The sequence below is a fragment of the Lynx canadensis genome, chromosome D1, assembly GCF_007474595.2.
Source record: "Lynx canadensis isolate LIC74 chromosome D1, mLynCan4.pri.v2, whole genome shotgun sequence".
Taxonomy (NCBI): Eukaryota; Metazoa; Chordata; class Mammalia; order Carnivora; family Felidae; genus Lynx; species Lynx canadensis.
Window position 1 is genome coordinate 8,399,904 of NC_044312.2, and position 144,179 is coordinate 8,544,082.

Below are 144,179 nucleotides of genomic sequence, written 5' to 3' on the forward strand. Positions count from 1 at the left end.
GGAATTTAAGACGCAGGCTTCCTATACCACTTTCCAAATGGGTAGCAGGGAACGCCAAGTGCATAAGGGGTGGAGAAGGGAACATTTGAATCCGGCCACAAGCTCTAGGGATGTTGCAAAAATCTATGTGCCTCAAGGACTGAGCAGCCAGGCTCTAGAGGCCCCAGCAGAAGCTAGGGGAGGGTCATCACAGCTTGCTTCCTCAGCTCCTAAGGAGACGGGGGCAGGTGTATGTCCTAACTGACCATCTCTCAGGGCTGTTTGTCCATCTCAACATGCAGCAGCATCGCCACACCGCCTTCGGAGCCTTCTCTGCTAACCTGGGGGGGCAAGCATGACTTCCCGCCATCAGCGTGGTCGGGGTCCACAGCCACCCTTGCCACCGCCCGGTGACTCTGCCCACACGACCCTCCGAGCCCCAGCGTCCCTGAGGCTCACCATCCCAAGGAAAAGCATGCATCCTGACATTGGCTCTTTCTGACTGTGAGAAGATTGCAGTTCAAAGCAACACGTGGGCAAGGAAGCAAAGTAACAGCAGGACAGGCGGGTGGAGGGAACCAGAAGCTCCTGTGGGTGAATTCCATTTTTCCCACCTGCAAACAGGGACCGGCGATCTGATCTGGTGAGTGTCCAGCTCCTCTCTGGCTTAGAGCACAGCAGGGCTCACTCCTGCCGGGTGGAGGGGAGGTACTGGGGTACAACGGGACATGCACGAACTTTGCAGCCCGATCTGAGAGCCCATCGCCACACGGACGACCTTGGGCAGTCAAGTCCTTCGTGGTGAAGTTCAGCCACTTCCTCTATTGAATAAAAGGAATATTTTTACCCAGCTTCCAGGAGCACCAGGGTAATAAAACAGCCGTGCAGAACGTCCAGCATCAGAACCTGTGACATAATGGCGCCTCGCCCCCCTGCCTTTCCTTCCTTCCCTCACACCACACAGCGGTTCCCAAGCTCTCCATTCAGCCCACTTTCTAGATGTCAGGTTCATCACCGCCTGCCCAAACCCTGCGTGGACTCAGGCTTCTGGGAACCACCGCCTACTCGGCCTCCATCAAACCCCTCTCCCTTCCACTCTGTAGCTCGAGTTAACCTAACAAAACGCTTCCTAGAAGCCTTTGGCTGCCCACCTCCAGCTCATCCCCCCCCCAACACACACACACCGCCTGCATGACGAAGACAGATGCCTCATTACAACATGCGGAGCCCCCCGATCACGGTGACCTCCGGATCCATCACCCGCCCCTGCACCCATCACAGACCCTGGACCTCCAACCCCGCCCACGCTGGGCACGGTCCTCGCTCTCAACCCTCCAGGTTCCAGCACCTGCTGCCCCACTTTACCAGCACAAACAGAATACCCGGCTCCACATAAAGGCCAACCCCTACCTACAGCTTTCTCCAGCCTTTCTGACAGGAGGGAGGCTCATACCCTTTGAGCGCAGCCCGCTGTTGGGGTCCTGGGGCCGGCCTTAGAGGAGCTACCGGCTCACCGTCTATCTCCCTCTGTCCGAAGCTTGTGTGCCACAAGAGCAGTGGCTGTGTCGGATTCCGTTTTTCTCTTTGACTGACTCATTCATTCATTCACCAATCGCTAAAGTAGCTGCTGCTGAAGAAGAAACTACACGGAGAGAACTGACGATGACCACCACCTCCTTCACGTTCAAGGCTACGCGTTAGCTAGCAGGTTACTTGGCTCCTGCCCTTCAGGAGGTCATAGTCCAAAGAGAACAGAGGAAACAGCGCGGGATGCTTGCAACCTGTGATAGTGCTCTGGGAAGACAGGACATTTTCATAGAGACAGTGACCTTGAACCCGGCTCCCAGAGGGTGATTGCTGTATGGGGGCAGGAAACATAAAAGTCAGAAGAAACCACACAGAGAGGCAAGGGGGTGTGACAGAGAGCCTTCTGGGGACAGTGGCCTTAGATGGCTACATTACTGCGTGCATGGGCGGGGGGCAAGCTGGGAGACCCAAAGAGGCCAGGCTGCAGACATCCCTATTGAGCGGCTCGGAATTGGGGCCTTTGAAGCATCACAAACAGGGGCTGCAGCAGCCTGAGCAAGCAACAGACTTCATCCTTGGCCAGCACAGCGTTCTTGTTTCACTGCTGTCCGAACACCCGTGGCCCGGGGTGTGTTCTCTCCGACGCGGCCCCACCGCGGGGCTGCCTCCTCGAGAATTTGGGCGTGGGGTCCCTGCACACAGACAGTACAAGGGCCACTGAAAATACTGGAGATTTTTAAACAACATCTAAATGGTAGAACACAATTTTGAGGAGGTGGATAAATCCAGAAGAGGGTCAGCAATGGGGCACCTGCCTGCTTGTCCCTCCCCGTGAGCACGTAAACAAGACCAGTTCAGTGGGCAGAAGAGGGGCCCGTGTGAGGGACACGCCTCTGAGGTCAAATGAAACCCGACTTTCAACGGGGGGGAAGCTGGGCGAGGGTTTCGCCACATGGCCATCCAGGACACGTCACATCCTGTACCCGTCACAGAGGGCCAGCCAGTGCCACTGCCCTGGCCTGTAAATAGCCTGTACGACATTAAGGCGCCTTCTTCCCAGTCCTCCTCTTGCCCCGGCCAGCCCCACTCTCCACAGAGCAGCAACCGGAATACTCTCTCAGAGTCATGACAAAGGTCGGTCTGTCCCGTGCTGAAAACCCTCCAGTGGGTTCGCAGATCCGGATAGGACACATTACCCATCAGGCCTCACTCCCCTGCTCCACGTGAAAGCCGTCCAGCTGCAAAATTTGAGGCCAGATGCGTGGCTCTGCCTGGCGGTCAAGTTCTCTCTATTCTGTGTGCCAGGAAAGCTGGACCACAACCTGCTCCCCAAACACGGCCAAAGGCTCCCCTACTCGCTCCTGCCGCCGCCCCTGCTGCAGAGAATCTTCCCCCACTCCCAGCGCAGGGCTGAGACTGATCCCACCAGGAGTGTCCCTTGTGGACGTCACCTCTTCCGTCACCTCTGCCACCTACAGTGTTACCCTGCTCCCCCCGCCCCCCACAGCAACAAACAGCACCATCGTCACCCTTGGGAGGCCGTGTTTCTCTGTGGAAATCCAACCCCTACCCCGGCCTTCTGACAGCTTCCCAAGGACTGTGCTCCCTCCTCCCCTCCCAGGGCACTCCTGTCCATCATTACCCTCAACGCGCTTTTAGCCCTCCTGGTCCCCTCCCTCACTTCTTCAGGTCTTTACTCAAGTGTCACCCTCTCAGAGAAGCCTTCTTGACCAGCAGTTTTAAAACTGTAATTCCGAAGACGGAGGGTCCAAGATGGCAACTCAGGACACCCCGAACGCGCCTCCTTCACGGACACACCACATCTTCCCCAAATCCACACCTGCATACAGAGCAGTCTCTCCTGAAGAACCACTGAGGGCTGAATGAACAGCTCCTGTGCGACAGAGGACAAAGGGACCACAGAGAGAAAAGTGGGAGAGACGGACCCCACCCTGGTGTTGCCAACTGCGGCAGGACTAAGGAACCTGGAGCAGATCTGTCTGCCCGGTGGCGAGAGAGGAAAAAAACCCGCCAGTGTGGCAGGATTCTTGCACAGAGGGACGGGACACTGAGGTCTTTCTATCCAGGAAGCAGCTTTATTCGTGCCAGCATCGGCTCAGTGGGTTCATACCCCGAAAACTGAGCCCCCAGCGTGGTGAGGTGTAGCCTTTTATAAATTTTCTACTTCTTGGTCTCGCATACATGGTAATACACAGACACAAGGTCTGATTGGGTGGCCTCATGTTACAGGGTCTTGAGGAACGTCACGTACAGACGGACAGCGTCGTGAAGAAAGTCATGTTCAGTCAGAGAGCCAGGTTGCGTTCTCTTATCTTGAGGGGTTTTTTTCTCACCACATTCCTTAGGTAGGGGACTCTATCACAACACTGGATTTTTTCTAATCATTCATTTAAAAATTTTTTTAAATGTCTCTTTATTTATTTATTTTTGAGAGAGAGAGACTGAGCTGAGAAGGGGCAAAGAGAGGAGGAGAGAAAGAGAAGCCCAAGCAGGCTCTGCACTGTCAGCACAGAGCCCAACTAGGAGCTCAACCTCATGAAACCTGAGATCATGACCTGAGCGGACATCAAGTGTCAGACACTTAACCAACTGAGCCACCCAGGCGCCCCCCCAAAAAAGCTGCAGTTTATAAAAGGAACCAGGGGTCGATCATCTGCCAAATGGCAAGGGGGCTGCTGGGACGAGGTCCAGCGTGGGGTGAGCTGGTGGGTAAAACAGGTGATGTTCCCCTCCACTTTGATGGCAAGGTCCTAGTGCCCTGGCTGGCCTGCCACCACGCCCAACGCTGGGGCCCTAACCTACCCAGCCCCGGCCCCATACCCACACCTGTCCAAGCTCCAGCTTTCCCATCACAGTGGTCCCAGTGGGGCCAACACTGGGACACCCCCACCTCTCCCCTGGCCCATGCCTGTGAGCTATTCCATCAGGCAGCCAAACCCAACAGGCACACATGGTCTACACAGGCGATGTCCCTACATAAGGCCATTCCTGAACGGCTAGAACCAACTATTCCACCTAATTCATAGCAACAAACACACAAAGTCAGAGTGAGGACACAAAGGAATATGCTCTAAATGAAAGAATAAGACAAAAACTTCAGAGAAAGAGCTAAACAAAACAGACATAAGCAATAGGCCCAATAAAGAGTTCAAAGTAATGATCCAAGTCGATTCTACACAAAGCAACCTACATATTCAGTGCATTACCTATCAAAGTAACACCAGCATTCTTCACAGGGCTAGAACAAACAATCCTAAAATTTGTATGGAACCAGAAAAGACCCCGAATAGCCAAAGCAATCCTGAAAAAGAAAACCAAAGCTGGAGGCATCACAATCCCAGACTTTAGCTTTTATTACAAAGCTGTAATCATCAAGACAGTATGGTACTGGCACAAAAACAGACACTCATATCAATGGAACAGAACAGAGAACCCAGAAACGGGCCCACAAAAATATGGCCAACTTATCTTTGACAAAGTAAGAAAGAGTATCCAATGGGAAAAAGACAGTCTCTTTAACAAATGGTGCTGGGAGAACTGGACAGCAACATGTACAAGAATGAAACTAGACCACTTTCCTACACCATTCACAAAAATAAACTCGAAATGGATGAAAGACCTGAACATGAGAGAGGAAACCATCAAAACCCTAGAGGAGAAAGCAGGCAACTACCTCTTTGATCTTGGCCACAGCAATTTCTTACTCGACATATCTCCAAAGGCAAGGGAATTAAAAGCAAAAATGAACTATTGGGACCTCATCAAGATAAAAGCTTCTGCACAGCAAAGGAAACAATCAACAAAACTCAAAGGCAACTGATGGAATGGGAAAAGTATTTGCAAATGACATATTGGATAAAGGGCTGGTATCCAAAATCCATAAAGAACTCACCAAACTCCACAGCCAAAAAACAAATAATCCAGGGAAGAAATGGGCAGAAACCATGAATAGACACTTTTCTAAAGAAGACATCCAGATGGCCAACAGACACATGACACAACGCTCAATGCCACTCATCATCAGGGAAATACAAATCAAAACCACACTGAGAGATACCACCTCACGCCAGTCAGAGTGGCTAACATTAACAACTCAGGCAACAACAGATGTTGGTGAGGATGCGGAGAAACAGGAACTCTTTTGCACTGCTGGTGGGAATTCAAACTGGTGCAGCCACTCTGGAAAACAGTGTGGAGGCGACTCAAAAAATTAAAAATAGAACTACCCTACGACCCAGCAATAGCACCACTAGGAATTAACCCATGGGATACAGGAGTGCTTATGCACAGGGGCACTTGTACCCCAATGTTTATAGCAGCACTTTCAACAATAGCCAAATTATGGACAGAGACTAAATGTCCATCAACTGAAGAATGGATCAAGAAGATGTTATTTATATATACAATGGAATACTACTTGGCATTGAGAAAGAATGAAATCCTGCCATTTGCAGCAACATGGATGGTACTGGAAGGTATTATGCTGAGTGAAGTAAATCAGAGAAAGACAGATATCCTATGTTTTCACTCATATATGGATCTTGAGAAACCTAACAGAAGACCATGGGGGAAGGGAAGGGGAAAAAAATAGTTACAAACAGAGAGGAAGGGAGGCAAACCATAAGAGACTCTTAAATGCAGAGAACAAACTGAGGGTTGATGGGGGGTGGGGGAGAGGGGAAAGTGGGTGACGGGCATTGAGGAGAAAACTTGTTGGGATGAGCACTGGATGTTGTATGGAAGCCAATTTGACAATAAATTTTATTTGTAAAAAAAAGTTAAAAATAGAATTACCCTATGACCCAGCAATTGCACTACTAGGTATTTATCCAAGGGATACAGGTGTGCTGTTTCAAAGGAGCACATGCACCCCAATATTTATAGCAGCACTATTGGCAATAATCCAAGTATGGAAAGAGCCCAAATGTCCATCTATGGATGAATGGATAAAGAAGATGTGGTATATATATACAATGGAGTATTACTCGGCAATCAAAAAGAATGAAATCTTGCCATTTGCAACTACGTGGATGGAACTGGAGGGTATTATGCTAAGTGAAATTAGTCAGAGAAAGACAAAAATTTATGACTTATATGAGAACTTTAAGAGACAAAACAGATGAACAGAAGGGAAAGGAAGCAAAACTGATATAACAACAGGGAGAGGGACAAAACATAAGAGACTCTTAAATACAGAGAACAAACTGAGGGTTGCTGGAAGGGTTGTGGGAGGGGGGATGGGCTAAGTAGATAAGGGGCATCAGGGAGGACACTCGTTGGGATGCACAATGGGTGTTAGACATAGGGAATGAATCACTGGAATCTACTCCAGAAATCATTATAGCACTATACACTAACTAATTTGGATGTAAATTTTAAAAAAGAAGAGAAAAAAATAAACAAAAGTATCCTCCAATACTAGTGTAATTTATTGAGTACTTAATAATATAGTGTTAAAAAAAAACTGAAGGAGACTTTCCCAGACAAAAAGTTAAAAGGAGTTTAACACCATTATACCAGAAAAAAAAAAAAAAAAAAAAAAACTGTTAAAGGAACCTCGTTAAGTGGAAAGAAAAGGTCAGAATTGGAAGAAAATTATTTTTAAAAATTTCATGAAGAAAAACAAACTGATAGTAAAGATAGCAGGTCAATTATTTATAAAACAAGTATGAAGGCTAAAGGACCAAATCAATTATATCTAAAAAACTGGTTATAGGACTTACAAAATAAAAAGATGTAAAATATGACAACATATATATATATAATGTGGAGGGGATAAAAATGGAGTTCTGCCAGAATGTTTTTGAACTTTAGTAATTATCAATTTCATATAGACTACAACATACTTAGGATGTTATATATGAGCCTCACAGTGACCTCAAAACAAAAATCTATAGAAGATGTACAAAATATAAAAAGAAAGAGACTTAAGCATTAACACTAAAGAAACTCATCAATTACGAGAGCAAGAAAAACAGAACCACCAGAAAGCAATGAACAAAATGGCAGTAAGTAAATACCTACCAGCAATAAGTTTAAGCAGTTTCAATGTTCCAATGAGAAGACGTATGGTAACAGAATGAATTTTTCGAAAAAGACCTAAATAGGGGCACCTAGGTGGTTTAGTTGGTTGAGCAGCGGACTCTTGATTTCAGCTTAGATCGTGACCTATTAGTCGTGAGGGCAAGCTGTGCATCTGTCTCTGCACAGAGCATGGAGCCTGCTTGGGATTCTCCCTCCCTCTCTCTCTGCCACTCCCCTGCTCACGCACATGTGATCTCCCTCTCAAAACAAACATTAAAATTGTCTACAAAATTATAAAGACCCATCTATATACTGCTTCTAAGAGATTCACTTCAGACCTGTATGTTCAGAAACACACAGACTGAAAGTTAACAGATGGAGTAAGATATTCCATGCAAACGGAAGGGGAAAAGGACTGGGGTAGGAATACTTACATCAGACAAAATAGATTTTAAAATGTAGTGTGTAACGAGCGACAATGAAGAACATCACACAATGATAATCAATCCAACAACAGTATATAACAATTATAAATACAAATCCACCCAATATTAAAGCAAATTTAAATGCCTAAGAAAATATCATACAAAAATGTGAAACCGACAGTAATCCAATAAAAGTAGGGGACTTTAACAACTCACTCACATCAATGGATAGAACATTCAGGAAGAAAACCAAGTGGTAAACAGTATCCTTGTGCTGAAAGGTAACAATCTGCAACCAAGAATCCTCTATCCATGAAGACTATCATTCAGAATAGAGGGAGAGAAAAAGAGTTTGCCAAACAAAAACTAAAGGAGCTTGTGACCAATAAACCAGCCCCACAAGAAATACTAAAGGGGACTTGCTGAGTAGAAAGGAAAGACCACAAGTGAGAGTATGATAAGTAAGAAACAAAAAAGCAGTCAAGGTAAGTATTTCTGTTAAAAAAAAAAAATCAGTCAGGGAATTCTCAAAACGAAAGGATGTAAAATATGACACCATATAAAACCCAAACCAGAGGTGGTATACAGAATGGCTTCAAACTTAAGCGACCATCAACTTCATATACACTGCTATATGCAGATGTTATATACAAACCTAACGGTCACCATAAATCAAAAACCACTGATAGATACGCAAAGAATAAAGAGAAAGGAATCCAAGCATATCGCTAAAGAAAGCCAGCCAACTATGGAAGAGAGCATGAGAAGGATCAGAGAAAAACTACAAAGGCAACCCCAAAACAAGTAACCCACAATTACTCTGAGTGTAAATCAACTACATGCTCCCATCAAAAGACATAGGGTGAAAGAGCAAAAAAATTAAGATCCATCCATATGCTGCCTACAACAAACTCATTTCAGACATAAAGACACTTGCAGATGTTAAGTAAGGGGATAAAGAAACATTTATCATGCAAATAGAGGTCACGGAGTTCTCCAAGTCCTGTATGGTGGTCTTTGGCCTTTGTTTCCCTCTTTTTTTTTTTCTGCTTCCTTATTCTCCATAATTTTACATCCATTGTAGCATCCATTGAAGACTGCATCTCGGTTACAGCAGTTTTAAATTTTGGCCTGACTAGATTTTATTTATTTTATCTCTACAGAAAGGGATTCTCTGGTGTCTTCTATGCTTTTTTCAACCCTAGCTAGTATTCTTATTATCGTGGTTCTAAATTCTAGTTCTAATTCTCTATCTGTGTTAAGTCCCTTGCTGTCATTTCTTCCTGTTTTTTCCTTTGGGGTGAATTCCTTCATTTTGTCCTTTTGAAGGAAGAAAAGGGTGGCTCAGTCGGTTCAACATCCAATTTTAGCTCAGGTCATGATCTCACGGTCCCCGAGTTCGAGCCCCCGTCAGTCTCTGTGTTGACAGCTCAGAACCTGGAGCCTTCTTTGAATTCTGTGTGTCCCTCTCTCTCTGCCTCTGCCCTGCCCGTGCTCTCTCTTACAAATAAACATTAATAAAATTAAAAATTAAAAACAAAAATCAGCTAAAGGGAGCTAGATCCTAGGTGTGTTTCAGTCTGCTTCTTGAAAGAAATTTGATACAAGAGAGGGAACAAAAACGAGAGAAAAACAAGATAAGAAAAAACTTAAAAATTAAAAGAAATTTATAGAATAAGGTGAAGTAAACAAATTTTTAAGAAAAATAAAGTAAAAAAAGAAAAATAAATTTTTCTCTTTCTGGTGAGCTTTGTGGCTCAAGTCGTGCAGATTGCTGCATTGATCCTCAGGTCAGTTTCCTAGGTTTTCAGAATGGTTTGGTGCTGATCCATCGGCGTTTCAGGGACAAGACAAGGTCAGGGTCTCCGTGCAGCTCTGCCATCTCAACTCCTCAGGAACAGTGGCTTTGAATGAAACCCTGGACCAGATGGGCTTAGCAGATATATCCAGAATAGTACATCCTCAACCAGTAGAATACGCACCCTCTGCAACATTCCCAGAAAAAATCACGTATTAGGCCACAAAACAAGCCTGAACAAATTCAAGAAGATCAAAGCCATACCCCCGCATCTTTTCTTACCACAAGGCTATGAAACTAGAAGGCAACCACCAGAACTCTGGAAAGACCACAGATATACGGAGGTTAAATGACATGCTACTAAGCAATGAATGGGTCAACCAAGAAATCCAAGAAGAAATTAAAAAGTACGTGGAAACAAAAATGAAAACCACAATGGTCTAAAAGCTTCCAGAAGCAGCCAAAGTGTTTCTAAGAGGGAAGCAAATAGTTAATATAAGCCTAACACAAGAAGCGAGAATTTTTTTTAAAAACCTAACCTTACACTGAAAAGGAACTGGGGGGGGGGGGGGGGGCGGGGACAAGAAACAAAACCCAAAAGCAGGAGGAGGAGGAAATAATAAAGATTGGAGCAAAAATAAATAACATAGAAACTTAAATAGCAATAGAATAGATCCGTGAAATCAGAAGCTGGTTAAAAAAAAAAAAGAAAGAAATCAATAAAACTGGGGCACCTGGATGGCTCAGGTGGCTCAGCCCTGAATCAGGGAAAAAAAGAAAATTTGAACAGGTTTATTACAAGCAAGGAGAATTAATCAGGAATCAAAAAGCTCCCAACAAGCAGTCCAGGACCAGACAGCTTCACAGGCTAATTCTACCAAACATTCAAAGAAGTCTTAACACCTGTTCTTCTCAAACAATTTTTAAAAATACAAGGAAATTGGAGCGCCTGGGTGGCTCAGTTGGTTAGGCGTCCGACTGCAGCTCAGGTCATGATCTCACAGTCTGAGTTCAAGCCCCGTGTCGGGCTCTGTGCTGACAGCTCAGAGCCTGGAGCCTGCTTCGGATTCTGTGTCTCCCTCTCTCTCAGCCCCTCCCCTGCTCATGCGGTCTCTCTCTGTCTCAAAAATAAATAAAACCATTTAATAAAATTTTTTAAATACAAGGAAAAATTCTAAACTCATTCTATGAGGCCAGTATCACCCTGATACCAAAACCAGATAAAGACACCACAAAAAAAGAGAACTACAGGCCAAGATCTCTGATGAACATGGATGCAAAACTCCTCAAAAAAATACTAGAAAACTGAATCCAACAATGCATTTAAAAAAATCATTCACTAAGATTAACTGGGATTTATTTCTGGGATCCAAGAATGTTTCAATATTTGCAAGGCAATCAATGTGATACATCACATCAATCAGAAAATGGATAAAAAAAAACAAATGATCATTTCAATAGATGAAGAAAAAGCATTTGACCAAATACAACATCCATTCCTGATAAAAACCCTCAAGAAAGTAGGTTTAGAGGAAATATACCTCAAGATAATCAAGTCCATGTAGGAAAAACCCACAGCGAACACTCTATTCAATGGGAGAGAAATAGAGTTCTCCCCCAAGGTCAGGAAGAAGACAAGCATGTCTCCTCTCACCAATTTTATTCAGCCTAGTACTGGAAGTCCTGGCCGTGGCAGTCAGACAACAAAGGGCATCCACGCTGGTAAGGAAGAAGTAAAACTTCCACTTTTTGCAGACGACATGATACTAAATAGAGAAAACCCACAAGACTCCACCGAAGAACTACTTGAACTGACAAATGCATTTAGGAAACCCCAAAGATATAAAAGCAAATGTGCAGAAATCTGTTGCATTTCTATACAGTAATAATGAAACAACAGAAAGAGGAATTAAAAAACAAACCCATTTGCAATTCCACCGGAAGTAATAACATACTTAGGAATAAACTTAACCCAAGAGGCGAAAGACTGGCACTCTGAAAACTATAAAACATTGATGAAAGAAAGTGAAGGGAACACACAGAAAAAATAGCAAGATATTCCATGCTCATGGATTATAAGAACAAATTTTGTTAATCTGTCTGTATTACCCAAAGCCATCTACACATTTTATGCAATCCCTATCAAAATACCAACAGCATTTTTCACAGAGCTAGAACAAACAATCCTAAAACGTATATGGAACCACAAAAGACCCTGAATAATCAAAGCACTTTTGAAAAAGAATAGCGAGGCTGGAGGCATCACAGTTCCAGACTGTTATATTACAAAGCTTTAGGAATTTAAACAGTATGGTACTGGCACAAAAATAGACACAAAGATCAATAGAACGGAAGAGGGGGCGCCTGGGTGGCGCAGTCGGTTAAGCGTCCGACTTCAGCCAGGTCACGATCTCGCGGTCCCTGAGTTCGAGCCCCGCGTCAGGCTCTGGGCTGATGGCTCAGAGCCTGGAGCCTGTTTCCGATTCTGTGTCTCCCTCTCTCTCTGCCCCTTCCCCGTTCATGCTCTGTCTCTCTCTGTCCCAAAAATAAATAAACGTTGAAAAAAAAAAAAAGAACGGAAGAGAAAACCCAGAAATAAACCCACAACTATCTGCTCAATTTATCTTTGACAGAGCAGGAAAGTATATCCGATGGGAAAAAGACAGTCTTTTCAATAAATGGTGCTGGGGAAACCTGGACAACTACATGCCAAAGAATTAAACTGGACCACTTTCTTACACCATACACAAAAATAAACTCAAAATACAGACCTAAATGTGAGGCCTGAAACAATAAAAATCTTCGAAGAGAGCACAAGCTGTCATCTCTGACATCAGCCATAGCAATAGTTCTCTAGATATTTCTCCTGAGGCAAGAGAAATAAAAGCAAAAATAAACTATTTTAACTGTACCAAAATAAAAAGCTTCTGTATTGCAAAGGAAACAATCAACAAAATTAAAAGGCAACCTACGAAACAGCAGAAGATATATGTAAATGACTTACCTAATAAAGGGCTAATATCCAAAATATGTAAAGAACTTATACAAATCAACACCAAAAATAAACCCCCAAATAATCCAATTTTAAAATGGGCAGAAGGGGTGCCTGGGTGTCTCGGTCAGTTAAACGTCTAACTTCGGCTCAGGTCACATCTCACTCTTCCTGAGTTCAAGCCCAGCATTGGGCTCTGTGCTGACAGCTTGGAGCCTGGAGCCTGCTTCCAAATATCCTCCCTCTCTCTCTGCCCCTTCCTCACTCATGCTCTCTCTCTCTCCCTCAAAATAAATAAACACTGGAAAAAAATTTGTAATGGGCAGAAGACATGAACAAATATTTCTCCAAAGAATACATCCAGGTGGCCAAAAGACACATGAAAAGATGTTCAACGTCACTCATCCTCAGAGAAATGCAAATCAAAACCACAATGAGGCATCACCTTACACCAGAAGAACAACTAAAATCAAATCACAAGAAACAAGCGTTGGCAGGATGTGGGGAAAAAGGAACCCTCTTGCGCTGTTGGTGGGAACGCAAACTGATACAGCAATTTTGGAAAACAGTATGGAGTTTCCTCAAAAAGTTAGGGGGTGCCTGGATGGCTCAAGTGGTTAAGCATCTGACTCTTGATTTCAGCTCAGATCATGATCTCATGGTTGGTGAGAGACGTTTGATAATTAGAAGTAATTGGTTTTAAAATTTGGTGCCTATCATCATTGTTGCAATTCGTTATCAACTTATGTTTTGAATTTCATTACTGAAATATGTAAATGGTGTCCTATAGCTTCATGACAGAACTTGTAATGAGCTATTCTGGACGATTCCACTAGATGAAACTAGAGATAGAAAATAAAAAATAAAGTGAACTTGAGACATTGGCACAGGGCATATTTGGATAGGTCTAATTAATCTTCTCTAATAAAGTTTTCTGGTTGCAGAAATTAAAATGTCCACCAGTAGTGCAAGAATTATCACTACCCGACCTCAGGAGATACTATATAAATCTACAGTATCACGAGTGTGGTACTTTTGACAGGGTCCACAGACAGGTTAACGGAATAGGGTTTGAAAGTTCAGAAATAGACTCAAATAGAACGTGGGAAATATTTTTAATTGATACATTTGTCTTGATTATACAATGAAATAATATTTGGGCCACTGAATTAAATAAAATATTTAAATTTTAAGAAGAAAACAGTAGGGGCATCTGACTTCGGCTCAGGTCATGACCTCCCCATTCATGGGTTCGAGCCCCACATGGGCTCTGTGCTGACAGCTCAGAGTCTGGAGCCTGCTTCAGATTCTGTGTCCTAGCTCTCTGCCCGTCCCCACTCATGCTCTGTCTGCCTGTGTCTAAATGAGAAAGAAAAGAAAAGAAAAAGAAAAGAAAAGAAAAGAAAAGAAAAGAAAAGAAAAGAAAAGAAAAGAAAGAAAAGAAAAGAAAAGAAAAGAAAAGAAAAGAAAAGAAAAGAAAAGAAAAGAAAGAAAAGAAAGAAAAGGAAAAGAAAAGAAGAAAAGAAAGAAAAGGAAAAGAAAAGAAAAAAGAAAGAAAAGAAAGAGAAAAGAAAGAAAAGAAAGAAAGAAAAGGAAGAAAGAACAAACAAGGGGCATCTGGGTGGCTCAATTGGTTAAATGTCTGACTTTGGCTCAGGTCATGATCTCCTGGTTTGTGAGTTCGAGCCCTTGGTCAGGCTCTGTGCTAACAGTTCACAGCCTAGAGCCTGCTTGGGATTCTGTGTCTCCCCCTTTCTGCCCTTCCCCTGCTTGCACTCTGCGCCCCTCTCCCTCTCTCTCTCTCTCTCTCTCTCTCTCTCTCTCTCTCAGAAGTGAATAAACATTTAAAATTTTTTTAAAAAAGAAAACAGGATCTTTGAATGATCCATTAGATAAGATGGAATTAACCATGAAAACACAACAGAATACACATTGTTTTCAAGTATACATGGAACATTCTCCAATACAGGTCACATGTGAGATCATAAAGCAAGTCTCAATAAATGTAACAAGACAGAGATCATAGCATGCATCTTTTCAAACCTCAAGTGTGAAAGCTAGTAATCAGTTACAAGGAAAAAAAATAAAAACCATCATGGGCAAATGACAACCTAGTCAACAACCCATAGGACAATGATAAATTCATCAAGAAATCAAAAAACACATGAAAACAAATGAAAATGAAAACACAATGACCCAAAATTTTGCAGTCACACCAAAAGCAGTTCTAAGAGGGAAATTAAAGTGATACAAGTAGACATCAAGAACAAAAAAAAAAAAATCACAAAATTGTTTTTAGTATTACAAGTAAATGAATTAGAAAAAGAAAGAAATCCCATTAGTAGAAAAACTAACAAACCTCAGAGTTGAAATAAATGAAGGAAGAGACTGAGAAAAAAAAAAAATCAATAAAACCAAAGCTGATTATTTGAAAAGGTAAATAGATCGATAAACCTAAAGCCAGACTCATGGAAAAAAAAAAAAAATCAATAAAATCAGAAATAAAATAGCAAAAGTAATACATGACACCACAGAAACCATTAGAAGAAACTAAAAAAAAAAAAAAGTATGCTAAAATATTCAGTAACAAAAAGCAAACAAATTACAAAAATAAAATCTTCAAAAAAATAAAAAATGGGGGGCACTTGGGTATCTCAGTTGGTTAAGCATCCAACTCTTAACTTTGGCTCAGGTCATGATGTCACAGTTTGTGAGTTCAAGCCCCACATCGGGCTCCGCGCTGACAGCTCAGAGCCTGCTTAGGATTCTCTCTCTCCTTCTCTCTCTGCTCCTCCCCTACTCACTTGCTCTCTTTCTTTCTCTCAAAAAAAAAAAAAAAAGGAAAATCTGAATAGAAAAATAATGAAATTGAATAGGTAATGAAAGACCTCAACAAATAAAAGCCCAGGACACATGGATTAAAAAGTGATTCCAATGAGAGATTCAAGAAGCATTATTTTCTATTATCAAGCTATTCCCAAAATTAGGGGGGAAAAAAGATTCCAAACACATTCTTAAAAAAAAATTACCTGGAGACCAACACCAAAGACATTTACAATGAAAGAAACTATAGGCAAATAAGCCAGATAAACATATGCAAAAACCTCCACAAAATAGCAGCGAACTATGTTCAGAAACATATTAAAGTCATCATTCAAGACAAACAACTTGAACTTACTCTGAGAAACACAAGGGTGATATTAAAAACTAAACAATATACCACATTAACAAAATGAAGGATAAAAATCAGGTGAATGTCTCAACAGATGCAAAAAACCAACGGTAACACTCATGTAAGTTGATCGTGAAAACTCTCCAAAAAGTGGGTTTTGAGCAAACATACCTCAGCGTCATAAAATGAACATGTGATAAACACACAGCTGACATCATACTCGAGGGTGAAAACCAGAGAACAAGAAGGCAATCTTCGCTTTCACCACTTTGACCCGGGGTGTATTCCAAGCCCCAGCCACAGCAGTCCCGCGAGGAGAAGGAAAGAGAGGCATCCAAATTGTTGACGAGGAAGCAAAACCACCACTGTTGGCAGACGACATGATACTCTGCCTAGAAAACCCTGAGGACTCCTCCGAAAGGACCATTAGAAGATGTGCATTCAAGAACGTGGCAGGATGCAAAAGTCACAGACAGAAATCTCTTGCGTTTCTATACACCAATCACCATGTGACAGACACATGAAACAATTTCATGTCCACTGCAACCAAGAGAACAAAATACCTAGGCATCACCTCAGCCGAGACGGTCCAAGACCTGCACTCCACAATCTAGGAAACACAGATGAAGGACACTGACGATGACACAAACGCAAAGATATTCCATGCTTACGGAATGGAAGAATATTGTTCCAAGATCCCTCCTACCAAAAGCAACCTACAGATCCAAGCCATCCCTATTAAAACACCAGTCATATTTGTTACAGAACAAGTGATCCTAAAATGCCTGTGGAACCACAAGAGACCCCAGAGAGCCAATGCAACCTTGAGAAAGAAGAACAAAGCTAGAGATGTCACAGTCCCAGATTTCAAGGTTTGCTGCAAAGCTACAGTAATCAAAACAGGATGTGACTGGGACAAAAAGGGACACGTACATCAAGGGAACAGAAACCAGAGCCCCAAAATAAACCCACACTCAGGGTCAATTACCCTATGATAAAGGGGGCAAGAACATACAATGGGGAAAGAGGCTCTTCAATAAATGGTGCTTGGAAAACTGGAGAGTTATGTGCAAAGAAAGGAAATAGGACCGCTCTCTCACATCATGCACAGAAATAAGCCTACTATGGATTGAAGACCTAAATGTCGGACCTGAAACCCTAACACTCCTAGAAGAAAACACAGGCAGTGATCTCTTGGACACTGGCCCAGCAACATTTTCCTAGACATATTGCCTCAGGCAAAATAAAAATAAACACTAAAGCAAAAGTAAGTAATTGGGACTACACCAAGATAGAAAGCTTTCGCACAGTGAAGGAAGTCACCAATCAAACGAAAACGCATCCTACTGAATGGGAGAAGCTTGCCAATGACACATCCCATGAGGACCTAATATCCAAAATTTCTATCAAGGACTAATACCAACCAATGAATAAACGTCTGATGGAAAATCGGGCAGATGGCCTGAGCACACAGTTTTCCAAAGAAGACTCACGAAAAGATGCTCGACATCACTCATTAGCAGGGAAATGCAATAGAAAAGTACAAGGTGTCAGAATGGCTAGTGTCTACAGTGGAAGAATTAACGAGTGTTGGCCCAGAACCACAGTGCCCTGGGGGTGGGAACACCAACTGGTGGAGTCACCAGGGAAAATAGCATGGAGATTCCTCAAAGAATTAAACACTGAAATCCTACATCATGCAGTAACTTTACTAATGTGTATTTACCAAACATAAAAATACAAATTCACAATTATATATGTATCATTCTATGTTAACTGTATCATTATTTACATTTCACAGTTACGGAAGCAGTCTGTGATCACTGATAAATAGTTAAAAAGCAGTGATAGATGGATCGTGGAATAGTACTCAGCCACGAAGAAGGTTATGTTCTTGCCTTTTTCCACAACATACATGGACCCAGAGGGTATTAGGCTAAGCGGAATTGGTCACCCAGAAATAGACAAATGCCAGAAGAGGACACGTATGTGTGGAATCTAAACAACGAAACAAACCAACGCAAATCGACTTCTCAACACAGAAAACAAACCATAGTTGCTAGGCCAGGGGTGTTACGATGGGATTAACCAAATAGGCGAGGGGGATGAAGAGGTTCATACTTTCAGCTGTAAAAGTAAGCGCGCCATGCAAAGCACCCTAGGGAACATCTTCGGCACATTGTAACATTTCATACTGACAGATGGTAACTACCCCGCATCATGTCTAGGACTGTGGAGTCACTGCATTGCACCCCAGAAGCACGTACAACCTGGGAGGTGAGCTCCACTTCAGTAATAAGTGTCCCAGCAATTGTGTTACCAGTAGTCCCCGGGCGACCCGATTCTCCAGAGCAATTATCACCGTCTGACTTAACATGTGCCTTGTTTATTGCCCGTCTCCCTGTCCTGGAATAGAGACTCCGCGGAGGCAGCGGCTTCATCTATTTGATGCTCAGTGGATACATGACGAACCAACAAGCCCCTCTGTTGCCACATTCCAGGCGTCACCTTAAAACGTGTCTAGAGGTGGCCGAGGTCCCGGCTACACACACCTGCACACACTGGGGGGCTGGGTCCTAACTCTCCTCAAAAGCCACGCGCTCCTGGAGCCCCCACCACCTCATCCTCGGGGAACAAGAGCGCACGGCCCAGAGGGGACTGGGCCAAAGAGCCTCAGGCCTTGGCTAGCATGGGGCCCTCGTGTTCTGATGTACGAATGAGGAGGTGTCCCCAGAGATGACAACGGGCACAGTCAGGATCCCGACGGGGTAGGGAGGGCAGGGAAAGGCAGACGTCCCGGGCCGGGTGACCACACACTCAGGTGGCGCTCAGCAGGGCGGTCCACAGCAGCCGCGGCCTAGAGAAAGAGGCGGCTCTTGCTCCCGGAGATTTTTAGTCACCTCGGGCTCAGCACACACCCTAGAGTCAGCTCTTCACATGTGGGTCCAAGCGCTCCGTCTTAGCGCGGCCCCTGCACTCTCTGCCCCTCCTAGAAATTTCCGTCCGGGGAGGTTAACCAAGGTGCCCGAAGCCACCCAGCGCAAAGCGATCGAGTCGGCCCTCGCGCGGAGCTCGTTTCAGGCCCCAGAGGCCCAGCCTGCCGCGAGGCCAGGGGCGAGGAGGGGCTCACAGCCGCTGAGGTTGGCGGCCCTTCCTTCGGTCTCGCCACCGCCCCGGAACCAACGGCACCGCAGAAGCACGCGAGGCGCGGGGGGCCGGCGCGCCCGTGGGCGGGCGAGGAGCTGCCGGGGGAAGAACCCCGAGAACCCCACTCCCCCGCGGCTGCCGGGGCGCCGGCGCTCGCCGCTCAGGCCCCCCTCCTTCCTGGCCGCCGCCCCCACGGCCCGTCCGCTCCTGCAGGTCGCCGGGCCCCCTCGAGGGCCAGGGCTTAGGCCTTAGGCCGGCTGCGGCCACGGTGCTCGGTGCCGTCTCCCCACGCAGACGCGGCGTGGGGGGCAGTGGCGCAACCCCTGCGCACGAGGGGCGCCGTGGGCAGTGGGGTTCCCAGTCCCGCCACCACGGACACGGCGGGGGGAGGGGGGACGGGACGCCCGGTGCCCCGCGCCCTGCAGGATGCTTGCTGGCATCTGCTTCCTGCCCACGAGACACCAGTGCCCGACAGACCCCAGGTCCTAAGACTGGAAGATGTGCCCCCACCATGTCAAAGTCCCTGGGGCGGCAGCGGCGGGGGGTCAGAATCCCCCTGGTGGAGAAGCAGTGCTGTACCGAGTATAAACGCTGGAGGAGAAGGCCGAGGAAAGGGAGCCCGGGAGTGCCCCAGGGCACAGGGGGACACAGTCTGGTCCTAAGAATGAGGCGTGCCTGGGCCCCTGGGTGGCTCAGTGAATGAAGCCGGTGACTGCGGCTCAGGTCACGATCTCACGGTTCGTGGGTTCGAGCCCCGCATCGGGCTCCGTGCTGACAGCTCGGAGCCTGGAGCCCGCTTTTGGTTCTGGGTCCCCCTCTCTCTCGGCCCCTCCCCCGCTCCCTCAATTTGTGTCTCTGAAAAATGAACAAACATGAAAGAAAGAGAAGGAAAGTCACTAGTTCTGACCAGTGAGACAGGACAAGAGTGTCATTCCTGGTCCCCGAGGTGGTGCAAAGCCCGTGCTGGCTTTTCCAGTCTCTGTCCCCCTGTGACGGCACCTGAGAAACCACACGTTCTGTGTGGCACAGGGACAGCAGGTCCCCCCCGGAACTGTGAGGAACAGAACAGCCCAAACGCCCGCAGAGCAAGGGGTGAGCCCCTGAGGTGTGGTCGGGGTCCATGCCAGGGCCTCGCCGCTCTGACTCACAGAAATGGGCAGAAGGGAGAAGGGAAAACCCTTCTGACGGGGTGGGGTGGGGGGCCTGAAGGAAGGAGGGAAGTCTGGCTGCTGGCGGCCGACCAGGAGGCTGGCTGTGCTGGAAGGGCCGTACTGTGTGGGCGAGCAGGCACCCGCAGGGCACAGAGGGAGGCCAGCCGCCCCGCAAGGCAACGGGACAGGTTGGGGGAAAGCGATTTTTCAGAATCCTCCCCCGTGAGGACTGGGGGCAGCACTCACCTGCAGGAGGGTCTAGGAGCTGAGAAAAACCGGGAGACCGTGGGGACACGCGTTCTGCTTCTGGGCTGGCGTTCCTTCCCCTGGTGGGTCCAGGGTGTGAAGGTGCCTCACACTGTCCACGAACACGCCAGTGCCGGTACCTCGTGTCAGGCCGCGGGGTTTTCTGAAACCAGCCCCCGCCTCGCCCAGGGGCCCAGTCCCCCGTCCGTGTGCGCGGGTGCCCTAACGAGGTTGCGTCGAGGGCAGCCAAGCGCGCAGGTGTCTCCGATTCTGTTTCGGACCCGGCGTTTCGGGGCCGATTTGGGGCCGGCATTGATCCGACTCGTGTTCCGCGTGGAACAGAAGTGAGTCTAATTCGTAAGGGTCTGTCGCTCCCCAAGGCCGCGGCTCCAGGAGGCGGTGGGTGTCTGCAGCTGCTCACCCGGACCAGAGAAGCTTCGCTGGCCTCGGCCTAGCCGAGGACGCGCCGCTGACTCAGCCGGCCTTGCCAACGTGAACATGCAGTTGGGGAGAATGTGGGGGCCAGTCAACGGGTCTCCTTCTCCCCGCGTCCGGAGACACGGTCCCCAGCCCAGCAGCCACGGGCAGCCTCAGCTGGGAATTTTCTAGAGACACAAACGCTCCAGCCGCACGCCTCGCCCTGAATCAGAAACCCTGGGAGCGGAGCCGAGCGGGTGTTTTAACAAACCCTCCAGGTGACTCCAATGGCTGTTCGGGTGACAACGCGCACGTGTGGGGGCCCACCTGCCTCTAGCGGGAGGAGGAGCGGGCCGCACCCGGTGCCTCCAGCAGACAGCCAGGTCCCCACGGGCGGTCCCCACGGGCCAAGGCGAGGCGAGCCCTGGGCACCGCCCCCTCTGCACACTCACCAGCCCGGCAACCGCTCCCACCTGCTCAGAAAGGGGGCGGGTGGGGCAGGGGCAGGGGTGTGGTGCGAAGAGCGTCTCCTGGAAGCTGGAGGAGGGAGGCGCCCCCACCCGTGTGTTCCTTCACACGTGCTGCTGTGGGTGATTAGTGACCGGAAGTGACCAGCTTTTTCCCTTTTGAATTTTTTTTTTTTTTTTTTACTGTTTATTTTTGAGAGACACAGAGACAGACAGTGCAAGCAGGGGAGGGGCAGAGAGAGACAGAGATCCGAGGCTGGCTCCAGGCTCCAAGCTGTCAGCACAGAGCCCCACGTGGGGCTCTAACCCACAGACTACGAACCCCGAGATCATGACCTGAGCTGAAGACAGACGCTTAACCCACTGAGCCACCCCACTCCCCAGCTTTTCTCTCTTTTGGTTGCTACGCCCCTGTCGTTTTGCCTGATGGGGACTGAAGTCGCTTTCCAAGGTCAAGGGGAGCACTTCTGGTGGGGTGGCTTCTTGGTCTGAGGCTTCAGCTTCTCACTCGTCTGTCCCAATTCAGGGTCAGTTTAGCCTTTCTGTCCTCTGCAAAAGACAGCTCGAGGGGCGCCTGGGTGGCTCAGTCGGTTAAGCGGCCAACTTCGGCTCAGGTCACGATCTCTCGGTCCGTGAGTTCGAGCCCCGTGTCGGGCTCTGGGCTGACAGCTCAGAGCCTGGAGCCTGTTTCAGATTCTGTGTCTCCCTCTCTCTGACCCTCCCCTGTTCATGCTCTGTCTCTCCCTGTCTCAAAAATAAATAAAACGTTAAAAAAAAATAAAAAAAAAAAAGACAGCTCGAGAAGGGACCCAGCCGATGGCACGTGGAAAGTGAGAGCTGAGTCCCTCTTTCCTCCCCGTTGGAGAGGCGGTGCTTTGACTCGCCGTTGCCTTAATGCAGTTGTCCCTCTCTGGATGTAAGCCACCTTCCTAACTCTCCTGCCTCTCCGTTGCCCATTTTTGCCCTCTCGTGACCTTTCGTGGCTGCACTGAAGGTTGGCTACTCCCTTCCCTTGGCCAGAGGAGGAGAGACTCAAAGAACAGAAAGGATCCCGGAAATCATTCCGTCCCAACACCTCATCTCCCAGCAGGCCCATCAGAGGCACAGAGCGGGGGAGAAACATCCGGGCCCTGACTCCCAGTCGGAGGCAGAGACGGACCGGTGCCCAGGTTTAAGACCACAGGTGAAGACCACTTCTCCATCCTCCACAGCTCCATAAACAAGCTTACGCGGCCGTGTCTATAATTGGGCTTATCTGTTATGACACCGTCGCCAGAAGCAAATGATAATTTGTCACCTATCTGTTTAGATAAGGTCCCCCCATATCACCAGCCATGGCTAGCCCGTGGGTGGAAAATGTCTGTGTGGGAGTACCGCGGGGAGTTTGAGGTGAAGGTTGCCAGAAGGTGAATTCACAGACCCGGCACCTTCCTGGTTATGAATCAGTGGCTCGAAGGGCTCGACCACGTGATTTCCTCGGGGCCTCCAGTCTACGCTGCTCTAATACGTAAAAAGCAGTCTTGAGGGGCGCCTGGGTGGCTCCGTCGGTTGGGTGACCGATCCTGGATTTCGGCTCAGGTCATGATCTCACGGTGGGTGAGTTGGAGCCCTGCACGGAGCTCTGGGCTGACAGCATGGAGCCTGCTTGGGATTCTCTGTCCCTCCCTCCGTCTCTGCCCCTGCCCCGCTCGCTTGCACTCTCTTTCTCTCCGTCTCAGAAGAAACACACACTTTTTACGGAGCCGTCTTTCAAACGCTGGCATGGGACACCCGACTTCCAGATCTACTACGTCCCGGGGGCGGAAAACTTGTGCGCCAACTTCCTCTTCCAATCGAGGAGGAGCCTGAGAGACAGCAACCTGATGAGAAACCACAACAAAGTGTGTGATTCTCTTTTCAGTTGCAAAAATGCCTGATAACCAAAGGTTTCAAGCGAATTATGAGACCAGTTTGGGAACAAATCCTCCTTGGCATGAGACCGACGGCAGGATCCCCGCCAAATCGAAAGGTTATTTGCTTAGGGGTCTGTCCCCGTTAGGAGGACATTTGCTTAAACGGCTCGACTCCTTACCCTTGAAGCACATCGGGGACACGTGGAAAATTCAGCATCATGTTGGCGTATTTTGCCTTTTTTTTTTTTTTTTTCTGGAAATCTTTAAGAGGTAACTGTGGCTGCGGGTGCCCGCCGGGTGATTGTAACACATTTCGTTCTTGGAGGACTTCAGAGCCACTGTTAAAATGGCTCAGAAGGCACACTGTCACCCAATCCTCTGAGCTTCAGCCCTGGGACATTTGAGCCACCCCAGAGTGTCAGACATAGTGCCCCTTGGTGAATTAATAATGCCGCGTCACATCCCAGCTCTGCCCCCACACTCCTCAGGCTTCTTTCGCCTAACACTGGCCAACTCCAAACTGACGCTCTGTGAAATCGCGGAGGACGAGGACGGGGCAGGCGGGTCGTGCCGGTCAGCAGGGCAATTCCTTGAGAACCCGCTATTTATACACTGCCTACCGCGAGGATGCAGAATCAGGCCCCCCAGGCTGATGTTAGAATATGTTTATTGCTACATTTATATACAATTATACAAACAGCCCAGACAGGAGAGGGAATGTAGCATCGATTTCTCCAGACTCCACAGATGTGCACAAGTAAACGGAGCGGTATGCCACGACGTTTGCTCTCAGTTCGAAGCCAAAAATAAGTCACATACGTTTTGTGAAAAAGTGGAAAATTCTAGGAAATGCTCTCCATATATCCCTCCTTACAAGCTAGACATGCAGAAAAAAAAAAAAAGTGGGTTCTCAGAAGCCGATGCCTTCAGGCATCTCTTGAGGGGGCGGTGCCTTGAAGACAGGACGAGGCGGATGCTTGGGGCCCAGGGCGCAATGCACAAATTCCCAAGTCCCGGCCCAGCTTCTTAAGGTCTGTCCCTAGGAAAGGCGACCAGGAGAGGGTCGGAGGGAGACAGAACAGCGAGCGAGGGAAAACCAACAGTAAACTGAGCCGTGAAGAGAACCATCGGCGAAAGAGCCCTTGGTGGGGGGAATTCTTGTCCATCCGGTTCCAGCTGAGGTTCAGGGTTCGGGGGGGACAGACACATTCAGAACATCAGGCACGGCTTGGTATGTCCTCATCCTACAGCTCGCCGTGTGTCAGATGCCAGGGACCTGCACGAAGACAGGGAGGGAACAGGAAAGTCAGGAGAGAAAGGACGGGGCTACACCTGCATATTGGCATCGCAGAGCTGGTGAGGCCTCGGACCTGGACCTCCTCCCACATTTCATAGGGGACACTTAGCCACGGTGGAGTGTGCTGCTGAATTATGGGGGGTGGGGGTGGGGGTGGAGCGCTCCTGAAGCCTTGCGGTGAATACAGGCTGTTCTGGGACGACCAGAAGGCAGGTGGCTCCGACCGCAGCCCCGCTACCGTTCCCATCTCAGAGGGAATCTAACGGAGCGGATCTCGCCACGTTCAGACCCAGGGCTGCGAGGGGCGGGTCTGAGACCGCTCGTGTCACAGGTACGAACACCTTCGTGACGTGAGTCACGGGAGAGCAAGAGGAGCAGGCTGGGGGTGGGGTGGGGGGGGGCAGGTGTGCCCAAGGGGTGAGCTCACATTCCCTGCACCAGCTCTGCCTTCCACACCTCAGGCCACCTCCCCCTCGAGGCTCCGGCATGAGGGTCTTCAGATCGGGTCTCAGCCAGCCTCCCAGGCCACAGTCAACCTAGCCCCTCAGACAAAGGACAAGGCCTGGAGGGTGAGAGCAAGAAGTCTGGGAGTCCGGGGCGCCTGGGTGGCGCAGTCGGTTAAGCGTCCGACTTCAGCCAGGTCACGATCTCGCGGTCCGTGAGTTCGAGCCCCGCGTCGGGCTCCGGGCTGATGGCTCGGAGCCTGGAGCCTGTTTCCGATTCTGTGTCTCCCTCTCACTCTGCCCCTCCCCCGTTCATGCTCTGTCTCTCTCTGTCCCAAAAATAAATAAACATTGAAAAAAAAAAATTTAAAAAAAAAAGAAGTCTGGGAGTCCGGACACCCCAGACCGCCAGAGGCTTTGGGGAGCGATGGGCAATTTGGCCCCCTGGCACCTGTGTCCATGGGGCCTCTGTCCCTGAAGAAACCGGCCAGTTCTCACTTGTCTGTGACTGTGACTTGTACGTGAACCTCTGATTCCTCCTCCCCGTAACGCCACGGGCTGGCCACAACAAAGACCGCGTGAGATTTCTGCTGGGACGCCCTAAGGACAGCAGCAGAAGGAGCAGAAGACCACTCGCGAGTCCCTATCCCTTCTCCTGGGTCCACGACATCAGCCACAGAGGCCCCGGCACTTTTCCAAGGCCACCAACTCTGTGACATTTCAAGCTGAAGGATGTGGCGATTGCCAACTCCCTTGATCCTTTAATAAATTCATCTCGGGATAATTCAGAACTCTGTCATTTGATCTTGACTTTCCCGGTGACTCATGCAGAAACCTTCTCTTCCTGCTTCTGACGACAAGAGCACACAGTTAAACTCGCTCAAAGGATTTGCTCAAAAAAAAGCAAAAATGTTAACGGATGACAACCGGTGAGGGGACAGTCGCAAATCATCAGGTACATCTTAACTTGGGGGGCTTTTGCCCATCGGCAAACAAGATGGAAAGACTTACGTAAGTCCCTGCACTGGAGGCAACGGTTTAAAGAGGAGTAGCCAGGAAGAGAACTGTCTGTGGCTTCCGCTAGGACGTAAGAGCATGTGCGAAGTTGGGATTTTAGCTCAAATCCCAGGAATCAGGAATAGGACTAACTGGGACTCTATGAATTTACAAGCACCTACACCACTTTCAAAACAATGATGCATGTGCCACAAGCCTTTCAAGTGGACGTTGAAACACTGGAAACATTTGGGTGATGTCACAGAACGTCCGAGCTTCTTGGACGACCTTAAACTCATTTTGAAGCAATCCAAAATCCTAGGCCAAGGAAGCACATCATTTGTAAAAATTCTGGACCTGGGTCGAACTTATATGACCATTTTTTAAATCTCATTTAAAAAAAAATCTAGGGGCGCCTGGGTGGCTCAGTCGGTTGAGTGTCCGACTTCGGCCCAGGTCATGATCTCGCGGTTTGTGAGTTCGAGCCCCGCGTCGGGCTCTGTGCTGACAGCCCGGAGCCTGGAGCCTGCTTCGGATTCTGTGTCTCCCTCTCTCTCTGCTCCTCCCCCGCTCGTGCTCTGTCTCTCTCACTCTCAAAAATAAATAAATGTTAAAAAAAAATTAAGAAAAAAAAAAAAAGAAATGGGAAGGGTCTTAACAGTCTCCGCCAAAGAAATTAAAGAATTTTAAAACAACCTGTCTCAAGGTAACCGTGTTGGTCAAGGACTTTTAAATGTTTCCAAATTGAGATCATTGCAGAACACGAACCTGGCTGATGAACCGATTCTGGATCTCTTCTATTCATTATGTATGGACAGCCCTTCATTTTTCAGTATTTCTGAATTCCCAGCAGCACACGGCATCATCTGCGTGAGCTTGCGCTGCAATACTCACTCCACATCACAAAAGAGAACAGTCTAAAGCAGCCTGTTCCATCAGCGCACATAGGTTACGGACAAAGTCTCATCTTATCCAACGTCAAAACTGTTAAATTGGAGGAAGATGTGCTTGACTGGCAAAGAGCCCAAGAGATGCAAACAAGGGAGAAAGAACCTTCAGGGCGTGGAACTAGATGGTGTAATGGTGACCTCCTTTGGGGATTCACTCCACTAGATTAATGGTTCCAGGCTGTGGGTGAACAGATTTGGGTCTTATGGGGTCCAGCCAAGGGGCGGGCATGGCAGGTGTCATGGAAAGGTGGGCTGGCCCTGGCCATGGCCGCCATTTGTACTTACCTAGCGAGGGAGGGAGCCTTCTTCCTGTTACATCTGCTTTATACTGCTTTGACAAGAACGCATCTGGAACAGTGCATACAGTTTGGGTCCCCACCTTTCAAAAGAGACATCAGGGGTTAGGAAGCACTTAGCAAAAGAACCCAGAAGGAAGTCAAATAGTACAGAATGACAAAAGCACCCTTGTCACCCCGGATTGGGCAGGGCCTCCTGGGCAACCAAAGTGCCAAAGCAATCTTCTTCCTAATTTTTAACTTTTTTTTTTTTCCAATCCAGTCTTGAATCTCCACTATTACAATGTGGAAATAAGAATCAGGTGACATCTCCCTTTCACATGGATGCTAGAATTCTAATGGTTGTAGCAACTCCACACAAATAAATCGGTTTCACGAGAATAATGGATCCCAAAGTGTTAAAATAACACTGATCAGATTTTATATTTGATTTGAGGTTCTCTAGTGATTAATCTAGGCACTATTAAAGTGTCCTCTGGCCACGAAGCAGACTCACAGACCTCCTTTGAAATCAATATGTCTTTGAAGAAGCAAATTCTCAACAGACTGTGCCTGCCTGCCAGAAAACCGGGGTGGATTAAGACAAACGAGAAATAAAAACCTCTTCTGTGTCCATGTTGGCACTGCAGAGGTTAAAGAGATCGGTTCCAGCCCTACTTCCTCTGGTCTGTCTCCTGCAGCTGACTCACCTTCCATTCTCAGGGATAGCCCTTAGAGACACCAAAAATGAAGTCACAGTAAATTCTACAGAGACATCACGAAACCAGCCCAGCTTATCCACGCCCCGAGTTCTCGGACTGGGGAGAACACTGCTCACAGTATGTTCTATGCTGTGGTTCAAGCAGGTAGAAGTGTAGTTACTGGCAATCTCTATCTTATACATCAGTCATGTACCGGAAGGGCATCTGTGGTGAGCTCTTTCCCATGGACAGCACGATATCAGTGGTAGTTGTTTCCAGGGAGTTTAAGCCACAATGAAAAACTGAGGCTTTGTAGTCAAATACAATAGACATCCCTTATTTGTCAAAGCTAGTAATAAAGGAACACAGAAACCATGAAACTTATTAAAAGTCTTAAAATTTTTTCTGTAATACTTGAGCTTGAGGTTAAACTGGGCAGGATTAATTAGGTGATTAAGGAGTACCTGGAACCTGGGAACATTTCAAAGGGAACTTGAAGTGTTTTCAAGGACTCTGAAGGTTAGCGGGGCTGGTACTTGATTGTCTCAGATTTCATTAAAAGATACGTCCTGTATTTTTCCCCTTAGTTCCCAGCACTACTTTTACCATGGTTAACCACAACGGAGGTAGATTTATACTCATAAAAGAACGAAAGGAGAGACTGGAAGGAAGGAAAAGAAGAAAACAAAGGAAGGAAAAAAAGAATGATTTGCATGAGTATATTGAGGAAATTTGGAAGTGAAAGAATGACAGGGGAGTAAATGGGATAAATGTAAGGTACAAGGAAGAAACAGAATTAGATTAAATGACAGGTGTCAGTGATAACAGAAGAAACCACCCATACATTTCCCTAAAAAGTAACAAAAGAGGGGCACCTGGGTGTCTCAGTCGGTTAAGCATCTGACTTCAGGTCAGGTCATGATCTGCTGGTTTGTTAGTGTGAGCCCCGCGTGGGGCTCTGTGCTGACAGCTCAGAGCCTGGAGCCTGTTTTGGATTCTGCGTCTTCCTCTCTCCCTGCCCCTCCCCCGCTCATAAGCGCTCTCTCTCGCTCGCTCGCTCTCTCTCTCTCTCTCTCTCTCTCTCTCTCTCTCAAGAATAAACATTTAAAGAATTGCTTTAATAAAATTAAAAAATTAAAAGAGATCAAGTCAGAAATTTCTAAATTTGCCACCAGGTGGCGCCATGACATTAAAATAACTTGGTTGAACACCCAACCCTTGAAGCGGGTGGGTCTACTATAGAGGGGCAGGTATCCACAGTACAGGGAGTTCAGGATTTGTGGAGCGCCAAGTCATGGGTTAGGACATAGATCAGATCAAGTTACCTCAGGACGGCAAACTTGGTTTTACAGTAGAAAATCTACCTAATTCAGTACGTTAAAAAAAAAAAAAAGTACACGAACGTATTATCGCCATATACATTTGCATTTGATAAATTCTAAGCCTTATCTTTATTAAAAAAGAAAATCTAGCAAAATAGACGTATGTATATAAAAGGAAGTTTCATTAACTCAATAAAGGGCATGAACCAAAACCTAGGGCCAACACGTAGTGGCAAATGTTAGAGCTGTTGGAAGCATTCCTCTTAAATCAGAAATTCCAGTGATGTCCAACATGGTACTGAAATTTTCAGTTAAGTCAACACAGTAACGTAAGAAAAGTAAATGTTATACAGATTGAGAAGACAGATTGAGAACTGCCATTATTTGCAGGTGAGTATGTAGAAAGCCTAAAAGATTTCACAGATTATTAGAAACAACAAGAATAAGCAAGGTCCCTGCACATAGGGTCAGCAAACAAAAATCAATTTCATTTCTATATACCAGCCACAAAGAGTTTTAAAATGTAACTTTTAAAAGTTAGTGAAAATTAAGTTGCTTAGTAATAAATCCAGCAAAAGATACACAGGACCTTAAAGCAAAAATTTAAATTTTGGTGGAAGGCATTAAGGATGATACCAATAAATGGAGAAATATATTCATGACTAGGGATGCTAAATATTGTACAGATGTAATTTCTTCCCAAATTAATCTAATTAATTATTATTAATACATTTCCAAACAAACGCTTTTATCCTCATTTATTTCCTTATTTAAGAGAGAGACAAAGTGCAAGCAGAGGAGAAAGCAGATGGCGGGACAGAGAGAGAATCTTAAGCAGGCTTCACGCTGACCATGGATCGATCCCATGACCCTAGGATCATGACCTGAGTGGAAATCAGAGTCAGATGCTCAACAGACTGAGCCCCTGCCCCTCCCATACAATTTAAATGACATTTTTTAATTTTTCTAATGTTTATGTTATTTGAGAGAGAGAGAGAAATAATGTGAGATGGGGAGGGGCAGAGAGAGAGGGAGACACAGAATCAGAAGCAGGCTCCAGGCTCTGAGCTGACAGCACAGAGCCCAGTGCAGGGCTTGAACTCATGAACTGTGAGATCATGACATGAGCCAAAGTCGGATGCTTAACAACGGAGCCACCTAGATGCCCCCAATTTAAATGAATTCTAATATTTATGTAGTAGAAAGGATATCTGGCTGGTTCGGTTGAATATGTGACTCTTGATCTCAGGGTTCTCAATTCAAGCTCATGTTGGGGGTAGAGATTACTTAAAAAAATAATAATAAAATTTATGTAGAATTTATGTAAAATTTATGTAAAATTATGTAGAAAAGGCCAAAAAAAAAAACCCCAAAAACAAAGGACCAAACCTAGTCAGGAGTTTATTATTAAAGCAAGGTGGAGAAAAAAGAAAGAAAGCTCTGTCAGAAATTAAGACTCATTATAAAACTAAGACTATAATTAAAACAGAATGCTATTGACACAGGGATAGACAGACTGACCAATGGAAGAGAACAGAGACTGTACATGTGAATCCTTAATACAGGTAAGAAGTGGCAATGCCTCAATGGGAGAGGGATGGAGTATTAACATACCGGTCATCCGGATAGAAAAAAAAAATGGATCCATACTTCATCCCATACCCAAAGTTACTTCTAGCTGGATTAAAGACTCAAGTGTAAAAATAACCAAATGCTTAGAAGAAAATTTAAAAACTCAAAACTTTTAGAGACGATATAGGGGAATACCTTCATGACCTCAAGGAAAAGAAGAATTTCTTAAACAAGACGCGTGCACAAAAATTGCCACAGATCACAAGGAGGAAGATTTATAAATTAAGCTACAATAAAATTTAAATTCGTATCCATCAAAAACTCATAAAAATGTGAAAAGATGAGGTAAAATTTGGAAGGAGATAACTGTAAAACAGTTAAGTATCAAAAGATTAAGGGCCAAAATACAAAGAAATTCTGTGAAGCAATTACATCGAGATAAAGAAGCTAATAGAAAACAAGCAAAAAAAAAAAATTCACTTCAAGGAAGAGGAAACGTGAAAGGCGCATAAATATAAGAAAGATTCTCAATTATAGGGGCACCTGGGTGGCTCGGTGGGTTAAGCATCCGACTTTGGCTCAGGTCATGATCTCATGCTTTGTAATTTTGAGCCCCACATCAGGCTCTGGGCTGACAGCTCGGAGGCTGGAGCCCGCTTCCGATTCCGTGTGTGTGTGCATGTGTGCGTGTGTGTGTGTCTGCCCCTCCCCCGCTTGTATTGTCTCTCAGAAATAAATAAAACATTAAAAAATTTTTAAAAAAGATTCTCAATTATATTAGTAATCAAGAACATGCAAATTAAAAACACAGTAAGATACCTATCAAACAGGCAGAAGTTTAAAAATTCTGGTAAGGGGCGCCTGGGTGGCGCAGTCGGTTAAGCGTCCGACTTCAGCCAGGTCACGATCTCGCGGTCCGTGAGTTCGAGCCCCGCGTCGGGCTCTGGGCTGATGGCTCAGAGCCTGGAGCCTGTTTCCGATTCTGTGTCTCCCTCTCTCTCTGCCCCTCCCCCGTTCATGCTCTGTCTCTCTCTGTCCCAAAAATAAATAAACATTGAAAAAAAAAAAAATTAAAAAAATAAATAAATAAATAAAAATTCTGGTAATATCACATGTGGTAAAGATGTGAATGTATCTTTACTTTGAAAAGTAATTTAATGGCTACATAAACTGAATAATTGCCTCCCAACTAGGTCTCCGCCACCGAGATACTACTGCTTACATTCACTAGAGACATGTCCAACAAGATCTATGGCTATGTTGTCTGTAAAATAAAAAATATTAGAAGACAAATGTCCACCGTCAGGGGAATGGATAAATGGTAGAGTATTCAAGTGAATGTACTCACAGCAGCAAGAATGAATGAACCACTACTATATTAGTCAAAATGCATGTGTGTGTGTGTGTGTGTGTGTGTGTGTGTGTGTGTGTGTGTTAAAACTATCTAAAGTTCATATGCATGCAACGCTAGACATCATATAAACTAGGTATCATATTGCTTGTGGACACAAACACAGTAAAACCCACAGGGAAGTATGATGTAATAGGGGAAGGCCTCGGAATGTCAAAGTTACCGTCGATGTACTATTTTTTAAACCAATACATGAGTATCTATTTTATATATATATATATATATATATATATATATATATATATATACAGATCCTTTAACAACACAGGTTTGAACCCAAGCGCATAAATCCACTTACATGTGGATTTTTGTGAACATATTCACAGTACAGTACTATGAATGTATTTCTCTTATGGTTTTCTTAACAGTTTCTTCTCTCTGGCTAATTTTATTGTAAGAACACAGTAGGTATACATATAAGACAAAATATGTGCTAATCAACTGTTTATGTTATTGGTAAGGCTTCCACTTAACAGTAGGCTATGAGTAGTTAAGTTTGGGGGAGTCAGAAGTTACATGCAGATTTTTGAGCAGGTGGCTGGCATCCCAGGCCCTCATGTTGTATAAGGGTCAAGTGTATAATAATACATAACATGTTTTAGTAATAATTTAATAATATAGATAACAAGAATGTATACATTCCTTTTTATTTCCCCTAGGCACATTTCTTTCCCTAACACTGTTGTAAAACATTCTCTAGTTGTTATGTGTTTAAAACCATCAGAAATTAATGGAGGAAACATACTACAACAGAGAGAAAAGCTATAGATTTTGGTTCCAGTTATCTTTGGTCTTTGAACCATTAGGGCTTGGAAGTTCTCAAAGAAAGCATCCAGGGAGAAAAGTCAATAGTCACCCTGAGGACAGTGAAGAGAAGCATTGGCATTATTGCCATGGTGACAGACACTCTCACCGAAAAGTCAGGGCTTCTCACAAGGGCTGTCCGAAGAGTTCAGCCTCCTCTGTTAAGAAGGCAAGTTCATGGAACCCGTATATACTCATTGAATCAACAACCTGGGGAGGAGGACCTGTAATCTGCATTTAAAACAAACTCTCCAGGTGATGCTGATGCTAGTTTGAGAACCACTGCTCAAAGTGCTTCCCGTGTATAGAACAAAACAAAACAATACCTTTCATTTCAGCAAAATGAGACCCCTCCATGATCAAAAAAAATTCTAGACAGTCAGGAAAACCACACCACTGGCCTGCGGGAGAACATGCATGTTTTTCCAGCCCTTGAATTCAGGGGTCAGCAAACCATGGCTCATGGACCAAATCCAAACCCAGCTCCCCACCTGTTTTTGTAGAGGCCATGATTTAACGTACATTTTTTTCAAGAAGAATATTTCATGATATAAAAAAAATTAAATGAAATTCAGATTACAGGGTCCATACATAAAGTTTTACTGGAAGACATCCTTGCTCATTCATTTATACACACCTATAGCTCCTCTTGTGCTACAATAGCAGAATTGTGTAGTTGTGATAGACATTATCTGGCCTACAAAGGCAAAAATATTTAATACGTGGACCTGGACAGAGAATTTTCCACTTCTGCTTTTGTCCAATGATTAGCATCTACCAACATAAAAGCAAACTATAGGCAATCATAGTGATAGCTTTTAAAAATGCAATTTTCAGGGTGCCTGGGTGGCTCAGTTAGTTAAGCATCTGACTCTTGGTATCACTTTGGGTCATGATGCGGTTGGTGAGTTCAAGCCCCACATCAGGCTCTGTGCTAACAGCCTGCTTGGAATTCTCTCTCCCTCTCCCTGCCCCTACCCTACTCATGCTCTCTCTCCCTCTCTCTCTCCCTCTCTCTCTCTCTCAAAATGAATAAATTGAAAAAAAATTAATACAATTTTCATTTTAATACTGTAGGCAAAAAATCTAATAGCTTTAAGAATCATAAGGAAAGTTAAATCAGATCCATTTTTAGCTACAAAGTATATCAAATAACCCACATAGAGCATCTGGAAAATGCTACTAATTATGCTCCTTTCTCTCTTCAAATATTCTAATAAGTGACAAAGAAGTGACTGATGAATTTTAATGAAACACTCTATCACACTGAGTTCTGAAAACTAATTTAGCAACCTCCTCCTCCAGACACTGACTCAGGTGGTTAACCTCAATGTAAGCCCGTCTTGAATGCTACGCAGACTTCCTTCCTCAGGCCTCACACTGTGGCGGCCTTCCTCTCTTCTCTGGTCTGCAGCTCTCAAGGCAAGAGCCTTCTTCCCTCTGATACCCAAGCTCTTGAGTTGTCTTCCAGACTGAGTTTACTTCCTTTCACCAAAGACCTGCTCGCAGAGTTCCTGAAATATTTTATTCAACGTCTACTGCATGGCTGAGAAAGCCTATTTCTATCCATATTCATTTTCACTTCTCGAATTCATTTTCCTCTGGGTGTCTGAGATCCCTCGAGCATAAGCCCTCCCTTTGATTTCTAAGGCTTTGACACTCAATAAAAGGAAAAGGTTGCTTGCTCACCCCCACAAAAGTAAATCATGTATTTCAACTTTAAGTGATATTCACCTAATTTTGAAAAAGAAGCACTAAGCTCTCAGCAGTCTGGTGGAACCAGCCTGTGCAAAACAAGTGAACAAAGAAGTCTGGTCTTCAAATTTGTGGGGTCTGACCTTCAGGTTACTGTTATTCCATGTTCACCTTAATATGCAAAGCATTCTGGGGTGCCTGTCGGTGAAGCGTCCGACTTCGGCTCAGGTCATGATCTCATGGTTTGTGAGTTCAAGCCCTGAGTCGGGCTCTGTGCTGACAGCTCGGAGCCTAGAGCCTGCTTGCGATTCTGTGTCTTCCTCTGTCTCTGCCCTCCCCCTGCTCATGTTCTGTCTCTCTAAAAAATAAACATTAAACATTTTTTTTTAAATATAGAAAGCATTCTTCTTTGGCCTTTAAATTAGTGGATACATTCACTTTGAGTTACTCAAGACAGGAAAATCCGCCAAAGGGCACTGTCCTATAAACATATCTCGGTTGGAAAAGTAGTTAGTGTTTTGTAGTAAAAAGGATCTGGGTGGGCTTCCGATTCAAAGAAAACCAAACCCAGATGCAAACTATGCCACCCCTGTGCCTTGGGGTAGGTTACTCAACTGTAAAATGGAATAAGGCACCTACCTTCAGGGACACCTGTGGCATTTAGGACATCCTTGTGTGGATGAGGAAAAGGACCCTCTCCTCCAGGCGATGCCGCCCTGTGTGGCCCCAGGGGCGTGTGCTTGTTGAGTTGTGGTTCACCCTGAATTTACACGTCTGTCCCCACGCTTCTGGCCCTGGACTTTGGTGAGCTCCTTGTGATCTGTTCCTTCCCACCTTCATCTCACACACCTCTGTCCTCGGGGGTCGCTCAGCTCTGGAGATGTATGGCCCTCCTTTCTGTTTCTTGAACAAATTAAGCCCTTTCTTGCCTCCTAATTTTGCATATGCTGTTCCCTCTACCTGGAATGCTTTCAAGAGAAGTCTGTAAATTGGTGCCCAGCAGGCCACTTTGGACAAGCAGATAACGTCCTTGGGTTTACAAAGCATTTCCTAAAATGTTTGAAATAGCTGGCATGTAGACTTTAGGAGCTTTTCACATAAACTTGACATTTCAACTGAAGTGTCTCAAGCATTACTCTTCGAATGTCCTTTTTAAAAAAGCTGTTTTCTGGCTTTTCTTGGAAAGCCAGAAGGTACAGCAACAGAGGGCCTGTTGCATCTGAAAAGCCGCTATGCTCATCAGAGCACAAGACTCCTGTTTATGCACAGCCGCCTTGGGGCCAGGGCACTCGGGGGTCCCTCTGGCGCTTGCATTCACATCCAGATTTAAATAAGGAAGAGGGGGAACCAGGCTTCTCTTGTTTCAGGAGGCAACTTACGTGCCACCTTGTATGGAGACTTTCTGACCTTCCAAGCCCCCATTACCACCTCCATATTTTCCCCAACTCAGTCCTGTGTTCCTTTCATCACATTAAGTTGATACAAATGTGCTGCTTTTATAGGTCAAAGATGCTTGGATAACGCCAATTTCACATAATTTAATTGAATGCAATTCACAACCTTGCAATTACTCTGTGCTTCACGTCCTTCTGTAGAAAATAACACCATTGGGGTAAGGACCTAGTCTTATTATTATATCCTCAGTGACAACTATGTACACAGTACCTGGTGGGTACTAGGTACTAAAATATTTGTATGAATAAAGAAAATGCAACAACTCCTCCCAACGGAAGTTCCTTAGCAGCTCCGGCACACACACAAGATCCGTTTTCACCCATCCTGAGGTCTCCAGAGTCAGCCCCAGTTAGAAGCAGACTTTCCTAATCTACTCAGCTCCAGAGCTGGCTTTAGTCCCAGACTTCCGCCTCTGCCCACCCCGCCAATGCCCCCAGTTCCAGTGTTAGAAATTACTCCGAAGCTGTGATCTTTCCTAGAACCCCTGTACAAACAGCACGAGACCACTGCTGGAGGTCCACCGAGGCGTTCCCTCAGCCTTACGAGGAAGCCGGGGGGCGGTGGGGGTGGGGGGAGGATGACACTTGTCCCTGAGCTAAGTGTTGACAATCACAATGACCTCTGTGTGCCTGGAGGTGCCAGCAAGAGGCTGGCCGCTCCCTGGACCCTGGTATGTGTCCTTGTCTCATAGTCATGCCATCCCTTAATTCTTCTGTTTCCTTCTCTAGACTATGAGTTTTTAAAAATTATCTGTGAACCCTCAAGATCTAACTCCAAGTGCTGAACAGATGTTTAAGACCGAATGAAATTATTCCAGTAGCTTCGGTCATTCAGGTGCCACACGGGGCGCCCCTGGAGGGTCAACGTGGACACAGATGCTCATTGGCTGGCTCTCATCTCATGGGCTCGGGAAGGGGTGCGGGGCTAGGGTGCACACCAGCGTCTGCCTCAGACACCTGCGCTTGACAGAGGACACGGCGGGGGAGAGGAAAATGCTCTGTTTTCTGTGTTTGGCTGTCATACCTGTTGTATGCACAGGTTTGTGGGAATGCTTTCCAAAAGACACTGTACAGTTGAGTGGGGACAAAAAACTATTCTGATTCCACAGAAACGGCTCTTTTCAATTATTTGCTTGTTGCCGGAACCAGTGTGCGCTTTAAGTGCTGTGACAGGCCGCCACACTGCTGGTCACTCGCGCCGCCCAAATCCCTGAAATCCCCGCCCCGTGGTGCACGTGCAGCCCTCTCTCCAGGTTGCACCTGACATCCTGTCTCTTCTGCTCCGACAGCACCTGGGCTGCAGGACCCTCACCAAGGTCTCGACCAAACCCAGTGTCTCTCCCTACCCTTTCCCCTTGGGAGGTATCTTCTGACATCCCGTCGGCATTCCAGACCTAAACTGTCCAAAATGACACGTCACAGGCACAGACGCAACTGTTCCCCTCACGATTTTCTACTGTTTCACGACACCAACTTCTGCATCTCGCACTTCATGCGTTTAAGATATAAACTGGCAATCCCGCCACAGCCGGGCCTTCTGAGCCTCCCCGTGCTGGTCTATGTGGTCCCTTCTATCCAGACAGTCTTCCTACCTCTGTCCCCCCTGAGAATAACTCATTCTTGGGGCACCGGGGTGGCTCAGTTGGTTGAGCATCTGACTCTTGATTTCGGCTCAGGTCATGATCTCATGGTTCGTGAGTTCAAGCCCCACGTCAAGCTCTGTGCTGACAGCATGGAGCCTACTTGGGATTCTCCTTCTCTCTCCCCCCCCCCCCCCCCCGCCCTGCGCTGCATGCACGCATGCACACTCCTCTCTTTCAAAATAAATAAATAAACTTAAAACTTCTAACTTTTAAACTTGAAAAAAAAAAGAATAAAAAAAAAACCAAGTCTTAAAGATTGGCTGAGGGGTGGTCTCCCTCCGGAAGCCTTCCCCGGGACCCTCTGGCAAGATGAGGAGCCTTCGTTCTGACCTCCCAGACGCCATCCATCCGATTCGCTTAACGGACAACACGAGCATCCACCAGGTGCCAATCACCACTCCAGGCACCGAGCACATGGCCTTGCCCAAAGCTCCTGCCTTCATGGAGCTTATGCTGCAGCGGAAGACAGACGGCCCGTGACTTACAACTTCACAAGGACGTGAGGGTGATACACACTCAGTAGAAACCACACTTCGAAATTTGTACTTCGCAGGCTAGCACCACGCGGTACGATCCTCTCTGGTGAAGCCGGGGGGCGGCAGAGTGCCCGGTCAGCCACGTGACCCTGAGGGTCAACACCAATAGGCTGACAACCGTTCTGTACCCACGCGACCGCTGCTTTTACCCTCGGCGCAGTATTCAGTCAACAACTGAGAAAGTCCACACTGAATTACAAAATAGGCTCTGTGTTAGTGCTGCCCAACCGTAGGCTAATGTTAAGTGTTCTGGGCATGCCGTCTAAGGTCAGCTAGGCGAAGCTGGGAGGTCAGGCGTATTAAATGCATTTTCCACTTGGGATATTTTCATCTTCTAACAGGTTTATCGGAGGCAACCCCATCATAGATCAAGGAAGAGCTGCATTCAAAGAAACTACAGATGTTAGATGGCAAGTGCTTAGAGGAAGATGGTGGAAAGTAATGGGTAGGGAATACTGGGAAAGTCCCACTTAAAGTGGTAGATGGAAGGCCACACTGAGGGGACATTTAAGCAAAACCCTGGAGGTGGCCAGGAAGTAAATTATAAAAATATCTGGGGGAAAAGGCGTATCTGGGCCCTGGCTAGTTTGGAGAATGAGAGGGAAGCCAGCTGACTTCGATTCAGTGAGAGAAGGAGAAATTAGCGGATGAGGTCCAAGAACAAGTGACCAGAGCTTGGGCTCCGGATGCCACGGAGGTTACGGCTTTTACCCTGAGATGGAAAGCCTTGAGGATTTTGAGCACAAGTGAGAGGATCCGACTTACCTTTTTAAGACCTCTGTCTTAACAGACTGTAGAATAGCAAGAGAGGAATCAAGAAACCCCACTAGAAAGCTCTAGCAATAATCCAGGCAAACCCGGTGTGTGGAGGCGGGGGACAGCTGTGGAGGAGGCACAAAGGGGTCATGTTCTGGGTATATTGTGTATTTTGAATGTTGGGCCAACAACTTTGTGGTTGGGTTGGATGTGGGCATGAGCCAACAAGGAGTGATACGGGGTCGAGGTTTGGCCCCAACTCACTGAAAGAATGGGCTCGCTCTTCATTAAGAGGAGGACCCAGGCAGGGGCGAGTACAGGGTCCAGGGGGACCCTGAGTCTGGTGTGACATAGGGAGTTTGGCGTGTTCATTAGGTATCAAAGTGGAAACACCAGGTAGACGGTTGGATACACGCATCACAAAGTTCAGAAGAGGTTCTGGCTGAAGACTTAAGTTTTCAGCATACTGATGGTATTTAAGGCAGAACAGTGGATGGAGTCCTTATGAGATCCAGGTGTACCCAGGGAAGGGCTGGGCCTGGGGACACCCCAACACTGGGAGGCTGAGAAGGGGTTATCCATCAGGCATAAGCAGACATCAATTATTGATTTTGTCTACTGGCAGTGAACAGTAACTATCTCTTACTTAGGACGGACCATGTTTCTTTTTTATCTCCGCATACTGAGCACAAGGCCCGAGCAATACTTTCTAAGAGAATCACAAGTACACTCCTTAAAGGGCAAACTGAAGCATTAAAAACAGAATTCAAAGCACATGGGTATAAATACTAATATCCACAATACTGACAGATGAACAAAAATATGATGAAATAGAGAACTTACCATTTATTAACATCTTTAATATGCCAGGGAATAAGCCAAATATTCCCTGTGTATTATAATCAATGCCCACAAGACTGGAGAGTGTTCCTCCCATGTAACAGACAAGAAAGCTTAGGCTCCAAATGGGTGAGTGGTGTCCCGGGGCCACAAAGCTAGTATGTTGGCTGGGCCATTCAAACCAGATGTGAGCCTCCCCTAAGCCCTACAGCTGCCTGCTCATACCTCTTTGCATCTTTCCTCAACACTCTTAGAGGGCCAGTCACACGGGTTATGGAGCTAATGTGCTTCAAACAGGCAAAACCTGGATCTAAGCATCTTCCGTAAAAAGGAAAACATCTGCTGAAGAAGCCAGAAAATGTGGGAAAGGGTCCGTGTGCCCCAAGACCAAGAGGAACAGGGGGCTACAGGGTCATCGGACTACTGACAGTCTCTGAGAACACCTAGGACTCCGCACAATCGGATGGCAGGGCCAGGACTCCGTGGCACGGGCAGCATACAGAGCAACGGAAACTGGTGACCACTGTAGACTTCTGAGCCTTTCTGAGAAATCAGCCTAGAATTTAGTGTGAATCTAGGGAAAAGGGGGAGAGAGGGAGACCACAAACCACTACGATCAATGTTTCTTCTCTCTGATTAACATGAAACAGCATTAACCCTTTTGAAACACATTTAGGCTCTATACCTGCCCTCCCCCACAATTATTTGTGGCCCAAGAAAATCATTTCAGAACTAGGTCAAATTTAGAGGCATAAGAGCAGTATGTGATCTAAAGAGAAAGCTGTGAAGTCAAAGGACATTTTAACTTCAGAAAGATCACGTTAGTAGCACTGAAATAAGGAAAGACTACACTTACGTTGTAGCTTCAAAGAGGTTATGTTCGAAAAACACTAAGTTGATCTACCCCCTTAAAATTAAAAACAAAAACAAAAACAAAAACCCTTGCAGAATCAAATTTCTTCGTTAATATTTTTGCTATTTTTGTGGGGTGATGTGGTAAATAAAGCACTTATTATTATTAAGTGTTTCACAATGACCTGAGCTTGTCATTTCCTGTTTTCAATTTTTTTTTTTTTTTTTTTTTTTTATTGTGTAGAGAGAGCGTGAGCAGGGGAGAGGGGAGAAGAAGGGAGAGAGAATCTTCAGTAGGCTGCATGCTCAGCACGGAGCCTGACGTGGGGCTCGACCTACAACCCTGGGATCATAACCTAAGCTGAAACCCAGAGTTGGGCACTCAACCAACTGTTGCTGTTTTAACACAAGGCGGCAAACGAAAATTTGAACCACTGAAGAAACGGTGGCAACCGAAAGAAATTAAGAACCAAAAGACTATCAACGTACATTTAGGAAACCCCACCCTACTGATTCTTTTATAGTAACATTTTCTGATTACAGAATTTGAAGAAGTCAGATAAGTTTTAATGACTGACAGGTCTTTGTCACTTGGGCCCTCAAAAGTGACATTATCACTACGTCACCTTTTAAGTAAACTTGATATGCAGAAATCCAACTGATGGAGACGTGTCTGTTTTTCTATTAAAGGTGCTTCCATAAGCATGTGTTACTATTTAAATTTGTTAAATGTAAAAAACACACAACATTTAAGTAAAAAATTTCCTGTATTTTTGGAATACCTAAAATATAAAAAAAATCATATGTAGACTTACCTCATCCCCTAGACTGTAACACAATTTCTTAGGAACAAACAAGCAAAGTGGCACCTGGGGGGCTCAGTCAGCAGAGCATCCAACTTCGGCTCAGGTCATGACCTCCCGGTCTGTGAACTTGAGCCCTGCATCAGGCTGTTTGCTGTCAGCGCAAAGCCCGCTTCGGATCCTCTCTGTCCCACTCTCTCTCTATCCCTCCCCCGCTTGTTTGATCTCTCTCTCTCTCAAAAAGAAAAAAAAAAAGCCTCTTGTGGTTTCCCTCCCCTCTTAAAAAAAAAAAAAAACAAACACACACAAGCAGTGTTTCTACAAGACTATGGCGTATTGTTTGTAACAGCAAAGGATTGGTAAAGACATAAAAATTCATCAGAAGTTAAGGAACACCCATAAATTAAATGCAATGGTATTTTTGTACTGCTGTGTGAGGATTTCCAAACTACAACGTTCAGTGAAAGAAGTGCAAAACCACGTGTACGGACAACAGAAAGCCCATAATATACGCATGTGGGTACGTGCACAGGTGTTCTCCAGCAGGAGGCACAGGCGCACAGCCACCTCTGGGGGTAGGTGGAAGACCAGAGGACAGGGAAAGAAGGCTTGTATTTTTTAGTGTTATTCTATTGTATCTATTGACTTTTGTTTCATGTTTCATGTACCACTTATCTTTTAGAATTTTGATGATTTAACGGAGTTATTTTTTTTAATGAGGCTTTAGCCACAGAGTAGCCAAGTAGAGCCTACAAGTACTTTCAGAATTTCACAACTTCAGCACATCATCTGATACTATTTGAAGCCAAAGAAAAGCACACTTTTCCTAAAAAAAATTTGCAATTTCATACCTAGTTTTCTAGATTAAAAAAAAAAAACAATTTTCTGGAGCACCTGGGTGACTCAATCAGTTAAGTGTCTGACTCTTGATATCAGCTTAAGTCATGATCTCGTGATTCTTGAGTTTGAGCCCCGTGTCGGGCTCTGCGCTGACAGTGTAGAGCCTACTTGGGATTCTCTCTCTCCCCTCTCTCTGCCCTTCCCTAACTCTCTCTGTCAAAAATAAATAAACTTAAAAAAATACATAAATAAAAATAAATAAAAACACTTTTCTTTAAGCATAGATGAAAAATTATTTTTTAATTACAAAGGAGGGAATTTGGCAATAACTTGATCATTTTAATGCTTAAAAAGGAATCTCCAAAGAAAAATAACCAAAAAATCCTTAACCCGTTTTCTGATGCTTTGCTATGACACAAGCTATTACCATATAAACTAAAAAAAAAAAAAAACAAAAAAACCCCACAATTAATCAGTGTTTCACAAGGAAATGCTACCTGTAATGCTTGAGGTAATTTATCTCCTAAAATTTACTTAAGCTAAAAAAAACTTTTTGTACTAAACAATGCTAAGCTTCACGACAGGGATGTCCACTCTCACCACTGTTATTCAACATAGTACTGGGAGTCCTAGCCTCAGCAATCAGACAACACAAAGAAATAAAAGGCATCCAAATCAGCAAGGACATAGTCAAACTTTCACTCTGCACAGATGACACGATACTTTATGTCGAAAACCCAAAAGATTCCACCAACAAACTGCTAGAACTGATTGATGAATTCAGCAAAGTCACAGGATATGAAATCAATGCACAGAAATTGGTTGCATTTCTCCACACCAATAAAGCAGCAGCAGAAAGGGAAATCAAGGAATCTATCCCATTTATAATTGCACCAAAAACCATAAAATACCTAGGAATAAACCCAACCGAAGGGGTGAAAAACCTATACACTGAAAACTATGGAAAGCTTATGAAAGAAATTGAAGACACACACAAAAAAGGGAATAATATTCCATGAAAATGGATTAGAAGAATATTGTTAAAATGTTGATATTACCCAAAACAACCTACATATTCCGTGCAATACTTATCAAAATAACACCAGCATTCTTCACAGAGCTAGAATAAACGATCCTAAAATTTGTATGGAACGAGAAAAGACCCTGAATAGCCACAGCAATCTTGAAAAAGAAAACCAAAGCGGAGGCAGGACAATCCCGGACTTCAAGCTGTATTACAAAGCTGTAATCATCAAGACAGTATGCTACTGGCACAAGAACAGACACTCAGATCAATGGAACAGAATAGAGAACCCACAAATGGACCCGCACACGTATGACCAACTAATCTTTGACAAAGCAGGAAGGAATATTCAATGGAATAAAGACAGTCTCTTCAGCAAGTGGTGCTGGGAAAACTGAACAGCGACATGCAGAAGAATGAACCTGGACCACTTTCTTACACCCTACACAAAAATAAACTCAAAGTGGATAAAAGACTTACACATCAGACAGGAAGCCATGAAAATCCTAGAGGAAAAAGCAGGCAAAAACCTCTTTGACCTTGACCACAGCAACTTCTTACTCAACACATCTCCAGAGGCAAGGGAAACAAAAGCAAAAATGAACTACTGGGACCTCACCAAGATAAAAAGCTTCTTCATGGTGAAGGAAACAATCAGCAAAACTAAAAGGCAACTGGAGAAGATATTTGCAAATGACATATGAGATAAAGGGCTAGTAGCACAAATCTATAAAGAACTTATCAAACTCCACACCCAAAAAACAAATGAAGAAATGGGCAAAAGACAAAAATAGACACTTTTCAAAAGAAGACATCCAGATGGTAACAGACACATGAAAAAATGCTCCACATCACTCATCATCAGGGAAATACAAATCAAAACCACAATGAGATACCACCTCACACCTGTCAGTATGGCTAACATCGACAACTCAGGCAACAACAGATGTTGGCGACGATGCAGAGAAAGAGGAACACTTTTGTACTGCTGGTGGGAATGCAAACTGGTGCAGCTACTGTGGAAATCAGCATGGAGGTTCCTCAAAAAAACAGAACTACCCTACCATCCAGCAATTGCACTAGTACCTAATTTATTCAAAGGATACAGGAGTGCTCTTTCCAAGGGGCACATGCACCCCCATGTTTATAGCAGCACTACTGACGGTAGCCAAAGTATAGAAAGAGCCCAAATGTATTGACTGATGAATGGATAAAGATGTGTGTGTGTGTGTATGTATGTGCGCACGCGCGCACACACACACACACACACACACACAATGGAGTATTACTCAGCTATCAAAAAGAATGAAATCTTGTCATTTGCAACTTTGTAAACGGAACGAGAGTGTATTATCCTAAGCGAAATTAGACATATATCATATGGCTTCACTCATATGTGGAATTTAAGATACAAAACAGATGAAAAGAAGGGAAAGGAAGCAAAAATAATGTAAAAACAGGGAGGGAACAAAAGATATATATATATATATATATACACACACATATATATATATATATATACACATACACGCACACACATACATACAGATATGACACTTTTCAAAAGTGTATGTCACTTTTGTGTATATCAAAAGTGTGTGTGTGTATATATATGTATATATGTATATATATATGTATATATATATATATACACACACACACACACACATACAAACTGAGGGTTGCTGGAGGGGTTGTGGGTGGAGCTGGGCTAAATTGGCAAGGGGCATTGAGGGGGACACTTGTTGGGATGAGCACTGGGTGTTATATGTAGGGGATGAATCACTGGATTCGACTCCTGAAATCATTGCACTACTATATGCTTACTTGGATATAAATTAAAAAAAAAATTCTATACCAATTTTTTTTTTTGCTTTAGGCTTTAATTGAATTCCTCACCATAAATCTTTTTCGAGTGCTTTATTACTGGAATATTGTCCAACATATTCCATGCTGTATTTGTTTACTATAGTTTGAAAATCTCCTACTCTGATTATACTGTATATTTATTTTAATTGGAGTGATTTTAAATATTGTGTATGATGGGGCGCTTGCGGGGGGCTCAGTCGGTTAAGCATCTGACTTCAGCTCAGGTCATGATCTCACGGCTCATGAGTTCAAGCCCCGCATCAGGCTTTGTGCTGACAGCTCAGAGCCTGGAGCCTGCTTCGAATTCTGTGTCTCTGTCTCTGCCCCTTCCCTGCTCATGCTCTGTCTCTCAGAAATAAACATTAAAAAAAATTTTTTTTTAAATATTGTGTATGATGGGCTTTGATCATACCACTATAAATTTATTTCACTCCTATCCTTTAGAGATACTTCTGATCTCTACTTATTTAAGCTTTCATTTATATACCTATTTTTTATTCTCATTTATTCTTGATGACATTTGTGATTCAGTATTTGAGGGTTGTTTGTTTTTTTGTTTTTTTTCATATAAGCCAAAACACTTCTGCTAAATGGCTGAAAAAGACCAAATCACCTCACTGCACTCTCCTAGTCTTCATAAAGCTCAAGTATTTCTTCACTACATGAGCAAATATTTTTTCACATAAACAGCAGAGTTAAGAATGAGTGATTTTACTTAACGTTCAGTTTAGCATAACTTGTAAAGAAGGAACTGACTTTTGATAGATGACACAAACTGAAAATAAAATTTAATTTATAAGTTAAAAATATACTAGGTTTAATGGCAAGTTAAATACAGTAGTTAACAGCCATACGAAAACTTTAATGTTAAATTATGTATCAATACTGGCTATTCTAATATAAACCATTATTAATAAGGTTGCTTATGCTCAATAAACTTTAAGAAAATCAGACCCATTTACATTTGACTTTAAGGAATATGCAACTCCTCAGTGGCAGAGAAGCTAACAAACGTAAAATATTAGCCAGCCTGCCTAGTGATGAACTGCTAACTTTCAATGCTCCCTGGCTGCTGTCATTGTACAAAAGACAACACTTCCTGACCAGATCACTCAAATCCATGCCATGCTTCTTGTTTGCTAATTAGCACCTAATTAGCTAATTAGGTGACCTCTAACTTAAATCCTAACTAACCCCTGCACATTTTATCACACTTTTTCTTCTGGTATTTACTTTATACATCTTAATTTGGGTCTATGTCTCAACTCCGTGACTTAACTACAATTTCCACAACAGAGTCAAAGGGTTATCATCCATGCCCTGAAGTCTAACAGCGCTCTGCACAAACAGCAAACAGCAATTCCTCTGCAAACCCCTGGGTGTGAATGTGTAGGTCTGTCTGTCCGTATTAGTCTTACCACTTTGTGGAAAAAGCCACGCCTCCTCGTCTCCCATTCAGCATGTCTTTCATGACACCCTTGAACTGAAGACCTTGTAAATTCCTAACGTCTAAGAACTGAAGCATCATGGCTCACAAATAAAGGTGGTAGAGAACATTTTCTTACCTGTAGACATCAGACCAGTAATTTAGAAGATATACTTGTTTCCAGTCTTCAAAATGCTTGAGAACACCCCAAAAACGTGAATGCCGATAATCTCCCCTAAAGATGGAAAACTACTTTTCCAGTGAATACATTTTCTATACATTTTGATGCAGACTCTTTGATACAGCCTATGTCCCCTGAATTCATTATAAACATCCTTAAAGCATCAGCATATCCTGGAATGTAATATGGCTCAGCGTATTAAACTATACATAAAGCATACAGATGATTGGGTTCTGGGTTCTAATTCTAGGGTTTACACTGTTTGGTACCACATTTGCAAATACTATTTAAAAAGTAAACAGACCACTGAATTACGATTTCCTTTTGCATACATTAAAAGATTTTATGTCTTTTGTAAGTACTTTTAAAACATACAAATTAAGAAGGTGCAAATTCTACATTTAACCTACATACCAACGGTAAGCCATTAGATTTTAAAGTTAGGAAAACGACCCACCCACTTGCAACTTCAATTACCAAGAAATTGTATTTATCTACATTCAAAAACTTTTATGGCCTAAAAATTGGACAAAACAAGAAAAACAAGAAGGAAGAAACCCCTAACATATCATCTGAGCATAAAGAGATGAATCAACTCATACGTTTGGCAAAAGCTACACTGATGAAGCATAATCAAACCTCAACTTGGAAAAACCTACAGAAAACTCCCAAGTAAGTTGTTTGAAGCTGTCACAGCAAATGAATAGCTGCATGTGTATATTCTGAGATCATCTTCACGGAGTTGCGTCTGGTAAATAATAGAACCCCTTCATAATATGAAAGAACCATTTTTTCTAACCCCTTAAAACCTACTACAAAAAAATAAAACCCTGTAAGTTTCTCGCAATCACTTACATTATTAGGACCAACCGGGGACAGAAACGACATCGACACAACGGTTATAAGCACGTTCTGCATTAATAGTTTTCAACTATGAACAAACATTAGTGTTTCAAAGTACATGGATGTTAACCCTGGGTCAGGCATTACACTCGAGGGAAGACAATGCTTCTGGAATCTAAGTGTCTAAACCAGATTGCAGAGAAACACTCTGAAACAGACCATCAGATTCAGAACTCTGAAACGGCTTATAAAAACCAGAGGCCAAGAGAGTCTAAGACCTGGAATTAGAACTCAGAATCCAATCCATTTGTTCTTGAATGTCTTTCATTTCTGGTTCTCTTTGTGTGCTGATGAAGAACCTCTCTCCAGAAGGTCACAGATAAAAGAAAAACAAACAGAGGTCTTAACTGTCCCCAAAGAGGTCATTTGGAAAATAAGCAGAAGAAAAAATATCAACTACACATAGCAAATAGGAAAGCAAATTACACCTAGGTGTTTCCTTTAAATTCTCAGCAGATAGTAACAGAATTCTTTACCATGACCACAGCCTTTCTTCAGGCTAATTCCTGTATGTGAAGTTCTTCTACTTAGCTTTCCTTATCCTCTGTACTTCCTAGGACACCTGACACAGCAGCATAAATTCTCTGTTGGGGCAAAGTTTAGTTATTGTTCCCTTAGTAACTGCTTTCCCCCAAAGCACCCAATGTCTTCAAATCAAACTAAACTACCTCAGCAGAGGATTCAGGGCTCCATAAATTCCTGGCCCAGCCACCCTAGCTTTACTATCCTGTAGCCGACGCACAATGAATCACATTTTCTATTCCAGTCAGGATAACCTACTCTTTCTAGACCCTCATCGGTGTACATAATAATTCTTCTGCCCTGCCTCTTTACAGCAACACCTCATCAAAAAAATTTTTCTCTTTAAAAAACATCAAGACTAAAGGCACGGGAAACAAAAGAAAAAGCAAATGGTCTTCATTAACATTAAAAAGCTTTTGTGCCACAAAGGATACTATCCATAGCATGAAAAGACAACCCAAAGGATGGGAGAGAATATTTGCAACTTTTGTATCTGGCAAGGGATTATTTACAACTCAGGTATCTGATAAGGGATTCATATCCAGAAGAAAGAACTCCTACAACTCAAGAACAAAAAGTAAACAACTCAATTTAAAAGTGGACAAAACATGAATAAACACTTCTGCAAAGAAGATATACATGTGGTGAATAAGCATATGGAAAACATGTTCAGTTATCAGAGAGAAATGCATCATAGGGAAATGCAAATCAAAACCACAATGAGATACCACTTCACCCATTGGAATGGCCATTCAAAAAAAAACAAAACCCAAAACACCCCAAAATAACAATTGCTGGTGAGGATATGAAGAAGCTGGGGCCCTTAGGCACGGCTGGTAGGAATGTAAAATGGTGCAATTGCTCCACAAGATAGTACAATGAGTCCTCAAAAAATTATCACATGATTCAGCAATTCTACTTCTGGATATGTACCCCAAAGAACTGAAAACAGGGACTTGAACAGATATTTGTAATGAACACAGCAGCCTGTTCACAAGTCAAAATGTGGAAATAATCCAAATATCCATTGACTGATGGATTAAAAAAAATGTGGCATATATAAACAATGGAATATTATCCAACATCTAAAAAGAGTGAAATTCTGATATATATGATAATACAGATGAGCCTTGAAAACATCATGCTACGTGAAGTAAGAGATAATAGAAAAGGACAAATGTTCAGAGTCACCTGAAGTAGTCAAATTCAGAGAGACAAAAGGTAGGATGGGGGTAACCAGGGAGCAGGAAGGCAGAAGAATGGGGCATCAGCGTTGTAAGGGCACGAGTTGTTTGGGATGATGAAAAAGTTCTGGAGATGAATAGTGGGGACAACTGTACAACATGAATTTACTTAACGTCACTCAACTGTACATTTGAAAATGGTTAGAATTTTACACGTATTTTAACAATTAAAAAAAAAAAGATTCAACTGAAAGCTAACTCCATGAAACTTTGTTTAATACAAAGATTACTAATGACTTTAGGTGACCGGTTTGTCAGTAGGGTCTAAAATGAATCTTACTATAAAGTTAGAAAACTTTCACAATGAGGCACTTGTTTAAGGCTATCTTTAAATACAGTGTTTAAAATTTGATGTATGCAATAAAAATTAAGTAATTTACCAAAGAACAAGCAAACTTGAGAAACTACACCATGTACTCTTATTCTTGGCCTTATTCACTACTTTTCTTCTATTGATTTTCTGTACATTGTAGTTTCTTTCATCATACAACTGTATCTTTTATCCAAAATAGCTAAAATTTCAAAGTAAACAATTACCTAAATGGCACGAGGGCATGTAGGAGTCTAATGCTGGACTTGAATTACACAGACTTTTCAGTACAAACCAAAGGAAAGGGAGGGAGGAGGTAGTGTCTTCTAAGTCTAAAACATTCATGCATTTCTAGGTCTGACACCTAAGTTATGACATTTTAAGTTGCAAAAAATTAAAAGGGGTATCACAGTATACGTTATAAACACAGCAAAAAAATTTCATATAATCCATGTTTCATCAACAGGAATGTTTCCAAGGATCATCACGTAAACCTGCGAGACTCTGAAGCCGTATTACCAGGAAGATGGACATCGGCTATTTAGGTTTTGTGACATTAACAGAAACCATCGCTACTTTTAGGAACAAACTAAATGACATGCATAAATATAAAAGTGAATCTTAATTTTTTAAATGATCATGAAATGAAAGTGAACAATTGGAACAAAGTAACAAAAATAATAATTACAAGGATGGAAGCAACTGATGTGATGGAAGCCGGGAGGAATCTGGGCATACAAGTCACAGGAATCAACCAAGTGGAGCTGCCATCTTAAAAGAAATCTAGTATTTTAACAGATTAATGCAAATGACCTAAGGGCTACGATATATTAGTATCTGAAGTTCCACATTTTAAGACAGGCCAAAATGAAAGGCACAGTCATTCTCATCTTGCTTCTGTATCTTACAATACAGCATATAAAAATATAGTGGCTTTGGGGCACCTGGGCGGCTCAGTCGGTTAGGTGTCCGACTTCGGCTCAGGTCATGATCTCACGGCTCGCGAGTTCGAGCCCCGCATCGGGCTCTGTGCAGACAGCTCAGAGCCTGGGGCCTGCTTCGAATTCTGGGTCTCCCTCTCTCTCTGCTCCTTCCCCACTCATGCTCTCTCTCTCTCTCCTTCAAAAAATAGATAAAAACATTAAAAAAAATTTTTTTTTAAAATGTATTGGCTCCATGAAGCTCTGTAAAGAAAGAGTCTGGAACCATTTAGTAGCTAGAAAACTCCAGAGCCAGGCGTAAACCCGAATTTAAAAGATGTGCCACTGGGCAATTATCTTTTAACCTTAAAATTCCGTAGTGAATGAGAGATACTTGAACTCCTAAAGCAGTATATGTAACCAGAAATCAGATAACTTCATATCAGTGTTTCAGGGAAGTCACAATACTGAGGCAACAAAGCAAGGAGTCATGATTTTTCCAGAAGGAAAATGGCAGCTCTTAAAATCTTGAAAGATGGACCTATTAAGAAGTAGGCCCACTAGGAAAAAAAATGGAATTTTAGATTACTTAATTGGAAAAGTCAAGGATGGGAATGTGATAAGCTCTGATATGTGAAACACTATTGTGAACCAAGGCTTCCTCGCCACCAGTCAGCATAGAATGTGAGGATTGCCTTGACATTTCATAAAGTTAATCAAAACATCTGCAGAATCCACTGAACTTTTGAAATGTACTAGAATGCTGTCCTTTTACACGATAAACCGCAAGAGCAACTGAGAGATTATCTTCTAATTACAAAATGAAGTACAGAATAAGAAAATGCTAAGAGTATGGAATAGGCCCACCAGTATAGCTCCATATTTGAACGATTTCCCTTACCCTTAATTAAGGATACCTAAACTTTGGTTTGCTACCAGCTCAGTAAATTAACGATAAAGGCACTAATTCTTTCTACTTAAAGTTTTAAGCTTTAGAGATTAAGATGTTAAAATTTAAAAATTGTTTTCCTCATGCATACACATAATGGGATGCTTTGAGATCTAAAAAGTTTTTAGCTTCAGTTCTAAAAATATCACTAATCAACAAGGTAATCGAACTTCAGACAGGAAGTGGTGGGCATTTTCAATCCTAACACTAATATTGAAATTGCTGTCCAATGATAATCAGGAGTGAGGGTTCCAAAAGAGCCTAAGACAACTCAGTAAGTGGGAATTCTAGTTCTTAAAGAAAAATCCTAATTAGATATAAAGGAATCTTATAAAATTCTCTTTTCTGACCGGATCAGAATAAAGAAATCACTACCTACTGGTAAGACAAAAATAAGGTGACAGCTAAGTATTACTATAAACTGAGAAGTCATCTTGCTTTTCCTTTTGGAATACATGACTTACTTAAGATGAATAATCTTTATGTTAAAAACTAGTAAGCTTTTAAGAGACAATAACTTTCTAGGTGTATGGTAACTGCTCTGTAATGTCACTTTAAAATAAAAATACATATTTAAATAAATGCACTTAGTATATATATAGTTCTTTAAAGAACATTAGCATTTTTATAGCAAGAACAATGGCAATGAAACTGTATCTTCGTTAGGAAACAAATTATCAATATACAATTAAAGCAATAATTAAAAATCCTAAATGATTTTGTTATCGAGAGAGTCAATTTAATGATTTTTCACAGAATTAACAATCACTATTACTTCCATACCAAAAGAGGTACAATTTAGGGGAAAGATAAATCTGTGAGGACTTTGAAAATTTACCCTCTCCACTTCTCATTTTTAAGATGTGATGATTTGTGTGGGTCTAATAAAGATTATGATTCTGAGAAATATGCAAAAAAAATCCATGTTAAATAACAACAGTGGACCTTGAAGGCATGAGCTTTTGTCACTTTATTGTTAACCAATGAATGTTATCCAAAATTATAGATGTAACTGTAGCTTAATTGTACAACACAGAATTATGCTAATGGTAAAACCTGCTGGAATTTACCAAATACTCATTAATATATTTTTACATTGCTATATGAGCATGTGCTCTCAACTGCTAATAATAAAAGTCATAACTGGCTTAATCACTATGAAAACTCATATTGCAAATAGTTGTTTCCTGTTTAGAAAAATTCACACAGCTTTAAAAATGGATTAAATCCATTTTAATCCTAATCTACAAATAGATTATAAACAGCAAATATAACTGGTAATTTTTCAACACTGATAGCAAACTGATGCAGCAGTGATAGTGCACACAATTCAAAATGTAGAAAATTAATAAAAATCCAGTGGAAATCCAAGTTTTCACCTATTATGGCAACTGCTTTGCTACTTTGGAAAAGCGAGCACGCACGTCTTGGAGCATGACGAGTTCACAACCTATCCCGCGAATGTGCTCAAGCAGAAACACTCTCTTCCACAGTGTTTTGAAGCATGTGCACAACCACCACACAACAGTCACGTCAAGGTTATCAACCAGTTATCTCTTGTCCTAAAAGTCCAAAAATATATTAAATGCAACCTTTCCTTCTCATGTCTGCCCAGATTAATCCTTTTCAAGTCAGCAAAATCAAAAAAAGCACAAGAGATATTTTCAGACACAACTTGAATCTACTGTGCATGAAAAATGCTTAACAAAATGGCAATTTTAATAGATAAATGTAAATTTGAGTGCATAATACCACATGAAAAGTAGCTGAACCACACAGAGAAAACAAGGCTTTCCTTATCTCCAAGTCTAGATGTTTTACAATAAAGAAAATGTTAGAACATGTGAATATTAGAACATCTTTCAAACTGGAAAGATTTCTTCTTCTTAAGACATAATTGAACTTAATATAACCTAAAATTATAATTTCTAAAATAGGATTAACAAACCAAATTTAAGTATTTTTAGTTAGAGAACAAAAAAATAAGCACAATGATTTAGAAACCAAATCTGCTAAAATGATTATGTAACAATTATATCAAGAAATGAAGGTACAGACATTCATATGCTACAAGGGAAAATCTCTCTCTCTCTCTCTCTCTCTCTCTCTCTCGCGCGCGCGCGCGCGCGCATGCACACACACGCACACACACACTTCCTCAGACACAGAACACCCCTCCAAGAAGATAGTATACCATCAAGAGCTTACAATTTTCATATAAATCAGAGTCCCACAATTCAGCTCAACGACAAGGCAGTTAAAAAATAGTAGCACTCTAAGATATTCTGAAGGAAAAGGAAATCTCAGAAATACTCCTTCATGACTGGAAGTACTGGTGCGTGTTGGAGAACACATTTACATACTCCGTTGTGTTGGAGCGACCAGTCATCGCAGGTGTAGTAGTGAGGTAGTATTACTGTCCCCTCTCTGGGACTGATGTTTTCAAACGCTGCTCTTCCAGAAAGGTCCACGGCTTTTTGAATGAGTATAATCAATGACCAAAAAACATATTTTTTAAATTAAACACCTGTTTGTCTAAATCAATCTTTGAAAGAACAGACTTTTTAAATCTTTTGGAGACAATTAGTATTTGCAGGTAGTGTTTCATCAATAAACTCTCCTAGGGTACTACCACCTGCTGTCTACACCTTTGTCAACGGTAGGCAAAGAAAACCAAAGGATGGCAGGTGATGAAACACCAATCCATTCAGCTGTCAAAGATGACTAATTAAGCAAATATTGAATATCCAATAATGTAAGCAAACGGATTTTTAAAAACATTAACCACCAGCTGCATACTACACTATTAGATATTCTAATCCTTTTCATGATTCATAGCTGTCTTCTACACAATTATCAAAGACTGTCCACCCTGTCGCCTACCTTCATTTTGACCACTGCCAATGATCTATACGATGGCAGAATTATGGCTATCGGCATGGCAAGATATGATAAGGGCACGCCGAGGAAATCTGAGACAGAATGTGGAAATACACACAGGTCAACTATGGAAGGGTCCAAAGAAAACAGAGTGCTCTACCCAAACACTCATTAAGTCACCATCATCCTTTGAAATGTACAAAGTGCTTACATCACACATACACATTTGTCAGACATGATAATTAGTGTTAATCTTCAACAGAAAAAAAAAATGGAAACTGAAAATGTGAAAGGAGGCGATGGAACACTGTTCTCCATTCCCTGGCCCAAAAGGAAAAGAAAATCAAGCATGACATCACACTGCCTTAATGCAGAAGGGCTCCCTCAAGCATGTCTTTTAGCCACCACAGTCAACTGGTGTAAGTGCTTTGGCAAGGTGGGGTGCATTCCATCACATCTGCAAAGGCCTGCTTTTCTCTGTTGGTGGTTCAGCTTATGAAGAACATGTATGCAAAATAACAGCTCTCACATTGCTTCAAACTCATCGATGCGCTGCTTTGTGTTGCCCTGTCGGATCTGCCGAAGAGTCTTGTACTTATCACGGCCTGCTTTCACATTCTCAGCGTGAAGAACATCATTTTGTGTTTTCTTGGTTTCATCTCTGGCCTGGGCTAATTCTGAACTCAGCGCCTATGTTTAAAAAGTAAAAACAATGACTATTATATTCTACTCAAAGTTTAAAAAGCTTATAAAGAAGGTTTAAAGACAAAAATACACATACGACAAATTTGACTTTGTCACATAATTTCTTTAAAGTGTATAAATTTAAAAAATAAAAATAAAAAATATGAAGTATGTAAATTTGCTCTATTCTGGTGATAGTAGAGGTAGTAGTTAGGGAGAAATACCCACTGTCTTTCACTTCTACACTCAACAACCACGACGATTCTGTATATTATTCCAAAATCCCTTAACTTTCTCTATACAATAGAGATTTTGAAATCACTTACAAAAGGTTCAATGTAGACAGTATAGGATGTTATTTTAAGATCTAAAATCTAGGCCATTAGAGAACCTTTCTCCAAAGTCTTAATATATTTATTGCAATTATCACTTCATTTTCTTTTCTTTATTAATATTTAAAGATTTCGCCAATTAAAAAAATCAGAGAACTTATCGGGAAAAAAGGTCAAATCAAATTAAGATTTCCTACTCTGATCTAATTATGCGCTTTTAATAAACCTACCTTTTGGTACTATGAAACCTGAACAAATAGTTCAGAGTATGTAGTGTCATATAGGTAATCTATTAAATTATATGGCTTTTAATGTATACTTTACTGGCGAAAAACTAAATTCATCTGTCTTTTAAAGATAACATCAAAACACTTTCTACCTTTTAGCGTGGAGTCAAGCTGTAATTAAAAAGTAACTTACCACTTAAGGCCTAATTACCCAAAACTAACACATTTGCTACAATGGAAGAAATCAAGCACCGTGACTACAGGCCAAGCAATCACAAACCAATCACAAGGCCAGCTAAGGGCAAAAGCTTAAAAAAAACTGGAATGTTCCTTTTTAGTAAGTTTGTATTTTATTAAATGGGGAAAATGCTCACTGTACTATACATGTACACACAACTGTCAATTTGAAATACCTGGAGTTGTTTTTTAACACGCTCATTTTTTTGTGTTTCCGTTATACGTTCCTCCTCACTTCTGTGGTTCAGCACCCCGTCGTTTGATAATTCTGCGCTAGCCTCTGCATTATTCTCATCATGCTCATCGTGTTCATTTTCTGTTGGAGGAATGACCGGCGGTGGTGGAGGTGGAGGGGGTGCAGACATCACAGTTTTTAACTCTTCTTTGGTCTTTTCCAAGTCTTCCTGGGCTGCAAAAGCCTGAACGTTAACAATAAATTTATCAGCAACTTCATTTGAAAACTGGTAATGAAGAGAATCAAGTTATCTCTCTTTCCTAATAGAAGCTATCTTTCAGGGTAACGAAAATAAGCCCTACGGATGAAAGCTCTACTTTTATAGAATGCCAGGGGGCAAGAATGCCAGAATGAAAATACATCACTTTGCAAAAACTAATAAAATTGTTAACTCTGGCAAGCATAATCAAATATTGCTAAACCTGTTATGCAAATATTTGATGAGAAATGGCATCAGCCTAATGCCAAAGAATGCCACATCCAAGAGATCAAATTTTAGCCACAAGAGGGAGCACATAACCCAGTCAAAGGAGGAATCAGCCTGTTTAGTGACCAGTTAATATCACTGATGGTAGGTTAACTAGATATTAAGTGTCTTCTGAGATGACACAACAGGAGGTATCCAACATCAGCAATTATTTGGGTGGTAAACCGTGTTGCTGTGTCTGGAAAAATCCTGCTTCACACTGTTGTCCTGGTGTAATTACTAATAAGAATACCTTTCACTCTAAAAAATGTTCTAATTTGGGTGATAAATTATATGGAGGTCTCACCTATGAGGCACTGTAGCCAAAAACTTTTTAGGATGAATCCTTCAAGATTTCAGGTCTATCTTCCAGTATACAGGAAATATTGATGATAAAAGGACAAATGAATGGCACCATAAGGACACACAAAGGAGAAGGGACAATCTGCAGGTCCTTCCAATAATTCAGTATCAAACAAAGGAATGTCCTACTTTAAAAGAGACTGAGAGCAAACCTATGTAATGCAAGGTGCTAATTTGGACACTGGCCTGGCAAATTAGCTATACAAGATTTTGGGTCAACTGTGAATACAGAAATATATTCTATATATAAACCCAGAAATAAACCCATACAAATATGATCAATTAATTTGGAGCAAAGCAGCCAAGAACATCCAATGGGGAAAGGACAGTCCCCTTCAATAACTGGTACTGGGAAAACTGGAGAGATACACGCAAAAGGATGAAAGTAAGCCACTATCTTATAGCATACACAGTATCTACTCAAAATGATCACAAACTTGAAAATAAGACCTAAAACCATCAAACTCCCAGAAGAAAACACAGGGAGCAACTCCTTGACACTGGTCTTGGCAATGATTTTTTGGATTTGACAGCAAAAGCAAAAAATAAGCAAGTGGCACTACATCAAATTAAAAAGCTTCTATACAGCAAAAGAAACCATCAAAAAAAATGAAGCGGCAACCTACTGAATGGGAGAAAATATTGACAAATCTTATATCCAAAATATATAAAGAATTCATACAACTCGGTAGTTATAAAACAATCTGATTACAAACTGGGGAGAGGATCTGAATAGACATTTTTTCCAGAGAAGATATCTAGATGGCCAACAAGGTCCATTAAAGGGTACTCAATGTCACTAATCGTAACAGAAATGCAAATCGTAACTAACGAGCTATCACCTCACACCACTCAAAATGGCTATTATCGAAAGGGGAAGAAATAGCAAGTGTTGTCAAGGATGTGGAGAAAAGGGATACTGTGTGCACTATTGGTGACTATGTAAGTTGGTGCAGCTATTAGGGAAAACGGTACACAAGTCTGAAGAAGGTTTTCTTCAAAAAATTAAAAATACAACTACCATATGATCCAGCAATTCCACTTGTAGGTATTCATACCCCAAAAACGAAAACACTAACTCAAAAAGATATATATACCACCAGGTTCAGGGCAGCCTTATTTACAATAGCCAGGATACGAAGCAAGCTAAACACCCATCAATGGATGAATGAATGGGTAAGGAAAGTGTTGTGTACACACACACACGAGTACTATTCAGCCACAAAAAAGAAGAAAATCTTGCTGTATCAACATGGATGGAACTTGAGGGCACTACATTAAGTGAAATAAGTCAGAGAAAGACAAATACCATATGATCTCATTTATATGTGGAATCCAAAAAAGAAAAAATTAGACCAACAAAAAACGAGAACAAATTCCTGGTTACCAAAAACTGGGGGTGGCGGGGACGGTGGGGACTGAGCAAATGGGGAAGAGGATTAAAAAGTACAAACTCCCAGCTGTAAGATAAAGAAGCCATGGGGATATAACGTACAAACAGCATGGAGACTACAGTTAATAATACTGTACATCTGAAAGTTGCTAAGAGTAAACCTTAAAAGTTTTCAGGACAAGAAGAAAAATTCTAACTATGTATGGTGACGGCTGTTCGCTCATTTCACCATACACAGAGTATCAAATAATGAAGTTTACACCTGAAACTAATATAATGTTATATGTCTATTATATCTGAATTAAAAAATTTTTATGAATACAGTCTAATACAGATGAGATGAAAAGTGACTAAAATGGAAGCGTGTGTGCAGGACGACCTCACTCTAAACATATAAATGTGTATGTATGCACACACGCAAACAGGAAAAGATCGTGGAAAGATCTGCACTAAGGTGTTAAAAGAGTGATCCTGGTTTGTGGGAATATAATTTTTCTTTTGTGTCACTTCCTCATATCTATAGTTCAGAGGATTTACCTCTGTGGTGTCATTTTCATTTATTTACGTTTTTATTTATTTTTATTTATATACTATTAAAGCTTATTTATTTTGAGAGAAACAGAGACAGTGTGAGTTGGGAAGGTGTAGACAGAGGAGAAAGAGAATCCCACACAGGCTCTGAGCGGCCAGCACAAAGGCCGATTTGGGGCTCAAACTCATGAAACTGAGATCACGACCTAAGTCGAAGTGTGAGGCTTAACTGACTGAGTCACCCAGGTGCTCCTTTATTTATTTTAAATGTTTATTTCTGAGAGACAAAGACACACACACACACACACACACACACACACACACACACACACACACACAGAGTGCACGCGGGAGAGAGTGGACAAGCGGGTGAGGGGCAGAGAGTGAATGAGACACAGGATCCAAAGTGAGCTCCTTACTGGCAGAGCGCAAAGCCCAATGCGGAGCTTGAACTCACAAACTATGAGATCATGACCTGAGCTGAAGTCAGACACTTCACTGACTGAGCCACTGAGGCACCCCTTTTTTTGTTGTTGTTTTTATTGTTTTGTTTTTCTTTCTTTTTTTAAAGAAGTTTATGTGTCTCTGTGAAATTCTAATAAAATAGTGTAACAGGTTAACAGAGTTCTATCATATTTGAGAGTTATATATACACACATACACACAATTTTCAATGTATCAAAATTTCCCTATGAAATTTAAACTGCTACCAAGAAAATTTAAGGGTGAAACATTCACACATACTGTAGAAGGCCTTTGGGTAAAAAAATTATTATGGTTGCATTTAAAAGTTAACCTTTATTTAAAGTGTGGAGTAAGGTCTGATTTTTCACTTGTGCACTATTTCAACAGGGGCTTCATCTACTTAGGAACTTGTACTAGGTACCTCAGAATGTATCATCGTCGCTGCATCCTTCTAATTCCACTTTATATCCACGATTTGGTTGCCATGCCCTTTTGAGTCTACCCCAAGATGTCTCTCAGCAACCTCTGCTCCTCTTGACTCTCAAGTAATCCCACCTCTTGGACCAAGCCAGCTTCCACACCGACGGCCACGTTATTTTTATAACACCATACTTAATCATGTTATAATCCTGTTTTGAGATCTTCAAAGTCAAATGTCTACAGACACTCTTTATCATCTTGCCATTGATTTAAAATTAAAGCCCTTCACAACTTAATTTCCTCTCTAATGTCCCAACCACATCTCACAAGATTTCTGAACCGATGCTCGAAAGCACTGCTTGCTTGCTTACTGGTTGCCCCTCAAATCCAGCATGTGCTTGCAAACTTCCTGTACTCATTCAGCCCCTCTGTCTATAGTCTCTAACCACTCCCAAAATTGAAGTTCACGATGCAACTTAAACTTCTAAGGGTTTTCCCCAAGCCTGCCTCATTCCCACAGAAATTAATCACCTCTTCTGTGCTCCCAAATACTGAGCTTGCGTCGACAGATCAGTAATTAGTACGATACAAACACATTCATACACACAGGTATCTTTCCCCCTCTCAATCGTGACAGTATTCCTCTCTATAAACTCAGCATACTACTGGGTACAAAGTGGATATTCAACAAATGATACTGAGGGAAGAAACCAACGATCACCTTGTGCTGCCACTCAGTAGCTTCCTCTTCCTTTTTCTTCTTGGCTTCTTCTAGAAGTGCAATCTTGGCAGTGAATTCAGCAAGTTCTGCTGCCTAAAATACACAATATAATTACCAATACTAAAAATATGTATTTTCAAAAATTTATATTATGCCAACAAAGCTTTAATGTACATGCTTGGGCTGTATTATGTTCCTCTTTGATGGTCTTCCATTAAAAAAAATTTTTTTTTAAAAAGGTATATTTAAGATCATAAATATCTTATTTGTAGTATAATGAACTCGTAAGGAGATAAAGTAAAAATGGTTTCATTATAGGCAAGTAGTTATTCGTCTTCCAGTAGCAGGAACTTAGAATGTGTAACTCCAGAGCTATTTGTAAACTTTGATCAATAAAGTATTTGCTAAAGCCTACAAAGAAAAAATTCATATAATGCTTTATAGTTTGAAGAGCATGCTATCAAATAATGTCATGTGATTCCCCAACAATCCTATCTGGTGACGTTATTTCTGTTTGCAAAGGGCAGAATCTGAGGCTCAGAAAGACCCAAGGACACATAGCAAGCGAATGTCTGAACCAATGTTTAATTCCAGGATCTTTTAAATGTCATGCCCACTTAATATATCTAAGTCCACTACACAAACCAACACGAAGACCCCAATAAGTACAGCCCACGGTTATAAGAAGGAATGAGAACGTACTGTCAATTTATCTAAAGTAAAACACACCAGTGGTTTAGGCAAAGTTTAAGTGAATCAGAAATCTTTTGTTAGCAACAGGCTCCATTTATCTTTTATGGTCTTATTTTTAGCTTTTGTTTATTTGTTTTAAGGCAGAAATTAAATGTTTAGATTTATTTCCAAACTTTGCTGTTAGATACTACTTATATCTTTGGTGTGCTTTCCAGAAGATCTCTAATGTGCTTAGTTGTACAAGGTTTGCTCTATGCTTCTGTCTAAATTTTCCTTCTTCTCTGAGAAAGAGCTGAGGTTCCTGACCAGTTGCTCCTGATTCTTCATCTGGTCGGCAGCTTGTTTTGCTATAGCGGACTTGGCCTCTTCAGCAGCTCGGCGCTCCTTTTCAAGCCTTTCTGCTTCTTCCTTCGCTCGTTTTCGCTCCTGGTCCAGTTCTAGAGCTTTTCGAGTCTGTTCTTCTAGTTCTGTCAAATTGTACACCCCCCACGAAACAATGGTTAATTCTAATTATTCGCATTATCAAAAGAAGCCGAAATGATGGCAAAGAATCTAATTTGTACAGTTTCTAAAAATTAGCACATCTGGAAATGAACACACATACTTTGATTTTAACTTGGCAAAAGCCTAGTAATTTTCTTTAGTACTCACAATTAAAAAACCTGAAGAAATGAAAACTTTTTGTAATTCAAGTTATGTCATAAAGCTAGAAGCACATCTTTATTTTTAAAAAACTAGTATCTCCAAAGTTTTGATCTAAATACTTTGCCATCTGTTTCAAAACTCTATAAAACAATACACTTTCAAACTTACATAACTTTCTGCTTATCTAAACTAAGTATCAGATAAGTAAACCCAAAACATTAAGACTGAAAACAGTAATTACTGATTTAAAATAGGAATTCTGATGTGGATTATATGAATTACTAAAAATTTTCAGTAACTGGTACATACCCGTTTTTTGGGCATGAGACAAAAGAATATTTGGAGATAAATAACATGAATTTTAATCTTTAAGTGTACAGACCATAAAGTTAATTCTCTTTTATTTGATGTGTTGAATGAAAAAGGAAAATACTACCAGCACAAATCCAAAAATTTTTAAGTGTAAAAGTACTAATATTATTCTAACAACTCTTGTTTAATAACAAGGACATGTTATGACAGAAGACAAATGAATGCCAACTATTAAGAGACCGCAATGTCCTACAAAGAATGTCTCCCTTTCTGTGTATTTTAGAAAGGAAGAAAAACTAAAAATCTAGGTCATGAGGTCTGAAAGCTAACTGTTACATACACACTTCTCCTTACCATTGTTAACTTTTTTGGTCTTGGTCGGAATTAATTTAGGTAATCGCAGTTAAGACTTGGGAAGTTTTGAGATGGTCAACAAGAAAAATAACTCTGGTCAAAGTTTAAATTTTCAATAAAATAATGTAAAAATTGTATGCAGCTATTATAAAGATAAAATGTATACAAAACTGGGTGTTACCACAAGTAAATTCTAGGATTATTCATTTTAGGATCTGCCTTTTAAAACTGGGACATCAAACTAACCTATCAAACTTTTCTTAAAATCATTCCTTCCATCTAGTTGACTAATATTTATACAAAATAAAGCCCACAAAACTCACGGCCTTTTCATCTAAACAAGCAAACAAATAACTACAGAAAAACTCCTTCTGTACTATGAAAGAAGAAAGAAAATTAAGTGCAGGTTATAAAGTTAAATTTTAAAATAAATATTCCCCAATACTCATTATTTTCTATCAGTTTTTTGCAATAAAGATTTTGAAGAACGGTAGACCAGGCAATGGTTGTTTTGTGATCTATTAAGAATTATACAAAAATGTAAATTATTTTAAATGTTGAAAATAAGTAGAAAGCTTCAAATCTACTTTCTGTTAGAAAGGAAGGTTTTTTTTTTTTTTTTAAATAAATTTTAGGAAGGGCAAGAGCAGGAACAGGGAAGAAGGGCAGGGGGCAGTGGGGGAGATAGAATCTTAAGCAGGCTTGATGCTCAGCTCGGAGCCCAATGTGGGGATCTCTATCCCATGACCTTGGGATCACGACCTGAGCCAAACTCAAGAGTCAGACACAGCCGACTGAGCCATCCAGGCACACCCCTAGAAAGGAAGGTTTTGAAATGCTTTCTTTCTTCCCTCCCCAGTTAAATGAGTTAGAACAGAGATTGGAAAACTATGGCCCACTAACCCAATTTCTTATTTTTATAAATAAAGTTTTACTGGAACCCATACCCTCATTCACTAAGGTATACAACACCCTCACATGTTTACATACAGCACAGGACTGCTTTCATTCTGCAAGAGCAGGGCTGATGATCGCAAAAGAGACTGCGTGACGTGGAAAGCCTGAGGTAGTACTATCTGACCCTTTACAGAAAAGTTTACAAACCCAAAAATTAGGTCATTTCTATTTCTATAAAAGAGACGTGCCTCCAAAACCGTGGGTCCCATTAGGATACCTGTAGAGAAGGATTAGCTCAGAAAGGTAAACAGTATCAATATTTTGCCTCTCTGGTTCATAAACATCTAAAACCTACAATTTTTGAGGTCCGGCATATGGGAAGAGGGTATCAAAGAATATGGCTTGTTTTAGAAGATGAGGGGCGCCTGGGTGGCTCAGTCAGTTAAATGTCCAACTCTCAGTTTGGGCTCAGGTCATGATCTCACGGTTTCATGAGTTAGAGCCCTGCATCAGGCTCTGTGCTGACAACTCAGAGCCTAGAGCCTGCTTCAGATTCTGTGTCTCCCTCTCTCTCTGTCCCTCCCCCACTTGTGCTCTGTTGATCTAAAAATAAATACTGAGAAAAAAATTTAAAAATAAAAGTGTATTAATTGAAAACGGCAAGGTGCACCAAGAAGTATGCCGTATACTCCATTTTATGTAAGAAAGAAGGAACAAGAATACAGTTTTGAGTATTTGCTTATTTTGTATGCAAAAAAACAAAAACAAAACAAAGAAACAAACAAAACATAGGTATTTAATACTCCCAGTAGAGTGGAACAAAGGTGGAGTGGAACGCAGCAGCCTGAGGCCTGTATTAATGAACCAGACTTAGCAGATACAGATTTAAACTTTGGGGCCACGAAGGCATCCAAGGTTTGAGAGGCCAAGGGCCTGAATAGAAGAGTAAGCTCTAAAATCTGCACGCTATTGGGGCACCTGGGTGGCTCAGTTGGTTAAATGTCCTGCTCTTGGCTTCAGCTCAGGTCATGATCTCACAGTTTGTGGGTTCAAGCACCACATTGCACTCTGTACTGGCAGTAGGCGACCCGCTTGGCATCCTCTCCCCTCCCCCCCACCCCCAGTCTCTCTCAAAAATAAGGAAATAAATAAATAATCATGTTATTTCCCCTCAAGATGTTTGCCAACTCTTAAAAGATACACATATGGGGTGTAAAACAAGGAAAAGAAGCAAAAAAAAAAAAAAAAAAAAAAAAAAGAAAACCCAGCTGTAGTAGGCTGAAGAGTGGAGCAAAAAGGTCGACACTCTTTTGCAGCCAGGAGTCAAAGGCTGGAGTTCAGGGCCCTCTAAGATAGAAGGGCCCTAGAAAATAAGCAGTCTTTCAGAAGATACTCCCGAGATGTGGCAGTGAGGGCAACAACAGGAGAAGGCCAACCTTAACAACGTCCGAAATCCCGCTCAACTCCACCAAGGCAATCTGCACACAGTGTGCCTGTCAAAAGAAAATCGAATCCTCTCTAAAAGAAAGTAACTTCATCCTAAGCCTCCCTAATGTTTCATACTCAACGTTGGGCATGCAACGAAAATTACCAAGCACATGAGGAAGCTGGGACCAAAGGACCCCCACCAATGCCCGTAAAACCCCTAAAAGAAAAACAGACTACTGTAGAGGCCCAAAGATTATCCAGATATTGGAGTCCGCAAACAAAGATGTTGACATAAGTATGATAAATACTGCTTATTTAGGAGAGATGAAGCAGCCGCAAGGCACGAAAAAAGATGCCGAGCCCAGAGGAGCACTGACAATAATGCAGAAGCAGAGCTTCGGGCACCTTACAGATCCTCCGCAGGGACGGCGAAGGCCAGAGTCCCTTCTACAATTATGCAAGCTCGTTATCAATCTTTTCTTTGTGATTATGAAAATATTGTCCTTTGCTTCTAGAAATTTCATTCTCCCTTCAACATTTAGGTCCACAATCCACAGCGCCTCCACAGAGAAACAGATACTAAAATTCAGGAGATCTTTGACAGGGACCCAGATATACTACTAATTTTACTTCAGCAAAACCTTGAGACACCAGAATCATGCATTAAGTGCCATCCCCCCAAAAGGTAAAATATTTATTACCACCAAACCACCAGTAAAGCTACAAAAGAGCATGTGAAGCTCCTCCTGTGGCTCAGAGTAAAGGTTAAGGAAAGAAAATTTGAAACGCCTACACTTGTAGACATCAGGGGAGGACCCATCAGAAAAGCCAGAAATAAATGCCAGCTTGGAGGATAAATCAGAGTTAGGGAGCCGCCGTTAATCACATCCTCAACCCACAGAAGTCTGCAGCAAAAACATCCCAACAGCTCATGATCTTCCTGTCTTGGACCATCCATCTCCAGAACTTCCCTTCCAGACGCGCTCTATTCAGAAGAGGGTTATGAATAACTAGAAAAGGAAGCCAAAGAACATGGGAAAAAAGGAAAAGTACAGTTAATACAACAAACAGAGAGAGAAGACTACCAACCGAGGAAGGATCCCAGTGGTGCCTCTGCCACCACCACCAGAGGAGGAGAGGGTCTACACTGTGAAATACGCAGAACACCGGCACTGCTGACTCACACCGAGCAGTCCAGTCCTGGCAGAGAATAAACTGCTGGAGCTGTAGTTTGTCCTGTTATAAACTAAATGGTTCCCTATGGTAACTTGTTTCCAAGTCATTATTCTCCTTTTCTCAACTTCAGGATGATTTATAAAAGTATGCAGCGTGTAACAATTAATGCCATTAACAATTAACGTTAACAAATAATGTCATAAAAGATCATTTAAAATGTAAGTAATCTGGAAGCCCAGGAGCTGCCCTTGTCTTTGCAACGTGCTTCCTACTGTACATGAGCATGCACTTGGCTGTACACCTATTACTCATCTCTGAGACATGTCAGTTTCAAGTTTTTCTAGATACAACTGGTAACCGAACAGTGTGGCACTGGCAACAGAGAAACAGGTAAGTGGAACAGCACAGTCCAGAAGCAGATCCATACACATACCGTCTTCTGGACTGGTGACAAAGGCGATGGCTGTAGTCCAATGGGGAAAAGGACAGTCTTTGTAGCAAATGGGTCTGGGTCAACTGGAAATACTTTGGGGAGAAAATAAACCTTGACTCCTACAAAACTGGTTACGTATGTATGGAATGTGAACCTATGTGTGAAAAGTAAAGCAGTATCGGGGCGCCTGGGTGGCTCAGTCAATAAAGCGTCCGACTTCAGCTCAGGTCATGATCTCGCCTTCTGTGAGGTCGAGTCCCGCGTCGGGCTCTGTGCTGACAGCTCGGAGCCTGGAACTGCTCAGATTCTGTGTCTCCCTCTCTGGCCCTCCCCTGCTCATGCTCTGTCTCTCTCTCAAAAATAAATAAGAACACTAAAAAAATTAATTAAAAAAAAAGTAAAGCGTGAAAAATAATACATTCACAGCTCTAAGTAAAAGAGTGATAAATGGAACTTAAAATGAAAAACCTCTCTTCATTAAAAGACACTATTAAGAGAGAAAAAAGGTAAACCATGGAGAGATTTTTCTTTTAAAAATTCATGAAAAGAACTATAGATCAATTAAAAACAATTTTTTTAAGCAAAAGACATGAAAACACACTTCACAGATAGCTATCAACATTTGTAAAAGTTATCAGTCATCAAGAAATCAAATTATCAGTCATCAAGAAAATGTCCTGGACTCACTATGCTCACCATCATGAGTAAACAAAAAACACAAAAAGAAGCACTGACAATAACAAGTCATTAAAGTAACGAAGATGCAGAGCCAATGAACTTCCATTCACCACTGGAAGGAACGAACACGGATACAATCACTTTGGGAAATGATGGCAGGATCTCTGATAAACTGTGGCAGTGATCCTGATCCAGCAATTCCACTCCCAGGGGTATACACCTCCTCCAAATTCATACACAAATGCTATGTTTAAGAATGTTCATAGCAGCCTTATTTCACAACAGCCCCAAAATGGAAAAGCCTCAAATGTCTCCTACCACCAGGAGAATGGATAAATTGTGTGATATACATGCAACACAATATTACACAGCCGCGTAAAAGAATAAACCACACCTACAGGCATAAGATTTGAGAAAAAGAAGCCAACTACGTGAATTTATATAAAGTTCAAAACAGGCCACACTATTCTTAAGCCTAACACCAAAAGCACAAGCAAAAAAGGAAAAATAAATAAGCTGGACTTCATACAAATTTAAAATCATTGGGTTTAAAGAACACCTGCATCCAAATGAAGATAATCCACAGAACAGGAGAAATCATCTGCAAATCCTGTACCTGGTAGGTCATAAGACATCTGTACTGAGCTATATAAAAAACTCTAACACCTCAACAACAAAAAGACAACGCAGTTGAAAAATGGGAAATTTGAAAATACATTTTTCCAAAAAAGATATATAAATGGCCAATAAACCTATACAAAGATGCTCAACTTCATTAGCCATTCAGAAAATGCAAATCAAAACCACAGGAGCACTTCAAGGGCACAAGGATGACCATAATCCAAAAGACTGACATCAGCAAGTGTTGGTGAGGCTATGGATCGTACAAACCACACGCTGCCAGCGGGAATGCGACAGGTATAGCCGTTTTAGACACCAGTTCGGCAGTTCATCAAAAAGTTCAACGTGAACTTACACATGACCCATTAATCTACTCCCAACTTTACACTCAAATGAAAACATACGAATACACAATAACCAGTAAACAGATGTTCACAGCAACATATTCACAACAGCCAAATGGTGGAAACAACCCAAATGTTCACCAACTAATGAGTAAGTAAAACGGAGGATACCCATACAATGATTATCATTCAGCTGTAAAAAAGAATGAATGCCTGATACAAGCTACAACATGGGTGAACCTCAAAAACATTATGCTCCATGAAAGACCGTTACCGAAGACCACATTCTGCACTTTTCCATTCAGATGAAATGACCAGAACCCACAAGTCTACAGAGCAAAAAAGTAGATGACCCCTGGGGGAGGGAAGGCTGGGGAAAGAAATCTGATGGACTGCTAATGGGTATGGGGTCTCTTCGGGGTGACTGTTCTAGAATTGTGGGGTCAGCTGCACAGCTCTGAATACACTAAAAACCATTAAACTATATACTTTAAATCATTAATTTTGTGGCATTCTACATCATATCTCAACAAAGCTGTTAAAAATTTAAAAGACTAAGGGTGCCCGGGTGGCTCAAATGGTTAAGAGTCCAACTCCTGATTTCAGCTCAGGTCACAATCTCACAGTCATGAGACTGAGCCCGGCATCAGGCTCCATGCCCAGCATGGACATTTTTAAGATTCTTAAGATTCTCTCCCCCACTCTTCCTTTGCTCCCCCCCCCCACCCCCCCATTGGTGTGCACACCCACATGCGGGCTCTCTCAAAAAAGTAAGATTAAACTCTAATGAAGATACACATCAGAGTCACATTTGGGGTGAAAAAAAGACTGGGAAGGGACATAAGGGAGGTTCCCTGAGTGGAGGTAATGTTCTGTACCTTGCTCTGGGTAGCCACAGGAATAAATTCACTTAGTAAAAATTCATTAAGCTTTGTATCTAAGAGACATGCACATTACTACATGTACACTACACTTTAATTAAAATGAAAAAAAAAAACTTGCCAAAAAAGTCTCAGAAAATTAAATTAGGGATTATTTCCTTCCATTCTAGAAATTAGAAACCTAAGGAAATTGAGAAGTTAAAATGACTTTCTGAAGGTCACATTCTAAGTCAATGACAGAATTAAAGCTTGACACCTATTTGTATACAATGTGTACATAAAACAAACGCCCCTGCTCCCAACTGCTTTTATCACACTATCATGCTCACCTCCTCCCGAACACTTAAAAAATAAAATGATCTTTATTATGTTAATTTTATTATTTTCTTTCCTCAAAAAATGTAAGCTCCATGACAGCAGAGACCTTATCTGTTCAGTACTCTATCCCCAGCACCTACAATAGGGCCTAGTACACACTAAGTGCTTGATAAATATTCAGAATGAATGAAATCACTCTACTTTTTTTTTTTATGGTTTATCTTTTCAAGGTGGGATTTCACTTTGATATTTGCTGAAACAGTAACTGAATGCAAATATGGCTCTATTATATCTCAAATACAGTCTGCAATATCTTCAGAGATGGTTTAAAAAACAGTAACGAGGTGCACCTCGGTGGCTCAGCTGGTTAAGCACCCAACTCTTGGTTTCAAGCTCAGGTCATAATCTCACGGTTTTCTGAGTTCATGCCCCATGTTGGGCTCTGTGCTAACAGCTCAGAGCCTGCTTGGGATTCCCTCTCTCTCCCCCACTCACACTGTCTCTGTCTCTCTCAAAATAAGTAAGTAAACTTAAAAAAAAAGATAAATAATTTAACAGTGATGAATTGTGGAAATGTAAATGGTAGAATGGTTCTGTATAATGATTCATAACACATTTCAAATAATGACTGTAATAAAATTTTTTTTAATTAAATGGTAATAATGAAGTATAGAAAAAGTTTCTTCTCAAACAAAAAAATTTTAGGTTTATCTACTAAATACTATTACTTAGATACGGCCAGAGTTACTGCATTTGAGTGAGAATTCAGCATAAATTACAAGACAATCATGAAGATTTTAGGATAGCCTGGAAAAGCTTTATTATTAGGAAAAAACCAAAACCAAGAAAGAAACAATTAGATGTCCTTTGCCCTAAGATGACTGATTGGAAATTGTCTTGATTGGGACACTCTACATTCTTTCTTAGGTTCTATCTTCCTTATTATATTCTTTAGTGTTTCTTGACTTGAGTAGTTCTCTGTGTGTAAATCATTAGTATTTTTATTACACATCCTAAATAAACGAAATTGAAAGATAAGTAGCTATTCCCTCAGAAAGAGATATATGTAAATTAAAAACTGGTATTGTTCAATCTTTCCTTTAGAGTCATGCCAGTATGGTAAATTTCTTTCAACTTTTCCTTGAAAAACACACATTCCATCTGACAGCATTCTTCCTCTCCAAGCACTGCTTACAGTCTTCCACAACATCAGGCATACATGGCCTCCCTTTATCTGTATTTCTATGCATCTTATTTCTGCCAACCACAAAGACTTGGAGCCACGCAGGCTAATTCTCTGTATTCCTAGAAGGCAGCCCGAAAGGCACTTCCTAAGTGTCCACTTTATTCAACAAAAAAGGCACCTGGAGTGGTACAAACAGTATGAAGTTGGAAGTGAGAAAACAGGTTCTACTCTTGCGTTGTGGCCTGCAAACAAGTATATTTAATACCTCTGATCTTTGAACTGAGGCCTTTTCTAGCTCTTAGAAGTGAGGTTTCTAATGAGTGAGAATAAGGCTACTAGGGTTTTTCCATTTCTTCTCTTACAATTATTATTTCCAATCCTCTTGGAATCAGAATGATGAACCAGTTTGTGGGTTTACAGCCATCTCTGGGACTTTGTCCCGTAGTTACCCATTTGCAAATTCTCCTCCCCACTGCTCCAGAGCATCTCCCCACCATGGTAGCCTGATGTAAGGAATGAGAATAACCTTAAATAGGTTATTATTTAATAAACTTTAATGTTCTTATTTTATTTAGAAAAAATAGAACTAAAAGCTGGTTCTACCAGTTGTCAGGAAAGCAGTTATTAATTCCAGTCAATAGTATATATTTCCAATGTTTACAACTCTCACTAAATACTATTGCTTGAGAAGAAAAACATCTTATTTTGCTCAACACCCTTTTTCTTCTGTTCTTCCTGCTATTTGTTGTTTGAAAGTAGTATATCCTAGGGGCACCTGGGTGAGAGTCTGACTTCGGTTCAGGTCATGATCTCACAGTTCATGGGTTCGAGCCCCACATCAGGCTCTGCGCTGACAGCTCAGAACCTGGAGCCTGCTTCAGATTCTATCTCTCTCTCTCTCTCTCTCTCTCTCTCTCTACCCCTTCACCACTCATACTCTGTGTCTTTTTCTCTCTCTTTCAAAAAGAAGTACACATTAAAAAAAAAATTTTTTTTAAGTAGTATATCCTAGACTTATTTAATATAAACCACCCTCTAAATCCAATTTTCCTTACTATACACCGTAGCATTCTGGTTACATTCTGCATAGGAAGTAGTTCTTCCCAATGTGTTACCAAAAACAAACACTTCTATGTGTTGTGTACTTTTTTAATATGCTAAAATGAACTTTAGAGATGGAGTTCCAAAGGAGTTTATAATAGAATAGCTTAAAACACTTTAAATTACTTAGCTGCCTTAAAGTACTGAAATATCCATAAAGCAACGAATAAAATGGCTTTTGTTGAAATGCTAGCAAGTAGTGAAAATGTGTGTTTACAGAACCCTGAACAGTAAGGGGGAAAAGTTAATATATGCACTCATTTACAACATTTAATAAGGGTACACATGAAAACAGCTCCGTGTTTAAATAAATAAAAAAGAAAGAACACACGAACACAGGAACATTCCATGTGCCTCAGTTAAATGTGTTTAGGATGTGATTCCAGTATGTATTAATCTGACAACTAAGTGGACTTATTCTACAAGACAAATAAGATTTAACAGAGTAAGGAAATATCACATCTGACAAAAGAGGAACGATTGTGAATCCAACATTAAACAGAAGCGCCTACCTTTCTGGGCTTTCAGCGTCTGTTCTTCTATTTGCCGTAGACGCTCCATTAGCTCCTCCTTCTCACGTTCTATCCTCTCCTTCTCCTTTTCTGCTATCTCCCTTTTCTTCTTCTCATTCTCTAATTGTGCCCTTAAGAGGAATTAGAATTGCTTTGTTACATACTAATACGTAGAAATTTTGACGTGAAACTCAAGTACTGTGAATAAACTAAGAAAAATCTAAGTGTAAGTATTTAAAATTTTGTTTTAATGTTTATTTATTTTTGAGAGAAACAGAGACAGAGCTTGAGTGGGGGAGAGGCAGAGAGAGAGGGAGACACAGACTCCAAAGCAGGCTCCAGGCTCTGAGCTGTCAGCACAGGGCCTGATGCGGGGCTTGAACTCACGGACTGCGAGATCATGACCTGAGCCCAACTCAGACACCCAACGGAATTACCCACCCAGGCACCCCTAAGTATAAGTATTTTAAGAGTCTTCATTATATTCAGCTGATCTCAAAAAACCATCCAGGTGAAAATACAAGACTGCCCTGTGATATGCACATGCATGGGATTACAAGGCATTCTTTTTGTGAGGTCACAGGAAATGTCATCCAGGACTGCTTAAAAAGATATTAACAACTTAGCCATTGTGGAAAGATTTTCAAGGTAAAAATTTACAGAAGTGCTAGGAAAGTAAAACTGTCAGATATATCCCTGTATACAAAGCATATTTTTAATGTGGACTTGAATGGGGGGTGGGGGGAAGCTAGGAGAATTATCACTTACATACTTGGTGAATTCTGACAACACATTACAGGTCAGCACAAAAGGAGTTAACTGCACACTTTTGTTGAGAGAAATAAGAAGGCTTAAAAGGAGTACACAAGGCTATTTTACTCAAACTGTTTAAAGTAAAATAACCTGGGAAGGCAAGAATGTTCAATCATTAACATGAATTAACACATTTTTAATTCCTAAGGTAGCACCAACTTAAGCTGATATAAATGGCCAGTTTTATCTCCTGCATCTGCCAGGGGCCTAATGAGACTGTTTCTTCTAAATATAGCCAAATTCACTCATCAAACATCTACCAAGAACTTACCAGGGGTCAGACTCTATGTTGAGGGCCAGAAATAATACTATTTCATAAATTTAATCAATATTCAATATTCCCATTACTTTAATGGGAATACTTTTCTTTTTTTAGTTAAAAAAAAATCAATTATTTGGGCACCTGGGTGACTCAGTTGGTTGGGCGTCTGACTTGATTTCAGTTTAGGTCATGATCTCAGGTTTGTGGGATAGCCCGGATAGCGTCCAGGCTCAATATGGACCCTGCTTAGGATTCTCTCCCTCCCTCCCTGTCTCTCCCTCTCTCTATCTGCCCCCTTCCCTGCTAGCACTCACCCTCTCTCTAAAATTAAAAAAAATAAAATAAAAATCAATGATGATTTCACGTCTGATTCTTATCTGAGTACATCTAAATTTCCCCCCAAAACCCATCACTGCCATCTGGTGTCAATTCTGAATTTCAGGCACAAAATCTCAATTTCCAGTCTCTGATAAAGTCATTAGCCAAGTTTTATCATCGAAGCTTTTTTCCCTTACTCTATAAACCTAAACCTAAAAATTCCTGCAGCTCCTAGATATTTAACTGCCCCTGCCCCAGAAAGAGGCTCCAGCTTTGGAGCAAACGGGTAGAGTTGTAACAAGTCAACAAGAAGACAGACAGCTAATGGTGACCTAGTACATCAGGCCAAAACCTGAAGTTCAAGGGCACCCCTCTCTAACTAACTCTAAGCCTATTTCTAACTTTCAAGCCTTGGTAAAGGTGCATTTTCCCATGAAGCCTCCTGTGGTTAAGTAAAGCCACAAACGCAAGTTTTTATTCGGAGTTTAGGTTTGGAAACCCTAATTTGACCAAGTCGTTCTAGTTTAAGAGCATATATAACATATTAATAAACTCTCAATTCACTAACATGCAGAAAATAAAGTATTTTAGAATACCTTACCTTTTAAAGAATATCAGATGAACCCAATTACAGGTTTAAAGGGTAAAAGCTAACTTATATTCAGCTTCCACCCAGACTATGCATTAATAATATTAAGCATTATTATACTTCTTATTAAGCGCCAGGGACTTGGCTAAAATGTCTGTATGCCACTGTCATTCTTTCTCACAAAAATCTCTGCAACCTTGAAGCTGGGTCACAGTGACACAAGCAGCCAGCCACGACACAGAATACCGCACGGCTAAGCTACAACTGGTATGTAGGTATCTGATTCTAAACTGTGTCCATTTAAATATATATATACATTTATTTGGAGAGAGAGAGAGAGAGAGAGAGAGCTAGCAGGGAGGGGCAGAGAGAGAGGGAGACGGAGATTCCCAAGCAGGCTCCACGCTGTTTACGTGGAGCCCGACACGGGACTCGATCCCACGAACCGTGAGATCACGACCTGAGCCAAAATCAAAAGTCAGACGCTCAACCGACTGAGCCACCTAGATGCCCCTAAACTGTCTCCATTTTTTATCTGGTAACGATTTTAGCCATCCAAAAAAATGTTCAGGAATTACAGAGTGGCTTATCATTCAACCTGGATGTAAAGAACTTAGAGCACAGACTGCAGAGCCCAACAACCCACGGTACAGAACATCGCCTTCACCGCCAAAAATCCAGTTATGGGAGTTCAGGTGACAGAACACGGCCACGCACAACGGCACTTCCGGGAGAGAGGCTGCCTTGCCGCCCCCTCCCCACTCCGGCAGCACAGGCAGCGCTAGCGAAGCGACCCCTCCCCCCTCTACTGCTGGCTACTCCGCCAGGGGGCTTGACCACAACTGCTTCCACACGTACGGCTGTCATTTTTCTCTCTCTGATCTGGAAAGCAGGGACTAGATGAAGGCTCGGCACGCCATTTCTGAACGACCTGCCAGATCCCTGTGTGCTAGACTAACGTAAAACCTCCTCTGAGCACTCGAATGAATTAAACGGTGACTAAATTCCTATACGGTACGAGGTAATAAGTGTTTGCCAGTGAAAGGTTGTAAAATTTATCTGAGACAGAAATCACGGCATGGTTACTGCGTGAGAAAGGAAACTTCAAGTCTTCCACTTCCATCTGGGCTTCAGAGTTAACTCAAATACGGTACGATCACCAAATGGTACTTATTAATCACACTACATACACTAGAAGCCATCCAGCACTCCTCTATGGGAGAGAAATAAAGGACAAATAGGCAAACATATTTAAGAATGGAAATCATGTATCAACATTACAGGGAAGCAGAAAAGAGGGCATTTTATGGAGTGATATGTATGAGGTGTGATTTTTTTTTTTTAACTCATGACAGGAGATCTTAGACATGGGCCTGGAAGGGAAGGGAAGGGGAGGGGAGGGGAGGGGAGGGGAGGGGAGGGGAGGGAAGGGAAGGGAAGGGAAGGGAAGGGAAGGGAAGGGAAAGGAAGGGATGGGAAGTGAGAAAGAGAGGGTACAGGTAAGGGTGAGAATGCATAGAAGGAAGGAAGGAAGGAAGGGAGGGAGGGAGGGAGGGAAGGAGGGAGGAGGGGAGGGAGGGAAGGAGGGAGGAGGGGAGGGAGGGAAGGAGGGAGGGAAGGAGGGAGGGAGGGAGGGAGTGAAGAAGGAAAAAAATTAGTCTTTGTGAGGGAAATGGAGAGGCTATGATGGCTATGAATATATAGAAAGTAAAGCTCCAATAAGAACCACTTTAAAAAAAAATTTTTTTTTAACGTTTTATTTATTTTTGAGACAGAGAGAGACAGAGCATGAACGGGGGAGGGGCAGAGAGAGAGGGAGACACAGCATCGGAAGCAGGCTCCAGGCTCTGAGCCATCAGCCCAGAGCCCGACGTGGGGCTCAAACTCACGGACCGGGAGATGGTGACCTGAGCCAAAGTCGGACGCTTAACCGACTGAGCCACCCAGGCACCCCAATAAGAACCACTTTAAAAAGCATGTAAGCCTAAAACCACAATGTGATCCTAAGCTACATGAGAGCAGTGAAAAGGGACAGAGCACAGTCAATCCAAGTTAGTATCTTTAATGATGGGGTGAGGAATTACTGGAAAGTTTCATGCCTACATAAAAAAACATCTGGCAACACAGTAGACTTCTCTAAGGCAGACAACCTGAGGAGAGCTATCTAAATTACAGAGAACATTTAAGAAAAAAACAAAACAAAAACATCATTAAACACAAACACTAAAAATGGTAAGTAGTAAAATTTTATCTAGCAGAGGACCTATTTAATTCTTATATTCAAATCGTGTTATTTCCAAGATGTTTGAAATATGTAAGTTTATACATCTTTAGAGCTCCTCAGTTTTGTTTTGTTTAGGACCCACTCATTTCTTAAACGACTGTATCATTCTATACCACAAAGATTTCCTCAATGAAAGTTAATTTTAAAGTCCAAGTCAATCTAGGATGAGATTTGGAATAATGCTGCTGACTCTGGTAATCTGGTTCCAGTGTCCACAGGCTTTCATTATCTATCCCTTTCAGGAACTCTCTAGGATATTTAACAGTATCTTTTTCAAAAGTCTATGTAACCGTGGTTGATAACACCAGTGTCACTGGCGGGGGTCCTGGTGTTGCTCTGTATAATGACTTTTCACTTGAGTTCAACAGTGTCACTGATATGGCTTTAAAGCAAAATATTCAGCAATTCTTATCCTGAAAAATTTGGAACTACAAGTCAGAAGGGAAACAAACTTGAAAAATTCCAAACCACTATGGTACCCAAACCAGTGAGTCAGGGAAAAGCAAGTATGTTCAAAAAAAAAAAAAAAAAAAAAAAGTACATCTGTGAAATCATGGGAAGCTACCCTCTCAGAAACGTGTCAAAGATTTGTCACTCGCAGAGTATACACACTCATTTCAGAAGAGGATAAGGAGAGCACTCATTCCATTTTAATACAATGAAAACAACGCAAAAATGTAAGCTCAGAGAATGCTAAAAAAACTGAGCATTCTTAAATTTTAGCTCACCTACTCAATTACGCACCACAGACCTAAATTCCATACCTTTCCAACTGCTTCTGATGTTTCTCCTCCCTTGCCTGAGCCTTCATCTGCTGCACTTCAATAGTATCAGGCTTCCTTCTCCGCATGTACAGTTCATGGTTTCCCATACATAAAGCCAAAATCCGCTTATTGATTCTCAGACGAGGTGCATAAAAAACAAAATCCTAAACATAAAGTTTCTGAATTAAAATTTTCATGAAGATAGTGTCTCTCACAATAACATGCACTAAATTTTAATATGTGGTATGAATTCGAATGTCGTATTATACACAGTTCAGAATCATAAAACTTCCTACTTCCAAGTGACTAGGCCATGTTTGCACTGGACTAGGAAGGCTAGCAGCGAACAAGTGTTTTAACTGCTTGTTAGAAATGAGGATTGTTAACAAACATCACCCACCTTATAGCTGAATCTCAGTTAAAATAAAACTCTAATATTTATGTCATAAAAAAGATTAAAACTTTGTATATTTACTAGCATTCATTATTTTCTCACTGGGAAAGTTAAACTATGGAAAGAGCAAGTCAGGAGCAAGTCAATAAATGAACGATGCCACTCTTCAAATGATTATCACAGCAAAGTGGCAGAAATTAAAAAAGAGTTAATACAGAACATAAAGAATTTTACTTACAGGTGCCTTTTTGTCGATTGGCTTTATAACAAATTTTTTGTCATTAAATGAAATATTTCTGATTTCACTCCAGGGAAAACCAATTTTAGGTGTTAACCTTAAAAAATGAAAGCATTCCTTTACTTAAAAGCAAGAAACAAAAGGCAAAATTCATTAACATTTTGGGGCCAATTTAGCTGAATGACCAGTCTTAAGAGTGCCAGACTTTCAAATGCATTACCTTACTTATACTACTGACATTATCTTCTAAGGGGAAACTTGATCAGTTAAGTCACATAAAACAAAGAATAACTATCAAAGGATTTCATAAATGCGTCATGAGCCTTGAAAGCATCACACTGGCTTTCTTAAAATTACCTAGAAAACACTAGCAATCCAGAGTGCAGAACTGAGCTTCCTGGGGTTCTGTATTAGCTCTATTTAGAATCAAGCTGCTACAACTATTAAAAATGTTTAAGGAGAGGGAAAAAAGAAGTCTTCGTAACTTTTCGTGTGATTTATAGACCTGTTACTAAATATGAAAATTTTTTAATTCCTTCCTCTCTTTACTTTAAAAATGAGTATTTGTGAATAACATTAAAAACACAATTTTCAGTATCTTTAATTTTTTTTTAAGTTTATTTTAAGGGGGGGAGAGAAAGAAAGCACACACAAGTCGGGGGGTGGGGGCAGAGACAGAGGGAGACAGAGAGAATTCCAAGCAGGCTCCACACTGTGAGCACGGAGCCCAATGTAAAGTTCGAACTCACAAGCTGTGAGATGATGACCTGAGGCAAAACCAAGACTTGGACACTTAACCGAATGAGCCACACAGACGCCCCTAAATTTTTTCAATGTTTATTTTTGAGAGAGAGAGAGAGAGAGAGAGAGAGAGAGACACGGAGGATGCATGGGGGAGGGGCAGAGAGAGGGAGACACGGAATCTCAAGCAGCCTCCAGGCTCTGTGCTGCCAGCTCAGAGCCCGACAAGGGGCTCGAACCCAAAAACCATGAGATCATGACCTGAGCCGAAGTTGGACACTTAACTGACTGAGCCACCAGGCACCCCTAATTTTCAGTATCTTTAAAATGATTCATTTTATGGTATGTGAATTCTACCTCCAAAGAAAAAAGGTTAAGACATTCACACACAGCAATGTTTGGGTCAATGACAGGGCTGGAATTCCAACGTTAAACCTATGCAGCACTTACCTCCATTTTACCACACCACACACATACTGGAATAACAATTTTCTTCTGCTTTTCATATATTTTACTGTTTCAACTACCCATCAAATTTGTCACTGTTATCCAATAACAAGTGTGCAAAATGATTATGACATCCATGCTGGCCAAAAGACATCTTTTTAATCAGTCTTCTGAGAACTGAGTATGAATTTCTACCTACTGATAGTTCTTTTAATTCTTAAGGAGATTAAGAACTGAAGCACAGCAAATAATTTTTTCTGCATAAAACTTTATCAATATCCACGACTTATACTGCCCTCTAATGGTCATTCAAATGTCAAAGTTACCTGCTTGAAAAGGGGGGGGGTGCTGGAACACAGTTGTTTTTTTTTATTATTTTTTTTAACGTTTTATTTTTGAGACAGAGAGAGACAGACCGTGAGCAGGGGAGGGGCAGAGAGGGAGTGAGACACAGAATCCAAAGCAGGCTCCAAGCTCTGACCTGTTAGCACAGAGCCTGACGAGGGCCTCGAACCCACAAACCGCGAGATCATGACCTGAGCTGAAGTCAGACGCTTAACTGACCGAGCCACCCAGGCGCCCCCACAGTTGTTTTTTTAATGTTTATTATTTATTTTGAGAGAGAGAGAGAGGGAGAAAGAGAGAGCAAGCACACGCACGAGCACAAGCGTGGAGTGGGGGGGGGGAGAGAGGGAGAGAGAGGGAGAGGGAGGGAGAGAGAGGGAGAGGGAGGGAGAGGGAGGGAGAGGGAGGGAGGGAGGGAGAGGGAGGGAGAGGGAGGGAGAGGGAGAGAGACAATCAGAAGCAGGCTCCAGGCTCTGAGCTATCAGCACAGAGCAAGATGCAGGGCTTGAACCCACCAACAGCAAGATTACAACCTGAAGTCAGATGCTTAAGTGACTGAGCCACCCAGGCACCACAAGGAACACAGTATTTTTTAGGTAAGGCTGTACTATGTTTACACATTATTTTGAAAAATTCTAAAGCCATTTCCTCATGTAATTCTCACAACAATCCTGTGAGGTGAGCCTGGCAGTTACATGAATTTCAGAGAGTTAATAACCTGACCAGGGTCACAAAGGCAATTAGTGGCAGAACTGTTAAACGAACCTAACCAAGCTTTTAAAGTTGTCCACTATTTCGACTTTTAAAAATATTTTGGAAATACAACAGATTTTAGCTTTTTAAAAAAAAGTGATGGGGCGCCTGAGTGGCTCAGTCAGTTAAGCGACTGACTTCGGCTCAGGTCATGAACTCACAGTTTTTGAGTTTGAGCCCCGCGTCAGGCTCTGTGCTGACAGCTCAGAGCCTGGAGCCTGCTTCTGATTCTGTGTCTCCCTCTCTCTCTCTGCCCCTCCCCAACTCATGCTCTCTCTGTGTCTCAGAAATAAACATTAAAAAAATTAAAAAAAAATTTAAAAAAGTGAACCAGTATAGATAAGACCAAAATCCCTTTTGTCCACAATCTCAAATCTTAGTCCTTCCCATCCTGAGCTAACCCCCTCTCTTTCATATTCCCCATTTTTATCTGTAAGCATATTTATAATGGGTAGTCTAGTAGAAACTAATTCAATGATTTTTAAAAGAAAGAAAAGGGAAAAAAGGTTTGGGCCACAAAATTGGGTCTGTAAATCCATTTTGCTTTTCAAAACTTTCAAAATATTCTATTCTGAATGATATAGCCTTTTAACTTGCTTGGTAATATAAGTAAAAACTATATTATCAGAGTAAAATTAGTAAAATGCTCTCTTTTAGACTTATTGTTAGAAATGTTTATTTTATCAGATATTTGTAATAATGAAACTAAAATTCTAGACAGAATAAAGAGAAATGCCTTAGAGGAAGACATTACTGGCATGGACTTAAATGTTTATGTGGTACAGCAAATAAATTAAAGAAAATATAAAGCAATTGTAGCTATCATTCCTGAAAGTATTTTAAGAGTCTGATGTATTTTATACCAAAATAAAAATTACTACCTGGTCAATTAAAAAAAAAAAAAAAAAAAAAAATTAAATAAATAAATAAATAAATAAATAATAATAATAATAACACTATCTACTATGCTTAGTTGATATAGTGATATTCTACTTTATTGATGTTCAAAAAATTCAAAACAATTCCTATAAATGTCTAAAAAAAGGTGTTACAAAATATAATAAATCATGTATCTATTAATTTCATTCTCATTGCTCTTGATTTCTTATATATGTTAATTTCAATTTCAACCTATATGCCAAGCATAATATTTAAGGAATTATTCTTTACCTATACAGGGAACAAATTTAATTTACTGGACAGAACTCATAAGAGCAAAAGAAGTGAATCACTCCATCTGATAAATACACTGAGAAGCAGAACTCTGAAGCTATAAGATGATGCAAAGATGGAGACATGATATCCAAAAGTCTATGGGGCCCTAACTAATCATTTAAGCAAAAAAAAAAAAAAAAAAAAAAAAAAAAAAAGGCAGTAAGAGTAATCAAGCCAAAAAAGAACTTTTACAGACACAGCATAAAATTAAAGCCATACAGATCATTAATGACTAGTTTTTACCATGCAACTAATTTACTCACTTGTCATCATGCTCATAAATATTCAGACCCAGAGCATCAACGCCTAGCCACAATTCGGTTCCCTTTTTATTTTTTATTTCAAAATAGTTGACTCCATACATTTCTAGATCTTGTGCAATCTTGAGGTATTCCATCATAGAATCTTCCCTGTTAAAATAAAGTTTATTGTAATACACTTAAATAAAGGTAATACCAAAAAAATTACAAAAATACTTTGGATTACAATGTAGTGCTTTATATTTATTCATATAAGTTGAATGATCTTTGGGGGATAATCTGATATATTAATACATGCTATGAAATAAAAATACTTTGAGGAAAAACACTAAGAAAATAGCCACCCAAATACCTCAGCATTCCTCTGTGTTCTTCATGCCAGTTCTGTATTCTTTCTTCCCACTGTTCTTTTGTCAGCTTGTGTTGTTCCAAAACACTGTAAGGGAAAAAAAATCTATGAGAATGCCTCTATGATTCAAAATCAACATTCATTTAAAAGTCTAGACTTAGGGCACCTGGGTGGCTCAGTCGGTTAAATGTCTGACTTTGGCTCAACTCATATCGCGGTTTGTGGGTTTGAGCCCACATCAGGCTCTGTGCTAACAACTCTGAGCCTGGAGCCTGCTTCAGATTCTGTGTCTCCCTCGCTCTGTGCCCCTCCCCTACTCATGCTCGCTCTCTCCATCTCTCAAAAATGAATAAACATAAAAAAAAAAAAGTTAAAAAAAATGTAGACTCATTCAGTACCTTAACTGTGATGGTGGCTGTCATAAAGACCTATATACATGATCAAATTGCACAGAACACACACACACACAAATGCCTGACTGCAGGTAAAACATAAAATCTGGATCAGGTTGGTGAACTGTATCAATATCTTAGTTGATATCGTACCCAATATGCAAGACGTTACCAAAACGTTGGGAGAAGGATACAAAGAATCTCTCTAGTTTTTACAACTGCTTGTGAATCTGGAATTATCTCAAGATAAAAAGTTTCTAGAATCCTGAAATTATTTTAAATAATACATTTTTAAAAAACAGTCACACAGATACTTTATGGGAATTGAAATGTTTCCAATGAATACACTATTGGACAAAAGAAAAAAAAGGAAAATGACTTTTCATTACTAACAAAAAAATAAGAGAACAGAGTGAAAATCAGAATTCTCCAGCCTTAATTTCTTCCTTTACTCTATGTATTTACTTTCCTTGGTGCTAAATTTAATTGTTATTTTCTTTAGATAATACTTTATATAAAATTATACAAGTGAAAAGTTATACTTTTTACCATCCCACACTCTCCAAATAACTTTATTAGTTTCTTTTTAATCCTCCCAGTGTTCCTTATGTTAATATAAGCAAACCTATTTTCTACTACTAATATCTTAACACCAAACCAGCAAATTCTACATGCATATATCTGCTCTACACACTAGTGTAGGTATTTATTTATAATTTATTTCTATTCTCTTTGGGTCAGATTATTTATTTCTATTCTCTTTGGGTCAGATAATGATAATTATACATCTTTCTTTATTGGTGAATCCTCAGATCCTACTTTATTAATAGCAAAAGCTGTGGTGTTAAAATATTATCGTTCAACTGCATAAAAAATTTATGTGAATCCCAGGAATGTCTTGGCAGTATAAAGGAATCTCAGAATGCCGTCATCCTTTGCACAAGTTACTATTTAGAATGGATTCCTTAATGAGGTCTCAAACAAACCATTATGTTCTTACAATGCACTGCTCCTTTCTCTGTGTATCCTCTTTTAAGCCCTTGGCTTTTTGGGAGAGAAGTTTTGTCTTCTCCCTTAGAGCAATTAAGTTTCTACATTTTTCTTGTCTTTATACTTTCTCTTGCTGCCTTGCCTCCACTGCTCACCAAGAGGAATGTAATCAGCCTTGAGGGCATAATCAGTGCAGCCAAGTGCTGGGATCATGCTATTAAATAAATCTGAAGGTATGGGTTAACTTGGATGCCAGTAAGATTTATGTTCTAGTTTTTTATACCCTGCATTTCAAATAGCATTTTTTGCATTTTGCATAATACACTTGTGCTATTAATCTGTAGGAGTCTGCAGGTATTCAAAAATTCCCGCCCTCTCTTTCTTCTGTCCAGAAAAAGGAGTCTTGCTTCCTGGCTAATCTGTCTGACTTGGCTTTAAATCTGTCTATCTGGGCTTTTAAGGGACTTCTCTCTTCACTTTCCCAGGATCTATACTTCATCATTTATGACGGGACATATTTATTGTCCCCCGCATGTGCGCACGCGCACACACTCACACATATATACTTAGATGGCAAAGGACCACCACATCCATATTGCTCACCACTATATGCCCGGTACCAGCACTGAAGAGGTACTCAAAACTTTGTAGAGAGAATAAAGGAATTATAGTAAATCAGCTCTTTCCCATCTTTTAAAGAACATGTCTATAAACTCATGCTTTCCTAGTTTTTTATTTTCTTTTTCACAGCCGAACTTCTAAGAACTATCCATATTCACTACCTTTCGTTTGCATACCTCGCATCTACTGCCTCTAGTCCGCCACAATCGGGCTGCGATCACCAACACCATACGGAAGCTGCTTCTACTAAGGTCACTACCAATCTCCTTACTGCTAAACCAAGAGACACATTAGTTCTCCCTCATACTTGACCTGTTAGTACTATTTGACACTGCTAACCAGTCCTTCCTTATACCTTGGCTTCCATGATCAACATTCCTCTGCTATTATTCTGGACTCTGGCATTTTTTTCTCAATTATGCCTTACAGGAGCCACTTCCCCTATACTTAAAAATTAACTTTCAACAAGATCTGTCTTAGGCCTTTTGTTCATTCTAGATGTACTGTCAAGTTCATCTCTTTCATTCCATGGGATAATTATCTATTTGCTGATTATTCCCAAAACCGTATCAGACTTTGTTCTGATTCACACCTACAAACGAATACTATCTCCCTTGGTTATAGTGGTTATGTTTCAAACTCAGTAGATTCAGAACTGAAATCTTCCTCCCCAAAAACATATTCCTTCTCCCCATATCTTGGCAAAACTGTATTACCCACTACCTAGATGCCCAAGTCAGAAAAGTGGCACATAAAAATTTATGTATATCTAGTTCTTTTCAAAGGAGAGAGATACTATCTGGTGGATCTGATCATCCACATCACGAGAGAGCTAAACTGTACTGTGGGAGAACAGATTGCTTATCCAGGTTTTTCTATACAAGAACTAATAGCATCCATCAAAGGCATCAAATTGTGTTTGATTTATGACTACCAAATAATCTGATTACTAATTCCCCCCCTCGGGTACTTAGTGAGAAAAAGTGTACTATACCATACATAAAATAAGGTCATCACTATGAAAGTATTTTCTCCATTTTAAATACAAAAATTAGTATTCTGATTTTATTTTTTTAAAGGAAACTTACTGTATGTATGTATTTATTTACTTATTTATTTATTTGGGGTAGGGGTGCCAGTGAATCAGGGGCAGAGAGAGAGAATCCCAGGAGGGGTGGGTAGGGGGAAGGTTAAAGAAGAGAGAAGTGGGGCTCACCCACAACGGGGCTTATGTATTACCCAAAGTGGGGCTCATGTTCACCTGAAGCAGGGCTCAAGATCACCCAAAGTGGGACTCGAACTCAGGAAACATGAGATCATTACCTGAGCAGAAGTCAGATGTTTAATGACTGAGCCACCCAGGTGCCCAGTATTTTCATTTAATGAGTAAGACTCTTTTAAGCTCAGATAGCTTAAAATAGTTCTCCAAACATTACCAACCTGAAGAACACCTATCTGTACCTTCAAAATGATGGACCAGATCTTGAAGGGCACGTGCTATCATCCTCCCTTTTAAACAAAGTGGGTTACAGCACACATACATTTAAAATAAAAAAATTAAATTTTGCTTAAATATGATTCCCGTGTGTAAAATATTATAAAACATCACCTATTCAATGGAAGCCAATTACTTCATCTTGCGCTCAACTAAACAGCAATCTAATTTAACAAAAGAACAACCATCGGGGCACCTGTGTAGGCGCAATTAGTTAAGCGTCCAACTCTTCGACTCAGGTCATAATCTCACAGTTTGTGGGTTCGAGCCCCACACTGGGCTCTGCACTGACAAGGCGAAGCTTGCCTGGAATGCTCTCTCTCTGCCCCTCCCTTGCTCTCTCTTTCTCTCTCAAAATAAATAAATAAACTTCAAAAAAATCTTGGGGAAAAAAAAGATCTATGTAATACCTGAGATAAAGCATGCCTATTCTACAAAAAATTAAGAAACTGTAAGGGTAATGTTGATTATACATAATATTTACCTTAGGCCCTGATTTAAAACTTAACCTCCTGTGCATTTTACTAAGTACAAATTATACCTCAATTATGGCACAGAGTTGTGGAATCACTATGTTGTACACTTGAAAGTAATGTAACACTGTGTGCCAAATATACATCAATAAAAATAAAATTACTTAAATCTCAATTAAAAATAAAAACTAATCCTTATCTGAAACAAAATTCTACTGTGCTAGTAATCAACTATTTAATTCAATGCTTGAAAAAAAATCTTGAGACAAGAACTGGGGTTGGAATAATAATTGAAGCTAAATAACCACAGATTATGAGGTGTCTCATATTCCTGAGTCTTTGGTGAACAGCATGTATTATTTTATCTTCTTAGGAAACTATTACTTCCTCTATAGAATTAAAATTAAGTTTTTAACTTTTTATTTTTTTCATTATTGTTTTTAAAGTTTGTTTATTTTCAGAGAGAGACAGTGCAAGTGGGGCAGAGGCAGAGACAAAGGGAGACAGAGGATCTTGAAACGGGCTCTGTGCTGAGAGCAGAGATCCTGATGTGGGGCTTGATCTCAAGAACTGTGAGATCATAACCCGAGCCAAAGTCAGATACTTAACCTACTGAGCCATCCAGGCACCCCAGTTTTTAACTTTTTTAAATACTGTTTTGTTTCTTTAAGTTTATTTATTTAAGTAATCTCTATGCCCAACATGGGGCTCGAACTCAACCCCGAGATCAAGGGTTACATGCTCTTCCAATTAAGCCAGCCAGGCACCCCTAAAAGGTGTCTGAAACTCAGTTTTCAGATGCCTACTCTAGGGCTCCGCTCAGCACGGAGTCGGCTTAAGATTCTCTCCCTCTCCCTCTACCCCTCCCCCCCCACCCCTGCTCGCATGCACTCTCTCTCTGAAAAATGAAAAAATTAAAAATCTATGTTTCACTTACCGCTGGGGTAGGAGTCTATCATTAGCCAGGTAGCCCGGTTTATGAATCTCTTTATTATAATCTCCATACTTGGCCTGAACAGCATAGGAAGCCAAAAGAACTGCTGTTTCTGGAGGACAATATATCTCATCATTTAAGATAGCTTCCTTAACTTGAAGGAAGAAAAGTCTCTGGGTTATTTCTTGAATTAATTCCTCAGAAACATCTTCAGGAAAGAATTTAGCTCTAAATTTGAACTGTAAAGGATTCTCTTTTTTAACATCTTGCTGTGTCACCTGGAACAATAATTTCAAACATCATCAACAAAAATGGTAAGTTCATATCAAATTCTTTTTTAGAAGAAAGTAGGATATGAAATATAAATAAGATTCTAAATCCATAAGTAAGACTCTAGTGTGTAAGATTCCAAACTTATAAGAAGCTTATTCTTTATGTTTAAGTCAAACTGAGTCAGTTACACCTAATATTTATTACACGTTAAGTTTTCAAACAGGAAAAGTGAACATTTCCTTTTTCTAAGATGATAAACTCATGGTAACTTATTGAATTAAAAGACATGACACCTTTAACGACTCAGAGATAATTGTAAAAGGAGGTCTGAGGTCAGTCAGACCCTGCGCTTTCCTAGTACAAATTCATGATCATAACTTCAAAATAACTTAATTACTAGCTGAATTTTATACATATTTTTACCTTTTTATTTAGTTTAAGCCATGTAGAATAACCTTTGCTGTCCACATACTGCAGCCCAAAAAACCAGACCTCACGCAAACCAACTGTTTTCACCACCTTAAAAAAAAAAGTTCAATTTCAGCTCAACATTCATAGTATAAGGAAATGGTCCTGTATTTCAAAAGAAAAACAAAACCACAGAGGTATTATAGGTATATTCCTTTGTTATAAAGATCTTCCTTAAATTTCATGTATTAATTAAAGGAACATTTCTGAAAATTTAAATTCAGGTTTTATGTAGTTTATAATGTCATTTCCATTTTATGTGATCCATTTTTTTATACCTCTTCTTCTTTCTCATCTCCCATCATGACCCCAAGAGATCACAAGAAGTCCAGGAAATAGATACAAAGCTGTCATAATCCCACTTGCCTATTTCAATTTATCTCCACAACTACACAACTGGGTAGGCAAGGCAAATAGTATCATTTTGGTGATAAGAGTCCCTGAGGACATGTAAAAGCCATACCTCCTGATGATCCAGCTGGTGATTTCATGCCCCCTTCTACTATACCCTTCACCTAAAATCAACATAAATATTCTATGGTCTTCCTTCACTGAGCAAGAAACCATTCTTGGAACATGCCCAAATTTTACCCTTCTGCACCTCTGCTCATGCTTCTTCTTCTGCCTAGAATGTTTCTTCTGTACTTTCGCCCCCTTTTGAATAATTTATTCCTCAAGGCCCAGCTCAACTAACACACCTTCTGTGAATGAAGCTGTCCTATTATACAGATAAAATTAATCACTTGTTCCTTAATGTTCCCACAGCACTTTATCTAGTATCTACAGCTACTGGAACATTGATTCTATCTTATCATAAGTAACTGTATGAGAAGTAGTGTGTCTATTTACCCTCCTTCATTCTTTAAAACTAACGACAGAGATTACTGTCTTATTCATCTTAATTATGTCATCCTATAAAGAATTAGTAGCCCACGGAAGGTACTCAAAAGTATTAGAGTAAATAGAGTGGTGAGCTAGGACCCACCCAAGAATGTACCAACACTTGGAAAAAGCTTATTTTTAAAAAAAATCTATTTTAAGATGAAAGTGAGGGAAATGAGCCAGGAGAGGTGAGAGTTTATTAGTATTTTAAAAGCTTGAGAGAAAGATTCAACATTAGTTTTAAGTGATATTCTTGGCTTATTTTTTAAAAATAGCTAACAACAGGGGTGCCTGGGTGGCTCAGTCGGTTAAACTCCAACTTCGGTCCAGGTCATGATCTCACTCACAGTTTGTGAGTTTGAGCGTCGTGTCAGGCTCTGTACTGACAGCTCAGAGCCTGGATCCTGCTTCAGATTGTGTCCCCCTCTCTCTCTCTCTGCCGCTCCCCTGTTCACACCCTGTCGCTGTCTCGAAAGTAAGTAAATGTTAAAAAAATTCTTTTTTAAACATATCTAAAAATGTGTCAGGCTTTTGGATTTCAAGATAGCATACTGAACCCTTCAGTTGACTTTCCTTCTCTTGAAAAATTCACTGAAATTACACACACCAAAAAAATTAAAAAAAAAAAGAAAAAAACATTTAGCTCTGCTAGGAAAAGTTATCATCAAAAAACCAAAAACAAATTTCTACATGATATGGGATAAAAAGACTCACACTGATGCAAAAACTGATCAATGCCAAACAACCAAAACTTGAACCTACACAAAGGAGATCCCAAGTAATTTAACTTTGGCAAAAGACAGGTTGTCCCACCAGAGCCAAAGAAAATATTCCAGCTCAGAGCAGCAGAGTAAGAAAGTTACTTAGGTCAAAAGCAAGGGAGAGCAATGTATCAAAGTAGCTGCCTCAACTGTTGCCTTTAGGCTTTGCCAGAGTCATGAGCTTGCTAAGGAAAGGCGCGATCTGCCACAGTGGGCACAAAGGGCAGTACCTTAACTAACTGGAGACCATCACAACAAACACCAGGAAGAACAAGAAGGCTCAGCTGTGAAATTCTTTAAGAGGCCCTATCTCTTCAGTGCTTTTCCTACTACTTCTCAAAGGGTTCTCAGAAACTTTCAGACACATACTTTTGTACGTAAAAACATACTTGAGGAAGGTGGTGCCTGAGTGGCTTAGTCAAACGTCTGACTCTCGACTTCGATTCAGGTCATGATCTCATGGTTTGTGGGTTCAAGTCCTGAGGAGCCTGCTTGGGATTCTCTCTGTCTCCCTCTCTGCCCTCCCCAACTCTGGCTCTCTTGAGCATGCTCTTTCTCACACTCTCAATAAATACATAAACTTAAAAAAAAAAAAAATACTTGGGTACTTAACTACAATATACGTATACTTATCTATAAATTATACACAGGCAAAAATCACAGTAATACATTATAAAACATGTATTTTTAAAGTAACTTGAAAAAGGACAAAAATATAAATAAACATTTTAGTTTTTTTTTCTTGCATCCTAACAGATCATATTGAACACTTCTTAGGGGTGCGAATACTCTAATCCCACAGGTGGAAGCTGTAAGTGAAGGATAATGTGGGAAGAATCAGGCAGTAAACCAAAGGACCCCAAGCACTCAATGAGAGCCCCCGATGCACAGCAGCTGACCTCAAGCTCATCATGATCAGAAGTAAGGCCTTGCTACAGATGGATTTAGGCTGCTATGGACCCTTGTTTGAGAGGACCCCTATCTCTAGTCTGCTCCTGGTCAGACCCTAAACCTACCTACCTGCCAACCCACTCCATATGCTCACTATACTCAAGGTAAAGCCTGGTTTTAGATCCTAACATTTGGACTCAAGAGAAGTTGTCAGGAAACAACAGTGACTCCAAGAAATAACTGCTTAGGGAGCACATTACAGATAACCATACTCCTTATCTAGAACTTCACTTATACTATGAACTGGGTGTGTATCAAATGTGTCCTATGTACTTTCCATGGATGGATTCTCACTTAACTCACAACAACCTCCTCAGGGAAGAAGAGTGCAATCACCATCCTCATTGTACAAATGAAACAAATGAGGCAAAGCAAGTAATTTGTGCAAATCAAACAGCTAGAGCTGGGACTCTACCGCAGGCAGTGTGGCTCCAGAGCCCACACTCTTATACTACACAGTACTGCACTATAATAAAGGAGGTGTCCTTTCCCCCTGCATCCAAACAAAAGCAACTCTGCCTCATAAAAAACAAGTATTTTATTTCTCATATGCAATACCAAAAAGGCCCACTTGCTCATTAGTTTTTGACTAACATAAACACTGCACTATGACATTTCAACTTGCTACAAAGTAAGTACAATGAATACCTACTCCATTAAAATTTTTCAACTGTTTATTTACTTTGTGGGGGAGGAGCAGAGACAGAGGCAAAGAGAGAATCCCCAAAAGACTCTGGGCTGACAACACAGGGCTCAATCCCACAAACTGTGAGTCACGACCTGAGCTGAAATCAAGAGTTGAATGCTTAACCAACTGAACCATGCAGGCACGTCTCCATTCACATATTTATTAAAGTAAAGTAAGATAAGCTATATATTCACAAACAGGAAGCCGAGAAGAATCAAGAGAAGAGGTATCATATTAGTTCACAAGGTAAAATGTGTATAAGGTATGGTGCATGTAGCTGCTTATGATTTTGCTTTAAGAATTTGCTCACTCACAAAAAAACCTTTCATCTTACAGAAAGACCTTATCAGGGCTTTCAAGATCATCAATTACCTAATCAGGAAGATTAAGTATACTTTGTTAAGAAAAGAAACAACTTTCCAGGAATTTTTGAATTTTATATCATATTTTGGATCGGTATGTGATAGAATGCTACAAAATAAAACCAAAATATCTACAAGGTTACTTACTGCTGTACACTAGAAATTCTGTCTCCTGTTCTGTTCTCTAAGTTCAAGGAAGTCTAACCACAGACTACTGCTCTCTGGCTCAGCTCAGATGTAAAAGTTGACGTAAACATCCACCCCGGAGTCTCATGCCTTGCAAAATGTATCACCTTTCTCCCTTTTGCAATCAAGTCACCTTCCTAACCACTTGGCCTCTGGGTACCAATCTCTTTCCTCCCCTTCTCAATAAAACATCAGTTACATCATCATACTGCAAAACCTGGGGAACTTAAGAGTTTCATGCTCTACCCACTGAGCTAGCCGGGCACACCTGGAGAGCTTAAAAAAAAAAAAAAAGAGAACTAACTAATGATTTATAGTAGGCCCCAGACAATTAAATCAGAAGCTCTGGAGGAGGTTTCCAAGCATTGCTTTTTGTTTTTTTAAAGCTCCACTGGTGACTCAAATGTGCACTCAAGAGTGAGAAAACAAAGAGAAGACCCATAGTCCAAATTCCTTAATATGACACCCATGTTCACTTATCATGAGGTTACAACACCAAACAGATGTTAGGTACCTCCTTATAGCCTATAGTTCCCTGTGCCTCTGCTCCTGCCATCCCCTCTGTCTAGGATCTCCACCCACCCCACTGTGCACAGTATCTTTGAATCCTTTTTTTGTCCTCATTACAATGCTTTAGATAGCAGATGTTAAAGAAATACCTGCTAAATGGTGTTGGGAAAACTGGACAGCAACATGCAGAAGAATGAATCTGGACCACTTTCTTACACCATACACAAAAACAAACTCAAAGTAGATGTAAGACCTAAATGTGAGACAGGAAACCATCAAAATCTTGAGAAGAAAACAGGCAGCAACCTCTCTGACCTTGGCCACAGCAACTTCTTAACTGACGTGTCTCACGAGGCAAGGGAAACAAAAGCAAAAATGAACTACTGGGACCTCATCAAGATAAAATCTTCTGCACAGCGAAGGAAACAATCAACAAATCTAAAAGGCAGCCTACGAAATAGAAGATATTTGCAAATGACGTATCTGATAAAGGGTTCAAGAACTACAAACTCAACACCCAAAAAACAAATAATCCTGTGAAGAAATGGGCAGAAGATATGAACAGACACTTTTCCAAAGAAAACATCCAGAGATGAAGATACTCATCATCAGGGAAATACAAATCAAAACCACAATGAGATACCACCTCACACCTGTCAGAATGGCTAACATTAACAACTCAGGCAACAACAAAAGCTGGCGAGGATGCAGAGAAAGAGGATTTCTTTTGCACTGCAGACAAATGCAAACTGGTGCAGCCGCTCTGGAAAACAGTACGGAGGTTCCTCAAAAAATTAAAAATAGAACTACCCTATGATCCAACAATTGCATGTTTAGGTATTTACCCAAGGGATACAAAAGTACGGATTTGAAGGGGAACATGCACCCCAATGTTTATAGCAGCATTATCAACAAGAGCCAAAGTATGGAAAGAGCCCAATGTCCACTGACTGATGAATGGATATAGAAGATGTGGGGTATGTGGGATATAGAAGATGTGGGGTGTGTGTGTGTGTGTGTGTGTGTGTGTGTGTGTGTGTGTATATATAATGGAGTATTACTCAACAATCAAAAAGAATAAAATCTTGTCATGTGCAACAAAGTGGACGGAACTAGAGTGTAATGTGCTAATTGAAATAAGTCAGTCAGAGAAAGACCAGTACCATATGATTTCACTCATGTGGAATTTAAGAAACAAAACAGATGAACACAGGGGAAGGGGAAAATAAGAGGGAAGTAAAGCATGAGACTCTTAACCATAGAGACCAAACGGAGGGTAGATAGTGGGAGGGAGGTGGGGGATGGGTAAAATGGATGATGGGTATTCAGGAGGGCACTTGTGATGAGCACTGGGCGTTATATATAAGTGATGAATCACTAAATTCTACTCCTGAAACCATTACTACACTGTATGTTAACTAACTTGGATTTAAACAAACAAAAAGATACAAACAGAAAAAAGAAAACAAAACAACCTAATAATTAATTTTAAAAAGTCCTATCTCTCAAATGCAGGAATGAGAAACAACAGTGTCTGTACCGCTGTGCCAGATATCTTGAATAGGTACCGTGAAAAATTTCAAGTGCCACATTGCTGCAATACCAGTAAAATCACAGAAAAACATACAAAGAAGTTGCAACATATTCCACTCTACATTGTCAAAGGCTGCATACTTCACGTAGTTAAACGATACCTGGTCAAAAAGCTGCTTGCCAGTTGTATTGGGCTGAATGGCAAACTCCAGCTCAGCATCCATGGTGGTCACTCTTACGTTGATCTGCAGTAAAAACAGAAGGGAAAATCACTAGGATACAGAATATATTTATTAAGTATTAAACGTGAGAAAATATTATCTGATTTATAAAATAAAGCATAATGTGCAGGCAATAAAGAGCTACTCCATAATTGTACCTAGTATTTTCTTTATTAAAGTAACCAACTTTGATTTTAATCACAGGAAATCTAAAATCTATTTGAAAAAGAACTTACAAAGTCCTCTTTTAAAAACATTTATTGACTTCTTGGCATATAGTAGGCACTAGGCCATGACCTTTCCATCTTCTCATTTAGCCCCTGCAACAATACTAGGAAATATAGTCATTTCTATAGAAACTAAAAGAGTTCCCATTATTTGCCCACAGGGATATCAAACAGCAGGGTAGGTATTTCAACTGAGCCATAACTCCAAATTCTCTGAATGTCATTCACTATCCTGTATTTCTTTCAACACAAAATTCAGATAGTTTTATTCATATTGCAAATATACTGACTTTATAAAAAGCATTCTTTGATTGACCTTTGTTAGACTCTATCCTAAATTCTCTTTTGTATAAATACCTTTCTAACTGGGTATCTCACCAAAATCTTAATATGCCTTAATGAAAATAATTTTAAGGGGCACCCGGGTGGCTCAGTCAGTCGAGCGTCCGACTTCAGCTCAGGTCATGATCTCGCAGTTCGTGAGTTTGAGCCTCGCGTCGGGCTCTGTGCTGACAGCTCAGAGCCTGGAGCCTGCTTCAGATTCTGTGCCTCCCTCTCTCTCTGCCCCTTCCCCACTCATGCTCTCTGTCTCTCAAAAATGAATAAACGTTGGGGCACCTGGGTGGTTCAGTCAGTTAGGTGGCCGACTTTGGCTCAGGTCATGATCTTGCGGTCTGTGAGTTCGAGCCCCGCATCAGGCTCTGTGCTGACAGCTAGAGCCTGGAGCCTGCTTTGGATTCTGTGACTCCCTCTCTGTCTGCCCCTCTCCCACTCATGCTCTGTCTCTCTTGCTCTCAAAACTAAATAAACATAAAAAAATTTTTAAAAAAATAAACGTTAAAAAAATTTTTTTTTTAAAAAGAAAAGAATTTTAATTCCAGAGTATCATCTTCATTTAGAGTTTACCATCACGTGGTACAAATGTACCTTTTTAACTCATACTATTAGAACTCTAAATGTGACTTATTTCCCCTTTACATTTACATTCCCCCTGCACATGTAGCTTTTATCTGAAATACGTTCTCTAATCAAATAAACCTTACCAATCTACCTTTCTTTAAAATAATGCCTATTAGGAAATATGCATACACATATACATGTAGCATACATAAACAATGAGGCATAACAACATAAAACCTATTGTCACAGAATATGTATTTGGTCTTCATTCTGTTTCTTGGCAGAGAGTTCCTAAAGCCCCTGGAATTTCCTGAATGACAGAAGTGAGTGGAGCATTTTTTGTTACTCACAAGCCCCTTTCAACCACACCTGAGTTTAGGCTAATGAAGTGACTCCACATGGGCCCATACACACTTCATGATGGGGGCTGGTAACCACAAGAACCAAGCATGTGATTACAGCCACTACCCTAATCTCCAAAGAGAGGAGGCTGGGAAGTTGGGTTAATCGTCACTGGCTGTATGTGATTTGATCAATTGTACCTACATAAAGGACACCTCATAAAAAACCTTAAACAAAGGGGTTCACAGAGAGCTTCCAAGTTGATGAATGCATCCACGTACAAAGAGAAAGGTGGACTGCAAACTCTACAAGAACAGAAGCTCCCGTGCTCTGGACCTTCCTGGACTTTGCCCTAGGTGCCTCCTCTTCCTCTGTATCTTTCATTTGTATCCTTATAATATCCTTTGTATTAACCAGTAATAATAAGTAAAAGTGTTTCTCTGAGTTCGGTAAGCTGTTCCAGTGAATTACAGTACCTGAGGAGGGGACCGTGGGAATCTCCAATGTGTAGCCAAGTTAGAAATGTGGGTAACATGGAGATCCACTATTTGGGATTGGTGTCTGGAAGCGACAGCAGTCTAGTGGGACTGAGCCCTTAACCTGGACTGTCTGTGCTAATCTGGGTAGGCGGTGTCAGAATGAATTCAACTGCAGAACCCACAACTGATGAGTACACAGAACTACAGAATTGCTTGATGTGGAAAACCTATACAACTATCACCAGAAACTGAGTAATGAAAAAGTTTTTCTTTACCCATAAATCTACTACTCAATTTAATAACAAGAAATGGCAAATTATGCTGTGGATACCAATCTATTTCTTCTGAATTTCCCTGTCCTCAATCCCCCACAGGTGAGCAATAAACTGAATTTTTGGCTTGTCATTCTTTTTTTTCAAATAATACTTTTGAGGTGGCGCCTGGGTAGCCCAGTCAGTTAAGCACCTGACTTCAGCTGAGGTCATGACCTCGTGGTTTGTGGGTCAGAGCCCCACGTCGGGCTCTGTGCTGACAGCTCAGAGCCTGGAGCCTGCTTTGGATTCTGTATCTCCCTCTCTCTCTCTACCCTTCCCTGCTCCTGCTCTCTCTCCCTCATAAATAAATACATAAACAAACATTAAAAAAAAAAAAAAAAGAATAGTTTTGGGGCACCTGGGTGGCTCAGTTAAGTGGCTGCCTCTTGATTTCAGCTCAGGTCATGATCTCACAGTTGGTTCATGAATCTGAGCCCTGTATCAGGCTCCATGCTCACAGTGGAGAGCCTGCTTTGGATCCTGTCTCCCTCTCTCTGCCCGTCCCCTGCATGCACAGTCACGCACTCTCAAAACTAAATAAAGGTAAAAGAAAATTAAAAACAAAATAGCTTCACCACAGATGTGGGTATCTCTATGTAAAATATTTAGTTTTTCTTGATTTTTAGCTGTGTTAAAGTTGTACAGTACTGAATAAGAAAGTCTTCTTTCTTGATATGGGCAATGGCTACAGAAGTATATTTTACTTTATGAAAATTCATCAACTAAACACAATATGTTCTTCTCAGTATGTATATTCTATTTCAATAAAAAGTTTATGGGCACCTGGATGGCTTGGTCAACTAAGCATCTGACTCTCAATTTTGGCTCAGGTCATGATCTCATGGTTTGTGAGATCAAGCCTCCTGTCAGGTTCTACACTGACAGCACAGAGCCTGCTTGGGATGCTCTCTCCCTCTCTTTGCCTTTCAACCCATGATCTCTCGCTTGCTCTCAAAATAACATTAAAGAAAAAAGTCTAAACAAATGTTTTTTCACCTTTGTATTTCTAAAATTCATTGATTTTTTTTGTGAGTAGTTATAATTCATTCATTTCTATTGCTATACAATTATTGTTAGAAAATAATTTACCCACTTTCTCATCAATGGACATTGTTTCTAATTTTTTGGTTACCAAGAATACGGTTATGAACACTCCTGTATATGTCTCCTAATATGTATATATCTGAGTGTCTCTAGAAGTAAATACTCCGATGAACTCCTGGGTAATAAAGTATGAAGTCAAATTTACCATGAAAAAGTGAACTGTCTTCCAACAACAGAAGTCCTGCTGATCTGTATTTTCACTAACAACGGGTATTACTGGATTTTTAAAATATCTGACAATCCAGTGGGTATAAAATGGTATCTCTATACGGTCTTACTGTGCAGATCTGATTCCAAAAGAGGTTGAGAACATTTTCTTTTTTTTTTTTTTAATTTTTTTTTTTTCAACGTTTTTTATTTATTTTTTTTGGGACAGAGAGAAACAGAGAATGAACCGGGGAGGGGCAGAGAGAGAGGGAGACACAGCATCGGAAACAGGCTCTGAGCCATCAGCCCAGAGCCTGACGCGGGGCTCGAACTCACGGACCGCGAGATGGTGACCTGGCTGAAGTCGGACGCTTAACCGACTGCGCCACCCAGGCGCCCCAACATTTTCATAGGTATAGTGTGCAGAAATCTAAGGTAGCCCCCATGATCTTCATCCCCTGAGGTCACCCTCATGATTATGTTACATTACACGGCAGAAGGCATTTTTTTTAGATGTACTTGACCTCACCTACAGATGTAGTTGACCTCAAAATTGAAGGACTGTGTGTGAGTGGAGCTAAGCTATTCACAGGAGTCCTTTAAAAGCAAAGTGTTTTTTTCTGACTGGTTGCAAAGGTCACAAAAATTCAAAGTGACAGGAATTTGACATAAAAGAGGTTCTCCAGTGCTGAATTAAAGGGGCCATGGGGCAAGGACCTGACACCAGCCTCTAGGAGCTAAGAGTGGTCCCTGGCCAACAGCTAGTAGGAAAATGGGAACTTCAGCCTCCAGTAATTAAAGATGGATCATTTTTGCAAGAAATGAATTCTGCCAATAGGAATACACTTGAAAGAAGACCCTGAGTTCCAGAGGAGAATGCAGCTGGGACAGACCTTGACTTCAGGCTAGGGAGGCCCTGAACAGAGAACCTACCCAATCTTATCATCCCTTATTTCTAACCTACACAAATATGAGATAATAAATGGGTACTGCTTTAAGCTACTAAATTTGTGGTAATTTGTTAAAGAATAACAAAACTAATATATTATGTTTACTGACCACTCAGTCTCCTCATCTTTGGATGTCTGTTAACATCTATTGCTTATTTTTCTACTGGGTTGTCTTTTTTTTTTTTTTTTTTCCACTACTATGTAGCCAATCTTTACATATCCTACATACTAATACCTTGATAATTATTTGTATCACACAAAAAAAAAAATCTTCTCCCAGTTTGTAGTCTGTCATTCTATTTTGAAGTGTCCTTTATAATAAACATATTAACTTTAATGTTGAAGATATGTTGTATTTATGGGTGTCACTATTTTGGGCCATATTTAAGAAATCTTTCTCTACTCTGGAGTCTTGAAGATACTCTTCTATTTCATACTAAAGTTGTTTTTCATAACTTGTCTTCAATGATTTTTGCTTATGATTTGAGGTGGAGATCCAATTTCATTTTTTAATCTCCATGAGGATAATGACATGGGGATTTAAAACATCTAAGTCATGTATATTGATTAGTTAATTTGCTTCCTGAAGACAACTGAAACATATCAAATATCTACAGGTCTGGGTTCTGAATTTGCGCTATTCTGTTGCACTGGTTGACGTACTACTCTGTCAAAACCACGCTGTTTTATTTTATTTTTTTTTTTTAATTTTTTTTTTTTCAACGTTTATTTATTTTTGGGACAGAGAGAGACAGAGCATGAACGGGGGAGGGGCAGAGAGAGAGGGAGACACAGAATCGGAAACAGGCTCCAGGCTCTGAGCCATCAGCCCAGAGCCCGACGCGGGGCTCGAACTCACGGACCGCGAGATCGTGACCTGGCTGAAGTCGGACGCTTAACCGACTGCGCCACCCAGGCGCCCCCAAAACCACGCTGTTTTAATTACTACATCTTTCAAAAGTCTTGCTATCTGGTAGGAAAAGTCTCTTCTCATTATCTTCAAGACTTCTTGGCTATTCTTGGTTCTTTTTTCTTGTTCCTGACTTCACATAAAATCGTAAATTTTCAAAATACCTATGATTTAAAATGGAACAACACTAAATTCATTAGTCTCCTGAGGTGAGAAATAACATCTTTTCAATACTGACTCTTCCTATCCATGACTGTGGTTCTCTCTGTGCATTAATTTAAGTCTTCTTTAAAATCTTCCAAAAAGTGTTTCTAATTTTCTCCCTAAAAATTCTATTAATTTGGGTACCTGGCTGGCTCACTCAGTACAATGTGTGACTCTTGATCTCAAGGTTGTAAGTTCAAGCTCCCCCCTACTGGGTGTAGAGATTACTTAAAAAAATAAAATCTTAAAAAAAATCATATTAATCATTTGTTAGATATCGTTCCCATAAATCACTATGATTTTGTCACTATTATAAATACAGGTCCACTATCCATTGATATCCCAAAGGCGTTGAAAACAAGTTTATTAGCTAATTTCTAGCAAAACCTTATTAACATGAAGTGATGGGTGACTAGCTGGTGAGTTTAGTTATACCATTTCAAATGAATACTCACACACTGACATAGAAAAACATTAATGTTTTTGAGGTGATACACCAGATCTTGAGGGAAGCTTCATGACATGACAGAGGCACATAATAAAGTATATATTCACCTTTATAAAATCCAAAAGATTCCAAATACTGAAACTCATGTAGCTTAAAGAGTTTCAAACAAAAGATCGTAGATTTGATGAAATATTTTTCCATAACATAATTATTTCTGCTTTTGCTTTTGTAGAAATGCAACTCATTTCTATACTGATCATTTTATCAGGGATTTCCCTGCTAATTGTTATAACAGAGCTGTAAATTTCCATGTTTATATAAATCAGGGGTCAGATTGGGATCCCCTCTCTCTGCCCCTCCCCCACCCGTGTACATGCGAGCTCTCTCTCTCTCTCTCTCTCAAAATAAACATTTAAAAGTATGTACACAGGTCTGCGAAGTGTGACTTGACCAAGTTTACGTATCTACTAAGTATAAAAGTAAGCCAACAGATCAGTGGAAAACACAGAAATCAAATTAATATACAATTTATATCTACCTGCACATATAATTTTGAATCCTTACTCTAAGGAATAATACATCAATGTTTCCACTCAATTATAGTAACAGTTTTCTAAAGTAACTATAAACTTTCATATTCCTATCAGAAATATTAGAGCTCCAGTTGATTCCCATTCTTACCAACACTTGATATTATCAAGCTCTAATTTTAGCCCTTATAGTGACTATAAAGTGCTATCTCACTGTAGTTTCGTTTTCCCTGTAACTAAAGACATTGAGCATCTTTTCATGTGTCTGCTAGCTATCAATATATGTTCTTTTGTAAAGCATCTGTTCAAAGTTTTTGCTCATTTTTTAAAAACTGAGTTATCTTATGGAGTTCTAGAGGAATTGTATATTCAATTACTTTCTCCTGTTCTGTTTTGTCTTCTCATTTTCTCATTGCTCTCTTTCAAACGACAAAAGTTTTTAATTATGATGAAATCCAATGTGTTTTTTAAACGGTTCAAACTTTCAAAAGAAGTAAAAATACAAAATAAATGGTTAAAACTTCCTGTATATTATCTAAGAAACTTTACCTACCCCAGGGTCACAAAAATGTTTTCTTCTAGCAGTTTTACAGTTTGAGCTTTTGTATTTAGGTCTATGATCCACTTAGGGTTAATTCGGTGTGTAAATTGTGAGATAAGGGCCAATATTCATATTCTTCTATATGGATAACCCTTTGTTCCAAACCATTTGTTGGAAAGAATTTTATTTCCCCCATTGAATTGTGTGAAAGTCTTGTAAAAAATCTAATGAATGCATATGGGTAGTTGCATTTTTGTTTCACTGATTCCATTATCTACCAACACCATATTATCTTATCTTTGTAGTTTGTGACTAGGTCTTAAGATACAGAAGTGTAAGTTTTCCAACTTTTTTCTTTTTAAAAATTTCTTTAGCTCTTCCGTATAAATGTTGGCAGTTCTACAGACGTTTTACAATCAGCTAATCAATACCAGCCGAAGAAGCCTCCTTGGATTGAAGTGATGGAATTGCATTCATTCTACCATTACACTGGGTACAGATGACACCTTAATAGTATTTTCTAGACGTATCTACGAACATTACAGAATATTATCCTGCAAATTTAAGTCGTTAACTTCGCACAAGTTTTCACTGTAGAGATCTCGTACAGTTTCTGTAAATTTATTCCAGAGTATTTCCTATCTTTGATGGAGTTACAAATACATTTTTTTTATTTCATTTTTCAAATTTTATACCAGGATATTAAGAAAGGCTAGTGATTTTTAAAAATATAAGCCTGTGTCCAACAATCTTGCTAAAGTTCAGTTATTAGTTCTAGTAGTTGGTTTTTAGATTCCTGAAGATTTTCCACATAAACAACTGTGTCATCTGCATCTGCAACAATGCAAATGTACTCTTTGTTACCTACCTGCTGAGTCTTTAAAGTAATTCCAAAGAGATATTCATGCCAGGAAACTCAAATAGCTATAACCAATGACTTTCTTAAAAAGATAGGTGGCCAAAAGAAACATTGAAAGACAACACCTCAATTCTGTTAGATGAAGCAAAAACATTTATCCCAAGAAAAAAGGAATAAATCTTAGTGAAAAACTGTATTAATTATACAACTAAGTAAAATCATACATACACCCTTAAACTAAAAAATCTAAGACTATACAATATCAGCATCGGTGTCACTAGCATCAAAGCTAGAACTATGAGAAAATTAATGTATGGATCTTTCCAACCTCTCATTACTTCCTCCTGCTTAATAAGAAGTTACTATTTACTGAGCAATGAATGTTCCAAGTTCTCATAATTCTCACCAAGTTCTCTTAAGTAACTAATTACATCTCCATTTTTTATATGAGGAAATTAAGAATTGGAGAGTCTGAAGTAATCTAACAAAGGTCACAGAGGGTAAGCAGCAGAGCCAGGATACAAATGAAGAAGTCTGGCTCCAGAACCCACGAATCTCAACTACAGTGCTACCTGTACCTCTTTTTCATTAGTTCACATAATACTTCATTCTAGCCACATTAATCTAAAACAAGACACCGGCAGCAGGATCAGTGCCTTTTTCTTCCCCAATGACTCTACCATAATATTTTGCCTTGTTCCAAGAGGAACTTAATGCTACTGACATTTTATTAAGTAAGTAGTGGTAAAAGCAGCGGCAAAAATACACTTACTGGTTTCGGCATTTTCCTTCTCTTTTTGTCACCTTCTTTAAAAATTCACGTTTATGAATTCTGTTGTCACCTTCAGTTAAAGAAAAAAGAAAGCAAAAGAGATCTATTACTTTCTAATTCTCTAAAAATATTTATACTGTGATTTAAAATAGTACACATCTCAAACAACATCATATAAAGCACACCAATCACCAACTCAAAGTTTTAATTCAGTCAGAGACAACACAAAGCAAGGAAGCAAGACTGCTACGGATCCAAATACTGTCTCTGTCTGAGTCAGGTTCACCTCTACACTCAGCCTGGTAGAGAAAGGAATATAGTCAAGGGGAGACACAGATTCAAATTCGAAAGAGATGAACTCAAAAACACTTTCTGACCTTTTTTCTGTACACCAAAGACAAAAGGAAATTCTGATTAATATAAATTCTAAAAAGGTAACTTTTAAAGAAAATTATTTTCTCTTGGAATTTAAAAAACCCAGGTAGAAAAAATTGTATCAAGTAGTTTATTCACCAGAGGTGTATTAAACAGTCATAGACCACACACTAGCAATCTGCATGCTACTCACAAGTAAGCTGGTGGCCTTCACTGAAATTTAGAGTTGTCCTTAAGACCAATGTTAAATTCTATCTTCTCGTGTAAAGCAAAAGTGAATCCTAATCCAAGAAACCCATCATGCTATACTGTCTTAGGGTAAACGTTCTTAAAAACATCTAACAAACCAACCAGAAGATCTAACATTCTTAACCATTAGTCCAGAAAAAATGATTATTCCAGTTTGAAGAGCCACAGTGAGGTACATTAGATAAATCACTTAAAAATCAGCTTCCGCTGATAATCTCTCTGCTGTGAAAATTTATCCACTATACTAGCATCAATATATAATTTTGTTTTAAAACTATATTACAGCTTTTTAAGATGCTATAATTAATGAAGCAGAAAACTGTCCAAATTGGAAAAAAATGAAACACTGAAGTCATTTCCCTAAATTTTATTCAATCATGTGCCAATAAATCTCTCTTTAAAAGGAACCTCCTGGGGCGCCTGGGTGGCGCAGTCGGTTAAGCGTCCGACTTCAGCCAGGTCACGATCTCGCGGTCCGTGAGTTCGAGCCCCGCGTCAGGCTCTGGGCTGATGGCTCGGAGCCTGGAGCCTGTTTCCGATTCTGTGTCTCCCTCTCTCTCTGCCCCTCCCCCGTTCATGCTCTGTCTCTCTCTGTCCCAAAAATAAATAAAAAAACGTTGAAAAAAAAAAAATAAAAAATAAAAGGAACCTCCTCCTGAGATATTTTTTATCTAACAATTGAACCATGGAATTCATTTCCTTAACTCTTAGCTAGGGAAATGTTAACACTCCCTTCCTACAGTCACCTACTTTGATGAATCTTCAAGGTTCCTCAGACCTATCTCATTCTCTATCCCCTTTTCTTCCTTCTATTATTTATTGTCTGAGTTCAGATCCTTACCATCTCAGGTCCTCAAACCTCCTCAAAACTGACCTGCCCTTCACATCATTTCTAAGTTAGTAATTGCCAAATCTGTCTCTCTAGAACTTGCCTAACTTGCTTGCTCAAAGTCTAAAGATTACCTCAAATATAACATGACCAAAACATTTAAATCTCTACCCCATAGCCAAATCTGATTTTCTCCAAGTCTTGGTGACACATTTCTAGAAAGTTATAGTATTCTTTCAGGATTTCTTTATATGTACTACATTGGCGGTTATGACCTTCTTTTCATTCTTAATACTGTTAAATTTTACCTTCCCTTTTGCTTGATTACTCTTGCCAGAAGTTTGCTTTAGTTTAGCTGTCTGAAGGTCAGCTTTCAGTTTGGCTGACCTTCTGTTTCTCTTATTGCTCTTTTTTTGTTGTTGTTAATTTCTGTCTCTTTCCTCATCATTTTTCTTCTCATTAGCTGGCTTTACTCTGTGGCTCATTTTCTAATTCCTAAAATTAAACCTTTAAGTAACTCCCAGTATTTTTTCTTTTCTAGTATGTACATTAAGGACATAAACTAAATATGCCCAAGTATAAGGCAACTCCAAATATAAAGTATCCCCTTTTTTGTCAATGAGAATATTTAAAAACAATTTTTATCACCTGAATATGTAAAATGATCAACTATGTACATTGGTATAGATATTAAAAACAAATGATCTATAAAATACTGAAAAAGTTTACTTCATCTCTTCAGAGAACATAGAACAACTTTAAACTCCACACACAAATGGGACATGAAAGTCCATATCAGAACTTCTTGCATCACAGCAAGGTTTCCAGATTATACAGGCACTTTTTGAATCAGTATATAATACCACCATTAAAGTTTTTACCCCAAGCTACACTATCCATTTATATAAAAGACTAGGAATTTTTCTTGTTTGTACTGTTGGAATATTTTAGTATCTACAGTGTAACTATATTATTTTTTTAAAAACCAGATCTATTCTAGATTTACCTCTTTTTTAATGTTTAAACCACTTAGTAAATGGGCTCTGTGAACTTTCCAAACTCCCATGTACTAAGGGCATTTCAGGTCAATGTGCCTGTCTTCAAAAATATTTCCACGCCCAAGAAAAAGAACAGAGCAGTGACAGAGTTCCTAAAAACATAAATATAAATCTCCTTTTCTGGGGAATATTTTTAAAACGTCTTGCCTTATATGTAAAACCATATCATTTCTCTAAGCATCACTTCAGTGGTTTCCATCTCTCTCTCTCTGTGCAACATTCCTCGAATCATTAATTCTCTTCCATTGTTTTTATGTTTATGTCTTTGATAGTTTGGCATTTCAGTAATTATATATTCTTATTCCTAGAAATTCTTTTTCAGCTTTGTAAAAAAAATCTTAATAATGCCATGCTATTTTACAACATTTTGAATCTTGCGTTTATCCCTATGTTTATTTTCTCTCACTATAAAATTACTCTATTTTCAATTCATTATGGCTTATTTCTTTACAATTTTAATTTTGGACAGAAAGCTCATGTCCCTATCGGTTCTCAGCCTTTTGCCTAGGATCAAGTGTAGAAAGGTCGTGTCCCTAACCCAGTCCCCAGGGCGGGAGTCCTGCAAGCCCTGAGTTGGGTGTATGTATCACTACAGAGGTATTTCAGGCTTGCTCCTAGCAGAGTGTTAGGAATTTTAATTGTCTTAGACTAATTTTTACATTAACTTCTTGACATTGTATTCATATCAGACCCCCACAGCCACATGCTGGAGAACTCAGGAGACACTCAGGAGAGCTTCCACACGTACTGCTCGTGTTATTTACTAAACCATACAGCTGTGGTGCCCCTTCTGTTCAATCTCTCATCAGCAAGGAAAAACCAGGGAAAGAAACTGAGCATTAATTATATGCCAGGCTGTATAAACTAAGTTAAAGCACCTAAATTACAGAAAAAGTAGTCCACAAACACAGGGCCAGGTGGGCAGGTAAATAAACACCAAGCATGTAGGTTTGCTGATACTCTGAAGTTACACATGAACCTAATACTTGAACAAAATAAAGGTAGGTTTATTTCCTTTTCCTATAAAAAATAATGAATCCAAGTTTTCAATACTAGAGTTACTTCCAATTATACTCTATAAAAAGGATCTTTCAAGAAGAAAATCTGCATTAAAGTTTTAGGTTTAATAAGGAGCTCTACTGACATGAAAGAATAAATGTATCATAGACCAACATACACACACATAAAACAGGTTTTTACACAAGCTAACTAAGTTTTTAAAATCTGCAACAAACCTAATTCATCTACATGAATGAACTGTGAGAATTGGGGGGGGGGGAGCCTCACAAAAGCATCCACAAATAAGGATATGGTTGAATTTTAAAAGAAGCTTCTAAAAATGGGTGTTTTCAGACCAGTGTTTCTCTCTTAAAAATCAAGTTAGTCTCCACCTTGTTTTATTTCAGTGAAATTATAAATCATCTAAGAAAAGTAATAAGGTTCTACTTCTTTACCAACCGAACATAGAACAATTACTCAACAACGCCTTGTATTTAAAGAATACTACATAGGGGCACCTAGGTGGCTCAATCAGTTAAATGTCCCACTTTGGTTCAGGTCATGATCTCGTGGTTCATGAGTTCCATCCCCACATCAGGGGATGTGTTGACAGCTCAAAGCCTAGAACCTGTTTCCCATTCTGTGTCTCCCTCTCTCTCTGCCCCTCCCCAGCTCAAACTCTGTCTCTCTCTCTCTCCACCACCCCCCAATAAATAAATAAAACATTAAAAAAAATATTTAAAGAATACTCCATAGTTGTATGTTCTTATACATTAATTGTCTACTAACAAAAAGCTGAGGAGACAAGACAGGTCACATTATGGTTCCTTAGTTGAATAAACAACGTCAATTGAACGAAAATATCTTGCTCTTAGTCGCACAATCAATGGTCAAATGGCCTTCTGACATCTACCCTAGAGTCCAGAGCTCTACCATATACCCACCTGACTTCCACTTTTTGATATTAAAAAAGTGCTAAATAATTTCACTTGTGGAAATATACCCAAAGAAAATAATAACAACTATGTACAACAGCAGAGCTACAAAGATTCTAGTTACAGTGTTATTTAGAAAAGCGTATGTAATACTCAGACCTTAGTTAAGCAAACCATGTACGTCTGTAGGCTCTGCCAGACCTCAATTGCAACCAATCAAATGGTACAGAAAGGGGCGCCTGCGTGGCTCAGTCGGTTAAGCATCCACCTTCAGCTCCCGTCGTAATCTCACCATTTACGAGTCTGGGCCCCACGTCGGGCTCCATGCTGACAGCTCAGAGCCTGCAGCCTTCTTCAGATTCTGTGTCTCCCTCTCTCGCTACCCCTTCCCCACTCTCTCTCTCTCAAAAATAAATAAACATTAAAAAAAAGTTACAGAGGGGCGCCTGGGTGGCTCAGTCGGTTGAGCGAATGACTTCAGCTCAAGTCATGATCTCGCAGTCTGTGAGTTCAAGTCCCGTCTCGGGCTCTGTGCTGACAGCTCCGAGCCTGGAGCCTGCTTCAGATTCTGTGTCTCCCTCTCTCTTTGCCCCTCCCCTGCTCATGCTCTGTCTCAAAAATAAATAAAAACATTAAAAAAATTAATTAATTTTAAAAAAGATACAGAAAAATATTAAATGATATGGCAAAATATCCACAAACTACTAAAAAGGCAGGTTATAAAGCCATACATACAGTATCATATGAAAAGACCAATATGATCATACTCCAAAATAGCGAGTTCCTGTGAATTAACGTAAATCTGTAGGCTTCTAAGATAATGTAGAGCTTTCATAATAAGAAAAACAAATTCTTTAAAACAAAAGAACAAAATTACTCTAAGTAAATAAACCTAGGTCGGGCCTATTAACTTCATCATAACATTTAATAAAATCTAAGTAGGTGAATTTTTTCTCAAAAAGAGACTTTAGAAAAAATTCTAATTTTGGAGGAGAAATATGACTAAGAAAAATATATACATTATGATGAAAACAGATTATTTTATTTAAAATCCCTACATCTAAATAGCAAAATGCTAATAGAATAAAAATATGCAATAGCCAGAACAAAAAGTTACTATGGAAAGAAATAATTAAATATATAAAGATATCACTCAGACTCCACTCAGTAAATGGTTAAATGACAAACTCTCTACAAACTCTTCACAAAACAAATGCACAACTCTGCTGACTAAAACCACAAATCAAATGGCCTTAAAGGCCATTTTGATTACGTAGTCGTTAAACTAGCAAAATAATTATTATACATGGCCATACCGATGAGCAGTACTGCTAAACAAGTAGATAAACATTGCTGGTAGCACCATAAATTGGCTCCATATTTCTGGAAAGTAAGTTGTCAATGTATAACAAAAGCTCAAATCTTTTCCGAACAGGAAATTCTGCTTTTGGAATATACGCCAAAGAAGTAAAGAAATGCAAAACAAAGTAACCTCTAGCAAGACATCCACAGCAGTACATGTCATAAAAGCCACTAATTAAAGTCACAATGCTACGTGATAACATGATAGACTATTACGGGGGTGTTTGTGTATTATGACAAATTGTCAACATTTACATAAGGGTAAGTGAAAAAGCAGATTATGTAGCCACTTGCTTTAACCATGTAAAAACACAGGTGTCCTTACAAATGGTATCTGGATATAAAGAACTGAACACATAATAATAATCAAGATCTTATTTCTGTTAAGTTCCTAATTTTATTTATTTTTTTTATTATTTTTTTAAAAAAAAATTTTTTTTTTCAACGTTTATTTATTTTTGGGACAGAGAGAGACAGAGCATGAACGGGGGAGGGGCAGAGAGAGAGGGAGACACAGAATCGGAAACAGGCTCCAGGCTCTGAGCCATCAGCCCAGAGCCCGATGTGGGGCTCGAACTCCCGGACCGCGAGATCGTGACCTGGCTGAAGTCGGACGCTTAACCGACTGCGCCACCCAGGCGCCCCTAAGTTCCTAATTTTAAAAATTAGAGGAGAACCTAAACAATGTACTCCACTAAACCGTTCATATATCAGTTTACCAGCTTATATGACTTAAGTAAGAATTCCACCTTAAATTTTTTTACGATGAAGCTGTGTACGGATATAACTAAAACTCAAGTTTTTAGCCAATTTAGTTATTACTGAAAAGTATTTATATCACAGTAATACTATTTAACCTCAGTAATACATTTCTAGTTCTTCTACGATTTCATTAGTGTGTTTTCTCCTGAAACTAACATCTTAGTACCAGAATGGCCAATTTAATAAAATGTCACATGAAAAGCTAAGATACTGAGGCACCTGAGTGGCTCAACTGGTTAAGTGTCTGACTTCGGCTCAGGTCATGATCTCATGGTTCATGAATTGAAGCCCCCTATCGGGCTCTGTGCTGTCAGCTCAGAGCCTGGAGCCTGCTTTGGATTCTGTATCTCCCTCTCTTCCTGCCCCTCCCTGGCTCATACTCTGTCTCTCTCGCTCTCAAAAATAAACAATTAAAATAAATTTTTTTGAAAAGAAAAAAGAAAAGAAAAGCTAAGATACCAAGATACATGTCCTGGGTTTCCATCTCTAACTGACTCATCTTGAAATTACTGTCTTTCAGTGTCTTCCTTTCTTTCTTGTCAAAAAAAAATAAAATATATATATATATATATATATATATATACACATAGACACACACACACACACATATACATATAAATTACATAATTGCCTAAACCATTGTACATTAGAGATATATAGTAAAAATAAACTCTTCTCCCATCCACCCTCAAATATCTAATTACTGAGAAGAAAGTTACTCCCTCCTTGGTAAATTTCTTCAAGAGCTCTTACCCTACTTCTTTGCACAATCATGGCACAGACATGCTCAACAAGAAGTTTTAAGAGATGCTGACAGCATACACATTTCCCATCTGCAGAAAAGTAACTGTACGGCTATAAACTCTAAGTACGATGTTTACAGAATGCATTCATACAAAGCATTTTCTTCTTTATCCTTTAACTCTGAGGGGGACCTTAAAACAGCCTCCTCTCTACCTCACACAATGGAAAAACAGCCTCATGCCTAACACCTTGAGCTCTAGGAAGTCAGTGGCACAACAGACTCTTCCCACCTGTCAGGTGGTAAAACAGGTGTTCACTCTCGTCCATCCTGGGCCTATTACCAAACCTTCAATAATTTATGTCACACTGCCTAATTTTACTCTTAAGATATCCTTTTCCTCACGCCTGATTGTAATTTTTTTCCCTGCCTTTTGAGACACAGAAGCAATCTCTGAACCAACCGTTTCTCTCCACAGACCAAAAAGTTACAAAAGAATTCCTCTGCCAATTTACTGGGGGATTAGGAAGCAGTATAACAAAGGAAAGTATAAACTGAATTAATAAGGTAACTCTGGCAGTCAGATGAACACAATAACAACATCTACAATAAAAAAGTTCTTTTTCCCCTGCATGGTCCCCCTCTGGTGAAGCCTATAAAGCCCTTCCTAGAAAAGCATTTTTAAATGCTTTTAATGTATAGAAGTACTTTTAAATGTATTTGAATAAGATACATTAACATTGCATAAAAGACCAACTATACTGGACTACAATCACCAAAATACAAAAATCAAGAATTTATGATATAGTAACACATGTGTTTTTAAATTAAGTAACAGTGTGTACCAGCGGATCTCATGATTAAACTTCCAAGTAATGTCACTTCGACATCTCTGCAACAGCGACGGATTATGAAAATATCTACAATTTCTAATGGAAACAGGCTGTGTTAATGCTAATACTACTAGGTGCCCACATTAATAATGGCAAGAAAACGTGTAAAAAATATGCAACTTTTTTTCCCTATCCAAGTTCACAAACCCACAAGCTTAAAAGCTCTAATATACACAGAACTATGTTTATTATGTTTTTAGCTCAATGTTAATACTCAATTTAATGACAGTATTAATGCACCTTTAGCTATATAATGCCATGTCATTCCTCAAGTGAAGCAAAGAGGACAAAAAAATTTCAGCTCCATTTTGTAAATAAAGAAATAAGGCACAAAACAAGCACAAGGGGAGTGAATGAAGGAATTACCTGTAGAATACTTTTCAGCCACTTCACCTGTATTACCTAACCTTCATAATTAACTACCCTTCTTCCCTCTGCCCAAGAAAGGTATCATAATCCCTCATTCTTTTAATAAGGAATTTAGATTCAGATAAGTGACTTGCCCTAAGTAATACGGCTAGTCAACAAGTCAGAAGTCCTTTTAAACTCGAGTCCTGGGCTCTCCTGGTTTTCCTATTCTTTTTTCTGACATCATTCCAGAGAAGCTCATCTCAAATAATTACCAGAGCTTTTCTAGAAGAAGCTAAAGCTCTTTCTTCCGTTGTTTTCAGATCAAAAGACTATCTCCAAAGATGTTACAAGTTACATTAGTACTGGTATAATCACCTTGAAAATGTATTTCCTATAAGGGTGATATACAGTTTCAAATACGGTATTTATAAGTACTTGCTTAGGTAGAAACTGATTTTTGTTCAAGGATATTTTCAAGGAAATGAAATCTTCAACATTTTTGAGCAATTTTTACATGTTACTATAAATGCAAACCAAATTTCTAGAACCTAGAACAAATACAAAGCAGAACTACAATACTAAAAACAAACTTTTACGCTGAATTTAGATTCTCTTCTAAAAGAAATCTGGGGGCACCTGGGTGGCTCAGTTGGTGAAGCATCCAACTCTTGGTTTCAGCTCAGGTCATGAACTCATGGGTTTGAGCCTGGAGATGGGCTCTGTGCTGACAGTGTGGCGCCTCCTTGAGATATTCATTCACTCATTCATTCATTCATTCATTCTTTTTCTTTCTTTCTTCCTTCCTTCCTTTCTCTCTCTCGCTCTCTCTCCCCCCACCACTCGCTCTCTCTCAAAATAATAAAAATAAGCTTAAAAAAATAAACCTATAAATTTAAAGGAAACACCGTATCTATACTGTTCCCAAGGTGGGTAGAAAAACATTATCATTTGCAATGATTCATTTTAAATGCTAAAAGCTAAGAAAGCTCAATGCAATTCAGTTTCATTTTACACATATGAAAACATCAAAAGGTAACATAATGCATGTTTAAAAATGTTAAAACGGGCGCCTGGGTGGCGCAGTCGGTTAAGCGTCCGACTTCAGCCAGGTCACGATCTCGCGGTCCGGGAGTTCGAGCCCCGCATCGGGCTCTGGGCTGATGGCTCAGAGCCTGGAGCCTGTTTCCGATTCTGTGTCTCCCTGTCTCTCTGCCCCTCGCCCGTTCATGCTCTGTCTCTCTCTGTCCCAAAAATAAATAAACGTTGAAAAAAAAATTTTTTTTAAAATGTTAAAACAGATTCACTTAAGTCACCTATGCAGCAGGAAAAATCAAGTCTCAAAATGACCTGACTTCTCACAAACCATTCTAGGCTTTACAGGTTTTGAACCACTGGACACTATAGTAGCTTATTTTCAAAACAGAATAAAGTAATTACGTTTCTTAAATTGGACAATATTCTCTCATGCAATCACTAAGGCTCTCTGGAAGTTCTTTCATTAAGCTTCTAATTTCAAAATATTCAAAACTCCCTTTTAAACACTGGAAGGGAGGGAGCGCCTGAGTGGCTCAGTCAGTTGAGCATCCAACTTTGGCTCAGGTCATGCTCTCAAAGTCTGTGGCTTCGAACCCCACGTCGGGCTCTGTGCTGACAGCTCAGAGCCTGGAGCCTGCTCTGGATTCTGTCTCCCTCTCTCTCTGCCCCTCCCCTGCTCACTCTGCCTGTCTCTCTCTCTCTCAAAAATAAATAAATGTAAAAAAAAATTTTTGTTTTAAACTGGAATGGTGCCTGGCTCACAGTAGGGCCTCAGAAGTTTGTTGTTGATTTTGTTGGCATATTAAGTTTACATGTAATATTTGACTTTTTCTGTTGATTATTGTCAAGGGCAATATTTTCCTCTAATTTACATTATCAAATAGCTAAGTAACACACGAATAAGCCAACATACTACAAGAGACAGCAAGGGGTGCCAGGGTGGCTCAGCTGGTTAAGCGTCTGACTCTCGATTTTGGCTCAGGTCATGATCTCAGTTTGTGAGTTCAAGCCTCGCATCGGGCTCCATGCTGACAGTGAAGAGCCTGCTCGGGATTCTCTCTCTCTCTCTCTCTCAAATAAGTAAACAAACTTAAAAAAAAAAAAGATTTAAAAAAATAAGAGAGAGACAACAAACATGAATATGGGAGAACAAAACTCCTCCCAACTAGGTCTCCCAAATTTAGACCTCTGCTGTCTCTATTGTCTCTACTCGAGACATTACTCAAGAGATTATTTTTAACAATCTCATTTAATTTGATGATCAAACCAGAGTTAAGGCCAGACAGTCTGACACTTCTAATGGTAACTATAATTATTCTGATTGTTGGTTAGATGATAGTAATGAGTTCAAGTATACACACCAACCTTGCTAATAACCAAACTAAAACTTTATAGTTTTTCTAAGTCTAGGATCTACAAATGGCTTAATTATCAGAAGTCCTGATGACGGCTAACAAAGTTTAGTCCATTCCATACACTCAGTAAAAGCCAAAGGGTTCCAGATCCAATTAATCATGGCTGAGATTTCCTGTATCCCCATTCTCTCTCCGTTTTACTAAGGGTCCCTCTGTTGCACTCACGTGCCCACATCATTCTGTGTACTAGCCAGGATTTTTAGTTGCAAACAACACCTACTCTGTTAACTTATTGAAAGGTTATTAAATTACAGAAACAATAGGAAGATTAAAAAAAAATAAAGTAGGAAACAAGAAATACTCAACTCACATCGCAGAAAACTCTGCTTAGACCACTGGTGCACTGAAAATTAACTCCTGTTAATATTATTAACACAAGGGCATTTAAACACTTAACACGCTTTATACTATACAATACAGCACATTTGTATTCCCATTAGAATGTGACTTTGTCAGTATGTTACTTACCAGATACAAACAGTATTTGGCAGAGAAGTATAAATGTATGTATGCTATCTTAAAGTTGGCCAACTTTTTCCCTACATGGCCAGGTAAATAAACTTCTTAGATTCTGCAAGGCCATATGGTCTCTGTTACAACTATTCTGCTCTTGTAGCATGAAAGCAGCCATAGATAATATGTGCACAAATGATGTGTTCAAATGAAACCTTATTTACAAAATCAGGCCATAGGCTGGATTTGGCTCATGGACCACATTTTGTCAACCCTGCCTCAAAAGTGTTTTAGCAGGAATCAACACTTTTCATTTCATAATTTAAATAAATTTGGTAACCAAGAAGATATGAACTCACATATTCATGCTAGATCAATCTTGGGTGTGAGTTCAGGCGGGTGGGATTAAGAAAGAACCCAAGACACTAAAACAATCTAGTGGGAGCAGAGTTATATAGATGAGGGGCAATCCCATTCCCCCTGCCAGTAACCGGGTTGGATAAGGAATGTATCCCAAGCCTGGTCAGTGACACTAAGAAGACATCTGCTGGGGGGCTGCTGGAAGAGGCGTTCCTTCCCAGTTCTTTGGGAACTGCTGTGTGTGGACGGCAGGTGGCTGCAGCCAAACTGTAACGCTGGAGAGAGCAGTCTCAGGACGAAGCCAATGGGGGAAGGCCACAGGGCAGAAAGTTGTAAAGAGAGTGAGTCCTTGATATCATTACTGAGCTATTCTTAAGTCTCTTAATTTTCTTCATTATTTAAGCCAGTTTGAGAATTTCCTGTTATTGTGGCCAAAGCATCTTAAGTGATAGAAGTCCTTGAAAAAGAAGGTTGTTCACCTCACAATTTCACTGCAGCCAGTTTTAGTTAACAACTTTTCACAAATGAAAGAAACACTTAAAGTTCTGAAAGCCCACAGACTACCTACAACTTGGAAAAAACGATCTGTTCCAATTACTAAGATCTACAACTTTATAAATTCTATAATCATGGGGCAAAAAACAAAACAATGTGCTACCTCCTTCCATACGGTACCTAAGACATTCTTTCAACAAGATATTTTTTTCTCTAAATCAGGGGTTGGAAACTTTTTCTGTAAATGACCAGAGAGTAAATACTTCAGGATGTGCAAAATATATGGCCTCAGACATTATAGTTCAAAAGTATCCAGAAACACTACGTATAGGTCAAAAGTATCCAGAAACACTACGTAAACTAATTATATTTCTGTGTTCCAATAAAACTTCCTTTACAAAATCAGGCCAGCAGGAGAGATCTGGCCTGTCAAAACAGTTTATTTCAAATGTATATAAACTACGTAGAAAAGTAACCAGCGTGACTGGATGGACACTCTATTCATCTGCATTGGACTGCTTGAAACAAAACACTAAATAAAAAAATTTAAAAAAAAAATCGCTACCTTATTTATATATATAAAACTTCTGCAAAATCCAATTTAGAATTCTATTAAAGAGTAACTGATGTTACAGTAGGAAAAAACAATACAAAACTTATGCATATACAAATTTTTAACATCTACCTTTTAAATAAAAGTAAGTTATTTTAAATTAGGAAATTTGGAAGGATCTCTATACATACTGTCTACTCAAAGGGGAAAAAAATACCCAAAAAACCCTATCCAACTCCTAACCTGACTGAGCCCCTCTCTTCTACGAAGCTGAAGCTAGACTTCAGTATTAAATGGAATGAGGAAAGTAAATCGTATGGACTATATTTCCTTTCCAAACAGCTCCCAATACAAAGACACATTTTTTTTAAAGCTTATTATTTTGAGAGAGAGAGAGTGTGTGTGTGTGCGCAGGGGAAAACAGCAGAGAAAGAGGGAGAATCCCAAGTAGACTCAGCGTTATCAGAGCAGAGCCCAGTGTGGGGCTCAAACTCACCAAGTTTGAGACCATGATCTGAGTTAAAGTCAAGAGTCGGACGCCTATCCAACTGCACCACCTAGGTATCCCCAAAGACACACATTTTTTTAAAGGACACCATTTTTCACTATTATATGCCATACTATAGGGAGAAAACACAAAGTGAACTTCATCTTCAATCATTAAGCAAGAAAATTTGCACAAGCACAAAAGCACACTTCGCTCTCCACTCTCAGCTCGGAGCCTGCTTCAAATCTTCTCTCTCAAAAATAAACATTAAAAAAATTTTAGGGGCGCCTGGGTGGCTCAGTTGGTTAAGCGTCCAACTTCAGCCTAGCTCATGATCTCATGGGTCCTGAGTTCCAGTCCCGGGGCTCTGTGCTGACAGCTCAGGGCCTGGAGCCGGTTCCAAATTCTGTGTGTCCCTCTCTCTCTCTCTCTCTCTCTCTCTCTCTCTCTCTGCCCCTTCCCTGCTTACACTGTCTCTCTCAAAAATAAACATTAAAAAAAATTTTTTTAAACGTCTGAGAAACATTAATCTTTTCAACACAGTAGTAAATAGCATTTCAATGTTTGTTACAAAATAACCTTATTTTTATAGACTTTAAAATCACAAATAAAGGATTTTTATGTTTATCTTTGCCTAAGTTTTGGCATTTTCTGTATCCAAGGAAGGAAGTGCTAACAGCAATACCTATGAAACACAGGAGTAGGAAAGACGTTGGGTAGTTCTGGGGAGTGAAGAGAACTTGTAGCTTTACTTTTACATCTTTTAAGATGTAAATTTTTTAAGTTTGTCATAAACTGTATTACTTTCATCATCTTTAAAAATGGTTTAAGGGGCGCCTGGGTGGCTCAGTCGGTTGAGGGTCCAACTCCTGGTTTTGGCTCAGGTCATGATGGTCAAGGGCTTGGAGCTGAGTGTGGAGCCTGCTTTAGATTCTCTCTCTCCCTCTGCCCCCTCCCCCACTCACTCACACTCACGCCCTCTAAAAAATAAAAGTTTAAAATATATGTTTAATAGAAAATAATATTGAGAAATAAATGAATAGGAAAGACAAGATTCTGTGAAAGAGGCTACAAACTGAGGACTTCTCTGGGGTCAGACTGGCCACTTGCATCACCCAAGAGGTGAGTACGCACTGGCCACAGGACTGAGTGAAGGTCCCAGAAGCACTTTAGCCATCAGTAACAACACTAGGAGGCTTAAAAATAACCTTCTAAGGGTGGAGTCGAGAGCAATCCAATCCAGTTCCGCTGAATTCAGTAGCAAAAGGGTAATATCAGGGTAGTTAAGAAGTATCCACTAGCCTTTGGTCAGCTGGAGGCCCAAGCTATCCAAGAAAGGGTTCCTTCCTTGAGTTCCCAGATTGAGAGAAGGAGCATAAACTCATACTGGCTCTACCCTGCCAGGCATGCTCCACCAGCACAGCTCAGTCTCCACAATCCTCACAGAACACATTTCTTTTGGCTTTAGTCTTTGGGAAATATTGGTTAAAACCTGCCATTTTTTAAGCAGCCTAAGTTAAAATGCATTAAGTTAAAAATGGATGAAAAGATTCCCACCATCGTTCCACATTTCAGGCTCTATGGAACTACATGGAGAGGATAGTAAACGACATCAGAAGTTAAAATAAAAACGTACCAAGACTTTCATTTCAACAACCTGCCAAACACATAAATGAGTAATAAAATCCAATTGTGCTGTTGGCAATGGTGAAGCAATCAACAAGAAACAACCCTTGCTCCCCTCCCTGAGACTACTGACACCAAGAGAGGGAAAAGCAAAGTCTGTCATTTCTTACCACCAAAGGAAAAAATAATCATCAGTTTAAGTAATGACAATGTCTAAAAGGACAGACCCCACATACTTTACCCACACTGAAATTAACTACATTTATTCTACAAATGTTTCTGAGTCTCTCCTACCCACTCTCTTCCATGCGTAGGGACACAGAAGTGAACAAAACAACGTAAATACCGCAAGGGCAAGAATTTAACATTCCTAAACGCCACAATTAAATTTTGCCTCATTTAAATAAAGCTACAATTTCCAATACATGTGTATTCATTCTTTAATAATGTTACCTGTTTACTAAATTCCTCCCTACATAAAAAAAGTGATTAAGCAAAGAACCAAAGTCCGTGACGATCCTTTTTACTAACTTCAAAAGGGGTGTTCTACCTTTTGTCATTTTTGTCATATTAGTTTGAAAGATAAAACACACTAGTGAAAGCAATGGGATTCTGAAAATTAAACACACACACACACACACACACACACACACACACACAAAACAATGCAGCCCTGAATATTAATCTCCTCTCAAATCTAATAATGCTGTTTTGGCAAATGGATTAAGCCATTATTTATTTACCCTGCCACATGAACGGGGCAATTGTTCATTCAGAGCTCTGTCCGACATATAAAAGAGTATTTAGTGTTCTAAAAACTGTACGCTCCGTAAACAATAGATTGCAATGTCGATGTCCGTACCCCTTCATCAAATAAACCCTTATTATCTCAGCCTTTTACATTTGCACCACGCCAGCCTTAGGGCCACAGGACTCATTAAAAAGTCTGGTACAAACCCTCAACCGTATTTTTAAACTGATCTCTGATGAAACGGGACTTCACTCAATCTCGTTAGGGGAAAAAAGAAAAGAACCCAGTAGCGGGCACGGTGCAGGAATCCTGACCTCTCTGTACAGGAAGGGATGCGCTTCACAGAAGCCGCAGTAACGCAGAGCCCCTCTTTCAGACTTCGCCCGGAAATCAGGCGGAGGCGCGTTCACGGGAAGCGGGAAGCGGGAAGCCGGGACCGGGACCGGGACCGCAAGCCGGGCTGCCGCCTCCGCGGCCGGACAAAGTTGCGAGGCTCCGAGGCCGCCCGCGGCCGCGGCGGCAGGTAGACAGAGCGCGGCGGCCGGGGACGGCGGGCCTGGCCTCGCGGGGGCCGGGGGCGGCTCGGCGCCCCGAACCCCGTACAGGACACAACATCCCTTTGCCGCCAGGGCCAACGCACTCTCTCTAGTAATTCAACACCCTTACTTTCAAACTGGAGGTCGGTGGGGGTGGGGGGGGGAGGGGCAGAAAGGAGGGGGAGAAGTTCTAATAAATTCCCCCCATCCCGCACTGCAACATAGAATTCCACCCAGGCTCACGGTATTTTCTGGGCGCCCCGAAGGGACGAGCCAGGCCGCGCCGGGGCCGCGCCCAGGCGGCGGGAACCCGCCGCTGCCCGGGGCCCACCCCGGGGACGGACCGCGCGCCCGCGCCGACCAGAAACGCCCGGCGGCCGCCTCGGGCTTCGGGCCGCGCCCAGCGCCTGCCGCCGACCCCGGGAGCGGCCTGGCGGGCCGGGCCGGGAGCTCGGCGGCGCCGCGGCCCGCGGGGCGCGGACACAGAGGCGCGCGAGGCCCTCGCGAAGCGGCCGCCGGGCAGCGCGGGCCCCCGCAACTTCTCGCCACCTCAGCGTCTCCGGAGCCGCCCGGGAGCAGCGACTGGGGGGTGGGGGGGGGTGGGGAAGGGAGGGCGCCAGCGGCTTACCCCGAGAGCGAGCGGCTCCTTCCCGCCCCGAGCGTGGCCGGGGCGCTGCGCGGCGGCGCCGGGCGTCGCGGCTGCGGCCGGGAGGGAAAGGCGGCGGTGGGAGCGCTGGGCCGCCGGGGACGAGAGGCGCCGCCACCACCGCAGACAGCTCCGCAATATGGCCGCCCGGCGGCTCCTCGGGGGGAAGGCGGGGCTGCCCCGCGCCCCCCGCCTCCCCCTGCCGGCCGGCCGGCCTCGCGCCGCGGCCCGAGCGCCAACGCCGCCGCCGCCGCCGCCGTGAGGGCCGCCCGCGCCCCGCCCCCCGCGCTCGCCGCCGCCCGCCGCACGCGGCGTCGCCGGGGGTCGCGGCGCGGGGTGGGGACGCGCCAGGGCCCGCGTCGGCCGCGGAGGCCCGCGGGAAGCCCCTGCCGGCGGGACTGAGCCGGAGGGACGCGGGCTGTTGGAGCCGAAGCTCGCGGCGCGCCCGCCGCCACCCGCGCCGCGCACCCCCGGGAGTGGAAACTTGAAACTCCCGCGGGTGCCGGAAAACTCGCCGAGGGCGTTTCCATCGCCCTCCTAAGGAGGGAGTCTTCTTCCCGGAGGGGGGAGCCAGGACGGAGTCGGGCGCGGGTTACTTGGCTGCTCAGGGGGAGAACCCACCAGGACATAGAAAGGGGCCTATCTTAGAGGGATTTATGTGTGCCACCGAGAACGTTGAAATTGCTCTGGCAGTTTTTGCCCAACTCGAGAAACGTGCTATTTCGGATAACTCCCAACAAAAAACCTCGATGGATATGGCCCCAGGCGCGAGTGCAGAGTTTTATCCACGGAAGGATGTCGACGATGTTTACTACCACCGACATTTCTGGGAAGGAGGCGGTCCAGAAGAAAAAAGTTGGACGTGGGGCCCCCGAAGAGCAGCCAAACCTAAATCACCCTGGAATTAGAGATGGTTGGACAAGTGGTCCTAGTCTGACTCCAGGCCACTCACTTTCATTAGTGGCTGGGACTAGACACACTTGTGGTCAGTGTCCACGCTCCCATCCTTGTCCGTCTTCTGCTGGGATTCAAAGAGTAACACTTGCTCTGAGTACACTTGAACCGTAGTGCACAAAGCCAGATCATTCCAGCTTGCCGTGCATGCCATCTTTATATAGTTTTCCCTTTATGAACAAACTTTACATTCAAATAATAAAACCTCAAGAGTGTACTTAACTTTTATGGAACAAATAATTCATATGCTTCCTGCCTTAGCATTTGCCTTCCCTGAGACGGTAGCTTTTTCCAGGAACTCTCTCCCCAGATCACTTTCACTAAGCTCACGTTTCAGTTCGTTAAGCTCCCAGCTTCAGTGAGTTTCCTCCATTGCCCTCTGCGACCTTTCTGAACAATTAAAAGCCCCTAGAGTTAAACTCAAAGATCTTCAGATTGCAAATTCCTCGAGGATGGGAACCAGGTGTGTGCTTTTACTTAACTATAAGATGACTCCCTGACTTTATCCCTAGGGTGCAAGGTTTAGCCAGGTAATTGCTCAGCGTCCCACATCAAGTTGCATGCATAAAGATAGTCAAAGTATTATGTAAATTCCTGGATAGTACACTAATCAAAAAAAAGTATGTAACACACTTTTGCACTGGAAAACGGATAATACGCTATTGTCTGTCATGTGCCAGGCACTGGGGTAACACGTATTTACTTGAGCATCTCTTTTAATAATTACAACAACCCTGTGTTTGGGGTCAATATTAACATTGACTTTTTTTTTTTTTAATCAGTGACTGAAGAGACTCAAAGGAGTTAAGTAATTTGTTCAGTGTAACACAGCCAGGAAATGGCAGAGCAATGACCAAACCTTAGTTATGTTGGACTCCAAAGCTGTGATTTTATCCTAAACTCTGGCAACAGCAAACAGACCAGAAAATGTAACATTTCAGTTGGCTATAGTATTAGTAAATATTTAGGTAAAAGATAACATTCAAGGCTGGTGAGATAAAAAGGGTACTCTCAGACATTGTGAGTGGGAGTGTAAACTTAAACAGCCTGTTTCGAAAGCAATTTGGCACCGTGATTCAACCTATAAAAATGTTCATCCTCTTGTACCCGTAATCCCATATCTGGGATTCTTTCTGAATGAAATCATCTGGAATAGAGCAAAACCTTTATTCATAAACTCTACATCACAATAGTATTAAAAGATGCAAAAATTAAACATGGAAACTAAATATCCTGAAAGTAACTATATATACTCTGTGACATTTTGGGTAACAACTTGAAATGTTTATATAATGTGTCTAACACCTTGAAAAATTTTTGGTAGTATTAGGGGGAGGGAACAAGTTATGAAACTATCCAAGCAGTATGATTACATGTATGTTTAAACACACACACACACACACACACACACACACACACACGCGTACAAGGGGTCAGGAAAAAAGAGAAAGTTTGAAATCCAGGGTTGGCTGGGTGGTTTTCTATGGGCATTTTTCTTTATTCTATTCTTCAGTATTTTCTGTCTTATTTTTACAGTGTAAAAATAATTATTTAAATTGAGATCTACTACAATGTGGGTCATCAATTACACAAAAGCAGCAAAGCCACTGCTTCCCAAGTGTGAGACTATACTGTGGAAAACCGTAATGAACTGAGCTGACAGATAGTTAGGCGTCAGGTATTTTCATTGTAAATGTCATCTATACACACCATTGTTGTACCTTGTTCCTTATATCAAATATAGGCATCTTTAATGAAATATGAGAGATTTAACTGAAGAAAAATTTTTTTTATTCCCACATTTATACTGTCAAGGGGAAAATTCACATACGGTTGTTGAAACTAGATTTTTTTTTCAGAAAACCATTCTGATATTACCAGTAGTTACAAAAAATTTTATATAGCACCTACAATGCATAAAAAAGAAAGACCAAAACCAATCTACTACAATCTATTACTAACTCTTGTATGCTACAATCCTACTGTACTCCACCATATTGACTAATTCTCAATTCTAGAATTCCAATGATAGTTACAAAGCATTTGTCTCAGTAGCACATATAAAAGTCCTTCTTGAAGAAAACTCATTTTTGCAAGTATGGTTTGTAAATGGAACCTCTTCTCCATCTAGAACAAACACTGAGCTCCAGCCCCCTTGCTAGTTTGATTAAGTCTAGGCTCCTGCCCTCTAGATTCAGTAATGGGAAAGGCAAACAAACAGTTGTGCAATATGAGCTATAATAAGGATAGACACAGAGTGTCAGGTGAAACACTGGGCAGTTAACTTTGCATGGAAAGGAGAAAGCCTCTCAGAGGAGGGAAGGTTGAATGGGTGAGTAGAGGTTCCCTAAGAGAAGTGGGGAAAGGCAATCAACTTTGAAGACTGAGTACCAAGACGGGGTTGATGTTGAGATAAGGATGTTTATAACTAGAGGTTTAGAAAGGTAAGTTGAGATCCATTTGGGAAGATCAGAATTTGCCCTTCATCCTTAAGGAGCTAGGAAGCCATACGAGGCATTAAGAAAAGGAATAATGCGATCCTCTCTGTGTTAGTAAAGTCCCTGACACCCATGTGGATTACATGGGGGAGCAGTTCAGTGACAGAGTGATCCATAAGATCAGGGACACCTCAGACAGTTTTGCTATAAAGGCCCGGGCACTAGAGAATGATGGACTGACCCTAGGAGGTTTCGAAGATGAAGAAGAGGAAATAGAATCTTAAAAAAAAAAAAAAAAAAAAAAAAAAAAAGAGGGGGGATAGACTTCGAGGAGTAAGAGGAAAGGAGATGTGAAAATGAGTGGGTGCCCAATGGGTGCCACTAAAATAAACAGGGAGTATAAAAGATGTAGAACTCAGAGATAAAGATAATTAGGCAACTTACAGAGATGCTGATTTTCAGTGTCTATGGGTATTCTAAGAACAAGTATATATTCAGTAACTGGAAATAAGAACTATGGTGAATGAGACATCCAATAAATACTTATTAAATAGATGAACATCAGTAACATGCTGAAACAGGCTTTTCATTTCCAACTATGTCTTTGGAAAATGTGGTTTTGTTCAACTCAAGGATTTGAATGTGAAATATTAGATGATAATCTAAACCATCATTGTATACTGAAATGTTTTTCCATGAAAAAACTTTATAGACTCTTTTTATTTTTTATTTACCATTTTTAAAAAGCTATACAAATGTGGGGCGCCTGGGTGGCTCAGTTGGTTGAGCATCCAACTTTGGCTCAGGTCATGAACTCGTGGTTCATGAGTTCAAGCCCCACGTTGGGCTCTGTGCTGACAGCTCGGAGCCTGGAGCCTATGTCTCCCTCTCTGTCTGCCCTTTTGCTGCTCATGCTTTCCCTCTCTCTCCCTCAAAAAATAAATAAACATTAAAAAAATTATTTTTAATTAAAAAGAAGCTATACAGATGTAAAATCACAGCTACTTTAAATACCTATACATAGAGATACAAAAGGGAATTTTCTATTATAACCTGTGATATTTCATACTATTCCCACTACCTTGCATATTTAAGTACACATTCACAATGTGCTCAGCAATATGATAGCCCTCAGTAAAAACAAAGTAAATAAAACTATCTTATCATCTGCTTTGTGTGCCTAGTAAGCCATACAAACTTAATTGCTGATATAAGCTATAAAATTCCAGTACAGTCAACAGAGGTTTGATGGCTAATGAATCTAAAGGAAGATTCAAGAAACCACAGGCCTGTTCCTGCCTTTATTCTCTCCCTATCTAAGATCAAATTACATAAGTACATAATTCATGTGTTCAGAGATATGAGTGTATTAATCTTCAACAAAGGCAAGGTAAAAGTTATTACTTAATCCTCTCTCCTTGTATAATAAAAAAGCCAGTTTAGTTTGTGATAAACAATAAAGTTTCAGAAGTAACAGGGTGGAAAGAGTCTAAATGAGGGAATCCATAACCTTGGCTTTATTCCCAATTCCTACAAACAAGTTGCTAAGTGACCTTGAAAGATCCGATGGACTATTCTGTAACCTGCTGGCAAAGAGGGTTAAAGTGAGGGGAATGTGACACCTTTTGTGCTTTTCCAAGAGCTTAAGGTGTCAGGGATTTTCAGGACTAGAAGAGAACCTCAAAAAGCAGTGACTCCCCTCTCCGGTATTACTGTGAAGCGGTCCCATCAAAAGTGGTTTCCACCCACTAACTGTGTGAGAGCTCCTAAGAAAAAAAAAAGTTTTTGACTTTGTATTGACTCCCAGTTTTCTCATCTATTAAATAGGGAGCTAGATGAGACTAACCATCTGTAAGCTTTCTTCAAGCTCTCTAATTCTTCAACTCTAACTCCGATTCACCTATAAAATATTTGATTTGTAACTTCTAGAACTCATTATGTATCTTATGACCTATGCAGAAAGTGTTTATGTACAATCACTTCCTAGTGTTTCACAATTTTTGACCCAAATATCCATCAGCTTATTATTCAATAAGCTTGGTACCTTGCTGGACTGTCCTTGTCTCATTACAGAGATATAAATAAATAAATGAGTAAATATTCACCCTGACCTTTAGCACTGAGTATTCTAGACAGCTGTTTTCTAGCTTATAACACTTTAGTTTTATTTTAGTTTAGTTGAATGTATACAACAGTGGTTATTTACTAACCAGGAAAGGTGCCCAGTGCTTTGTGTAGTGGCAAGTGTAGAAGATTAGAGATGAACAATTAGACTGAGGCAACACTTTTCTGTGGTGGTTTTAAAATACATCCACTGGGGCGCCTGGGTGGCGCAGTCGGTTAAGCGTCCGACTTCAGCCAGGTCACGATCTCGCGGTCTGTGAGTTCGAGCCCCGCGTCGGGCTCTGGGCTGATGGCTCAGAGCCTGGAGCCTGTTTCCGATTCTGTGTCTCCCTCTCTCTCTCTGCCCCTCCCCCGTTCGTGCTCTGTCTCTCTCTGTCCCAAAAATAAATAAATAAATAAATAAATAAATAAATAAAATAAGAATAAAATAAAATACATCCACAAACCAGGGTGCCTGGTTGGCTCAGTCGGTTAAGCATCTGACTCTTGATTTCCGCTTAGGTCATGATCTCATGGTTTATGAGTTCAAGTCCTGTGTCAGGCTCTGTGCTGACAGTGTGGAGCCTGCTTGGGATTCTCTCTCTCTCTCTCTCTCTCTCTCTCTCTCTCTCTCTCTCTTTCTCTGCCCCTTCCCCACTCATGCTCTTGCTGTCTCAAAATAAATAAACTTTAAAAAATTTTAAAAATACATCTGCATATTTCTTGATAGTCCTCCCTTAAGAGGTGTGGCCTAATTGCCCTCCTCCACGAGTGTGGGCTGGATTTAGTGACTTGCTTCTAACAAACAGAAAAATGGAATTGATGGCAGGGGACTTTTGAGACGAGATCACAAAAGGGACTATAGCTTCCTCCTCATTGGCTCTCTCTGGGGCAAGCCAGGTGCCAGCCACATCACCAGCACATGCAGGCCAACTATGGAGATACCCGTGTGGTAAGAAACGGAGGCCTCCTGCCAAGAGCTAGTCAGGACTTGAGGCCTTCTTCTCATAGCCATGTGAGTGAGCCGCCACAGAAGCAGATAAGCCCTCCAGCCCCAGGCAAGCCATCGGACGACTGCAGCCCATGGCGAGAACCCGAAGGCCACCACCTGAGAGACCCTAAGCCAGAACTACCCGGCTCAGCTGCCGCTGACTCCTTGACCCACACAAGTTGTGAGATGATAAATGTTGTTTTAGGTCGCTGAGGTTTGGGTAATTTTTTTTTAACAATAGATGACAGTAGATAGCTAATGTATTTACCTATACAGAATTTCCACTCTAGTTAGTTCGCTCTTTATTTTGAAAAAAATGATTGAATTCCATAATCCAATTCATACCATTTTAAGTCTGGACAGTGCTTTAAAGGAAAGTCTGCCTCGGGGCACCTGAGTGGCTCAGTTGGTTAAGCAGCCGGCCCTTGATTTCGGCTCAGGTCGTGATCTCACGGGTTTGTGAGTTTGAGCCCCACCTCGGGCTCTGCACTGACTGTGTGGAACCTACTTGGGATCCTCTGTCTCCCTCTCTCTGCCTCTGTCTCTCCCCACCTCGCAAGCTCAGTCTCTCTCTCTCATAAATAAACATTAAAAGCCTTTTTCTAAAGAAAAGTCTGCCTTTTATTTTGCAGAAACAAATTAAGATTCGCAGTTTGTCTTGCTCGAATCTGGTATGTTTCCGTTATTCCCTAGCTCAACCAGAAATGTAGGAGCCATCCTTAACACTTCCCTCTCATTCACCTCCTCCATACCCAACCGGTTACCTAACCCTATTGCTTTTACCTCCTCTTGCCTCAGTCTAATTGTTCACATCTGCCCCACTTCCGACCTGATCACACAACGGTTCTCTCTTCTGGACCAGCAGTAGCCTCTTAACTAGTCTTCTTATGCCAGCCTGTGCCTTCTACAATTATTTCTCAGTATTGAATCCAGATTTAATTTGTTGAAATGTAAGTATGAGTATCTCACATCTCCTTTCCACCTGCTGCGCCCCGACCCATTTGTTGATCTCCTACTGTGTGTTGGCCATTGGTCTGCACTTGTTCTCCAGGCTCAAGCCACGCTGACCATCTATAACTCCTAGAGCCTGCCAGCTGCCCCATCCAGGCCACTAGGACTTTGCATATACAGTTCCCTCTGCCCCACTTGTCTAGCTGACACGTAAGCATCCTTCAGATCTCAATCACAATCAAGCCTGTGCTGACCACCTGCCACCCTGGCACAATCTCCCTGTAACTTTTCTTTGTGGTAGTTCAGAGCAGTTGTATTATTAATGCATACATTTTTTAATTGGTATCTGTCCTCTCTATTAGCCTACAAGTCTATAAATGGAGCTACAGTGTCACTTTCTTTTCAGTTTTGTTCCCTAACACTTACCACAGTGTCCACAGCGTTATACCCTGTTCAAGAAATAGTTGTTGAATGAATGAATGAAATGACTCAAAGAGTTAGTGTGAGACCAACATCTAGGTTTCCTGAGTCCAAATTTAATGTTAATTACAACCTACGTGCTGCTCTCAATTTGGTGTACTCAGCTCTGAATATCGACACAATGCATTTATTAAGTGCAAAGAAAATCGTTGATATTTTTCAACTTTTTTTTTGGTCAACACTAGTGATATATGATATCCAGGCATAGTTAACTGTATTAAAATGACAAATTACTGGGGCACCTGGGTGGCTCAGTTGGTTAAGCGCCCGACTTCAGCTCAGGTCATGATCTCACAATACATGGGTTCGAGCCCCGCATGGGGCTCTGTGCTGACAGCTCAGAGCCTGGAGCCTGCTTTGGATTCTGTGTCTCCCTCTCTCTCTGCCACCACCCCTCCCCACCCCCCCACCCCCCCCCCACAACCCAGAGCAGGCTCATGCTCTGCCTCTGTCTAAAAAATAAGTAAAACATTAAAAAAAATTTTTTTAAATGACAAAGTTCTTGTGCAGGCTTATTTACTTTGTGACTTGGCCACTTATTTCCTGAAATACATCTGTGAGGTTTAATTTTATGTGTCAGTTTGACTGGTTTAAGGGATACCTAGATAACAGGTTAAAAAAAATTTGGGGGGGTATGTCTGGGAAGGTGTTTCTGGAAGAGGTTAACATTCGATTGAAGAGACTGAGTGAAGAGATCTGCCTTCACCAATGCGGGTAGGTATCAAACAACGTGTCAGGGGACCAAATGGAACAAGAAGGGGGAAGGAAGGGCTAATTCTCTCTTTTTGAGCAGGGACCTCCATCTTCTCCCATTCTTGCACTTCCGAGCTCCTGGTTCCCAGGTCTTCAACTCCAGGACTTGCACCAACAGCCCCTTTGCTCGCAGGCCTTTGACCTTGGACTGGGAGTGACATCACCGACCCTTCAGACTTTGACTAAATTATACCATTGGCTTTCCTGGTTGTCCAGCTGGTGGACAGCAGCTCCTGGGACTTCCTGGCCTCCGTAACCACATGAGCCACTTCCTATGATAAATCTCCTCTTACGTGTTTATCTGTGGGTTCTGTTTTGTCTGTAGAATGCTGCTGGTACAACAGCCATTACTGAAACAGTTCAAAAGCAACTTCCACTGTCAATTGCTTTTACCCGATATGAGACGTAAGAAGCTAGTCATTGCGGTCCACCCTAACCCCTGCCAGTCAGCCTGTGGCCTGCCAGGTTTCGCTTGTGGACCAGAGTTCTTTAGAAGCCTTACCCAGAGGGGCGAGCAAGGCTTCAGTGGCTTTTTGCCAGGCTGCTTCTAGGCGCTCCAGGAAAAGAAAAGAAAAAGCAGTGAGAAAAGTAAGTTAGCAATTGAATGTATGAATGCTTTTTTACTGAAGAAGTTAAGATATAAATGCAAGGCTTACAGAAAAGTTGGAGAGACTTTCAGAGTCAGAGCCGGCTTTATTGAGAAATATCTAGCGATTATCGTTAACTATGTGTGAAGAAAGGGGCAAACCGTAGGCCCTGTGCAAATCTACTTGGGTCCCTGATCTAGTCCAATTATTAATTTCGGGAACACTTTTCAAGTCACTGGGCTGTGCCTCTGTTCGTCTCCTCAAAATTCTTTCTTTGGGCATTGCAACCTGATTCGGAAAGAGGGTAACAAGGGCGGCCCTGAGGCATGGAGGTGGTGACCATGCGGTGTTCTGACTCTCGGCTTTATGTTAGATATGGTGGCTTCTGGGACACATGTGCAGGATGTTCTGATAAGTTCTTCAGGGGGAAAAAAAAAAAAAAAGAATGACCCTCCCAACTAGTGAAGGACCTTTTGGTTCAAAAGTATGGTGTAAACTACTTTGGAATTTTAAAGGTGTTTTTTCTCTTTTTCCTGTGGAAATGACTTAAAGGGCGGTTCATTTCTGAGGCTAGTCTGCAGAAGTTTATTCAAACGTAACACACGACACAGGGATTCTCCGCAACCGACTGAGGTTTGTAATCGTGTTTCCATTGGAATACATACAGGGGTTTCAACCTGAGATGGCAAAAACCTGTATCTTCTTTGACTGATTGAAAGTCATTCATTCATTAATCTGTCAATCACTAAACCAATTTTTATTGAGCATTGATTATGTTGCAGGTTCAGTGCCGAGTGCTGAGAATACAAGATGAGCAAGAAAGTCTACTGAGAAGTGCGACGTCACAAACAAAAATTACAAAATCGTTTGAAAAGTGCTCTAAGCCCTTTCTCCTAAGCTCCAGACTCAATCTTTCGTCTCCTGTTGAGCATCTCCACGTGGTGCCCAGGGACACCTCAGACTTCACATGCCCAGGACTGCACCCATCCATCATCTTCTCTACCTTCTCTACTAAACCTCTTCCTCCCTCTGCTTTCTCCCTCCCTTCCTTTGTATGTGTCCCATTGCAATTTGTAAAACTGTCTCCTAGCCAGTCATCCATCCTAGAAGCTGGAGAGTAATTCTGAACCCATTCAGCCCCCACTTTCCATCAGTCACCAAGTCCTGCTGATCTCTTCAAGAGTCCTACGTCCCACCTTCTCCTCCCTAACTCGGCTACTGTCCTCACCTGGAAGGCTGGTAAACTTCCCAAATGAAATCCCAGGCCAGCATTCCGACCCTCTCAAACATATCCTTCACAGAGCGAGATTTCCTGGGTTTTCTAACTGGAGGGCTTAGCACAGAGTGGGACCCGCAGTAAATACTGTTGTGATTAACCCTGTGTGTTCATGGAGATGAGAGGCATTGACAGGCCAGTTTTCTGAGCGGAGAGTGTTTTGTTTGTTTTATGCTCCTCTGGAAGGTCAGTATTCCGTTATCTCAAAGGTGACCGGGTCACTGGACATCTGGCTCACATAATCTAAATTTGTAAGAGATGATACAATGTACTGGTAAAAACACTGACATCTGGATCCTGTCATGCCGTATGTAATGCATCTAAAATGACACCTGATGCTATCTTTTTTCTTCCTTTCCCTTCATTTCATTCATACAGAACGCCAATTTTCTACTCGAACAGTTAGGATTAAGTTTAGCAGAAAATGACAGAAAACCCCAAATAACAGTCCTTTAAAAAGATAGAAATGTGCTTTTCTCTCAAAATGATGACCAGAGAGGCAGTCTGGAGCTGGAGTGGCGCCCTGCCCACTCACCAAGGACCCCAGCTCCCGCTGTCACCACGCTCGGCCGCCTTCACCATACGGCTTCTGCCTCATGGCAAAAGGGCTGCCCCAGCTCCAGCCATTGTGTTCGCATTAAAGCCAGGAAAGGGGGTAAAGGAAAAGGGAAGGGCATCTCCATTCCCTCAACAGGGAAGCCTCAGCAAGGGAGACGGTAGGCAGATGGCGCAGCAAGCAGGGCGTCACCATCATTAGCATCTGCACGAAGTCAGGTACACGTAGAGTCAGTACCGCAGAGGCTGGGCCCAGACGAGAGGCCAAAGTCTGAGACGAGGCCGAGAGATCTCAAGTGTCACCTCAGAGATGTCTGGCACAACCTAGCAGTCTCTGCCACACCACACCAAATGTGGATTACCCCCTCACCGACAAAGCCAGGGCGCCCCTGGGTACTCAAGGCCCAATACCCAGATGCTTGCACAACCCGGCTAGTAGCAACAACAGCAGTTAGCAACCAGCTGCACTAGGCCCGGTGACCCGCTAAGAGCTTTGCAGGTACTATTTCATTGAATTCTCACAACGAACGTGACTGGAAGGTACTATTTCCTTCTTGCTTGCTTTCTTTTTCTTTTCTTTCTTCCTTCCTTTCCTCTTTCTTTCTTTCTTTTTCTTTTTTTTCTTTTCTTTTCTTCCTTCCTTCCTTTCCTCTTTCTCTCTTTTCTTCCTTCCTTTCCTCTTCCTTTCTTTCTCTCTCTTCCTTCCTTCCTTTCCTCTTCCTTTCTTTCTCTCTCTCCCTTCCTTTCCTCTCTTTCTTTCTGTCTCTTTCTTTCTTTTCTTCCTTCCTTCCTTCCTTTCCTCTTCCTTTCTCTCTCTCTCTTCCTTCCTTCCTTTCCTTTCTCTTTTCTTCCTTCCTTTCCTCTTCCTTTCTTTCTCTCTCTTCCTTCCTTCCTTTCCTTTCTCTTTCTTTTCTTCCTTCCTTTCCTCTTCCTTTCTCTTTCTTCCTTCCTTTCCTCTTCCTTTCTCTCTTCCTTCCTTCCCTCTTTTTATCTTTCTCTCTCTCTCCCTTCCTTCCTTCCTTCCTTCCTTTCCTCTTCCTTTTTCTTCCTTCCTTCCTGTCCTCTTCCTTTCTCTCTCCCTTCCTTCCTTCCTTCCTTCCTTCCTTCCTTCCTTCCTTCCTTTCCTCTTCCTTTCTCTTTCTTTTCTTCCTTCCTTTCCTTTCTCTCTCTCTCTCTTCTTTCTTTCTTTCTTTCTTTCTTTCTTTCTTTCTTTCTTTCTTTTTCTTGTATTTAATTTATGTGTGAGGAAACAAATGGAAATAGTAACATACCTGGTCATCAGTGAGGTCAGGATCTACACTCGGGAAACCGGGCTTCCATGCCGAATCATGAGAGAGTTGTAAAATCAGCGTGGGGTTACAAGAAGGTATTTTCCAGGAAAGGAAACTTCATGATCTTAAAGAACATGTCAGTATCTGATGGAAAAACCTACTGATTTTTTTCTTCTCCACCACAGAGCACACCCATCATTCCTACCCAGAAACTAGCAGCACCGTAAGTGGCCAGGTTCTCCGGCTAGTGCAGATGCCTGGGTTCGTGTCTCCTTGCCAGGCTGGCCCCTTTATTCATCCTTTTCTCCCAGAGGGTCCAAGTGTGACCCTAGCTTTCTTCTACCATCGCCCCACATTCTCCAGCTGAGTTTTTGTCTCTCTCGGACGCTGAAAAGAGTGTCATGGTGTCCCCCTCCCTTCCTCTTCTCTGTGCCAGAAAATGACTCTGAGTGTTTCTGAGGAATTTTACAGCCTTCAAAAGAAGAAAAGAATATAAGGGGTTGAAATAACATCATAGAGAAATTTCAAACTTAGAAGCAGCCTTAAAAGCTTAATAGTTATACCACTTACTCGTTTTTCTTGGGATGCAAATGTAACTAGGTCAGACTCTCTAAGGTTCCTTCTTTTCTCTGGCCCATCATTTTGGTAAAAACTGGATCCGGACAATCCAGTTCCTCCATCTCTCATTTACTCCCAGGGCTGGAGCCTCCGGGATCGGCTTCCTTTGATGAGGAAGGCATCATCCTTCTTCGCCCTCCAGCCAGTCTCCTCTGTAAGTCTGTATGGGAAAAAATACAGACACTTACAAAGCAGGCTGTCAAAGCCTCAGGTACGATTTATTTAAATGTCAAGGAAAACTCAGACTGCCAGTCTTTACATCCGTCAAGTCATTCTTCACACGAACATGCAAACCAAGGTGTCTTTCCTTTGCTGTTGCTTTACTCTCTGTCTGTTTTCTGGACTGCAAGGTAGCAGCACCTCCTCATTCAGCAACATTTTACGAAGCACCTGCCAAGAACCAGGCACTGTGGAGGGCACGGGGCGTCACATACGTCACATACTTGTCCCTACCCTTTCGAGGCCACTCCTCATCTTCCCAACACGTCTTTATAACAGACTGCATTAGCTAGGGAATATGCACAGTATTTGCTTTCAAATCACAGTTTGGATTGTTTCCCTGAGTAGGCTCCTGTAGACCTTATTCATGGCATGTTTATTCACTTGTTAGCCTCAACTAGTGCCACTTTTTTTTGTCTGCAGTTTAACCATTTTTCTTTCTGAATACCCCCACTGAAAGCTGATCTAGCATTATCCTATGGACGTTGACCCTTGTCTGAATTATCTTGAGGGCCAGGGGTCCTAATGCATCACAGACTGTCAGACCACACATTGGTGCTGGACCATCAGGTACACATCAGTCATGTGGGTGAAGGTCAGAATCATCAGATAAAGACCCAGAAGACTCGCGCACAAAAATGAAAAGGCTCTAGCACTCAACCTGTGTCTGAGTTTTGTCCCTGATATAACACAATTAGAAAACAGGGAATCTAGGGGCAACAGGGTGGCTCAGTCGGTTGGGTGTCCGACTTCGGCTCATGGTCCGTGAGTTCGAGCCCCGTATCCAGCTCTGTGCTGCCAGCTCAGAACCTGGAGCCTGTTTTGGGTTCTGTGTCTCCCTCTCTCTCTGTCCCCTCCCCCTCTCATGCTGTGTCTCTCTCTGTCTCTCAAAAAAAAAAGCAAAAAATAAATTTTAAGTTAAAAAAAAAAGCAGGGAATCTATTTTTTAGACTTACCTAAAAATATCTAAAAATAGATTCATCTAAAAATCTATTTAAAACAGAGATCTAAACAGGTGTAGATCCTAGAATGCCTCTTCACAGTTTTAACTAGTATAGTCTATAAAATTATACTTGGTATTTGTAGCTAAGTAATTGTCACTTCTTACCAGGTGATAATTTCTACTGGAGACCTATAATTAAGTGAAAAAGAAATAAGCCAGACACATTATGTGAAAAAGAAAGAAGAATTTGTCACTTCACAAGCTGTGCCTTAAACATCTTACCAAATTTTTACATGTTCGTGTATCAGAATCAGAGACTATAGTAGGTAATTTGTCTATTAGCAAAAGAAAAATTGTGAGATTGACAAAGAATTGTAATGCACTCTTAACGAATGTTAATGATACTACTCTCATAAAAGGGATGCGTTGGTTTTTACTTTTTTGAAAAGCTGATTCATATCTTTTAAGTAGGATGTCATATCAAAATGATGGTTTCCTTCAAGGAATTTCCTTGTTTCCTTAAATAGTGAGGGGGGGAAATGGTGTTAAAATTTAAAAGCTCTCTAGGCTTCAATACTTTGAAGAATATGGTAAGATAAGCTAGTAACCATTTACTTTTATGTATTTCCAATGAGATGTAAGTTGGTTCAGTATTGCTGAAAAAAAGTCTGACACCATATCAGGAGTCCTCATTGTATTCATATTCTTTGATCATTAATCTATGTCTAAGAGTTTACACTAAAAAATAAGGAAATGGTTTAATACACACACATACAAATACGTTTAACACAGCATTATACATATTAGTGCAAGCTTGAGGACAACCTAAATGTCCCAAACAAGAAAAGTTAGGGGTGTGGCTCAGTCAGTTGAGTATCTGACTCTTGATTTTGGCTCAGGTCATGGTCTCAGGATTGTGAAATCAGTACCCACATGGGGCTCCAAGCTAAATATGGAGCCTGTTTAAGATTCTCTCTCTCTCTCTCTCTCTCTGCCTCTCCCCTGCTAATTTTCTCTGTCTCTCTCTCTCTCTCCAAAAAAAAAAAAAAAAAAAAAAAGTTAAAAAAAAGAGAAATTAAATTATGGCCTATCCATTACAATGTAATGTTTAGTATACAACAGAAAAATTGCATTTTTGAAATGACATGTAAAATATAATTACATGTAAAAGTGCTGAAATTTAACATGCTACATGTTAAAATCAAGATATAAAACATTACATGCAATGTAATCCCAGTTAAAAATTATTATGTTTCTACATGCATGAGAAGGTCTGGAAACAAAAATAGTGGCTGTTATTCCTAAGCAGTAAAAAATACACTTAAAATTTTGAAAATATTGTCCACCTTCTCTCAAGTAACTTTTAATGACAAGATATTATTAAATCACATTTAGACACCTTAAATATAATCTTTACTTAACAATATAACTTTTGTACTTTTTTTTAAAAGTAGACTCCACATCCAGCACGGAGCCCAACACAGGGTTTGAACTCACAACCCTGAGATCAAGACCTGAGCTGAGATCAAGAGTCAGATACTTATTTGATTTTGGCTCAGGTCACGAGCTCACGATTACGGGATCAAGCCACGCATCCGGCTCTGTGCTGAACGTGGAGCCTGCTTAGGATTCTCTCTTTCCCTCTTTCTCTCTGGCCTGCCCCTGCTCGTGCTCACACGTGCTCACTCTCTCGCTCAAAAACAACAAAAAAGAGTCGGGCCCTTAACCAACTGAGCCACCCAGGTGCCCCTCTATCATTTAAATACTGTAAGCATAAAATTTTCAAAGGTTGGGTGAAACAGAAGCAAACTTGGATTGCTAACATTACATAACTCATGAACAAAGTGGGAGGAATGAAAAGAACAGTGCTCAACAAAGCATTATTATTTTTTGCTTTATTGAGCTGTAATATCCATATAATAAATTGCATATATTTAAGGTATAAAACATTTTGACATATTTATACTCTCATGAAACCATCACCACGATGTGGATACTGAATGTTAATACCATTCTAAAATGTTTCCTTGTACATTTTCATAATCTATTTCTCACTTCCCCCAACCGAAGTTCAGGCAACCACTGCATTAGATTCTTGTTGCTACAGATTAGTTTGCATTTCCCAGAATTTTATATAAATGAACTCATTCACCTTGTACTTTTTGGCCATGCTTTTTTCAGCTTAGAATAATTACTCTGAGGTTCATTCATGCTGTTACATGTATGAATAGTTTCGCTTTCACCATGGAATAGTGTTTCCTATATCATAATATGCTTATCCATTTGAGCATTCATAGACATTTGAGTTGTTTCCAGTTTTTGGCTGTTATAGACAAAGCATCCATGAGCATTTATGTATAAATCTTTGTGTAGAATGTACTTTTGTTTCTCTTGAGTAAATGTCCAGGTGTGGAATGGCTGGGTCAAATTATAGGTATGTGTACAACTTACCAAGAAACTGCCAAACAGGTTTTCACGGTGGCTGCACCTGTTCACATTTCCACCAGCAGTGTATGAGAATTCCAGTTTTTTCCTACTCTCACCAACACTTGATATTGTCAGCCTTTTTAATTGTTGACAATCTAGTAGTTGTGTAGTGATATCTCATTATGATTTTAATTTGTAATTTGTATTTCTTTAGTGGCTCATGATGACCTTTTCATGTGTTGTCATCCATGTATCCTCTTTGCTAAAGTGTCTGTTCAATTATTTTGTCCATTTTAAATAAAGGTCACCTTCTGATTGGTTTATAAGAGATATTTTTATATTCCAGATAAAGTCTTTTGTATGATAAAGGTTTTGCAAAGATTTTCTCCAAGTGTGTGGCTTGCTTTTTCATTTTCATGCCAGTCTTTAAAAAAAATTTTTTTTTAATATTTATTTTTGAGAGACAGAGAGAGACAGAGACAGAATGTGAGCAGGGGAGGGGCAGAGAGAGGAAGACACAGAATCCGAAGCAGCCTCCAGGTTCCGAGCTGTCAGCACAAAGCCCAATGCGGGGCTCGAACTCACGAACCACAAAATCATGACCTGAGCTGGAGTTGGATGCTTAACTGACTGAGCCACCCAGCTGCCCCCATGGTAGTCTTTTAAAGAGCAAAATTTTTTATCTTGATGAAGTACAATTTACTATTTTTTTTCCTTTTCACTTAGTGTTTTTTGTGTCATATTTAAGAACACTTTAACAAACCAAATGTCACTAAGGTTTTCCCCTATGATTTCTTCTAGCTTTAATTTTTTTTTTTTTATTTTTTTTTTTCCTTCAACGTTTATTTATTTTTGGGACAGAGAGAGACAGAGCGTGAACGGGGGAGGGGCAGAGAGAGAGGGAGACACAGAATCGGAAACAGGCTTCAGGCTCTGAGCCATCAGCCCAGAGCCTGACGCAGGGCTCGAACTCACGGACCGCGAGATGGTGACCTGGCTGAAGTCGGACGCTTAACCGACTGCGCCACCCAGGCGCCCCATCTTCTAGCTTTAATTTTATATTTAGGCCTATACCATAATAGATTTCAAGTTAATTTTTGCATATGATGTGAAGTAGATTTTGAGGTTCATTTTTGAAGGGTATAGTTATCCAAATTTTCTAGTAGTATTTATTAAAAAGATTTTCCTTTCCTCATTGAATTGCCTTAGTACCTTTGTAGAAAACCAACTGAATTTATTTCTAGAAACTCTTCCTAAATGTCTATTTTATGCCAATTCTGCACAACTTTGATTACTGCAGATTTATCATTTTTTTAATGTTTGAGAGAGAGACTGTGGGTGGAAGAGGGGCAGAGAAAGAAGGGGAGAGAGAGAATCCCAAGAAGGCTCTGTGCTATCAGCACGGAGACCAACTCGGGGCTTGATCTCACAAGCCGTGAGATCACGACCTAAGTCAAAATCAAGAGTCAGATGCCTAACTGAATGAGACACCCAGGTGCCCCTAGTAATTATGAAATCAAATGGTGTGTATCTATTAACTTTATTTCTTGTTTTGAGTATTTGAGGTACTTTGCATTTTCATATAAATTTTAGAATCAGTTTATGAAAAGCTACAGAAGACAAAAATTAGTGGTTTTGATTGGGATTTCACTGAATTTAAAGATTAACTTGGGAAGAATTGATATTTTAACAATACTGATTCTTCTAATTTATGAAAACATTTTATGTCTCCATTAATTTAAGTCTTCTCTAATTTCTCTAAGCAATGTTTTATAGTTTTTGATGTATAGGTCTTAAACATGTTTGGACAGCTTTATCCCTAAATATTTAATATTTCTGCTGCTATTATAAATGGCATTGATTTTTAAATTTCAAGTTGAGATTGTTCTTCACTAGTATATAGAAATATGCTTGATTTTTATATATTAATCTTGTATCCTGTAACATTGGTACATTCAATTATTAATTTTAGTACATTTTTTGTAATTCCATCAGATTTTATATAGGTGATCATGTTGCCTGTAAATAAAAATAGCTTTATTCCTTTCTGATATGTGTCTTTTATTTCTTTTTCCTACTTTATTGCATAGCCTAAGATCTCCAGTACAGTCTTTTTATGTTTTTTCCCTTTTTATTTAATTATTTATATTTTTAGAGCGAGTGAGCCTGTGAGCATGTGCAAGTGGAGGAGGGGCAAAAAAAGAGAGGGATAGAGAGTCTCCAGCAGGCTCCACACCCCATGTGGAGCCCAATGTAGGGGCTCCACACAGGGGTCAATCTCATGACTCTGAGGTCATGACCTGAGCCGATCTCAAGAGTCAGACGCTTAACTTACTGGGCCACCCAGGCGCCCCTCTGGTATAATCTTAAGTAGTGAGAACAGATATCCTTGCCTCATTCCCAATGGTAGGGAAAAGGCATTCAGTCTTCGCTATTAAGTATGATATTAGCTATTGGTTGTCCTTTATGAGATTAAGGGAATTCCTTTCTATTTGTATTTTGCCGAGAGTTTTGTAATGGATGTTGAATTTTTAAATATTTTGAGCATTATTGAAGGTTTGAGCAATTACTTTAATTTAACCTTAATTTCTGCACCAAATACATACGAGTAAGTCATCTTTGAGTTTTTTTCTGTAAAATTTTCAAAGGCTTTATAGTATCTCCAACTAATAAAAATGATGAATTTTCTCACTCATATTAAACGATAAATTCTCAGCTTCTTTATGGCAGCTTCAATAATAAACAGAACCTTGAGTGATTTGAGATTGAGGACTATTTTCTCCCCACAAGAAATAATTAAAATTTTAGTTTTGGTATATTGTGACAACAAGGGAAGTTAATTAGGCAGCAATGACTGCAATGTGCTGATAAATACAGACATTTGGTTTCAAAGACCTATGTGTGTGACCGCAAGTATGTATTGTAGGTGAGGTTTGGGTGGCAGTGCTGTGTCTGTTCTGCGCTCCTCTTTGAATAAGTGGAAGCCAACCTGCCATATAGACATTGTGGCTCTCTTTATTTATTGTAATGGGGCATCACAAAGCACAGATTTTAAGGGATGTGGACTAAGGTAAAGTTGGCCTTGATGTAGACTAATGAAATCAAAAGAACCATTGAAAATAAAATTCCCCAAACACCCAGAATCAAAAAGCTGATACCAAAGACCCATTGTTTCTTATCATAGGTGCATAATGTACCATTTTCTGAAAATACACAAAGATAGTATCATAACTTCCAGGCAGATTGTCAGGAAATCCTTTTTAAAAAAAAGAAAGAAAGAAAACAGCCACACCTAATTTACTATTATTTGAAAAAAACCCCATTGGTTTGTGTGATAAAGACTAAAATAGACTGATTATACACCTGGCCAGTGGCCAAGCCCTTCTTCTGTGAACTCTGAGATAATGGACCTTCATTGTTCAGTTTGTTATCATTGCCAATTCCTGCCAGACTGGTCCTCAGCAGTTACGTGGGCTTCTGCCATTTATCAAGCCTGACCCTTAAAAATCTCTCTCTACTTGTCCAAAACAACAATTCATTTGTTTAGTAAACATACATTTGACAAAATTTGCAAGGTTCACAAGTAATTGGTTAAGTTTCCACTCTTTGTAAATAGAGGGAAATGTCACAATTTTCCCTAAGGCAGCAATATAGCTGTGTAAAACCATATTGCCTCAGGGAAAGCAGTAAAATCAGCTACACTGATCTTTGGTAGAGACATCTCCCTTCTTTAATTTGACAATGAATCATTTTAGATCTCACTAAAATACACATTTTCTATTATTTAAAGGAAGTCATATTTGGTAAAACATCAGATAACAAACTCCAGCATGCAGAATTAGTGATAGTGTTACAAAATTATATAGCTTTAAAGCAAAAAGGGATCTGAATCACTCAGGGATCTGAGAAGTTCTTGTAGAAATCTTATGCCAGCTTTGGTCTCCTAGAGATGAAGATTTCATTGTGTCCTTTGGTCTTTGTACCATTTAACTTCTATACTACCAGGGTCAGAAAGTTCTTTTGTCGAGATTTCTTTTTGCATTTTAATCACAAAATCCTCCAGTCTGCTCTTTTTAGGAACAAGATCTTTTTTCTCAGTTAGACTCTAAACCTGCTCCTCGGAGATGGTCCTATATATACTTATAAGCGTGCTCCCTTCTGATGTGGGTGTGTAAGTCTATGTTACAAAACAGACTGTAAGGGAGAAAGATAGGAAGACAAATAAAAACAGAAGGAAAAAGTCTACATTCAGTTCCTAAATTCACCTTGGAAAATTCTGAAAAGTGAGCCCAGAAATAAAAATTAAAGAAGAGAAAGACAGGAAGTAGGAATGTAAATACTGACATATTAGTCACAGAAAATTATGATGGATTTTTGTTAGTGTCCTACTTGACTTGCTTACATTCTGCAGAAGAGATTAAGGAAAGGCAACATATAACATCTTAACACAAAGGAAGAAAAAGTATCTTTCTTAAAGGTAGGAATCTACTTCTAAAATGTCCCTCAACCTCTGGCAATTTGAGAGTTGAGCGAACAGCCAGCCGTGTGTCCCGTCAGTGAGACTGGCTGAGCTGGTGGGCAAGCTGAGTTATGGGAACTTTCTCTGGCTTCCTCAAAGCTCTTACACATCCCAGAAGTTCACAACAATATTTGTCCACGAGTTCCATGGATCATCTGTGGGGTTGAGTCCCAGTGTTTTCCTCAAGGCTGTGATCTCCAAGACCCCACTCCCTGGGAAGGAGAAGGAAGAAACGACAGGGCAGGATCCAGGATTGGGAGTGGGTTTGCTTCCGTGGCCATGTTAACAGCCTGAGCAATTGTGGGCACTGCTTATGAACTCGGCCACGGCCCCACCCCCAGTGGGTCACGTACCTCCTTGTGCTTCCAGATAACCTGTGGCTTAATATGAGGCACTAATCTAATTGTAGTGATCATTTCACAATATATACAGATCTCAAATGATCATTTCACAATATATACAGATCTCAAATGATCTCAAATGAACATAACACCAATGTTACATGTCAACTGTATGTCAATAAAGCTGGAAAAAACTAAATAAAGGCACTGAAGACTATTTATTTCAGGGGCCGTTCTAAGATATGACGGCAGGATTTCCTGCCAGAGAAGACAGATGCTTTTCTTTAGAATAATAAACATTCCACAATTCCATAGAGGCAATTCTTTGTTTGTTTCTCCAGCCGGACGATGGGAAGTCACAGGCCTCACGCCCAAGGCCGCTGCGTGAGCACAAACTTCCAGAGAAAGCACAAAGGAAAGGTAGAAATCCCTAGGAAGAAAGGTAGGAGTGTGCCCTGCGGTCCAGAACCCCTCCCCACCGTTTCTCTCGGCCACCAACGATTCCCTGGCTCTAAGGCCATCGCCACCCTGCGTGCTTCTGCAGCATTTCCATTATTTACCCTGATTTAGGTGTGGGAAATCACTTTCCCCCTTGGTTCAGCTGGGACCTGATTGGAATTAAAAATCCAAACAAAACACTGAAGGGGAAGCAAGCAAATATAAGAGCAGAGAAATGGATAGGTTTACATAGATTTTTTTTTTTTTTTTTTTTTTTTTTTTTTTTTTTTTTTTTAATCCTAATCTCACCGAGGTCCAGGCTGCTTAGCTTGGCTCTGTTTGTAGAGTTTGCCAAGCTCCGGTGCTGTTTCTTGGCCTCCACGCCGTCTGGCCTGATGGCGTTCGAGGCTGGATGGAGCTCCTCAGATTTCTGGTGCAGTGATACTTTGGAACAAACGATCTCTGGTGGAATCTCAGGAAGGATTTTTGGTTCCTTTCTGGCACTTGCTTCTGTGCCTATTTTCTGGGATCAGCCCTGGGATTGTCAGCTGCAGCTTGGGGCTCAACTGCTTTTCTTCTCATGCCACCCCCTCGCCTCAATTCCCCCCAACCCCAACTTTGTCTGCCCAGCTTTGCCTCTCTTTCTAAGTAGGAAAATCATTTGCCTCGCTGACCTGAAAGGATCCTGCTCCATTTATGTTCAGCATCGCCATTCTGGTTAGTCTCCATGACTCTGGCCCTTGGAAATCCTGCTTTGCTCTAATCCCTTCTTTTCTGCCTCATTGGTCTGTCTCAAGTGGGTTGTTAGGGCTGGGTTTACCCTTTGGGGGAAATACAGCACAGTTTCTAAATTATAGTCTCCATCAACATCTGTAGGGTGATCCCTACATATCAACACGACCAGGTTGGGTGGCTGTTCTGTTCACACCTTCTATGTCTTCACCAATTTTCTGTCTAGTTGTTCCACTGGTCACTACAAGAGGAGCTCTGAAGTCTCCAACTGCAACTGGCGAACTCCCTCTCCTTTCTGTTCTGTCAGTTTTGACTTCATATTTTTGGGGGCCGATTTTAGATATTCTTTTACAATTTTTTTTAAACCAGAACATTTATTGTGTGACTAATCACTGAAATCCTTCAGATGAACTGGATGCTGCAACAGCTGCCCTCTTGTTCCTTCATGGAATCCAGGTCGGAATCTGTGGTGTGTAATTTTTAGGTGCCTCATTTGACCGGTCCCAGTGGTATTTCTTCCTTTAGCCTTGGCACTCCAGTTATACTTTCTCTTCCGCTTGGCAAGATAGCCACACTTGCCACAGGTTGACTTCTGAAGGTGGTAGGCCTTCAAGCCACAGCGGCGGCTAAACGCATGCGTCTTATTGCGGTGCTTTCCAAACGTTGATGTCCCCTTCGTCATCTTGTTTCCACGGCTCAGACCAAAGAGCTCTGTTTACAATTATTAAATCTTGACCGACTTATCAATCAAAGGTCATGAGAAATAGTTTTCTTAGAGTATATTTTGAACGATATATCCCGCCCAGCTACTATACACTTTGTCTGCGTTATGTATCTCTTCCCATCCTTTTGCTTTCAACCTGTTTTGAGTCTTTGCATCTAGGGGTGCCTGGGTGGCTGAGCGTCCAACTTCAGCTCAGGTCATGATCTCACAGTCCGTGAGTTCGAGCCCTGCGTCGGGCTCTGTGCTGGCAGGTCAGAGCCTGGAGCCTGCTTCGGATTCTGTGTCTCCCTCTCTCTCTGCCCCTCCCCCATTCATGCTCTCTCTCTCTCTCTCTCTCTCTCTCTCTCTCTCTCTCTCTCAAAAATAAATAAGCATTAAAACATAAAATGAGACCAAGTTGTCCACACCCAGACAAGGGGAGAATCTTAGATATATGTTTTTTTTTTCCTCAAGGGTTTCTCTTTGTCCAGGTAATAGACATTTTTCTATTTTATCCTACTTATGATTATTTGAGCTTCTCAGATCTGCAGATTTAAGTTTCCCATCAAATTTGAGAAGTTTTTGGCCATTATTTCTTCGAATATGTTTTCCTGCCCCATTTTGTCTCTCGTTTCTTTCTGGGATTCCTATTTCGTGTTTGATGTTTGTCTCACAAGCCTTCGGGGCTCTCTTCACTTACCCTGAATCTTTTTTTCATTCTGCTCTTCAGACTGAATAATTTCCAGTGCTCTATTTGGAGCTCACTGATACCTCCTTCTGCCATCTCCAATCTGTTGTTGAACCCATTTAGTGATTTTTTGGAAAATGTCAGTGTGTTTTTTTTCAACTCTAGAATTGTGTGTGTGTGTGTGTGTGTGTGTGTGTGTGTGTGTGTGTGGTTTCTATTTCTCTTCTGACATCCTTGAGCTGTTGAATTGTCATATTTCCTTTAATTATTTCAACGTATTTGTCATAGTTGCTTTGAGATCTTTTCCTGATAAAGTCGACATCTGGGCTGACTAGAAGTCAGTTTCTATCAAATACTTTTGTCTCTCAAGTATGAGTCACACTTCCCTGTTTCTTTCCACATCTCATAATTTTTTTGTAGAAAACTGGACCTTTTAACTAAATGTTGTAGCAACTATGAATTTTGACGTATTTTTTTGTAGTACTGCGGAATTACCTTCCCCCACACTACGCAGCTGCTGACGTGTCTGCTGAGATTTTTTTAATTGTAATTTTTATTTCCCGCGGCCTGATTTCCTAGGGTTTCCTTTTATGTCTGCATCGCTTAATAGTCAGCCGGTGACCCGGGCAGAGGTTGTTTTCAAACACCCCGAGCCTGCGAGGCCTCCACGCTCCACTGATCCATCCATGTGGCGGGTCAGCAGTACATTCGA

The 144,179-nt window shown here is 41.0% G+C and overlaps 1 protein-coding gene, 1 long non-coding RNA gene, 1 other non-coding gene and 1 pseudogene across 4 annotated transcripts in view; 1 reads left to right on the plus strand and 3 right to left on the minus strand.

The window, feature by feature from the left end:
• Window positions 1-23,947: 23,947 nt before the first annotated feature.
• RDX (radixin) lies at window positions 23,948-119,595 on the minus strand. 2 transcript variants are annotated; one of them, XM_030330785.1, is made up of 15 exons: window positions 102,569-102,638; window positions 93,782-93,865; window positions 87,703-87,798; window positions 87,010-87,284; window positions 82,105-82,188; window positions 81,756-81,902; window positions 77,992-78,088; window positions 77,360-77,523; window positions 72,330-72,460; window positions 61,750-61,910; window positions 60,751-60,843; window positions 56,333-56,575; window positions 55,206-55,366; window positions 27,230-27,323; window positions 23,948-24,534 (listed from the first exon to the last, which is right to left on the minus strand). In XM_030330785.1, the coding sequence occupies exons 1-14, from the start codon at window positions 102,578-102,580 to the stop codon at window positions 27,257-27,259; spliced, it is 1,815 nt and encodes a 604-aa protein (XP_030186645.1). In that variant the 5' UTR covers window positions 102,581-102,638; the 3' UTR covers window positions 23,948-24,534; window positions 27,230-27,256. The 2 variants fall into 2 exon arrangements, with proteins under 2 accessions (XP_030186645.1, XP_030186644.1); XM_030330784.1 differs by lacking the exons at window positions 23,948-24,534; window positions 27,230-27,323 and adding an exon at window positions 119,463-119,595 and having other exon boundaries at window positions 52,743-55,366.
• Window positions 119,596-128,573: 8,978 nt separating this feature from the next.
• LOC115526645 lies at window positions 128,574-128,707 on the plus strand. Its single transcript, XR_003972694.1, has one exon. It is a non-coding gene; the product is annotated as a small nucleolar RNA SNORA52 (small nucleolar RNA).
• Window positions 128,708-131,797: 3,090 nt separating this feature from the next.
• LOC116738334 overlaps window positions 131,798-144,179 on the minus strand; it is a 19,586-nt gene continuing 7,204 nt past the window's right edge. Inside the window, exons 2-3 of the long non-coding RNA XR_004344154.1 lie at window positions 132,410-132,617; window positions 131,798-132,311 (exon numbers count right to left, since the gene is read on the minus strand). This is a non-coding gene — a long non-coding RNA (uncharacterized LOC116738334). The remainder of the gene's footprint in view (window positions 132,312-132,409; window positions 132,618-144,179) is intronic.
• LOC115524472 lies at window positions 142,439-143,006 on the minus strand (annotated as a pseudogene).

What these genes read in the sequence shown, in the direction of transcription:
- RDX (XM_030330785.1), bottom strand. An exon ending in GAACACAGAGGAATGCTGAG is followed by an intron (nt 81,903 to 82,104) that starts GTATTTGGGTGG and finishes TTATTTTAACAG; the next exon opens with GGAAGATTCTATGATGGAAT. An exon ending in GTGTTAAAAAACAACTCCAG is followed by an intron (nt 55,367 to 56,332) that starts GTATTTCAAATT and finishes TTTTAAACATAG; the next exon opens with GCGCTGAGTTCAGAATTAGC.